The sequence below is a fragment of the Telopea speciosissima genome, chromosome 3 (assembly GCF_018873765.1).
Source record: "Telopea speciosissima isolate NSW1024214 ecotype Mountain lineage chromosome 3, Tspe_v1, whole genome shotgun sequence".
Taxonomy (NCBI): domain Eukaryota; kingdom Viridiplantae; phylum Streptophyta; class Magnoliopsida; order Proteales; family Proteaceae; genus Telopea; species Telopea speciosissima.
The window spans coordinates 32627267-32751911 of record NC_057918.1 but is presented as its reverse complement, the minus strand read 5'-3'; the positions used below and the strand labels follow the sequence as shown (position 1 = coordinate 32751911).

The following is a 124645-nucleotide window of genomic DNA, read 5'->3' as shown; positions in this document are numbered from 1 at the left end:
TTGTTTTTTGATACACAAATGCCTGCTGGTCAGAAGGCACTTGCAGAGCTATGGGCCACTGTAATAGCCGTCGGAGACGGAGAAGAAGAAGGGCGTTGCCGGCAGACAGAGATTGAGAGTTGGGGGAGTAGGGACTTAGGTTAGACAAGAGGACAAAGGGGCGAAGGAATCGCGATTCTGGGGTTCAGTCCCTTTGTTTGGGAGAGGCATAGGTGGCTGCATACGGTAAGCTAGCGGGCGCACCAATGGGTTTGCAGAACGGGGCATCATAGATTCATAGAGGAGGGGCTCAGGGATCATTTGGAAGGGGAATGGGAGAGATAGACATACACATTGCAGACTGTAGTTGCGATATGCGGATGAAATGGCGTGGCCCCTCTTTTGTAAATAAAGCTGGGTTTGGTATGCTAGGTTGATTTTACATTCTCGGATGATAAAAAATAGTTGTTTACCGCCAGAGAATGCGAAATCGACCTAAAAAATTAAATTGTGTACTAATCACAGCCAAGTCATATTTTTTAAAAAGTATTTTTTTATTAACATTTGACACTCTTCAAAGTGTCAAATAATTTGTAACTTTGTTTTTTAATCTTTTTAATATGACAAGTTTTTGTCAATGAAGGTAATAGTATCAAATAATTTATAAATTTACTTTTTCACCTTAAAGGCGACACTAATTCAATGTGGAACAAGCTAACAGCTTGAATTACAATGGTTATTAAAAAGGTACTTGGGGAATCAGAAGGTAAATGTCATTGCCCTAGGGAGTCTTGGTAGTGGATGATGAGATCCAAGTAGCCATTAAAATTAAAAAAGTTAATTTTCAAACATGACAAAGTGTTGGAATCGGCAACCTGATAGCACAACGGATTCGGATCGGGTGTAGAATATTTGCATTCAAATTTGAGATCAACCTATAACAAATTGAAATGGGAAGCATATGTTCCCTTAGAACCATAATTGAAGTTCATTGTTTAGATAATAGTTCTTCCACATTTGAGCAACGATAAGAATTGAAGATGATCAAATTGAATTTCCAATTCGAAGCAAAACGTTGAGGATCAACTATCACCAAAAATAAGAGTTTAAAAAACCCAAACCCTAATTTCACCACAACACAAAGAGAGAGCGAGAGAGATCGGTCAGCTTGGTGCTCCCCCTCTTATATCTTTATATACTCATGCCCATTAAGGTTGAAGAGAATCTCAACTCACAGCTTCCTGAACTGATTGGGAGATTTTTTGGTGAAGTTTTGACTTTGCAATCTATATTGTTTCTAAAGTGGGAATAGTTAGAATATAAAAGGGATTTGACATCTCTTTAATTATGGTTGAAGATTTTGCCAAATAAAATTATCATAATTAAAAAGATAATAAATTTATTTTAATTTTTCAATAATTGGCATGCATAATTAAACTTTTTCATTTGCATATCCACTAAACAATATCTCATGATGAACTATAGGATATGTAATTAAATACTGTCAAACCCTAATTTATTGTACATGTCCTTATCAAAGCTTATGTGATCATTATCGGACACAAAAAACATGATCAAACATCGTTAAAATAATATAACTCATAATAAAAAATAATTTTGTGAACAGTTTACAAAAATACCATTGGATCCAGATTCCAATCCGATTGATCACAAACTTTCTCTCTTCTTGATATTCCCCACTTAAGGCCAAGGGTAGTGGATTTCATTTTGAGCATCTCTTTCATTCACGATGTGCAATCACGAATCCAACACATCGATATGTAGTTCATGAGACATCAACCATTGGTGTACCAATACCCATAATGTAACACCGCCATAACAATAAGGATCTTTCAAGTCAAATGATCAATTGGTGATAGGTATGTATCTTGTCCTTATACCACAGGCAGTGGTACATGTGAGATTTGTACCATATTATATTCTAGATACATACATTTTTTTTTTGATAAACTTCTAGACACATACATAATGTGCAATTATATTTATGTCTTGAATTCATCATTTATAGTATCATTCAATGTAATGACCATATAAATAGGGATTTCATTTCATTTGAAATTAAAGCCAAGATCTCGGCTGTTCTCTTTTCTTATATTGACTCCCCAAGGAACAGACATTTTGTTGTCTCCTGGGTTCTCCCCCTCTCCTCTCTCCAGGCTTTCGGTTCATTTGTTTGAGGTCCGACCTTTGTGTATTTGTATTTTTCTTTTATTTTATTTTTTCCCTCTTTGAGGGCTGTTGTAGTCCTTTTTCTCTTTTGTAATGAATTTATTTATTCACCCAAAGAAAAATAGGATTTTCGGTCCTATCCCTAATCGATATTTTTTTTGGTAAAAACTCAAGGAACAAACTTATAAACCCATAAATAAAATTCATGTAAAAAAAAAAATAAAAAAAACTATTATTTAATTTGAATTCGGGTTTGACGGAGATACTCCAGCACAAAGGACTAAGGAGGTAGAAGATCTAAAAAGGAATGAATTGTCCAAAAATGAAGTTACATATTGTGGGGGAATACAAAGGTAATAAAATATGATGATCTTTATAACAATCTGAATACAAAGGAAGGGGAAAAAGTTATCTATATGATAGCTAAAACAAGAGAAATGATGAGTAGAGATGTCGACCATGTTAGATGTGTTAAAAGTGAAGATAATGAAGTATTAATAAGGATGAAGACATTATTAAGCGATAGAATGAATATTTCTGCAATCTCCTAAATGAAGACTTACCGAATAATAATGCCCTAGAAGGTTGTATTATTCATTGTGGCACTACTTGTAGATTAACAACAACAACAACAAACACAATCTTATCCTAACTTAAGGGGGTCGGCTACATGGATCCAAACAAAACAAAGAAAGGAAAAGTGAGGTCTAAACAAAGAAGAGGAGGGGAATGAAGACATGGGGGATGGATGAAAAAATTAAATATCGAAAATAAAAATAAATAGAAAGAAAAATGGAAGATGTAAGTAAGAGGAACGAGTCACAGCCCTGTACGTCGGGAGAATCTCAACTAAATGGGGTCTGCTATATGAATCCTTGCCCTCCAATAGGCTCTATCCGAGGTTATACTTGGCACAAGACCTAGGCTATGCAAGTCCTCAATCACAATTTCCCCTATGATCCTTTTAGGCCTTCCCCTAAATCTTTTAACCCATTCAATCAAGATCATTTCACCCTTTCTTACTGGGGCGTCCCTAGGCCTCCTTTGAACATGACCATATCACCTCGAACTCTCTCAGAGTTTGTCATTGATCGGGGCCACTCCTAGGTCAGCTCTAATCCGATCATTTCTTATTTTATCTTTCCTAGTTTTTCCACACATCCATCTTAACAACCTCATTTCATAGCTTTTCAACATGACACTTCTTAACTACCCAACATTTATGTTACACTACTTGTTGTAGATAAATACGCAAAATTAGGGTATTTAAAGTCAAAGAAGTTTTAAGAAGCATGAAAGTAGGCAAGACACCAGACCCAGACAGAGTCCCTATTGAAGGCTGGAAGAGCCTAGGAATATGTGGTTTAGTCTGGCTAACCAAGCTGTTTAACAAGATTTTGAGCCTATACTTTTCATCTTTCAATATAGTTTGTTTTTCATTTTTTAAATTTCTATGCGCTCTATTCCATATGTTAGTCCCTTATAAATTGAAATTATCGTTCATTTACCCAGTGTCATGGATGTACGTCATTCATAAATATGGCACCGCAGATGAACGTCACCCGTACCCGCAACACAACAGTTGTACATACCTTACCTTGCAGAGCTGCGGAATCTAGGAGAACCCCTATAAATAGTGGACCTCACTTCAAAACCAACAAATTTTTAACCATTGGGAGGCGTGCCCAAGACATTTCCCCCTATTTTTTTGTGTTTTCTTAGTGTCCCTAAGGCCTCCCTCTCTCACGGGTAGTCCCTAGGTGCCCTAAACTCTTGGAGAAGGCCCAAAATCATGAGGAATCTCAAAATAACCCGTGAGAAGATCCCCAAGAGCGAAGTCCTTCAAGAGAGAAAAGCGGTTAGTTCCCTCCCCTTGAGTCGGGAGCCAACCAAAAGTTCGAGTTTACGTACGTGTTTGGAGCTAAGGGCCCTCCCCTCTTGACCATAGTTAGCAAAAACGGGAACGATAATAAAACAGAGTTTTACGGTACGGGTTTTAAATGGTAAAAATTACAACGGACGGTCAAATAAAACGGTCAAAAAAACAGAGAACGGTAAAAAACGAAAAACGGACGGTACGAGTTTTAAACATTTATATTTCAAAAAAAGGGAACCAAAAAAACGTTACTATTTTCATATAAATTGAGGAATTTTTATTTGAAATACATGCTTCTATTTCCGGTATCCATGCATTGACTTTGAGTTGAAGGTGATACCATGAAAAATGTAGCCCTTTCGAGTCATCTTTATGTCGGTGAAAGAATCAAGCCGATCAAAGTTCGGGAGAGAGAGATATGGTCAGTTAAATCCAAGATCTTAAAAAATGGCAAAAAAAGGGAAACGTGTTTTAAACATGTTTAAAACCGGAATGCTTGCCGTTTGCCCTTTTTTACCGTATGTTTGGGAAGCATACGACAAAACGTGTTTAAAATGGTAAAAAACAGGAACCGTTTTAAACGCATTTTTGCTAACAGTGCTCTTGACCCTCATCAAAGCAGCACAAAGTAGTGTAAATACTAATATGCATGATATGTAGTTTTCTTTTGATGCAACCTATATATAACAATCAATCAAATGTTAGCCATGCAATTTTCTAAGTTCGAAAGTGAATTTACTGATTATAATAGTCATGTGTACAACATATGGCTTCAAACTCACAAAGTTTAGAGAGCCGCGAAATTGTATGCGGCTACTCTGTCCTACACACGATGGATAATGCCTTCATAGCTAGGATCCAGATCTCCTACGACCCAGTTGCCCGTAGCAGCCTATGCGACGTGACAGGGCCACAAGCGCAATGACCGCATTACCACCTCTCGGGTAAGGCGGTGGGTAGGGGGTAAGGCGGTCATTGCACGAGTGGCCCAGTCTGCGCCGCACAGGCTGCTACGGGCAGCTGGGTCGTAGATGATCTGTATATTGTCCTAGCTAGGGCATCTACAACATTGTTTCTAGCCACGACATATTAGCCATGCATGTTGGTATAGAATATGCTAGTTTGGGAGAATGTTCGAACTCTTGCTCCTAGTAGAAAGACCAATTCTACTGGGCAGAGTGAGTGTCTAACCGCTTCACATTTCCATTACCTGACCCTTACCTGAATTTATAATCAAAACTAGGGGTGTAAGTTTGGCCCTGTGGGCCCTGGCCGGCCCTGAGCTCGAACAGGGTCTGGGTTGAGATATTTGGCCCTGAGGGCGTGTCAGGGCTAAAAATTTATGGCCCTAAGTCAGGGTGGGGTCGGGCCGAGGTTGAGGCTTCGGGCTAAGCTTGGCCTGGCCCGGCCTGACCCTGTTTTAAGTTATATTATAAAATATATATTGATATCATATTATTATTATTATATAAGTGTACGAACTCATGCTTTGTAGCTACCTTTTCATTTGACTATTTTATCCTTATTTTTATTTAAATACCAATTCTTTCTCATTATTCTCATTGTCTTTCATTTTAATTTACAAAATTTTGCTGGTACCCTTCGTATTTTAATTTTACTTTATAGCACATTTCGATTCATTCTTTTTTTTTTTCCTTCGAACAGTTGCTTCTCAAACCCTCAACCCTCTTTTTGCCAAGACTTTCTCCTTCCCCGTGGCCGTGGAAACCTATCTCATGATTCCTATTGTTTCTCCTACACTGTCGTCATGGCTGAAATCGCCAAACTCTCACATTTCGATTCATTCTTTTTTTTTTTTTCTGTCGAACAATTACTTCTGAACTCATGTTTCGTGATTACTTTTTCACTTAACTCTTTTATCATTCTTTTTATTTAAATACCAATTCTTTCTCGTAATTCTCATTGTCTTTCATTTTAATTTACAAACATTTTGCTGGTACCTCCGTATTTTAATTTTATTTTACAGCACATTTCGATTCATTCTTTTTCTTTTTCCGTCGAACAGTTACTTCTCAAACCCTCGACCCTCTTTTTGCCAAGACTTTCTCCTTCACCGTGGCCGTGGAAACCTGTCTCATGATTCTTATCGTCTCTCTTACACTGTCGTCATGGCTGAAATCGCCAAACTCTCACATTTCGATTCATTCTTTTTCTTTTTCCGTCGAACAGTTGCTTCTCAAACCCTCGACCCTCTTTTTGCCAAGACTTTCTCCTTCCCCGTGGCCGTGGAAACCCTATCTCATGATTTCCTATCCTCTCTCTTACACTGTCGTTATGGCTGAAATCGCCTAACTCTTGAAGGTTCTTCTTCAAAGAGAAGGAACCGAAGGATTTCTCTCAGAGACTTCGCTTTGATTCAATGAAAGCTGGTTTGGAGAGTTCTATTTGATCCTTAAACAAGGAACTGAGGAGATCGGAGATGGAAGAGTAGTGCTAGAAAGTTGGAACCATTCGCAGATTAAATCAGTGGTGTCGATTGCAACGTCAATTATTACTGCGATTCGATCTCTTTCAGGTAATGAATTCCTCTCTCTTATTTTATTTGTTTTTCGTTCTTTTTCCTTCTTATGCGTAATCTGATTGTTCTCTCCGTGGTTTGACGAGCAGGTGAGCATGCGGAGCCGATAACTGTGGCTATCGTCGAGGAGTCTTTGGTGTTCAGTACTTGTTATCTGGAAAAACTGATTTTTGGCAGTGATGATTTATCCCTTCAGGTTCGTTACTTTCTATGTGAGTTTAAAAAGAAGTTGTTATTGTTCTTTTCGAAGCCTTCGATCACTTGTCACGGTTTAATCTGCATTGGCACTGTAGTTGGGCTTCATAAATGCGTTAATCTGCCACTCTCTAAAAGTTGAAGTGCTGTTGAACTACACATGCTGAGAGGGATTTAGTGGTTTTTAGACATTAATTTTTCAGGATATCTGAACTGCAGTGATATTTTTCCTATGAAGATCTGAACTCCTCGACGTTTTCTACTTGTTAGCTGCCCTGCTACTGCTTAGGTTCAGGGATTGCACTCCTTATGGTTGGTAATAGTCTTCGATTAATCCATAGAATCACTTTGTTGCATTTGGAAATTAATTTTTCTGGGATAAGCTTTTGAAAAAACTGTGGTTCTGTCATCCTTTGGGTTATATTTGTTGGACTAAAGGAGGGAGCGGTGTAGGAAGCATGGAAGTTTCCCACAAGTAGCAGACCCAAATACTAAACAGAAGAAAATGAAGGGAAAAGAAAAGAATGGGAGGAGTATATAAGATACAGCTTAGCTAGGTTTATCCTAGCCTATAACCAACAATAGAACTCAAGGGCATCAGCCACAAGAACAAATAGTCGAGCAGCAACTCAACTTTCAACTCCCCACCTCCCCCCCTCCATCCAAAAAAAAAAGGAACCCTTCATTTCTAGATCAAATAACTATTCAACTGCTTAGTTTTGCCAGCCCTCTTACCATAAGAAGCTGCAATGCTTAGAAAAATAGGAATCCTTGAATTAGTAACTCTTAATAACATGTTGGTTACATCTTTGAGTGAAACAGTGACCTTCTAGGTTGAAATCAAAGTTAAGACGGTTTCTAAATTTTTGACCCAGGATTGGAACTAAATAGTTTGACCCAAATTACAAAATTACCCATAGGAGTTTCCTAAATAAAGAAAATAGGAACTCCAAAATAAAAACTGACCTAAAATTCTCTATTTACCTAAACTTCAAAACCCAGGAATCCTGTGACAGAATAACACCTTCTCAGTAAATTTAGCATATTTTCCCAAAGCACAGAGAAATTTTAAGATCTTGTCTCACCCAGAACACCTAGGAATCACATGATCTTGGTCTCATTGGAAAGCCACCTGATTGGAGGTTACTAAATAGAAACTAGAATTCTAAAAGCATTAGTTATTGACTAACAGCTGATCACTATTGTCCTCCTGACATTTTCACTTCATGTCTACATCCTAATTTCTCTATGGTCTATATCACTTTACTAGCATAACTCTTATTTTAATTTGTATGGTCTTGCCTGATGGAAATCGTGCAAAAATTTATTTTTCCATTTTGAAGTTTCAAAATTATTTTTATGCTTAAAATGGAAGTGTTTGATTTGATATGGCACACAATTTGAAAATTATGAAAATTCTGAGTCCCACAGAAAATAAAAGACATCATCAGAGATGTTATGTTTCTGGAACCATAGATTATGCAATTGCTAAAATCTTGTAGATGTTCTATGGTGGATTATTCTAGAACTTGACTCCACTACCACTAACTCCAATTGATTTGGATCGGGGAAAGATTGAAAAAAAATATAGAGGAGGAAACAAAAAAGAAGAAGAGAAGAATAGGATTAAAGGTCTCACTTATAAATTTTGAAGAACAAGAAAGGTGGTGAAGGTACCCATCCCTCTGACTCTTATAAAGTCATATCTACGATGAATTACTGACTCTGGTCTTTACCTTCATCACCATTTTCAAATAATTTCTCACCCTTCCCCCCCCCCCTCCCAAAAAAAAAAAAAAAAGAGAAAATTTTCCTTCATTATTGTGCCCTTGTTTCACTTTGGTTGACACCTTAACTACTGACATGGAGAGTACAAGGAAGTCCAATATAATTAACTTGATGAAGTTAAGGTATCCTTGAAAAGGCTGATAATTTCTCTTCCAGGTTTCTATTAGTCCCTTAAATCTTCTACGAACAGGTCCCAGAATCCAAATTTTGGTTTTCATGTAGGGTCATACCAAGGTGCTAGAAGGCCACGTCTTCTGTATGTGGTGCAAAATAATTTACATTCTCCTCATCATCCTTTTTTTTGTTGTGAGGTTCATCATCCATTTTTTTAGTTTGATTGTGGGTCAGTATTCTCCTTCCCATGTTTACTTTAAGCCTAACAATCCCAGAAAAGGTCACCTTTAGGCTTGAGAGAGATTGTGTTCGTCATCAGCTTCTGAGAAGAGATTGGTGTTTCCTGCACATGTATGTGTTGTTAGTGTATTTGGGGTATATGCATTCTGTAGTTGCAGAAATTCCCAACTGCTAAGAACTACCTCTAAGATACTGCCACAATAAAGGTAACAGTTCAACAGTAGTAACTTTAAAGGATTAGACAATCCTAATCCTGATTCTACAACTCAATTCAACTCAACTCAACAAAGCCTTATCCCAAGTAGATGGGTTGGCTACAGATCCTGATCCTGGTTGCCCTATCTCAATCAGGTGGATCAATAGGTTTGGTTGGCTGATCCAATCCTATCTGGATTGGTAAGGGGAATAATCTGGGGTCTGCCACTGATCTCTAAATCCTTAGCAGTGAACTTGTCCAGTGATTAATTTATGGCCTGCATTTATGATCTGATTAATCTGTGATGCCTAAGTCACAACCGTTTTGCTGATCTTTTAAGTCTTTTCTCATTAGAGTTGCCTTTATTTCCCAACTGTGGTTTTATTATTCCTTCATTTACTTCATTGGGAAACAGCCTCTCCGGGAAGTGGGGTAAGGCTGTGTACATTATTACCATTCCCAGACTCCTCAGTGGCGGGAGCCTCGTGCACTGGGTATGCCCCTTTTTTTAACTTCTATTTTGTTCATCCGAAAAAAGAGGTTTAAGACAGCATATTATGCTGTTGTTTTTAATTTTTTGTAATATGAGAAGTTTCTTCTTAATTGTTGGTATTTTATGTAGAACAACTTTTTTTTAATGAATATAGAACTTAATCTCACGGTTATATAATTCTTAAGTGGGTTTTTTTTCCTTGGTGAACTGATTTAGATTTTAATTCTGTATAGCATGCTGTGTATCAAGGATAGTACTTTGTGTAAGCTTCGTCTCTGCACTCATTTGGGCTTCATTCCTGTGCTGATTTCCCTTCTTCGTTCCATCTTCCTTCTCTCTCCATATCTCCCTTGTCTCTTCACCCTAACCCCTCCATTTTGCTATCGATTGGAACCGATTACTGCTGTTTTGCTGCCCTAACTGTTGTAGTTTGTCGCCGACGCCGATCGCTTCTGTGTTCCTCCTATCCTGGGTTGTCTATCTCTCTCGACTCAGGTAAGTCTCCACCCTAACCTCTCCGTTTTTTTTCTTTCTTTTTAAATAGTTCATTCCCTGATTGCCAGCAACCACGCTGCAGTCTCTCTCAGCTCAGGTAAGTCTCCACCCGAACCCCTCCATTTTTTTCTTTCTTTTTAAATAGTTCATTCCCTCATTGCCAGCAACCATGCTTCAGCTAACCCCTCCATTTTTTTTAAATAGTTCATTCCCTCATTGCCAATAACCACGCTGCAGCTATTCTGGAATTACGTTGCAGGTATGTTCCTCTTTTATTTTGGGTTATTTCACGTTGATTCTATGCTTGATTTCAGTCCATCTTATGTAACACTGTACTCAATCTTTGTTTCATTCTATTGAATTTGTATTTTTTAAAGTCGCAAGGGAAATTTAGCAAGCTTTCTATGTTTATATGTTGTAAAAGTTGTAAGTTTCAGCTTTGATTTTCCTGTCTTTCAATTGTTTTGGTTAATTTAGTAACCCCCAATATCTCTAAAATTTTCTTTTGATTCAATCTGTAGTTTCACTGTTGCTCCTCTATTCTTAATTGGCGGAATAAAGTTCATTCCCTATGCTTGTCTTGCATCGACCTCTATTTTCTATTTCTATTCTCAGCAGCCACACTGCATACTCTGTCTGATCTGATTCAATCTCTGTAGTTTCACTGCTGCTCCTCTGTTCTTACTTGGCAGAATAAAGTTCATTCCGTTTGGGCTATGCTTGTCTTGCATCAAACTCTATTATTTCTATTCTCAGCTATGACTTTTTTTTTCTTTCTTTCTTTTTAAATAATTGGGATGCAGCCATGTAGATAGTAACTGAATACTCTGCCTGATCTGATTCAATTTGTAGTTTCACTGCTGCTCCTCTGTTCTTAATTGGCGGGATAAAGTTCATTCCCTTTGGGCTGTGCTTGTCTTGCATCGACCTCTATTATTTCTATTCTTAGCAACCACACTGCAGCTATTCCCGAATTAGTTTCACTGCTACTCCTCTGTTCTTAATTACTGTAATATATTTTGTTGCCTTTGGGCTGTGCTTGTCTTGCATTGACCTCTATTATTTCTAATCTTAGCAACCACTTTGCAGCTATGACTTTTTTTCCCCCTTTCTTTTTAAATAGTTGTGATGCATCCATGCATGCGGTAACTTTATACTCTTTCAGTAAGTGAATTTGTAGTTTTTACAGTAGCAAGAGAAATTTACTGAGCTTCTATGTTTATATGTTGTAAAGGTTTAAGGTTTCAGCTTTGATTCTTCAGTCTTTCGATTGTTTTGGTTGATTTAATAACCTCCAATATTGCTACAATTTTCTTAATTGGCGGAATGTAGTTCATTCCCTTTGGCACATGCTTGTCTTGCATCAACCTCTATTATTTCTATTGTTGGCATGTAGTTCATCCCCAATGAAAGATATAGAGAAAATAATAATATGGAATAAGAGGAGTTGAATAAGAAATGGATTGAGAATTGATAAGACATAACGTATAAAATCAGAAATAATTGGGGAAACCGAGAATAGTAAAATTAGGGCAATTAAGAGAAAATTTAATATTCTTACAAATGAGTGGTCTGCTGGGCTTTAAATTAAGGTAAAGTGACCCTGATATTTAGGCCTAACAATCAGTAAAATTTCTGTGAATTCTCTGGTATGATGAAGGATGCGATTGGGACAATATTGAAAAAGAAGCAGGGCAGTAAGAGAGATGTATATATTAAGAAAGAAAACTTAGTTCTAATGATCAGAACTGTAAGAGAATAGCTGTATAAGTTCAGATATCAAATTTTAACTCAAACTGATCATTAGTTTAGCAGATACTTAAAGAATTAAGAATCAGGATAGTTGCACTTAAACAAGGATATCACTAAGTGTTAAGAATATGGAAAACTGATCTGGATGTTGAAGAGAAATTTGGGAACAATAAGAAGAAAAATAGAAGAAGAGAGGGGTGGTGGTGGTGCAGGAATCGACTTGCTGTGACCTTGGAATCCATCAAGGGGTCCCTTGAGAATCCATTCAAGTTGAAGAGCTATGAATCTGCAGAAGCATGTAAAGAAAACTATAAATCTTAATGCTTAAATTATGGAAGACCTATCTATAGAACAAGGGCAAATCCGTAAGTGCATAATTATTTTTCCTTATTACATATTGTGTCTATAATTTAATTCTAGAGGTAACCTACTACTGAATGACATAATGATATTTAAGAATTAAACAGTGTTTTAGTTTCTTTATTTAAATTTAATATGGGAATTTAATAATCAAATGAGCACCTAGCTTAGTGGTCGAGATTTTAATTTATTAAGAGGTCCAAGATTCAACTCTTATAACTTCCAGGGTGGTAGGTGTTATAATAAAGTTTTTATATATTTTTGGATTTAAGTTAAATGGTGGACCCTACCCTCCCAAACAAACCGTAAAAAGGGAGGAAAAAATAACCCGAGAGAGATAGGGAAAGAAAGAGAACAACAAGGGTTTTAAAGTAATTTCTAGTTTTTGCTGCATAGGAACCTACTCTGTTTTAAAGTAATTTCAGGTTTTGCTGCATAGGAACCTACTCTGTTTTAAAGTAATTTCTGGTTTTTGCTGCATAGGAACCTACTCTGTTTTAAAGTAATTTCTGGTTTTGCTGCATAGGAACCTAGACTGTTTTAAAGTAATTTCTGGTTTTGCTGCATAGGACTCTAGACTGTTTTAAAGTTAATTTCTAAATCTATCTCTCCCAGCGATATTATACATAACCAAAACCGTTTGCTTGTCATTTTTTATATTATTGCTACTTTTGTCTTATCCAAATCCTGCTTGCTTCATTACAGCTTCCAACATATAAACGTCCAAGTACTTTGAGGGCCAAGCTTCTCTATGCCATCAGCTCCAATGCTGGATTTGAACTCTCTTAGGAATATCAACATATAATGCCAATCCTGAAGAACTTGGTTATCTACTGATGTCCTTGACCTTGGACAAGCGAAAATAGTATTGATGCTTTCAGATGATGCTGTGTGCTACTTTAGTTGATAGCATCTGCTACTGAAATACAACTCTTGTTACATATTGTAATTATTGATAATTGTGTAATTAGTGGTAATGGTGCATGTTTTTCCTTTTCTGAAACAGAATTTTATTTCCTCGAGATCCTCGAGCAAAATTTAAATGAAGGCATACATAAGTCTCTATCATCAGGAGTGCTTTGAACAGGCTGTAAAGTATAAATGTTCATAATCTTGCTGGTCTTTGTCTGATTTGATGGGCAACACATTGTATTATTCATATCCCTTTTAATTTAGGGAAAATCTTGGTGTAACCAAAGTTGGTGAAAATTAAGTTGTAACATTACTTTTTAGCAATTTTAATGTAACACATCTTTTTTTCTCCAATGAGTGCATATACTGTCAAACTGCTATCACATACTAGTAGTTTACATATATTTCATTACAGTGACATCTACCACATGCTACTATACAGATATAACATCACAGGGTAATTGATTCTTTGAACTATTTTACTGTTGCTATTTTTTTAATTTCTCATGCTCTTGAAGAGGTTTAGGGTTTTGATGTTTGGCTTCTGAAAAACAAAATACTTATACCATAACATTGTTTATTTTATTTTACCGTATAGTGCCTGATTAAATCACCAGTAAACATCGCAATTCTCTCTCATAGACTCATAGAAACATGACAGAACTCTTTCATCTTGAATTGTCAAACTGCTATCACATACTAGTAGTTTACATATATTTCCTTACAGTGACATCTACCACATGCTACTATACAGATATAACATCACAGGGTAATTGACTCTTTGAACTATTTTACTGTTGCTATTTTTTTAATTTCTCATGCTCTTGAAGAGGTTTAGGGTTTTGATGTTTGGCTTCTGAAAAACAAAATACTTATACCATAGCATTGTTTATTTTATTTTACCGTATAGTGCCTGATTAAATCACCAGTAAACATCGCAATTCTCTCTCATAGACTCATAGAAACATGACAGAACTCTTTCATCTTGAATTGACTTATTATTTGTTCCGTTGACGGCGGGCCATAGTGCAATGGTAAGGCTTATGGGCTATAGTGGTCATGGGTTCAAATCTGGAAATAGCCTCTTTGCAAAGCCGGGGGGGTTGTGTAACCTCCCTAGACTCCGCAGTGGTGGAGCCTCGTGCATTGGGTACCACTTAGGTTATTCTCAATCAACTTTCCCTCGTATTATTTTCTATCTTCTCACCGTGGCGGCCAAGTGCTAGAGATGATTTTTGACCAAACTATTGTTTGTGAGACCAATAATCAGAAGTTGGGAATATTCCCCTCCATTCATCACTGAGCTCACTTCAGAAGTGAACATAACAGTATAATGATATAAAATGTGATATAACAGTATACTGATATAAAATGTGATGGTGATGTTGGGAATAAACCCGATGCACAGCGGAATTTGGATCGGGTTAATGCTTGTAGTTCATGATCAAAAGTAGGGAAGAAACAATTTCAAAATAACATTCATGGTTACCTTAGAGTCGCAAGTGAAACTCCAGCTACAGATAATAAGTCTTCTAACTTGTGCAAGTTTGGAGATTGAAAATCTTGTTCAACACTTTGAAGCTTGATTAATCTTTGCAAGTTGTAGAATAGCACAAATCACCAAAACCACTTGGGTTTCACAAAACCCAATTCTCACTCACTCACACATCACACAAGAGAGAGGGGAGAGAGAGAGACAGAAACTTGGAGAGGGAGGAGCTTCAAAATTCGTTGGAGCTTCTCTCGTCCTCTTTTTATAAAAATCAAAGACCCTTGAGTCAAGTCATTGCCTTCCATATTGATTTTTGGGCAATTTTCTATTTTGGTGATTTGAAGAATCTCTATTTTTTGCAATTCCAAGTTGCTACTAAAGTTGAAGAAATAGAATCTCAAAAGAGATGCAAATTATCACCTCAATTTGCCTGCCCGTCAATTTCCTCAATTCCATCTAATAGAGGGAGGTGGACCCCACTTGGGCAGTGTGTTTGGGCACGGGGTAGGGTGGTCATTTTCACCCCCTCTATTACACAAAATTGAGGAAATTGAGGGGGGGGAAATTGAGGGGATAAAGATCCAACTTTCTACTTTATGGTGCAAGAGCTCAATTTGTCTGCTCCTCAATTTCCTCAATTCCATCTAATAGGGGGCAAAAATGACCATCCTACCCCTTGTCCGAACACACTGCCCGGGTGGGGTCCACCTCCCTCTATTAGAGGAATTGAGGAAATTGATGGGTAGGCAAATTGAGGTGATAATTTTTCAGAGATATTCTCTTAATATCTCTTCCCATAATATAAAAAGATATTTAACCATAAATATTTTGTTCTCCCATGTAATGTCATGCGTCTAATAAACTCTGTTATTGCAAACAAACCCTTCCACTTTTTTAATATCCCATAATGAATTATAGGGTATGTACTTTAATGCTATTAATCCCCAATTCATCATGTACACTGATCGAGAGAATATGTGATTGTGATCGAACGGCCGAAAAACTTAGAAATCAATTCTCAATATATTATGGCAAAAAGTTTCATTCGCGGTTGTATATAAGAGGAATCTTTTACATTGATTTTTAGTGTTTTAATCTGAACTGTCCAACAATAAAGTAATGGTAGATACTTTCTCTTATATGGTTACGTTTCAGTTACTTTTTTAAATACGTGTAAAAGACTTGTATTTATCAACATGATAAAAAAAAAAAAAAATGAAACAACTTTCTTTTGTTTCGTTCTCTGCTACTCCCTTGTTCAAATAAGTTCTCCTCATCTCTTCTGTAATGGCGGCTCCGCCCAATCCCTCTTACCTCTGGCCAGGCAAAGGGTTTCATGTGTGATGGAATTTTGCCCTTCCTCATTCCCTTTCCCTCCTGCCCGTATTCTCCCCTCTTCTGCAACTCACGGCTCTGTCCAAACCCTAACCTCTGGCCAAGCAACAAGGGTTTCATGTGTGGCCTTGACATCGTACTCTACCGAAAATTCTTGCCTTCTGAAGATATGAAACCTGGTATTACATACCTGATGAGGTTGAACCTATAAATTCAGCTGTCGTTCTAGTGAACCCATTGCATAGATTTGCTTCGATTTTTTTTGTGGAATTTTGTGCTGAAGTAAAAGAATTCTCCCAGCTGGTACTTTTCTCAGAAATTTTACCCAGTTGGTACTTTTCTCAGAAATTTTATCAGATCTAGCTGTAGAACCTTATTTTGTAACTGACTCTACGATTGTGAACTTAATGTGTTCATTCTCTAAGTTAGTGAACAAAACCCCTATGACTCGTCCCACCTGTTTGCAGCATGATCATAACAAAATTTACCCATTAAGTATGAACTCACAAAGCTAGACTTCTCTGATTTGCTCCTATGATCTTCTAGCTGGGCACATGCCAAAACATGGTTTCCAATCCTAAATCATAATTGGGATGAAGGACCAAATGAATCATAATTGGACCTAGAAATGTGTGAGTATTAGCCATTCCAAATTCCTTAAAGCAAGCAGGTGTTACTGCATCCTACACATGATTGGTGCATGAGGTTCTAACCATACCAATGGACAGTACCTTTAATCAAACCGCACTTTTGGTCAGGTTAAAGAGATTAAAAGCTTGTTTAGCTTTGATTCTTCGGCTGCAATGGATAGATTTTCGTTTTCATGTCAGGGCACGATAGTACAAGGGTTGTTTAACCTAGAAACTCTTTGCTTGGGTAATTTATGAGCTTGGAACAAATTTGTTCTCCGCCTTTGCTACACCTAAGGGTCTGCCTAAGTTTGTCTACTTTTCCTTTGGTGATCTACTACCACCCTCTCTTCTTGACCTTTGTTGGCCCTTTGTCATCAATACAGAAGTAGGAACATGGGAAGATTTCTTAAAGAAAATGAATAGAAAGATAATGAGAAAAAGGAGTTGAAGGAAGTTCTTTGGTTTTTTTTTTTTTAATCATGTTGATAAATACAAAAGTCTTTTACACGTATTTGAAAAAGTAACTGATAGGTAACCATATAGGTGAAAGTATCTACCATTACTTTATTCTTGAACGGTTCAGATTAAAACACTTTAATCTAACGATTACTAAAAACCAGTGTAAAAGATTCCTCTTATACACGACCGTACATGAAAATCAAGTCCATATATTATTGTAAGTACCGTGGTCCTCGCCGTGACGAGGTTTACGCAGCCTCGTTGGCGACAAATGATAGTATGAAAAATATTGTCAATGTAAGAGAATGACATCGGGGGATTGGGATCATGTATTAAAACATATTAAGTAAAAATGTGAAGTCGCCACCTAGGGTTAGGGCCTAGGACCCGTTAAGTGTAGCCCTGTTCGTTGTGAACAGAGTCGAGCTACGTGACTCCATATGGTCTGACCGGAGACTTGGATAAGGGGTCAGGTTACAAAGATGGGAAGGTGTTAGGCACCCATCTTACCCAGCCGAAGCTGGTCTCTCTGTTATAGATGCTATTAAATAATGAATATTCTCTCTCCTTTTTATTGCGATGGGACCACACTATATATGCTACATTATATTCACAATATGTACACTAAAACGGTGAAACACTAAATGACTACATTGTAAAGACAAAAATGCAGTAATTATACCTGTATTAGAGTATTCCCTTGGCTCAGGGGAGGCGGACTAACGGACCGACGCTGATTTCTTTTGACAGAATAACGATTTTTTAAAGTAGCTTGGCAGCAATCAAATGGACAGAATAACGTTTGTAATGGGGGTTTTAGCCTGTTATTCGTGAACTGACGGGATAACAGACTCTAAGAACGGGGATCGCTCTATTATTGGATGGGTAATCGAAGGATCTACGCACACTTGAAGATCCCACTTACTCGAGCATTCACGAGAGGATCAGAGGAAAGAGGGGAAATGGGGTGAAATCTACACCTAGAGGGTCTCCCTGCTTGAAAAAACTTGTTTTGAGGGGAGGGGGACCCTCCTATTTACAGGGGGGGTGCCCCCCAGCCTGGGCCAGGGAACACCTCCATGGAACCATGGAGATCTCCATGGCGCTGTGGACGACGTCATCAAGCTGACGTTGAAAGTGATCCCGGTGGCGTGGTTTTGTACCTTGTTGCCGTGGGAGGCCTCTACGGTGCCGTGGGGCACTGTCCACGGTGTCGTGGTCAGTGTGGTCCCCCTTTTTCCATTTTTTGGGCTAAAACGGATTTTTTTTAGAATTCAGGGTGTGTCTAGGCCCATGGGCTTGGTGTTTTAAGGCCTAGAAAGGGGAAAGTGCGTCGCCCATCGTCCATGTCCCGTTGTCATCCTCGCCAAGGGTGGTGACAAAAATCAGTGTCTACAATTATATATAATAATTTTTATTAAAAATAAATTTATAAAACATTTCGAATAAACACTGGATCCAGATTTCTATTTGACCAATCACTGACTTTCTCTTTCCTGGATATTCCCCGTAAACGGGCAGTGGATTCCATGTTGAGAAACCTCTTTGCTTACAATGCAGGATCACGAATCCAATGTATCGGTTTATAGTCCGATTGGACATCAACCATTAACTTACCAAAATCCGTAATGCCACACTGCAACAAATGAAATCTCTCAAGTCAAAGGGCCATCAAGTGGTGGGTAAGTATATCACACACACAGACAGTAGCAATACATAAGATATACATACCAGATTCTCATCTATACACGTTCTCGACGTGTACCCACATCCATGCACTGAAATCACCATTTCTCGTGACATGCGATATGGAAACCGTATAAACAGGATGTCCAGTCCTGTTTCCAATTCAGACAAGTCTTAAGTTAAGACCTATGAAACATTCTAGCCCAAATAAAATAATAATATGCAAATATTAAATTCAATAATTTAAAAATTCGGGTTTGATGGACACATAATTCCAACAGGTGAATGTTCTACCATCCAATTACCAAGCTAAAATGTGAATTACTTGAGGACTTTGCAAGACATTTTACATTCAAGTGAATGTGAGATGTTCTATTTTTGTGCTCCCTCCCCCCACCCTTCTGCTTCCCTTTGATTATTGATTGAGAAGTAGAAAAGAAATCCTTCCACTTCTCCTAAGGTCATTTTAGGTCTGCCCCTAACTCTTTTAGTTCCTTCAATCTGAATCAAATCACTCCTCTGTACTGGAACATCCAAAGGTCTCCGTTGAACATGACCATACCACCTCAAACGATTTTCTCGTAGTTTATCATATATCGGAGATACTTCCAAACCAGTTTTAATATGATCATTCCTTACTTTATCCTTCCTAGTTTTACCGCACATCCATCTCAACATCCTCATCTCTGCTACATTGAGTTTACCTGTATGATGCTTCTTAACTACCCTCTGTATCATACATCATAACCGGTCATATGACTATTCTATAAAATTTTCCTTTAAGTTTAAAGGAAATACGCCGATCACACAACACTCCAGATGCTCTCCATTTCATCCATCCTATTTTAATTCTCTGTGAAACACCATCCTCTAATATCAACTTCTTTATTTATGATGATTGAAGTAGACTACCTAACATAATCACTTTGCGGAATCTCCCTCTCGTCAATTTTCACCACCTCATCATCTATCCTTATGTAACCAAAGTTGCACACCATATACTCTAACTTGTAATAGTAGTTTCTTGTCTCAAGTGGGTTTTAAGTAATTGCAGTTCTAAATATCACCATTATTTTTGTAAATCGGAACTACGTTGCTTCTCCATTCATCTAACATTATCATTGTGCTCATAATTTTATTAAACAATTTAGTTAGCCAAGATAAACCATAGATTCCTACGCTTTTCCACACTTCTATTGGGATCTCATCTGGGTCTTGTGCCCTGCTTACTTTCAACCTCTTTAAAGCTTTTTTTTATTTCAGACACTAATTCTTCGTATATATCTACTACATGTGGTGTATTGATGGATAATACAGTCTTCCGGAGCACTATTACTCAAAGTGTCTTCATCTAGTAGGCTATAGAAGTAACCTTCCCATTAGGGGTGTCAATGGGTCAGGTTGGGCTGGGCCTGGCTAAACCCTGACCCTGACCCTAGAGGCCTTAACCTAAACCTTGACCCTAACCCAACCCTGGCAGGGCCAAGAAACCCTCAACCCTGACCCGACCCTGCCAGGGTTTTCTTTGGCCCGACCCGACTTGACCCAACCCTGATAGGGTCGGGCAGGGTCGGGTTGGCCCTGATTGACCCTGTCTTGACCCTGTTTGAGAGGGGGATGAGAGGTGCTGAGACTAAAGACTCTTATGGTATATGTGCTTTGCAATAATACTGATGTAGTGATGCAATTCCCACTCATTCTTGTGCAGGGTGTAGTCATGCAGTGATGCAAATATGCAATGACCAGTTATTCTTGTGCAGGGTGCAGTTAATTGGAGCTTTCTGTTTGCATTATGTGACCCTTTCCTTGTTCTGCCATCATTTACCACAACAGCACCATTTCACCATCCAAATTCTTCTTTCTTTTTTATTTCCTTTTTTGGTGACCATCAAAGAAAAGAGAATTAGGACAAGGGTTCATGTCATTTTCCCTATTTCTTTTTTTTTGATAAAATTTTCCTTGTTTCTTCTCTTATAGGGCAATGGATTACTATGGTTTTGTTCTTTAATCCATAATATTAGGTGGTGTTAATATCCTATTGTCAGTCTGAATAAGAAAATAGGGGCAAGGGAAGCTAAAACACCATCTTTTAGATCACCCAGTGCATGTGATAATTTAACTACAGGATAGCCCTGATTAACAAGAACAAGATATGGGATTGATCAATCCTGAACTACCTCGAAATGGGATCCGAAACTTACAATCTGGATTCAAGATTGATCACATCCCAGTAAAATCCATTTGCAAAACACACCTACCACCTAATCCATGAAACTACCCCGAAATGCCCTCTCATCAAACCAAACCAAACCAACTAATTAACTAAACGATCGACCCCTTGTTTTCCACATCTCCAACTGATAAATAAAAAAATTAAAAAATAAAAATCTCGTCGTCAGTGATAAAAAATCTCATCCAGTATTCTTTCTCCCCCCTCCCTCCCTCCCTCCCTCCCTCTTCATCCACCTTTCCTTCTTCGCAGAGAGAGAGAGAGAAGGGGAGGAGGTGGATGGGACAGAAAACCATAGTCACGCAAGAGCACACGCACACGAAGGAAGCAAGTGAGAAATAGACAAATAATTTTGGTTTTTTCATTTGGTGATGGCGTAAACAGCAGTGTTGTTGCGAGGATGGGGAAAGGCCCAAATCAAATGAACATACCTTGATGCGAATCTGGGAAGGAGGAACCGAGGAAGAAGAAGGCAGACTGCTAGTCGAGCACTCGAGCGGCGGCTTTCTCGTGGATGAAGAATGAAAGATGAAAACGAAAAGGGAATATGGGATTAGGGTTATCATCTCTTATGGGCATTTTGGTATTTTCACAAATATATACACTTATAACTAATTCAGGGTCGGGTCAAGGCCGGGCCGGGCTAAGCCCGGGGTCTTATCCTGGACCCGACCCGACCCTGCCAGGGTCGGGTTCAGGCAGGGCTCAGGGCAGGTTCGGGCGGGTTTGGGCCAGCCGGGCATTATTGACACCCCTACTTCCCATATCTTCTTAATGTCCCTCATCCCTTATTATGTTTTACATGTAAGAATCTTGTAGCACAAAATTAAGGAAAAATCTTATGGTATAGCAACAACAAAGGTTTTTTCATGACAAACAACGCCCCTATCCAACTGTTCTCTTGAAAGCTCGGCCATCATATTATATTATAGAGCAAATTACATGCACCCCCTAGTGTTTGAAACAATAACAGAGTACCCTCCGTAGTTTCACCATTTACTTATAACCCCTGACGGCTGACGTGTTAATGAGGTGCTTGTCTTTTACCATTTTTACATCGGTGACTTAAATGATGTACCATTTTACCCTTATATACATCTCCAAACCAAAAAACCCTAAATTGATTTAGGGTTTTGCTACACACCAGCTCCCGTGAAGCTTGCAGGAGACCAAACCATCTCCGGTGGAACCCTTCGACGAAGGTTAGCCTGAGACCCTTTGTTTTCCGCATGGTTAATCTGTATAAATTGAAGAGGAGAAGCGATTGAGAATGATAAAGATTGAATCTTTATGGATGAATCCACAGTCCTGCAAAGGGGGAAAAGGGTTTTCTGTTTAAGAGAAGGGCCAAGGGTCAGCGATCGACATGCAGAACAAAGTTAGATAGCAGCAATAGAGTCCCCGGTGATGATTTCTTTCTTCGCAGATTGTATGGAAGATTTTGGGGGAGATGGATTTCGGTAATGGGTTATGTCTCATAAGGGTAAAATGGTCAATATGGATATGATCAATGTAAAATATTGAAGGGTAATATGGCCATTTTTAATCTCCACGGCCTTTACCAAGAAGTTAAACGAGTGTTACCCTGAATTGAATAAACCAAAATCGCATCTCAAATACAACAAAATTTACTAAGCGGTATCCAAATCTTGTCGCAAAAGCATAATAAAAGCTCCAAGAGAGACAGAACTCACAGGTAGACTCAATGGCGAGGTCGTAAACCTTAGAAGGTGAGTACTCCATCTCAAGGTCATCTTCAGGGAGGGGGGGGACGGACCAAGAGGTGCCACTGGGAGGCGTTATTTTCTCAGAGCCAGAGGCAGAAGCGGTGAGAGACGTTCGTGTAGTTGGGTTTCTTGATTTTGTCTTTTCAACTTTGGAAATTTGGGGTTGTGAATTTGGAGGTGTTGGAATATGCAATCCAGAATACTGTGGGGGTATTCTCTCTCAAGTTACTGGTTATCCAGAACGGACCAATCCTTTTGGGGTTAGTTTATTTATTATGTTATTAGGTACAGTCGGCTATGTGGGTTGTAGTCCCACATCCCCTAGTTTAGTCTCTTTGTAATTTTCCCTCTATTATAAATAGAGGGGCTTACCTATCAATTAAATAACTCAAGCATTACAATCAATTCTTCTTCCATCTTCTCTTCTCTCTCAAGTTACTGGTTATAGGTCCTAGGTTTTCTATATGATTTCCTCACAAGGGAGCAAGGAACAACAGCAAGCAGCCACGATATCTGTCTTTTTTTTAAATTCAAAATTCTATAGGGGAGCCTCCCACGATTTTTCCTTTTATAAATAAAGGCCAAAGGCCAAGTCCTAATACAATCTAACTTCCTCTTCACTTAAAATCGTGGAAGGGATCTAATTGCAATCAAACTACTAATTTAAAACAGTAAAATGTCCTAACTACCCCTACTAACTTAAAATAAAAAAATCTAACTTGAAACAACTAATTTAAAAGAAGATTCCACATTAGCCAATAGGATATAAGAACCCCAATATTAGTTTCTACATAATAAATAAACTAACCCCAAAAAGACCAGAATACCCCCACGGTATTCTTGATTGCATATTCCAATACTCCCCCTCAAGCTGGATTACACAAATAAGTAAAGAAAAAAGATCCAACTTGAACTAAAGAAAAAAAGCACTCCTAATAATGCTAACACTCCCCCTCAAGTTGGCGCATACAATGTACTAATGCCCAACTTGAACAAAATGGAAAAAAACTAAGGTGTAGCAGAATCCAGCTTGACATATGACATAAAATTTTGAAGTTAAATAACTAGAGCAACAAGTAGCGGAAACGAGTTGAATTAGGCAGCGGAAAAATACTGTATCAACCCATATGACGTAAAAATGTTTGCATTATTATGGAGTTCTTTTTTTTCCTTTTAGTTCAAGTTGAATCTTCTTTCTTTACTTATTTGTATAATCCAGCTTGAGGGGGAGTGTTGAAGTACTGTTCATGTGACACTGTTCACGTGAACAGTGATTTGGTTGATATGTGTATCTTCTATTTTCCTAATCCTAGTTGGAGTCCTAGTTTCTAATTATGTCAAGTCCTAATTCTACTGTGAGTTGTTAGTCTTAGTTTCAGTTTGAGTTGTTAGTTCTAGTTCTTTTCCTATTGTAACTTGGAATCCTATCATGATTAGGAATTCCTAATCTGATTAGGAGTTCCCTTTTCTATTGTAATTTGAGATTATAAATACAAGCATTATGAGGGAGACTGATAAGTTTAACAGTTCTCTCCTCTTCCTCATCTTCTTCTCTTTCTCTCTTCTTCTTCCATTCTCAATTATGGTTTTCTTCATCCATACTCTCTAACATTGTATTAGAGCTAGACAACCAGTGACTGATTCTCTCCAAGATTGCTGTTTTGAGAGTCGATTTTAAATTCTGGTTTGAAGAAGGAAACCCTAGTTCATAGAGGAAGAAGAGGAACTAGGGTTTCACATACTGGTTTCGATGACAACTGAAATAGTGTCTGAAGATCATACCTGAAGTTGGGTGTGCATCGATTACTGAATCTGGCTGCTATTAATTTCTGCTGAAGAACTAATGTTGTGCTCCATCGATATGTATTTGCTGCTCTATTTCGCTTGCTATTACTGCTATTGCAAGTTACGATTTATTTCCTTCTATGGATTCTTGCTATTTGATCGCTGCTTGTCATTACTCGATTTCTTCTTGAATCAACAATTTTATTGTGCTCTGTTTGTGGCGTAATAGTCGATCAACGAATCGAGTTGATCCTGTTAGTTGCATCTTCTTTCTTCCCGCGGCTCGGGGTACCATTACCTCTCTTGGAGGTGACCCAGTATACTGAGTTTTAGGTCAAAACTCAAAGGGAGTTGTGAGATATGTTCTTGAAATCAGACCTAAAACCATAACTACCGCTTTATCTGGTTTCAGGAATTTTTTGTTCAACCTTACCTTTGTTATTCAACTTTTTGTTGCTTGCATTCAAGATGGCATTGTGTTGCGATTCTCCACCCAAAATTTCAAGGTGATTGGCGGTCGAATGAAGAAGTTCTCTCGATATACGCTGGTTCCAGTTCTCTGCCTTCTCCTTTCTATCAAGAGGTAGGAGATGACTCCCCCTTACATGTCTTTATCTAATTTATGTGATTCCATATATGCCCCTCCTTTTACCCTTAATTCAAACATATCCTTTAGTTATTGTCCCTTCCTAGTTTGTCCCCTTACAATAATTTTAATTCCCATCATGTCCCATTGCCTCTTTAACTACCAAATTGACCCCTTGCAAATTCTGATTTATTACCAAATTGCCACTCCTCCCTTAAATTTGGCCTTGCTTATGCATATATATTTATGTATGGATTTCATTTAAATTACAATTCTACCATTCCCCTATTTGACTACCCAATTGACCCTTGAAAATTTTGGTTTATTACCAGTTTGCCCTTTGGCTTGGATTGTATTTAAAAGTGGATTTCCACCAACTTACAGCCATGCCACTCTTTTTTTTCAACACCGTACTCTTTCAATAATTCTAATTCCCTTCATATCCCATACCTTTGGTATTTACCCATAACACCTTTAAAAACTTCTAGTAAATTATAATTTTGCCATTCCTTCCTTTTTTTATACCCATAGCACCTTTGGAGAATTCTGAAAGTTTATACTTTTGCACTATCTCTGACATAATCTCTATTATTTGTCCATGTGTACTACTACAAGTGAGGGGGGAATTATGTACAATACACCTGCAGACATTGCAGAACACAAAACTTGCAGGAATATTGGTGCAAGACATAGAAGATCAGTTTTCTCCACCATTGCCATTGGGTATCCTTCGTTATTGGGTTGAGTTTGCCGTAAGGGGGAGATTGAAGTATTGAAGAGTATTGAAGATATTTGGTTGTTGCCTATTTAAGGATTTTCAGTTGGGTTGATACAGTATTTTTTCGCTGCCTAATTCAGCTCGTTTCCGCTACTTGCTGCTCTAGTTATTTAACTTCAAAATTTTCTATCATTATGACAATCTGAGATTCATCACTGGTTAGCTATTGAAGATCGTTAAAAGCTGCATTTTTTTAGAAGAAATTCTAGTCTCAGTTTGCTGATCATGTCTGTCCAGGTTTTGAAGATCAATTATTTCAAGTTCTTGAAGGTTTATTTGGGAGCTACATTCATCTGTCAAGCTGGATTCTACTGCAACTTAGTTTCTTCTCATTTTGTTCAAATTGGGCATTGATACCTTGTATGCGCCAACTTAAGGGGGAGTGTTTGCATTATTATGGAATTCTTTTTTTTCCTTTTAGTTCAAGCTGGATCTTCTTTCTTTACTTATTTGTATAATCCAGCTTGAGGGGGAGTGTTGAATTACTGTTCATGTGACACTGTTCACATGAACAGTGATTTGGTTGATATGTGTATCTTCTATTTTCCTAGTCCTAGTTGGAGTCCTAGTTTCTAATTATGTCAAGTCCTAATTTTACTGTGAGTTGTTAGTCTTAGTTTCAGTTTAAGTTGTTAGTTCTAGTTCTTTTCCTATTGTAACTTGGAATCCTATCATGATTAAGAATTCCTAATCTGATTAGGAATTCCCCTTTCTATTGTAATTTGAGATTATAAATACAAGCATTATGAAGGAGACTGATAAGTTTAACAATTCTCTCCTCTTCCTCATCTTCTTCTCTTTCTCTCTTCTTCCTCCATTCTCGGTTCTAGTTTTCTTCATCTATACTCTCTAACAAGAGGGAAAGGTTGAACTCAAACGCGTGGGAGAATGGGGTTGTGAATTTGGAGGGAAAGGTTGAACTCAAACGCGTGGGAAGGAGTGGAAATAAGAGTGAGTCTCCATTAAAGGGTGCAGAGACCGGCTCCGCAAGCTGAATGCACACCACCAATGGAATGTAGATATGCTTTTGATCTCTCTCTCGCTCTCTCGCCGGTATTTCAGTCAATAATTTAGATTTTTGCCATGCGATCTAGAGGACAGCTCATGGGGCTCCCCCGCACACACACGATGGCAAGTTTTAGCCCTCTTTATAGAGTTGGGTTTGAGGCCCCATATGTTATGATTTTGATCATCGCCAGCCCTCTTTAAGGGGGGGCCTACCCGGGCTGAGTGTTCGGGCATTGTGCCCCCTAACTGAACCCTCAGAGAAATTAAAATTTAACCTCACAATTGAGATTTTTGCCTCTGAAACATATTTTTGGGAAGGGTTTGCTGTCAGGTTGTGCGGCCAAAGAGGGAGGGAGCAGCACCAAGGGCATTCTTTTTCCTATTTTTTTTTTTAATGATTTTGAGTCATATAGGCTACAGGCAAGACCAAATCTAAAATTTCAACATATTCTAAAGGATCTCAAATTTGACATTACATGCTCCAACTTCCAACTCTGATAACAACTTAACCACAGGAAGTCCAAAGGTATAACTGCTCTAGCTGTCAAAGAACTAGAATGTGTTCTCCGAAAGTTTAGTACCCAAAAAAAAGTGTTCTTCAGAAGTTACATTCTATGATATACTAAAAGGAGGGGAAAAGATTAAAAAATAGAAGCCTCAGAATGAATTGAAATGGACCATCCGATAATCCCAATTCCAGAAGAAGGGGGATTCTCTTAGTTAACGGCAACCTCAGCCGACAAGTAATTGGGATGAAGGGCACCTTGTTCTGCTACTTTGGTCTTGGATAGCTTGAGCACCTGCACTGCTTCTTCAACTTTAGCAGCCAAGGACTCAGGTGATTCCAATAACAGTAGCAGTTCGGAGTTGTCCATCTCCAAAAGCATCCCGGTTATTTTTGCTGCAAGATCATACTAGAACCAACAAAATGCAATTTGAGGGGGGGGGGGGGGGGTCAGTAGCAGAGTTTAAAAGGTCTTTCAACAAGATCTATGTGTACTAAATCATACCTTGTGTTTCTTGATAATGGGGTAAAGGCGTTCGCCAAGTATCTGTTTCTGGTGCTGTGGAGTAGCAGCAGCAAGCATGCTACTCAACATCGCTGATCCTTGGGATGCTACTCCAACAGAGATGGAAGCAGCTGAAGAGACAGCAGATCCATTATTCATCTCATAAGGATGCCCATTTGGCACATACTTGGCTTGTCCAGCTCGCTGCCATCCAAAGATCATCCACGTAATGGTACATAAATGATAGACAGCAAAACATATACTCACATAACAATAAGTAACTGTGCAAAGATTAAGCAAGACTTACCAGCTGATTGCATGATAGACAGCAAAACATATACTCACATAACAATAAGTAACTGTGCAAAAATTAAGCAAGACTTACCAGCTGATTGCTTGAATCTTTCAACGAGTTCACAGATTGAGTAAATTGCAAATGTTGTCTACCACCCTGAGGAAGCATATGGCCATTCATCCTGCTCCTATTTTGTCTATGCTGTCTTGGAGTATTAGGAACCTGTGTGAAAAAATTTTGTATAAATAAACCATGTATAACCATTCTATATTATAAGCATAACCTTAAAACAAGTGACAAATACTTACCACAGGAGGTGGCATGGGTTGAAAAGCTGGTCCGGTTGGAGATGCATATCCATTGGCCATCCACCCTTGTCTCAAACTCAAAGGTTGATACATAAGGCCCTGCCTTGGAGGAATTTGTGAAGCAACACCAGGAGGAGCTGTATAGTAAAGATGAGGATAACCAGCAGGAATAACTGCAGTTGAGGGACCCGCTAATCCCGTAATACGCTGGGCATATTGAAATTCCAATTGTGCTTGCCTGTCCTCTTTCCTTTGGGCTATAGCCACATATAACGGCTTTCGATGAAACATGCATCCTGTAAGAACCAAGAAAAAGAATTTGATTTTTATGCTACGATGGCTCTGTCTGGGTGATGATGCATGTAGGGTAAAAGGATGGGTGAAGTCATCTTCTCTGTCTGTGCTTAACATGTAGGGCATAGTCAAGGGTTTGGATTCATTATCTGATTGGTCCAAGCAAGGAGTTACTCCCTGCCGAAACTCACAGCAAAAATGACTTCCACCTTTGTATTCATACACTTAGGTAAGAATTATATAAAAACTTCACTTGGAAATTCAAAATAAACTTACCATGAAGAGAATTCACAGCCATGTTCGCTTCTTCTGGAGTTGAGAAGCATACAAACCCAAATCCCTTACTAATTCCTTTGTCATCACGCATTAGCTTAGTAGAAGTGATAGTTCCACACTGACTAAAGTGTTCTCGAAGGTCATCATCATCAACATCATCAGCAATGTTCTTTACATATACATTTGACCCCTAAATTGACAAGGGTAGAGTTAAGAGGGAAAAGAAAGAAAAAAATAATATTTTGGGGGGAGTGGAGATTATTGTATATCAGACACCAGTGGCAGTGGCAACCTTATATTTCTGAATTTTCTCCTTGCGTCTTTCATCAAATTGATGATGCAATATTTGCTCCCGCTCCGCTTTCTTTTGTGCCCGTGCTACATATAGAGCCTTTGACCCTGTTCAGGACAAATTAAAGGGAAAAAAAATTGGATCATCATAAAGCAACATTTCCCAGTATGACATTTTGCTGGCTATTAAAAACACGGAAAGTTACCAAGTTGGGTTCCATTCATTGACTCCATTGCCTGTTTGGCATCATCAGGGTTATCAAAGTTCACAAAACCAAAACCCCTTGAGTTCCCATTATTGTCCTTCAATATGACCAGATTAGTAATTTTGCCAAAATCAGAGAACTTTTCCAGCAGAAATTCTTCTGTGATATCTGGATCCAGATTCTTCATGTACAGATTGGTGTATTTTGCATCAGGGCTGGGTAAAACCCGTTCACTCTTTTTAACAAAATTACCAACATATCTGTATCATGCAAAAGTTATGGGGCAGTAAATTTCAGCAGACCAAGCAAAAAAAATTATATTAATATAAATGAGTGGGATTTAACAGAAGCATACTACAAGAAAAAAAAATTGGTGCAAAGCTGAAATGATAATAATGATAATCTTAGTAATAGTAATAATGATGATAAGGGTAATGAAAATGCTAATGATACATTATGATGATAAATTCAACACTGTCACCATGGGAGAGAAATGAAAGAAGAAAGAGGTTGTACATACATTTGTTTGCCATCAATAATGGAGCCATTAAGCTTCTCAATGGCAGCATTGGCAGCTGCTTCAGACTCAAACTGTACAAACCCATATCCTTTGCTTTTTCCATCCAGGGATATCTCAAGTTTGCAGGATGATATGTTCCCAAACTTTGAGAACATCTCATGAAGTTTCACATTATTGATAGAATCATTCAGATTCTGCCATGATACCACAAACCCACATTCAAATCAAAGTCCAAAACAAAAGAATGATGAATCTCACCAAGATATATTAAAAAAAAAAAAGGTATCTCTCTTACAAACAAAATAGAAATACCTTGATAAACAAATTCCCAACCCCACTCTTTCTTGCATCTGGATCACGATGTGACCACATAATTCTAATAGGTTTCCCGTTCAACAGAGTGTGGTTCAGTTTCTCAACGGCACGAGTTGCTACTCAACACAAGTGAAACAAGTACAGAAGTAAATGAACTAAAATTCAATCAAGAAACTGACAAAATATAAGAACACAAAAAGAAACAAGTACAGAAGTAAATGAACTAAAATTCAATCAAGAAACTGACAAAATATAAGAACACAAAAAGAAAACGCAAAGTAAGAAACTGTTTCCAACAAATAAGACTGGGGAAAGGTGGATACATCTTTCACCTTCGTATCACTTCTTTCCCTCCGATGAATATTAAAAAACATTACCCACAACATGACTTACAAATCAAGAGTGAACTAATAAAATAAAGAATCCAACCTAGAGAGATGGAAGATCCACTTAAGCGAACTATCAGCAGAAGGAACAATACAAGAACAATCCAATTACGATGCAAAGCCTAAACCCATTTTTCATGTTCTTCTTCTTTCTTGATAAAAGCAAACCAAATTTGATTAAAATGTGATTAATCTCGCATTGTACATTCCACGGCAACGACCCAGAAGAAAAGATATACAAGAAAGAAAGAAAAACCGGAGAAAAGGAAAACAAAAATGAAATTCAATAAAACAATGTGGAGAAGGAAAATAGAAAAGGGTTTGATCGATTGAATGGGTACCGTCTTGGGTAGTGATAAAGTTGGCGTAACCGTAACCAAGAGATCTCCCAGACATGGAATCTCTACAAACCCGGACAGATGCAAGGTTCTCGATGACGGAGAAAGCATCGAAGAGTTGCCCATCGGTGAGGTCAGGGTGAAGATCCCCGACGTAAAGCGAAGCAGGAGCAGGGACGGTCGAAGGAACCGCCATTGACGAAATACAGTAGCCCCCGTACACACCAGGCGGAGGAAGAGAGAGAGAGAGAGAGAGCGCGAGAATTGGGAGAGAAAGACGAAAGAAGTAAGGAAGAATGAGGTTTTTTTCTTGGTGGTCTTCTTTCTTCTTGTCCTTTTTCTGATATGGATTTCTGCTACGCAGACGGATTGTGAGGGGAAGCAATAAGCAGAGCAAGAGAAAGAGAAGCACAGAATGGTTTCCTTTATAGGGTTTGAGTTTCGTAAAGAAAATCGGAATGATGTAATAAGGAGAGAAACCAAACGAAGATGATGGATGATTCGGGTACCAAGAGAGAGAGAGAGAGAGAGAGAGATGAAAGAGGAGAGAAGCGAAGAGGGTGAGGAGAGTTTGTGTGGATTTGCATTGGCGCGGGAGTTTGGAGGGTGGATTTTATATTTTAGGGAATTGGTGGGTGGGGTACCCGTAGCAGAAAAGGGTTGAAGGGGTAACAAGAGAGAGAGAGAGAGAGAGAGAGAGTTCCTGAAGGGAGGTGACTCCCCAACTCTCTCAGAGTCTGACCCAGTCCAGTCCACGTCACACTCCCCTTTTCTCTCCCATAAAGGGTAAAAAATTTCCATTCACGAACCAAATTTAAACCACAAGACAAGCCCTCGCCGCGGGCCCTTGTAGTACTCGTGTCCTCTCCTCCACGCTTTTCTTTCCTTTCTTTCTTGTCCAATTTTCTATTAATTAAAGGGGAAATTTTTTATTTTTAGTAACAATTAAAGGGGAAAATGATGTAGCACATGATCTAGATGGTTGTCAAAATGGAACCGAAACTCGTTTACGATCAAATCAAATCGTACCACCAAGAAATGGTGTGAAAACCCGGCTCAACTGGGTTTGAACCGATGACAATTAAAAAAAAAAATTATATATATATATATATATCATAAATCATTTTTCTTACATTTATCTTCTATTTACCTATTCCCTTTCCCTTAATTTAATCTGATTATTTTTAAAAAATGGAATGTGATGCCACCTCACAAGTCATGCTTGTAATATATCAATACATGAAGTTGAATATATACAATTAAAAGATACGAAGGTGAAACCGAATATAAATCGACATTACAAATTGCATGTAAACCGGATAACAAAAATCGAATAGAAATTGATAAAATTGAACCAAATGTAATTTTAATTTCACCTTGTCAAAATATAAACCAAATCAAAATTAGACCGATTGATACCCTTAGTACTCAACACTATATTGTATAATGGAATTCGTCACTCTAGCCTCATATGGATCATTGGATCCCCTCTCCACATCTCAGTCATGCAATCTAATAGTTATTGTGATTCTAGTTTCTCCACCGCTGCCACTCTCTCTCTCTCTTCGCTGCAACCCACTGGTGCCATTGTTTCTCTCTCCTTCCCTCTCCCCATCTTTCTCCACCGCCCCTCTTATGAAACCGCCACCCCCTACCCATCTCTGCAACTCATGCTATGATCAAATTCTATAATAAACGTTCTCCAAACTATAATTTCACAAGTCTATGAAAATATTTTCCAAACCCAAATGGTCTTGGCCTTTTAGAGATGCATGACAAGGAGAGAAATCATATAAAGCTGTGGAGAGTTTGAGAAACTGTTGAAGTCCCACAAACATTTGGGAAGAGAAATTGGTCCATGTGAGATGACATTTCCTATAAACTGAGCATCGAAAAGTCCCAAACCATCAACCGCCATGAGAAATCAAGAGTAGTCGTATGTAGCTTGCCTCATTAACTCTCTCAAGCTACAGATCAGAGTCTATGATTCTCAATGGTACCTTCCTGTCTCGTTGATCTCATGCTAAACTGTTGGTTGTAGCGTGCGACGAGGGGCACCAAGTGGGGAGGAGATGAGGGGGCAGGAGGGTAAGATGGTAGTGGGTGGTGGGTGGTGGGTGGTGGGGGGTGGAGGTGGTTGGCAAGGGGGCAGGGAGACTAAGGAGCGGGAGGGCAAGTTTGCAGCAGAGGCAGGGTAGGACAGTTGGTACGGAAGAGTGTGCGCAAGGGCAGGGCGTGGTGGCAAGGGGGATTGTAGACACCTCATTTTGTCACCCTTGAGGCCGTCCTGACAATGAGAAGGTTCCCTCGAGGCATAGAGATCTATTATGTATGGATTTGGAAGATTTTCTCTACTCCTTAACATGTTCACAAATCATCCATATAAAATGACCAAAATAACCATGAAAGGAAAATATGATAAAAAGAAGTTAGCTATCCCAAAAACTTGATGGTATGTCTGAATGTCGGATTATTTTTGTCATATCCAAATTTGGTCTTGTTTGAACCTTGGAAGAATATTTTATTTTTGATGAGTGTGACCCACACTGGAGGTTGTTTCTATAGTTCAATTCTGTCCCCAATTTTCATAATAGGTCAAAGTATGCAAATATGTGAAAAATAGATTTTGAAACATCGGATTCGGACATACAAAGCCTAAGATATGGGCATCTAAATGTTTCAAAACCACTCCTGAATGGGTCTGACCTAGCCCAATTCTAATTGGAACTAGACCGGTTAAGAAGTGAACCAGCTAAAGCGGCAAAATATGGACATTCGACACTCCAACGAAGGTCGAAATTGAAATGAGTCTTGTCGCCAAAGATAGAACGTCTATCAAAAGGGACCCCTTTAAACGTTAAACAGAAACTTCAAAACGTCGGATTTATCAGAACCACAGAAGCACCAAGCTTTGGTTGACAGTTAAGGCCTCAACTAGATGTTGAAAGTCATTCTTCGATAGTCCTTTGTTGTCAAACCGAACCTCTTCGATATTGAATTCTGCAGATTTGCAGTAGATTGTGGTTTCCTTGTATGGGATTTTGATGCCTATTGCAGATGGAATGGATTTGACAATCTAGAAGCCCATATATGGTCATTCCTTAGCCCCAAATAAACCTCCTTGGACGTGAATCTACATAACTGTGTGATTAGCTAAGTTTGTTGGCATGGCATGGTATGCACCATTGATGCATAAACCTTTGGGAAATTCCCAAAGGAAAACTTGGATGGGGTCTTGTAACCCTAAAACGTGTTAGGAGTGTGTTTTCCTTATAAAATCTATAAATAAGAGGTCTCTCACACTCCTGTGTTTGACACAGGAACCAAGCAACCACTTAGCATTTTTTTTGGTGGGAGACCGTTCTCTGTGGGGGAGCATGGCCTCTACGTGCACACAAGGCTCAGCACAGAAACATCTTTGGGGGCAGAATTTCCACCTTTCATAGGGGGCAGAATAGTCATTTCACCCCACTGTCTGGTACACCCCACAGAAAACTTCTCTTTTTTTTTTTCTATAAGAGAAATGTGGGCAAAGGGTTAAATCGTACAAGAATAATCAGAAACAATGAACTAACGTCCGTATAAAATTTTTCCCATGCTTGCTGCCTTTGTCCCAGGCTAATTTAATTACTGAGATGGTTGTTGGGTCCCTCATCAAAAGGGCCCATTTGCATCCCCGATGACCACCATGTATCGAGCCAGTGAGATGATTGTTATCTTGTAATATATATGGACAAGGATTTCCCATGCAAATAATGTGAGATATTTCAATATCATCAATTTGTTCCAAACATTTCAAAAGAAATTGGTCATTTTAACTGTTAGATAGACCGGGAGTTCTTTTGTCAAAAGTATTTTATCATTTTAACCATTGGATAGATAGGAAATTCTATCATCTATGGATAATGTTAAAAGAATTTAGTCATCGGAAAAAAGAACTCTATCTGGGAATCAATCTCTCCTCTCCATATGAAAAGACAAATATGAACCCTGTTTTGAGGAGGATAGAGATAGACACATGGGAGTGCTGGCGTAGGCCAAACTTCTGGACAAAAAACTCCTCCCCATAGTTATGTTAACTGTTCTCCTCTTTCTTCTTTCCTATTTCAACTCAACTAGAATCCGGTTACTTGCAACATCAACAATCAGATTCTGATAGTGGCAACCAACAACCAGTCTCGAACATTTTTGTTTTCCAACAATATACAGCTACATACTCTTAAGGTACATAAATCTCAAACTCTCTAATTTTGAAGGGAGAGGGTTGGGCATGACACCAGATTTACCGAGGGTTAGACATGATACTAGATTTCGGTAAACTGGCAACATACACCAATCACAGGGCTCAACAAAGGAGAGCAAGGAGTAATTTTCAAAGGGGCAAGAGAGAGGATGACACATGCCAGCCTTTTTCCAATATTAAACCTAGATTTGATAATTTTTAGGTTTGAAGTTCCATGGTTAATTTGCCAGAATTTTTCATTGTTTCATTATTACTATTATCTTTTTTGGAATAAGTTTTCTTCCACCGTCGATCTGCAGCCATTACTACTCCCCCTAAACTAGTTGAAGGTCCAAACTACCCTTCCCTCATTCCACTCCCATTAACGGACACAATGAAAGAATACCTTCTTCATCATAGATGAAGGAAACTCCCTCCCCCTCCCCTTTTCAAACTTAAGGCAGGTTTGAACTTTCATGGCTAGTTTTAAAGATTCTGAGAGTTTTTCTACGGTAGGCTGCAGGTGCCATGCAAGCACCTGCGTCCAAACACAGAAAAGGCAAAATGATCAATCCGCCTCTCATGAAATGAATAATCTGACCCCTGTTGGATGCCCCCCGTGTGCTCTCATTGGCCCCCCTACTGGTGCAGGAGTCATACAGCTTGGTGCACAAATAGGTAAGTCGACCATTGATACCCTATGGACAGGCATGCCCATAAAACCTGCTCCCTAAATAAAATCAGCGGAGGCAATACATATCAAATAAAGAATGGAATTTCCAATTGTATTAAAATTAAAAGCTACAAAAATAGAAACTCTGCAAAAAGGCAGATACGCACAAGGAAAGCCACAATGCTGACTGTTATCAGCACACGGTGTACATTTTGTGATGAACCGCTGACACTCAGCTGTCCTGCATTGACAATTTCACCTGAGCCAGAAGTCACAGAGACATTTACAGATGACGAACCTGAACAGTAGTTCAAAACAAGGATAGAATTTATTAGTAATGAAACTTGATGGAAAAAACTTATGGATCCATGCAGGGATTAGTGAAACTTACAGTCAAAATCAGTCCATCCGATCCGCTGATTTACCAAATCATAAACGAATACCTTGTCTCTTAAAGCAAGGTCTGCAGGAAAATGAGTAAGGAAAAAAGGAAATCCACTATTATTACTTTCTAGCCATGCTTACCAGCTTGCAGTTTTTAATATATCATTCATTAATCAGAACAAATTTGCACACATGAGAACAAGAAATATTGCTTTGCCGTAACTGCACTTTAACTAGTTTCCACTTTGGGATACAAGACTAGTGTTCCATACTCAATAATTTATTATGACAAAGATATATTGTTTGTCCAGGATGGGTATTTCGAAAGTCTTCACCATGAACAGTATGAAAAAGTTTAGAAAAAGGTTCATTGCAAGAGTTCACTCAAGAACAGTAGTACACATGATAAAAGAAAGAATTTTTAAGGTTTTAATATCTTGATAACTCCCACAAAGCTTCATCAAAACATACAAAAATACTAACCGTATGCGAGTATGCATCTGAGCAAGCTCCTAGAGCTTGACTAGTGGCATTTCAAGTTAATCACTTTTGCAGTATTTATGTAACATATTCCAAAAGAGCATGCATTTCTCTTGATATGAGTGTATTGTTCCACCAAAGCACAAAAGTTTACTGATAGACTTGAAAAAATGATATAACTGACACAGCATGCATATCTACAACATCTTTACAAACTAGATGATGATTCTCACTGAGAAAGGGAATAATGACATAATTATAGGATCTGGTCTTAATATAATGTTAAATTAAGTCAGCTCATGAAATGGGCAATATAAAAAATAATGCAATTGAAATAACTCAATACACAAAAAGCAACACAAATGCTATTAAATTGAAAAAATGCAATTAAAAAAAGCTAATCCATATGAAAAGTTACATAAGTGATATTTATTTATACTTGCAACAAGAGATGGACAATATAGATGTAAGTATCAGCATGCCCCTGACACATAAAGCAGTTAGGTGACTGTCCGGGCCAAATTTAATTGTCCCAGTTATATGGGTGGTTATTGGTGTGTTCCAAAAGTGAGTATAGATGACTCCATGCATGCATAGGTGTCTTACACAATGCTGGATTTCATAATAAGTAATATAATGATGAGAGCTTTTGGTCCAGGGTTAATACCTCCTAAAATTGTCATCGAGATATCTACTAGTCTTTGAAAACCAATGCACCATAATTCAGTACCTACCTGTCACAACAAAGCACAGTAACTCCAGTCAAGTTTTTTAAATAGCCGGACCATAATAATTGAGAAAGTTAGAATCTACTCGAAAGAGTCTAAAGATAAAAACAAGTTAAAAGAAAGTTGAAATACTCACATCACCACTCTCTTGTACAAGGTATTCCACTGGTCTTAGAACCATAGTTGCGCCACCCTCAAAGTTTAAAGAAACCACAGGAAATATTTCTTCAACACTGAACCAAGAAGAATACATTCAAATCTTAGCATAAACAGCCTAAGCAGTGGCCTACTGCACCGTATGGCCACGATGTATCCCCGTATTCCTGGATGGTTCAGTGCTCATAAAAAAAAAAGAATTTAATGAAGGGAATAATTGAATATGAAGTACTTGCTTGCACGCCCACACAGGTAGCTTTAGCTCATTCTATATAGCTTTACCCCTCTCTGCGAAGTAGGGGTAAGGCTGCGTACATTATGACCCTCCCCAGACCCCTCAGTGGCGGGAGCTTCGTGCACTGGGTATGCCCTTTTTGTTTAATCTTTCAAACAGACTATCTGACTTGTGCATAGTCAAAAACCACGCATACAGTGTCGTATGGAGGCCCAGGCTACTGCTTGGTTATATCTCATCAAAACAGGTTTTTGACAACAAAGAAGCATCCTCTTTAACAATGAGAATTCAATTACGATGGTAAATTGGTAATAGAAATAAAACCTGCTGGAGATGAGATAACATGGGTTTCCTTTAAAATCTAAGCGACGGACAGATTGTGAAACAGTGTTACTTATCTGCAGAATCAAGAAGAAAATGAACTTCAGAATATACTGGTAAATTATTTTTCTACCACATAAGCAAACTACAAGATTTTGAGAGGTGCCTGAGGTGTGGGGGGGGGGGGGGGGAAGCTTGGAGAAATGAAAATTAAATTGTTTTAGCACAACCTTGCAACCTATCAAAAGAGTGAGCTCACAATTAAATAAATTAAAGATCCAGGAAATTATTACTACTACAACAACTTACTGCTGTGACAAAAGGATCATAAGCTCCTCCTGCAAGGTATGACAAAGTAGTTCCCGAGTCAATTATAGTTCCTTGGTTGGTTGAAGTTGCAAACACTGCTGGATCAATGGGTAGCATTTGCCCATTGACAGCAATGCTCCGCAAATTCACATTATAATGAGGCCTGAACGTTCAGAGACACAACACATTAAAACTTGCCACAGAATCACTAGCCGAAATAAAATAAATTTTGGCAGTATCAGGCCTTACATGCCTCTTATCTTCCTTTTATGTAAATAAACAAGAATAAGACTCCATCAAAACCAAAATACATTGTTCTACTTAAAACTGCCAAAGTTGTAATATATAGGGATATAGAATAGACATTAATGGTTGTCATCCAAAGAAGCATGCCTCATGCATGTTCAAAGGCACAGTAATGCAGTTGAATATAAGTTCAAAGGTAAATAAGCAAAAATATTTTTTTTCCCTAGATCAAGGAAAAGTAGTACAACTACAAGCAGAAAAAACGTATTACAATAGAGACCCCTTACAAGAAAAAATAGACACAACATGCATAGGACAACCTTCCTCCCACCCCCAAAATTTTAAAAAAAAATGGTTGAGAGATCCAGAGAAACCCTTTTCTGCCAAAGGTTTGGAAGTCAAATTTGACTCCATTGAATAGTGGAAGACCCAAAACAATGTTACCTGAATCCCTGACAGCTATGACAAACAAAATTGGGTGAAACACACGCTAAAGATTGATAATGAACTAAGCAAAAGCAATGGGCCTTTTAGACACTATGCCTCATGCACAATCAAATTGAAAAGGCCTCCCATTCCTTAAGCCTCCAAGGATATTCGGAAGTGAACGAACCAAGAATTTTTTTTTTTTTTAAAAAGGGTGTACCCAATGCACAAGGCTCCTGCCATTGCTGGGGAGGGTCATAATGTACACAGCCTTACCCCTGCTTTCACAGAGAGGCTGTTTCCAGACTCGAACCCATGATCACTTGGTCACAATGGAGCAATCTTACTGTTGCACCAAGGCCCACCCTCTAAGAATATAAAATTCCTATAAATTATAATAAATCAAATAAAGTATTAAAATCCAATGAACCGCCTAACACCCCCTCCCCAATGTGGCTTTACACCATGCCATTCTTTTTTCCATCCCAATTACATCATAGCATCACAAAGACACAAACTATAAACACTTGACACAAAAAACTAGCATGACCAACCATCTCTAGAAATTAATTCGAAAAATACCAAAATCCAGATCAATCATCCTATCTCTATCCTTAGTTTCTATTATGCTATTTCAAAACATTCAAAGGTTATTTTTTCTAATATAATCTGTCAACACAGGAATAGAGATCAGGAGGCGAAAAAACAACAGCCATTTGGACAACCATTACCAAAGTATTGAGATGAAGATCCATATGCATGTCACTTGGTAAGGATAAAGGCTTAGACCAGATAGTTTTCATGATAGACAACAATAGACAATTAAGCACATTCATTTTGAGCAGTATTCTACCTCCTCCTCCCCTCTCCCATCTTCAATGCATTTTCCCTTAACTCGATATAGTTTCTATAAAGCATAAGAATTCAAAATCAGGCACAGATAGACAACTATGGACTTAAAATATTGATGCTTGGCAAAGTGCTCAAGAGCCCAGTCAATCGTGAATGATTACATTCATGCTGTACTAAAAGGCAGCTTGTCGTATTCAAGGCTGTCACAGAAGCATAATGCAAGATAGGATTAACAAGCACAAAAATGTATCCAATAAACAATTGGATAGTACTGAAGTCCCCTACTTTACAAGGATTAACACAATTTAGAAGAGAAGATCAAACTGCAAGTAAACAAAACACTTTCATTTGAAGGAAAGTAGACATACTGTGATGGAACAAGAGGAGTATAAACGATGTTAGGAGCCACAATCTCACCGAGAACCCATATGCCCCCTCCAGCATTTGATCCAGACAAGCAATGGGAGAAACTTTTTGGCGCAATTCCTCGTGAAGACAGTTGTGAAATGACAGAAAACTTAGACTTCCCAAACCCAAAGATTCCATCAACTGCTCTATCTGGCTTGGTCAGGTCAGCAGCCTGGTGGTTGCTACATCTGTTTAAAATGTCCTTATCCAATTCTGTAAGTTCAAACAAACAAATAGAGGAAGATTGTGGTGGGGTGGGTGGGGAAGCGTTAAGTCATGAATAGCTCACCCGAAAACGATGGAAGCAGAGGAATTTGAGAATGAAGACTCGAAAATTGTGTTGAAATAAAACATGTCCATTACATAATAACCTGATGTTCCACTGCCATCACCGTAATGGAATGAGTAACTGCAGTGTGAGCCATCAGAAGAGCAGTCAGCGGCTGTCTCCGCAACCGCTAAAGAGCATGTATCAGAAGAACAAGATATAACCGAAGCTGTGGTCGAGGTGGTAGGGTCAAATGATTTGAGCTGGATCTGCAAAAGCAAAAAATTTCATCAATAATTTCTTCCCTTGGTACTACATAACCTGGGGGAAAACTTCAACAGAAATTGGAAGAATAAGGGAGAAATAGATAGATATTTTACACTGAGTCCGCTGGATATTGGGCAACCATCGCAGGGATTGCAAGCAACCCACAAGATGTCACTTCCAGTATCAAGCTGAACATAGAATTCCTTCGGAGGAGACCCCAATTTCACTGTCGTATAATAAAGCCTAAACAGGACGAACAACACAATAGGAACATAACATTTATGTCAAAATCAATCACAACCCAAATGGGAAAGAAGAAGAAAAAAACATGTAATCAACACAAACGAAAGCAACAAGAAGTGAAGATCATCAAAGACGATTAAATACATGGACACAAATGAAAAAGCTACTAGTAACTATCCATTTACAAAATATACCAACGAACAACACCAAGACCTTCAATCTCAAGCATCGTACCCAATGAAAGTGGTGGCTCACCTACTTCTACCTACTGCAGTAACTGCACCTATATCCTTAAGCGCATACATAAGGAGAAGCACTGAAAAACGAAGCAGCAAACAAGACCAAAACCCATGAGTTCCCAGCAGCGCATCCCAGCCCCGGAAAGAGAAAGAGAAAGAGTAAACCGAAAACCGAAATTGAAGAATAGAACCCCAAAACAAAGCCAGTCTAACTTGAAAATGAGTAGAAACTAGAAAGCACTAAACCCAAAAGCTAAAATAAAATTAGACCCAGAAAAATACATAAATATTAAAGAATTACCCGACGGTCATGGGATTATAGGTGCCATCGACGTGAAAATCGATCACTCCGCCTACACTCTGCAAGATTCGGTGATGCCTTGCCCTGTCCCGAGCTCGGAGCTCAGCTAATTCAATTCCATGATTCACCGGAAAAGCTCTCTCAACCGTCAAAGTCACTGGCAAGCTACAAAAAACCAAGGCCGCCGGCAAGAATAGGGCTCCCAAAGCTAAAATCAGGAACGTGGCATGAAGAAACGGCAGCATTTCTTTGCTTTAATCCTTTCTCCTCTCCTCTCTCGCACTCCCAACCGCCCCACAAGTAATATTCTAGACAAAACAAAGTGTTCAGAGGAGAAGATGGAGGTGCGTGTCCTTCTCCATCTTTGGAGTACATATACACTCCCCCTCCCCCTCCCCCCCACCAACACAAGACTTGGAGAGACGACTCCGAGACCAACACGCGAAACCGCAACACAGAGAGAGAGAGAGAGAGAGAGCTTCTAATACAGAAGTTTCAAAATCTGATTACGTCTCTCTTCTTTCTTTTCCATTTCTTGAATATGTAGTATAGATATACTCTAATATGTGCGTTACACGCACGCCTTACTTCCTGTAGACAATAATTTTAGTTATCGGTATCAGAGGTATCAGAAGTTTCAGAACGACCATCGATTCATATCGGTATCGGTCATGACTGGTATTGATATCTAATTGATACGTATCGGTCAAATAAATGTTTTGTTTTATATGTTTTGCCGATTTATATCTGAGACGGGTATCAGGTATCGATAGTGATTGATATCGTGAACTAAAAGACTAATGTCATTATCCACAAATTTGTCGGTCGAGTAAGTTTAAATTGTCTTAAGGGAGGGGATCTAGATTGTGCTTAAAATCTCCTATGCCAATTCGAAAGAGAGAATGTTTTCTTATCTGTATATATAAATTTATATGTTCTAAAAACAAAAGAGTGTCAGAAAGAAAGAGAATGTAAAAATGATGTACACACTTCAACGGTTCAACGTTGACATCTTTTTGTTTTGTAAATATCAACCGACAAAACCACAATTGCATGCAATTGAGTCAAAAGCTTTTTTCTTCATGGATTTTCAATTTCATTCCATTCCATCGGCTAGTTAAAAGGGAGAAATTATATTAATAATAAATAAAACACACAAAAGATAAGGCAGAAAAGGAATCATTGAGCAACGTGAAAAGGCAAACGGAGACCTTTGTTTCGGGGATAGGGGGTGGAATTGAAGTATGATTAAATAGGGGTGTAAACGGATCGGATTCGGATCGGATACGGATCGGATGTGATCGGAGTCGGATATTCCCTGGTCGAATACGAATACCTCTAAACGGATTCGGATGTGGATCGGATTCGGATTTTCGACCATCCGTTTACATCTCTGTCTTGTGTAACCCGGACCTTCCTCCCCCTAGCGGATACAATTCACTCTCAATCCATATCTCTTAGATCATGATTCTCTTTTCATCATATTCTAGAACTTATTTAATCTTCAAAAACCCTTGAAATCATTATTTACTTAATTTTTTATTATTAAGTATTCGGATTTTTTTTCGGACGGATTTTAATGGGAGTATTCGGATTATTTTCCGGATATCTCTAAACGAATACGGATGCCCCTAAACGAATACGGATGCGAATTCGGATTCGGATTTCGGTTATCCATTTACATCCCTATGATTAAAGCATCGAAAATCGAATCGGTATCATGCCCGAATCCCAAATTCCCGATACAGTATCAATACGGGTTGATTGTAACAAGTTGGTTATGTTGGATCAATCCATTTTTTTGGGATCGTTTAATGTATTGCTTCAAAAAAAAAAAAACCTCTAAAATTCCATGTACCACTATGATATCAATATATGTATGCATAGATCTTCGGTTGCAATCGGGCTAACCTGGGTTGAGATTTTTAAAGCACCAGCCAATTTCTAGGTTCTCTCTCTTTCTCTGGTTGGATTTGCAGGAATTCATTTTGGTGGAAGCAGGATAATCTTCCACATCAGTGTTGATCTCTCTCTGGCTGTTGCCACGTCAAAAGAGAAGATATCATCAACTATTGCAAAGAAAGAAAGATCAACGCTGCACTTGGTCTCAGTGTTGAAATCGATTCTTCTAAGTGATTACGCCAATAAACCTCAGTGAGGAATTAGAAAGGGTATCATGGTCAGATATCTTCAAGGTTTTAAAATTTGGGTTTTGATTAGGTTTCGATCAGTCACAAATCGAGTTCGTCTTGATTTTGATCATATATCGGTCGAGACCTGGAATTTTCTTCAGTCTAACTCGAACCTTGGTTTCAAAGTCCATAAGTTGTTTTTTTGCCCCGATTATTGTTGTGCTCTCTATTTTTTACATTTTAAACTCACTTCATGTATTAGTTTCACATAGAGAACACTAAACTATTACTTGTGGTTTTGATCCAAGTTTGATACTGCATATTGTTCTTGGACATAGTATCGAATAAGGTTTGACCGGAACATAACTCCTTCAAGATAAATGAGATTTAAGCAATCTTGGATTTGTTAGAAAACTTTGTTTTGATTACTTTCCAACAAGTCCAAAATTGCTTAATTCTGATTTATATTGAAGGAGTTATGTACCTGCTAAACTTAATTTGGTGTGCGCGAATGCTGTTAAAACCTCTCTTAATGAAAATATTTTTTTAGACATAAAAACAAATAAATATTTTCTTACATTTTGGTTTTTAGCAATGTTTTACAATATTAAAGTTTATTGAATTTTTAGATTTGAGAAAAACCCCAGCATTAGACAGTTAGTGTCAAAAATTGGGGGGGTTGACATTTTTTTCTTTTAGAATTTGATTTTTTAACTATTTTCATTGGATTCAAACAGGGGGGATTTGTTTATTTATGAATAATATCTTAAGTAAATGAAATACAAATACAAAAACATTTACTTAAATGATATTAGACATAACTAAATGTCTGGCCTGGTTTCTTACAGTTTCTGGCATAAATACATGTCTGTCCTAGTTTCGAACCAAGTTTTTCTTAGTTTCGATGGGCATATGTGTCGAAACCACCGAAATATAATTGAAATCAGTCAAAACCATCGAAATCCGATCGAATCCAGAGATTTTATAAAATCTCCCTTCAACTCGTCTCGAAAACCTACAAAATCGAGTTAATTCGATGGTTTCAACAAGTTTCGATCGAGTTTTTATTCCATGGATGTTGCGTGTGGAAATCTCCGAAGCTTGGTTCGCCCACGGATGAGCCTGCAAGGACCAAGTAATGAGCACAAGAGAGCCAGTGTGACTCTGGCCTAGGACTCTCCGATGCTCAAGTTAGATCTCCAGTGCAACAGCGTAACAGCTTAGTAAAAGTCAGATGGGGAATGGTGCTCCATACCTGGGTATTTATAGAGTGAGGATGAGATGAGGCGGTTGGGAGAGTCCTAGTATGGTAGGAGTCCTTCTTTCGAAAGGCTCTCTCGCGTAGAGCGGAGTGGAGAGCTATTTTCGGGGTCGAGCTCTTATTAAGGTAAGAGTCCATGTAGAGTGCGATTTCGTATTGCGCTGGGATCGTGGCTCGATCCTCATCCCGTGATTCTCGGGATGTGCTGACGTGGCCCCGCGATCCCCGGCGGGGCACTATAGTAGCTTCTGTGAAGGAGGGCTCGGGCTCGGAGGTCGGGCTAGGAGGTCAGCCTGGGAGGTCGGTCTTGGCAGTCACCTTGGCCTGGGAGGTCGGCCTGAGAGGTCGGCCTATAAGATTGGTTTCGGCCAGGAATTTGTGGCTGACTTGTGTGGGCTCGGCTCAGAGCTCGGCCCCAGCCCCGGTTGACTTGTGTGGGCTCGGCCAATAGCTCCGACTGACTTGTGTGAGCTCGGCTCTGTCAGGTGACCTATCGGAGATCGGGTCGGCCCGGTTTCCTACTCAGCTCAGTTCGATTCTTGGATTGACCTCAGGTCGGCCACGTGGCAGCCTCTGATTGGCGGGGTGTTTTATGCCTCATCACAGGCCCCCCCACTCGTCAGGGGTCGTCTCGGCACTGATGAGTGAAGTTTTCAGGTCTGCTTGTCTGAAAGATTTTTACGGTCGAGCCAAGTTTATTCTTTGCCGTGGATTTGACGTTGCACGGTTTGACGGTTAGGCGTCAGTGCCACATCAGCAAAGTCATTATGGCAGGCTCGGGAATTCGAAATGTCTTTTGATCCGGACCGTTGAATTATGCTGAGTTCTCCTCGGTCGTTGGATCAATTCAACCCAAGAGTTATAAATAGGCGACTCCTAACTGTTCATTCTTCACTGCTCCAAGTTATTGACTTCTCGGCAAGCTCGGATTTCTCAGCTCTGCAGCGCTCGGTGCTTTCTGGTTCGTGACCAGCTCGGCCTTTGCTTCGTTCGCGTTCAGCTCGTCTTCAGCTCTTCTTCAACCAGTAAGTCCTCTCCGCCCCATATGTCAATTGGTAGTAGTTACATGGGCGAGCTGCTCACCGGGGCGGCAGAGGGCGAGAGTCTGAGCCGAGAGCTCCCAGCTCGTTCTCCCACCATAGACTTGTTGGGCTCGACCTCGGACGAGCCCGATGTAGTGGAGCCTCGTCAGGCTGAGGTTGTCGAGCCTCCATTGCTCCTGGAGTCCGGCCTCGCGACCCAACCAATCGCCAGGGACCGAGGTGAGAACTTTGGATCGTCCTCGTCCGATGATGAGGAGTCAAGTGAGGGCGATTCTTCAGAAGTGGGGGTTGGTTCAGTCAGCTTGTCCGCTGACGCCCCCGCATCCGAGGAAGGGAGTGTCGGCACCATCCTGAGCACGATCAAGGATGCCGACCTCGACTATCTCAGGATTACCTATGCTATCCTCGAGGACATCCAGCTCCGAGCTCCCAACCCCAGGGAGATGGCCTGCTTCATCAAGATCGGTGAAGTGGCTTTGTACGAGACGCCTTTCAAGTACGCGTTCAGGCTCCCCGTCCTTGGCTTGGTGGACCAGATCTTTGACCACTTCCACCTGTCCCCAGGTCAGCTGGTGCCGAACTCTTGGCTAGCCGTGTACGGCTTCTACGCCCTATTTTGCGAGATGGGCCAAGGTGCAAGCGTGGCGCTTTTCTCTCGGCTCTTTTTCTTGAAGAAGTCTCCAGAGAAGGGGTGGTACTATTTCAGCCGCTGATCTGGTAGAAGTGCGGCCCTGGGCAGCCACAAATTTTTGGTCAGCATGCCGACCTTCTATAAGTATTGGAAGCCTCATTTTTTCTTTCCTTCCATTCCAAACAACCCTCTCCGAACCGAGTGGAAGGAGATCAGCTTGAACTACGTCAATAGGGTACTGCCCCTGACCGAGAATGAGCTGACCTTGCTTGACTTGATCCCCCAGCGTCCGCCCTTCGATGTCCTTCAGCTTCAGGACGAGGGGTTTCTTCAAAGGTGGCACATGACCCCTGGTAGGAGCCCGAGCCGAGCCCGTTTCTGTCGCCCGAGCTAACCTCTTTACCTAGTCTTCTTTTCTTTTTTAATTTGTTTTTGACGTTTGGTTTCTCTTGCAGTGGTCAGCCATATTCCCCCTATGGATACAGCTCGGCTAAGGGCCGAGACCCTTGCGGACCGAAGGAAGAAAAATACTGAGAAGAAGTCCCGGGGCGAGTCCTCCAAGGCCCCCAAGGGCAAGGACGTGTTGCCGAGCCCGCCAGACGCTGTGGTCGGCCTTGAGGCCGAGAAGAGTACGGGCCCAACAGGGTCTCCGAGGAAAGGGAAGGGCCTAAAAGGCGAGAGGAGCCCACCGAAAGATACCAACCGTCAGAAGCTCTCGGTCAATCTGACGAGTGGTGGCCTTCCGCCCGTGGCTTCACTCCCCAACATCTCCCGATATGTCTTGGGGAGGGCCTCGGCCAGCAACGTTCCGGTGAGGCCGACCTGGTGCCTCTTCCCTGGGGACTTGGCATTGACGTCGGCTGCGCATGCCAAGGAATGGCTGGATGCAGGTTGCCTCCCGGCTGACAGGGAGAAGCTCGAGGCGCTGTCTGACCCCGAGCTCCTCTCCACCCTGTTTTAGGATTTCAACATGGTAAGTTTCCTGCTGGCTCTTGTGATTAGGTCTGACCTGTGTAACCTGACCTGACTTTTATTCTAATGCTTTCTTGCAGGGTTTCGCTAAGGCAGTGGAGACCATGTTTCGTTTCGAGCGGCTCTTGACCGAGAACCACTCCTTGGGCGTCCCGTGCAAAAAAGCTTACCAGGATGCCCAGGATGCCATTCAGAGGCGCCGGGAGACTGAAGAGAAGCTTACTGCCGCCGAGGCCAAAGTGGAGAGTTCTACGGCCAAGGTGATCAGGCAGAAGGAGAAGGTCCGGGCTCTGCAGGCTCAGCTCGCCGAGGTGAGGGAGAAGGCCAAGGAGAAGGTCCGGGCTCTGCAGGCTCAGCTCGCCGAGGTGAGGGAGAAGGCCAAGGAGGACCTGGCCCTGGCTCGGGACGAGGCGATCAGCAACTACCTCCAATCGAAGGAGTACGCTGATGTGTGTCATAAGATCAGGAAGCCTCCTTACGCCAAAGGTTTTGAGGCAGGCCGGGCTGATCTCTTGGCCGAGATCAAGGTGGCCTATCCCGATCTCAATCTCTCCCGTTTTGACGACGATGCGACTACTTTTGCCGGGGAGTTGGGAGATGAGGAGGGAGCCGAGGTCACCCAGGCTCTGCCCATTGAGGAACCTACGCAAGCCGATCTCTCTGCCCTTGATGCTGAGCCCTCACACCCACTTGCCGAGCATACCGCCGCGGATGTTGCCGAGGTCGCCTCCAAGTCTACTGGGGAGGAGATTGAGATGTAAAAATTTTTTATTTTTTATTTTTTATTTTTGGGGCCGAACTGCCCTCCTTGTAACCATGCCGAGCAGTCGGCCTGTACTGAATGAAAAATCTATTTTTGTCAGATTTTATCCAAGTGTTTTAGCTCGGCATTCATAGCCTTCTTTTCCTTGTGTATGTTGTTTCATTTGATGTTGTGGCCGAATTGACGACCCGTTCCGCCAGCCGAGCTTAGGGACTTGTCTGTTTTTTACCCATGCTTCACGTGGTCGTCGGTTCGGCCATGCCATGCCCGAGGTCAGGGTGATTTTCGCCTTGGTTAGTTAATTCGCCGTTCCCATCGGTTCGATCAGACTGGCCATCATATAAGTGGACGCGTGGCCGAGCAACCTTTCTGGCCGAGCGTAATGCCTTAGCTTAGTTTCAAACTTTGTTCGGCTCGGCCAAGGGGAGAGTTTGCTCTTATTGGTTCAGACATCGGTCAGCCTTTTTGGGCTAGTTTTGTGACTTGATTGCCGACCTATGAGGGTCGAGTCCTTGAGGTCGGCCAGGTCTATGAGGACCGGTCTTATGAGTTTCGACCGGTCTTAGATCGGCGTCTTGACTTGTTGACTGGTTGCCGACCTATGAGGGTCGGTCTTTGAGGTCGGCCGAGTCTATGAGGACCGGTCTTAGGACTTGGTTGTCGGCCTATGAGGGACGGGCTTTAAGGTTGGCCAGGTCTATGAGGACCAGTCTTACGACTTGGTTGCCAGCCTATGAGGGCCGGGCTTTGAGGTCGGCCAGGTCTATGAGGACCGGTCTTACAACTAGGTTGCCGAGCTATGAGGGTCTATCTTCGAGGTCGGCCAGGTCTATGAGGACCGGTCTTATGACTTTGATTTAGGAGCTTGCAAATACGTTAAGTGGTGGAGAAAGACTTTGTTTAATTGAATCAAACATTGGGGCTGAAGCCGAATACAAACATGCTCGTCAAAAACCTTGCCGAGCAGAATACTTATGGAAGTTACTGAAAAAATTTCTTCAAATTTTCCGAGTTCCAAGGTCTCGGTACCTTCTTGCCCCCCGGAGTCTGCAAGCGATACGTCCCAGGGCGAATTTGCTTGGAGACTATGTACGGGCCTTCCCAATTTGGTGCTAACTTTCCTTGCTGCCTTGGCTGGGATGCGCTGAGTTTTCTGAGGACAAGGTCCCCTTGACGGAAGTGTCGTTCTTTTACTCTTGAGTCATAGTACTTTGCCGTCCTCTGTTGGTATGCCGTGTTTCGGAGTAGGGCATTTTCTCGAACTTCGTCGAGGAAGTCAAGGTTGGCTCTCAGCCCATCTTCATAGGTCTTCTCATCGAAGTTGAGCACTCGGTACGACGATGCCATAATTTCGACCGGGGCGAGGGCTTCGATCTCATAAGCGAGGCGAAAAGGGCTCTCCCCAGTTGGTGTTCTTACTGTCGTCCTATATGCCCATAGGACACTTGGGAGCTCTTCTACCCATCTTCCTTTGGCCTTATCTAACCTTCTCTTAATGCCGGTGAGTAATGTTCGGTTGGACACTTCTACTTGTCCATTTGCTTGTGGATGAGCTACTGAGACGGGTCGGAAGTCAATGTAGAAGTGTTCGTAGAACTCTCGAAAGGTCGGGTTATTGAATTACGTGCCATTATCTGTGATGAGCACTTTCGGTAGCCCGAACCGGTAGATGACCTTATCTCGGAAGAATTTCTCCATGTTCCTCTCAGTGATGGTTGCAAGAGGCTCGGCCTCGACCCATTTAGTGAAGTAATCGATCACCACTTCCACGTACTTCCTATTTCTCGATACCGGGGTGAAATCTCCGAGAATATCCATTCCCCACATAGCGAAAGGGATTGGGCTCAGCATTGAGGTCAGCTTTGTTGCTGGTCGACTCGGGATTGGTGCAAACAGCTGGCACTTCTCGCACGTCTTCACATACCTCATGGCCTCTTCTTGCATTCTTGGCCAATAGAATCCTTGCCAAAGTATCTTGTATGCGAGAGCTCGGCCACCCATGTGACTCCCACATATTCCCTCATGTACCTCGGCCAAGGCATACTCGACTCCCTTCGGTCCAAGGCATCGGAGAAGAGGGGCCGAGATTGCTCTTTTGTAGAGCCCTCCGTCGATCATGGTGTACTTGGCAGCTCGGATCTTGACCTTTCTTGCTTCGTCTTGGCTCTCCGGGAGCAGGTCATTCTCCAAGTAGTTGACAATGGGGTCCAACCAGGTCCGCCCGTCCTCTTCAATGTGCTTTATGCTTTCTTCTTATAAGGATGGCTTCTCCAAGATCTCTATGTACACTGATCGGCTCAGATATTGGAGGTCGGCCTCGGCCAACTTTGATAAGGAGTCAGTCGCAGCATTCTCTTTTCTCGGTATTCGAGTCATCTCAAAGTGCTCGAGTTCGGAAATCAGATCTCGTGCTCGGCTTAGGTAAGCTATCATCCTTTCGTCTTTTGCCTCATAGTCTCCATTGACCTGGTTGACCACGAGTTGGGAGTCTCCTCGCACCTTCAACCGCTTTACGCCCATTGCCTTGCTGACTCAAAGTCCGTCTAGGAGGGCTTCATACTCGGCCTCATTGTTCGAGGCGAGGAACTTGAACCTCAGGGCGTATTGGATCAGAAACTTCTCGGGGCTTACTAGAATCAGGCTGGCCCCGCTTCCTCCGAAGTTGCTTGAGCCGTCGACATTCATGGTCCAGGTTGGGTTGGCTGTAGCCCTAGCCTCTTCTGCTGTCTTTTCTTCCTCGACTTCAAGGTCGGGCCCAGTGCATTCGGCAATGAAGTCGGCAAGGGCTTGTCCTTTTATCGCCGTCCTTGGACGATAGCTTATATCGTACTCACTCAGCTCAACCGCCCAGGTGATCAGCCATCCCGAAACGTCGGGTTTGTGTAATATCTTCTTGAGTGGCTGGTCAGTCAGTACCGTGATCGAATGAGCTTGGAAGTACGGCCTTAGTTTCCTTGCGGCCGTAATAAGACCGAATGCTACTTTTTCGAACCCAGAGTATCTTGTCTCGGCGTCGACAAGAATGTGGCTGATGTAGTATATGGGTTTTTGAGTTTGACTTTCTTCCCTAATCAACACCGCGCTGACCGCTACAGGGGTAGCGGCTAAGTAAACTTGAAGCTCCTCTTTTGGCTCGGGTCTGCTGAGAAGAGGCGGGTTCTCCAAATATTTCTTCAACTCTTCAAAAGCTTGCTGGCATTCGTCCGTCCAAATAAAGTCCTTCAGGTTCCGGATATTCTTGAGGGCCTTAAAGAACGGCAGACACTTGTCGTCCGACCTCGACATGAATTGTGCCAACACCGCCACTAGCCTGTTTAGCCTCTGTACTTCTCGGATCGTCCTTGGAGGGCTCATCTCTTGGATGGCCCTGATTTTTGCCGAATTGTCTTCGATGCCTCAAACAGAGACCATGAAGCCGAGGAACTTTCTCGAGGTCACGCCGAATGCACACTTGGCGGGGTTCAGCTTCATTTGGTTCTTCCTCAATACACCAAAGGCTTCTTCCAGGTCGGCCAAGTGGTGTTCGGCCTTCAAACTTTTCACTAACATGTCGTCCACGTAGACTTCCATGTTTCTTCTGATCTGCTTGTGGAATATATAGTTCACGAGCCGCTGGTATGCCGCTCCAGCGTTTTTTAATCCGAACGGCATGACCTTGTAGCAAAAATTTCCTTGGTCAGTTCGGAATGTCGTGCATGGCTCGTCCTCCTCATGCATCATGATTTGGTTGTAGCCGGAATATGCGTCCATGAAACTCAACATCTCGTGACCTGCCGTGGCGTCGATCAAGAGGTCGATCCAAGGTAGCGGGTACTCATCTTTTGGACAAGCCTTGTTGAGGTCGGTGTAGTCGACACACATTCTCCACTTCCCATTCGGCTTGGGGACCATGACGACGTTAGCCAACCAGGTCGGGAATTTCTCTTCTCGGATGAACCCTGATCGACGGAGCTTCTCCACCTCTTCTTTGATCGCGGTTTGCCTATCAAGGGCGTAGTTCCTTCTCTTCTGCCGAATTGGTTTTCGACTTGGATCTACGTGGAGTCGGTGCTCGGCTATATGCCTTGGTATGCCCGACATGTCGGTAGCTGACCAGGCAAAGACATCGGCGTTCGCCTTTAAGAAAGCTCTAAGCTGATTCCTTTGATCTTCATTTAGTAATGATCCGAGCTTGACCACCTTTGCTGGGTCTTCTTCGCTGAGATGAAATGGGGTCAGGTCTTCCACAGGTCGTCCTCTGCTTTCGATGAGCTCATCCCGCTGATCCTCGGGGAGGTGTTCTACGCATATTGCCATTCCTCGGACATTGCCTTTGTTTTTCTTGACAAAAGTAGCATAGCACTCCCGTGCCTTCTTCTGGTCGCTTCGGACTTCGCCGATACCGTTCTCGGTAGGGAACTTCATCTTCCAGTGCGTGGGAGAGGTGATGGCTTGGAGCGTGGTCAATGATGGGCGGCCGAGTATGGCGTTGAAAGCCACTACCGATCGTACTACCATGAATTTGACCTGGATTATTGCCTGGCATGGAGCTTGCCCGATCGTGACCAGCAGGTCGATTGAGCCCTTGATGGTCGCGATAGCTCCTGAGAACCCGTGAAGTGAGGTGCCTTCCGGCTTGAGCGCTTCGTCGCCGAAGCCAAATTGTCGGTATGCGTCTAGCGACATAAGGTCCACGGATGCGCCGGTATCGACCAATACTCGATGGACGGGTCTCTTCGCAATTTCTACCTGCACCACTAAAGCATCGTCATGAGGTAAACTTATGCCTTCGAGGTCGGCCTTGGTGAAGGAGATTGTCGCCGCTGGCTTGAGCTTCTTGGTGGGCATCTCGGCAACCCCGACGAACCGTGCGTTTGCCTTAGCCTTTCGAGTAGTCTCTTGTTTGGGCCCTCCGAAGATAGTGTATATAGGCGCTCCCTTGTCACTGCTCGGCACGGACCCATCCTCTTTCTTCTCAGCTCGGGCTTTATCTTCGTCTCGCTTGATTCGCCTATTTTCGGGCCTTGGCTCGGCTCTTCTTTGACCGTGATCTTCGGGTCACCGACCCCCGCGTTCTTCACGGCCTCCCTTGACATATCGCTTTAAGTGGCCCGCTTTTATCAGCTCTTCAATTTCTCTTTTCAGCTGATAACAATCCTCGGTGTCGTGACCGGTGTCCTTGTGGAACTGACAATACTTGTTGGGATTCCGAGATGACCCCGCTTGCATCGGTCGGGGCCGGCGAATGTACCCACCATCCTGTATTTGCATCAAAATCTCCTTGCGCGAGGTATTCAGTGGGGTGTAATAGGGGCTCCGAGCTAGATCCGATCTCTCGGCTCGGCGATCCGTCCTGGGCCGTTTGTCTTCCTTACAGTTGTCGGTTGTCGACCTTTTCTTATCGGCCCAACCTTCATTTCCCTTCCGGGCTTGGAGAACCTCGGCCATATTTACAAATTCATTGCATCTCTCCAAGAGCTCAGCCAGGTTTCTGGCCGGCTTTCGGGCCAAGTCCTTGATGAGGTCCATGTCGGTGAGCCCGTTGCTCATAGCCGTATGGGCCGTGGCCTCATCCAAATCCTTGATGTCTAAGGATTCCTTGTTGAAGCGGGAGACGAATGCTCTGATCGACTCGTCGGACCTTTGCTTCACGGTGAGGAGGTTGACCGTTGTCTTCTTGTGTTGCATACTACTCTGGAAGCGCGTGACGAAGGCTCGACAAAGTTGAGCGAAGCTTGTTATGGAGTTCGGCGGCAACCAGGAGAACCATGAGGTCGTCGCGCCCTTGAGGGATGCAGGGAAAGCCCGACAAGAAACAATCTTGGTTCCCCTGTACATGGTCATCATCGCATTAAAGTAGTTGATGTGATCCGTCGATTGATCGTCCCATCATAGCGGTCGAAGGGAGGAGGTTTGAACTCGGTCGGCAGTGGCGCGGTCATGATCTCAGGAGGATAAGGGTGACGCCCGACCAGCGAATAGGCGTCCGGGGTCACCTATTTTTTCAATCCCTCCACTTGCTCCGCCAAGTCTCGTAGCCGCCTCTCCAGCTCGGTTTCAAGTGCTCAGCCGCTCGGCTCATCCACCCGGTACAAATTGTTTTGCTCGCCCAGCCTAGGTCGACCATTTGGCTCCTACCGAGCCATTCTGGTAAGCTCGGTCAGCACCATCCCTCCTTGTTCTTCTTTCCACCTAGAAATTGGACCCACGGGGGCTCCCCTGTTGTTCTTCTCGGGGAGGCAAGCTTTGACGCCGGGGGTTATGACGAGATACTTCTCCTTGTCTCGCAACACTTCTCCCATTTGGCTCGTTCCCCCGTTCTCGGACTCTCCTCGACTACCTCCTCGCTACCGAGCCTGCTGGTTCGATTTCCTGCCTTGTTCCCGGGCTTCGGTGATGCTCTTGCTCATCCCGTCGAGCGCCTCTGCTAAGGCGCGGAGGAGGAGTCTTCTGACGAGACGGGTGTGAGGACGCGGCTCAGCAAGGCTCGGCCCTATGTCGGCCACCATTTTGCTGTAAGTTTCTCTCTGCGCGGACCGGGGCTGAAGTGGGCGCGATCAGTGCTTGGCCCATTAGCCCGCCTCGGGCCATCTGGTTCATGAAGGTACGCAGCATCTCGTTAGTGTGGAGCATCTGCAGCTACAAGTCCATAACTTGCCGATTATTCGCTAGGGCTTCGGGGTCCAAACTCTCCAGTAAGGGCGGCGGCGCTGGTAGGCCTAGCCCGCTCAAGTTCGGCTCGGCCTGTACCCAGTCAGTCGCGACTGTGGCTAGCACACCTCCCCCATTCCCACCCTCTGGTGGGGGAATGGGATTGATCGTGGTGCCCGTGATGGGCTGCGCACCCACTGCCCGAGGGGGTCTTCTGTTCACACCCTGCCGCGAAGCCTCAAGGGGCGGTGATCTCCTCGCCTGCACAATGAGCTGTGGCTCATCCACACGGGAAGCCGAGCCATGCTGCCCTGATCTCGTGTGCACCATTATCGTTGCTCTTGAAGTTGGTAGAAACGACGATGACCTGCTAATGTCGCTCTCACAGACAACGCCAAATCTGTTGCGTGTGGAAATCTCCAAAGCTTGGTTCGCCCACGGATGAGCCTGCAAGGACCAAGTGATGAGCACAAGAGAGCCGGTGTGGCTCTGGCCTAGGACTCTCCGATGCTCAAGTTAGATCTCCAGTGCAACAGCGTAACAGCTTAGTAAAAGTCAGATGGGGAATGGTACTCCATACCTGGGTATTTATAGAGTGAGGATGAGATGAGGTGGTTGGGAGAGTCCTAGTATGGTAGGAGTCCTTCTTTCGGAAGGCTCTCTCGCGTAGAGCGGAGTGGAGAGCTATTTTCGGGGTCGGGCTCTTATTAAGGTAAGAGTCCATGTAGAGTGCGATTTCGTATTGCGCTGGGATCGTGGTTCGATCCTCATCCCGTGATTCTCGGGATGTGCTGACGTGGCCTCACGATCCCCGACGGGGCACTATAGTAGCTTCTGTGAAGGAGGGTTCGGCCTCGGAGGTCGGGCTAGGAGGTCAGCTTGGGAGGTCGGTCTTGGCAGTCACCTCGGCCTGGGAGGTCGGCCTGAGAGGTCGGCCTGTAAGATTGGTCTCGGCCAGGAGTTTATGGCTGACTTGTGTGGGCTCGGCTCAGAGCTCAGCCCCAGCCTCGACTGACTTTTGTGGGCTCGGCCAATAGCTCCGGCTGACTTGTGTGAGCTCGGCTCTGTCAGGTGACCTATCGAAGACCAGGTCGGCCCGATTTCCTGCTCAGCTCAGTTCGGTTCTTGGATTGACCTCAAGTCAGCCACATGGCAGTCTCTGATTGGTGGGGTGTTTTATGCCTCATCAATGGATAAGGTAGCCGGTCTTGGATACATTGTTAGGCCAATGTTGCTCCCAATCTTGAGAAAACAACAAAAGAGAAAAAACAAGAAAATAGGAACCTTGCGTCCAACCAGAAAGTTTGGAATCATGCTTGGGTTTCAAAGGCTTACAACTTTACAAGTAATCGCATTCAATAGTTTCTCCAGTTTTGGGGAGTATAAGGACATTAGCAAATAGCAACTCTCCTAGTACGTTTGTTGGATACCGGGTGACCCCCAAGAAACCGACTACCTACCTATTCTTACGATTCCTTCTACCAACAAAGGAAAAAATTGTTACGATTCCTAACTTTCTTCTCTCCTTTTTTCGTTTTTTTTTTTTTTTTTTTTTGGTGTGTCCCACATCCTCTCCCTCCTCCTCCCCCTTCGCAGACAAAGGAACAGCCACTCCACTCCACTCCACTCCCGTCTTCTTTCTCCTAATGCTGCCCCACCCGTTGCCACACCACACTTTACCTTGTTCTTCATCCCAACCCGGTGTAATCATAGTGAAATGCATCAATTACCATAGGTCTCGATCTCGTAAATTACCCACACCACACCTTACCTTGAGTACATATTCTTCGCAAGGGGTGGGCAGTGAGTTGGGATGAAGAATAGGCGGTGGGGGTTTTGTTCCTCTGTCGACTACGAAGGAGAGGATGTGGGGCCCACAGATTGAAAAAGGGGAGAGAGAAAGAGTGAGGAATCGAATGAGGACCTGATCCGGGCGGAGAATGTACCATTTGCCCCAAACATGTATTTTCTGTTGGTGAGGGCTGAGGGGTGCGGAGGGAGCCGGGGTTAATTGAGTAGAGAACATGTTATACACATGACTAATCGACTACGGCATAAGACATAAAAATGCCTAAAGACGTGTTTGGTTCGGCGAACCAAATGATGCTGAATCCGTTGGTTCATGATTCTCGATATAACAAACCGGTTCTACACGACGGTGCACTGCTTCCGATTCAAGGTGACCGACGGATTCATGACCAACTGGCTCCGATGTACATGATTGGATGGACTCCTGTCTAGACAAAAGAGCTCTGGAGTTAGGCGGGTACTGTTCACTGACGGTGGCATGAACCATTCATTGTCGGCAAAAATCGTCTTTAAAAGATTTCTCCCCCCCCCCCCCCCCCAATCTCCCCCAGATGTGAAAGCAAGTTTTGGAAGTCGACAAGTTTGTCTCTTCTCTGGAGTCTTATAAAAGCTGGGAACAATCTAAAACAGGTAAGAAGCAGAAAGTTCACCGAAAAAATGAGAAAAAAAAATAAAAAGTAAGTGTTTCTTTATTTCTCTGTTTTTTTTATTCATTTTGAAAAAATAGAGAAGACAGAAACTTTAATTTAGAACTTCTCTGTTCCAGAAACAAAAGCGTGAAATAATGAGGGGAGGGGAAGGGAGTTGTTTTAAAGAGTACATTATCACTTTGATGGACAAAACAGTAATTTCATGTTCAAAATACCTCCAATGCAAGTATGCAACTTCAACCACCACCACCAACTTTTTTGGGTATTCAATGACATTTTTTAAATTTTATAGAAGTTATAAAATAGAAATTACTGTGCATAACAAATGCACTTGGTAACACATTTGTTTGTCCAGAAATTTGGTCCAGAAACAGAAATGTTATCACGCAGGGCCGAACCTTAGTAGTAAATCTTCATACCTTAGAAGACATTCTTAAAAGTTACCAAAAAAAAAAAGAAGACATTCTTAAAAACTTTACTGAAATTCCTGTAATACCTTAGAATAGTAGGGAATATTGTCTAAGGAAAAGGTTCACATCCATTCAGCGGTGGGTCCTACTAACAGTCGACCCCTGCCATTCGAGGTACCCATGTCGCACAGTGTGTTTCCATTTACTAATATACAGTGGGTTTCTTTTTCTTGAAACAAAATTATTGGATTTGCCCTTCAATAACCAGACCAATGGGTGTATTTAAAATAATCAGCAAGGCAAGAGGCTGGGGGTTTGTTGCCTACATTCATGTTTTATTTTGCAAGCTCAGAGATTACACAGGGCCGAGGATTTCATCCACAAAATTATCCAAACTATTCTTAACAGCGTAACCAAAACAAACAGCATTAACAACTAAAGAAGTTGACATTATTTGGGACATTACCTTCTCATGAGTTCTCTTCCTTCTTCCAAGCATGTGCCTAAAAGTTACACGAGTCAAAATACGGGTTTATGATCACCTAAGCAAGCAAGCTGGAATCATTTCTCTTCCAATAAAAGGGACGTGCATGCTAGCAGGGATACCAACTCCTCTTTTGTTGCCAATCCAAAACCTTGCCATCTAATTCTACCAAAACTGTCCAGCAGGAAGATATATCTGTATGCAAGCGACAGTTAGATTCATACTTCAGAAACAATACCTGTGTAGTAGAACCATGATGAACTGAAGTAAGCACAACCATCATACCCTGTCAGAAGGTTCAAAACTTTAAGCTCTTTTCTGAAATAATAGTGGTCGCCAAATGAATATACAAACTGCCTTTGGAGAGCATTGTTCTTTTCATCAGCACTGGACTTTCGCATTATCCGAAGAAGCAGTCGCTTTATGGGACTCATGGATAACAACCAAGAGTCTATAAACGAAACCTGAAAATATGACATTAATCAATAGATCAAAACTACATGTTATTAAGATTTGTGAATGGTGTGTGGTTTGTGTGATTACACTTTCATCAAAAAACTAAAAAACTAAAAAAAACTAAAAAAACTTTAAAAAAAAACTACATGTGATTAAGATTCATCAATCCAGAACAACCCAATAATTGTGGGTGAAAGCATATCAATTACAAGACAAGACAGGGATTTAATTTGGTTAAAAGAATTATTAAATAGGTTCAAGTCCTTCTGAAGTCGTCTGGGTGGAGTTAACAGATGTCCTTTAAAAGAAATGTGCTTTGCTATTAGTGACAAAATTAAGATCTCTGAGTAAAACTTTTAGCTCTACAACATAAGCTTGATGAACAATTTAGACGAAGCAAGGCTGCCATCACAAGGGTATGGTTATATTAAATTCTGTAATTACCTCGTATATCTGAATATTACTTGACGCCCTAAATGCTTCCGAAATGGTACAGTCCAAGAGTCAATCATTGCCTGTCAAAGAAAAGAAAATTATATGAAAAGAGCAACTGAAATATAAAATTCCCAATAAGATTCTTAACTTCCAACCATGTGTTTTGTAATCCAGTTTTATATAAGAAATATGGATGAAGTAATATTCCCCAAGGCAACGGTTAAAATGTATGGAGGAAAGTGGTACGGCCATCTGTGGGTTCTGTCTAGCTATCTGGAAATTCCATTAAAAAAAACTGGTTTTTTTATCTCCATGGAAAGCATCCAAGATGCAGAACCTTTTAGCCACAGGTAAATAGGAATGCCTAGAATATAGGTGTTAGATGGATTGAAGTGATTAATTGGGTTTAAGAACCTGAATCTTATAAGGAATTAAGAACAGCTAGGAGATAGGGTTGGATAAAATTGTTGGACAATGGCTGTCACTCAGAGGGGGGTGAATCAGGGATTGAAAATTTCTTTTCCCTTTTTAACTGACTCTCTACTGAGACTGACAACTCACACCCAGCACTGGAACAGTCAAACACACAGTCGTGTGCATACCCACACTGTAACCAATATGTGGCCAAGCATACTAGGTAGTCCACATCCATCCTGCAGACAAGGCACTTCCAAATATCTACACAAGCAATCCACAACACAAAATAAATGTGGTTCGGCAAATTGCCTAAATATAAAGTCAATGGACTTATAGAATGCCCTAAAGTTTTGCACAAGCAAGACTAGGTATTTCAACAAGTACAACCTAGGGGTAGCATACAAGTAGACACAAGAACTAAAATGAAACTACCTAGAGGTAGAAATCCTTACAACTGTGCCCGGATTTGTTCCTGATACCTGGAGAGGACCTTGTGTCACTAACTTCTGCTTTAATGAGCACTAGAATCTTCAACTAACCCAAAATAATGGATAACTTGAATCTTCAAGTGTGTGCAAGCAAGTGGGGACCTCTTGCTTCTCTCTTCCTTGTCTTTATTGCAAAGAACCCTCAATAAGTGTTCATAAAGGCTCACCTACCCTTCAAGACCTTCAATGGAGCTTCAAAGCTTCAAGAATGGTGGTTGAGGATGATTCAGTGCACTCCCAACAATCCCATCTACCCTCTACAAGTGTTTCTTGATTTTCTAAGGCTTAACAACTCCAAAACCACCCACAAAGGGGTTAATCATGTTCTAGGGACAATTTGGGGAATACAGCAAAAAGGGGGCAATTCCGACTTAAACTGAGCAAGATATGATCACTTGAAGTTGGACCGTTGGATTAGAGTAAGGGGAAGGCCCAAATCATCCCAAATGGAATCTGGGTTATATTGTGATAATGTGTCTCATCACAACTAGGCAGCATGTATGATAGCCGTCAGATCACAGAGCCAAAACACAGGTTGATTAAGGATCGTCAGATCGTGGGGCAGAATGAACATTGAGCGGGATGAACGACAAGGAATGAAATGGAATCTCGATGGAGAGTATGGTATGTGCACGCTACATGGCAACAATGAAGGATTCAGCACATCGCGGCTCAACGAGACATTTTACATGCAACGAATCCTAGAGCACGTGGGGGACTCTTCGACGTCAGTAATGATATGCTTCGAATGCTTCGAAGAGGACCGTCTGATCAAGATCTAAGTCACGAGATCTTGGTCTAACAACTCTTATTCTAGAACGGAAAAACAACTCAAATTTCTCATCTCAAACACGCTGCTTCCCAAGAGGGGCACATTTTGCACCTTCTTTGAGTCGAAACATCGGGTACTTCACGGGCATTGATTGCCATGGCCATTGGAAACCCAGACATAAGAGTCTCATGTAATGCCAACCCCACGGCCCTGTGCAGCCTTGCACAGCACCTCACGCGCGGTGTGCCCGCCAAGCCAGCACTGGCTAGCTGCTGCTGCACCTACATGCGGGCATGGCTGCCAGCCCTGTGCAACTGTTGCAGGCATGGCTGTAGCCTGCCCCATATCATGTTGTTGTTACTGCCATTCATGTGTGGCCAACCATGCTGCCTGCCACCTGTGCTACCACGTGGCACACTACCACCTCATCAACTTTGCCATGTCATCCCCTGCTGATGTCATCAAATGGGACCCACATCATCAAGAATTGCGTGAAACCCCTCATTGAGACGTTTTGTCAAACACCTTCGCCTTCTGGAGTGATCGTACGGAAATGGCCATAACTCCCCCATCTGGAGTCAGATTGTCACAATTCCAGTTGCATTGGAAAGGTGACTCAATGCGCTACAACTCTCCAGAAAACCCCTTCTTCCAATTCTGCCACTTAGCCTGCCCAAATTGGCTCCGAAGCTGACACATGCTGCAACTGATACATCTGACACATCTTGACACTTGTACACTGTACACAGCCCCAACTGAAAATATTGACGAACAATTACAAACCATAAAACAACAAAAATTAAGTGTCTGAGAAAGGAGGGGGGGAGTAAAGAAGTGTCATATTAAAGAGAAAATGAAAGGCAAAGATTGTGGAAGGTTATTGACATGATTGATCAGGATAGAATTACTTAGTCTAGATTCCAGGGCGGTGGGTGACCTTGACAGGGTTCTTGATAGGTCTAAGCAGGTTTCTATAGTACTTTGTTGGCTTGGTTGGTGGCAGGGATGGTTCTGTGGGTCATGTACATCGATGGGATTGATGGAATCAAAAAGAAAAATGAAGATTGAAGGTCCTAATGTTTTAACAGATCATTTTCTATTGCAGATCACAGGAAACATTGGGAAAAGAAAGGGAAAAAAGAAGAATAAATGTAGAAAGAATGAATAAAGAGGGAAAAGCGAAGAGTTGATCTCTAGAAATCCATCTAGAATGTGGAAGAGTCCACTACAACACCATGAATCCATATGGCTTGAGGAGATTGTTAGCCAATTCTCAAGTTCCATTGGTAAACCCAATGACAGAGTTGGAAGACAGACTGTATAAAGAATGAAAACCTTATCCATGATATAGGTCTTCTAGGAATCCATCTAGAGTGTGGAGGAGTCCACTGCAACACCATGAACCTATATTAGTTGAGGAGATTGTTAGCAAATTCTCATGTTCCATTGGTAAACCCACAGACAGAGTTGGAAGTAGGAACAGAATGTATAAAGAATGAAGACCTTATCCATGATATAGGTCTTCCAACACTTGGGCAATGAAACGACACAAAAACATGCGCTTCAAAATTACATTTCTGACAAGGTGGCCAACCATATAAAGGGATTGAAGCATCCCAAGGAGGTAAAAAGGTGCAAAGATCTACCTCTTTGATTGGGCATGAAAATTTAAATAATCTATTCTGGTTCATAAAGCTTCTTCTGGAGCTAGTTGGAGAAATTATTTATTGGAGGTTTAAAACTTAAAGTGTCTTTCCCTGTGTCTTTTCATACATGAACATCAGGGGTTAACCTTCAAGAAGATACAATGTCAGAACAAGAAGATCATAATTCTACAGATATCCCACTACTAGTGTAAATTTTCTGCAGCTACCAAAAAGAAAAACCAGTGAAACAGGTGATACACTCATTATATATTTTTAAGAGATAATAATATTGCCGACCTGAGAGCTTGCTCGAAATGAAAGACACAGTAAAGATGCCGCAGGTACAATCATTTCGTTAGCTTCCACTCCAATTCCTTCAGAGACAATGGGTAGTTTAAGACTTTTCCCATCCGAGAAGTTCACTTCTATTGTGGGAAACTTTGCAGCAGATATGGCTGGAATTATAATTTTATTCGCCATTGCAAACTGAGAAGCCCATCAGCAACTATCAGGCCATTAATAGCAGTAGTACATGGGTTCAATTGTTACGACAACCCACACAAATCTATCCAAAACAAGATTATGAAATGATAAATTAGCTGCCCTAAAAAGATTGAAAAATGAAAATACAACAAGGACATTATATCAATTGTTTAGTTCCTTGAGAAGTTAAGATGGTAACCCAGTAAAAAAAGAGGGGAAACAATTGATTACCTTACCACCATGTTTCTTGAGCTCAGAAATGTCAGCAAAGTATCCTCTATTCATTTCATCTGCACTGACCTAAAGCACATGGAGTGAGTTTCGGTAAGTTAATTTAGTTTTCAATTTTCTACCCTTTTTCACTAACTTTACAATGCAAGAGGACTAAAAAAATTCAAGTCCAACGAATGGCCACGTACAGTCTAGCGCGCTCCTTCTCAATGGCAGCTTTGTTGCCGATCTGCAAAGGAATCGGTTTTTTCTCTTTAAGAAATTGTAAGTGGGTTCCGGAAGGAGGAGAAAACAAAACAAGATTGCGAAGTTGAAAATTGAAAAAGAGGGAGTGGAGGAAGAGAATACATAGTCGGTGGAAAGTTGATAAAGAAAGAAGACAGGGGAAGAAGAACCTGGTAGATGTCGAGGGAGCGACAGAAAGTCTTCTGTGAGGGGAGAGAGAAGAGCTCTTCTTCATGGCTTCCTCTGAGGAGCCTCGTGAGTGCAGCTTTTCCGATCGTGTTACATTGGTGAGCCTCCATCAGACGCTTCACCCTCAGCATCTTTCAATCTTGACTCTGATCCTCTCTCTCTCTCCCGGCCTTGGCCTTGGCCCTTGGCGGGTAAAAACAGGAAAATGAGAAGTTGATAAACAGAGAATCCTGCCGCACGATGCGCACAGCACTACGTGCACACATGGGCGATGCTGCGCTGCACGATGCGCACAGCACCCCAGTAGTACTGGGGGCGATAAAGGTGGATCGGGGACGGGGTGTTTTGGGTCATCTGTGTTTCAAAAAATCGGAATTGGAATCGGAATGGCCATAACCAGTCCCGTTTCCAACTCTGGCTATTCTGGAACAGCCGATTTTAGGGTTTTGTAACCGGATCTCAGGGATTTCAGATCTGAAGATCAATTCTAAGCATGGTTTTAAAATCAAGAATAAGATAAGTGAATCGGCCAATTTGGATCGGAATCGGCTGACACTAATCTCAATATCCACCGCTCCTAATCATTTCTTCTTGAATCAGTCAATTCCTAGTCATTTATAATCCATCTTGAATAGGAGTCATTGGACGGATTCATGGGCCGATTCTCGATTCCTAAACAAATTTGATTTTCACCATAAAATAGCTTAGATTCCCATTTTCATGAACTGGTTTAGGCTGACTTGGGTTTGATTCGGATCGTAATCATCTCTCATCGATTTCGTTCTGATTCTAAGTTTTAAAACCTTGTTTCTAAGGCTTTTAGGATCAATTCTAGTCGATTCCATTCCGAGTGAGACCGATTCAACCCTGATTCCAAATTTAAAATCCTTGGTTTTGATCTAGTTCCTTTTCTACCTAGGGAGTGAAGAGAGAGATGGCAGCCTGGCTTGGAAAGGGCCATTTTGGGATTTTAATCCTCTCCAATTCCTAAAAGTGTGCAATGCGACAGTGTCGGGTGGAGATGTCGACACCTAGCAGCTTGGATATCCAACTGTCCAAGCTGCTAGGTGTCGACATTTCCACCTGCCACTGTCGCACTGCACACTTTAAGAGTTGGAGAGGTTTATATTCCCTCATTTTGTTACAAATCAAATCTACTTATCGTAATCACAGTGAAAGAGGTATTCCTTCACCGATACCCATCATTGTAGTGAAACGGGTTTCAAAAAATAAATAGCCATTTTGAAACTTCAACTAGTAGGGAAGAATATCAATTACCCTAGGATTTTGTATGAACCCTTCTTCCACAATGTAGGAAAACTCTCTTAAATAGTATCATCTTTTATGATTGTAAGCTCTCCAATAGGGCTGCAATAGGGTCGGGTTGGGTCGGGCTTTATAGAACCCTAGCCCAACCCTAAGTCCCCTTAGTTCGACCCAGGCCCGACCCGTTCCTAACTCAGGGCCTAAAAAATCCAACCCTGACCCGTCCTCAGGATCGGGCCGGACTGACTCTGATTGCCCTGATCATGGGGAGGGGGAAGGAAATGCATGGATTAGAATGAGTTGGGGAAAAAATTATCAATTTTACATAAAATAACACTATAATAAAATGTATTATATCGCTTATTATCTTCATATATAATATATTATATAACAAAATATGGATGACTTTTAAAGTTTATAATATATATATATATATAAAACTTAAAACAGGGCCAGGCCAGGCCAAGACCGAGGCCTCAACCCTGGCCCAACCCTGACTCAAGGCCAGAAATTTCCAACCCTGACCTGCCCTCGGGGCCAAATATCACAGCCCAGACCCTGTTCGGGCTCAGGACGGGTTTGGATCGACAGGGCCAAACTTGCACCCCTACTCTCCAATACTACCAAGCAATTTGCATAGGTGCGCCACCTCATCAATCCGTAAACCTATTGCTTCCTTGACCATAAGAACCCCTTCCAAATTTTTCCTTTCTATGATAAAAGCACTATATAGTAAGGAAACAATATGGTAGTAACCTCCTAAATCAATTTGCCAACATATTCAAGATTTAATCGCCTTGAATCAGGCCGTGCAGTGTTAAAGGTTGCTCCATTGTGACCTAGTGGTCATGGGTTCAAGTCTGGAAACAGCTGAAAACAGGGGTAAGGCTGCGTACATTATGACCCTCCCTAGGCCCTGCAGTGGCAAGATCCTTGTGCAGTGCATATGCCTTTTTTTTTAGCTATTCCATGTCGAGATCAACCACGACCCACCAGCAGAGTTGTTGTTGATAACAAGAAATCGAAAATGGATTGGGTGAATTGCCCTTGCAAATCGGAATCGGCTGAAACCAGAAACAGATCAGAATCAATGGAAATCAATCTGGAGACTGATTCCAAGTTTTAAAACCTTGGATACTACCCCAAAATTCCTCAAAGACCAGGATAATATCAATGTAAGATTCAAGCTCACATTCCATGCCTTCAAATATCAAATATTTACTCCAACCATCCAAATTGAGCCCAAATGTCATGTTGATGCAATTGACTAAGAATTCCAAAGCAGAGTTAATCCACAAAACAGGAGAATCAAAGCCCAATACATATCATACTCGGAACAATGTTAGGACAACTCTCTACACTCATTGCAAAAAGAAAAGCCTCGACAAATATATATCAACAACTAGAATACAAAAAATTTAACACCCTTTCAGGCAAGAAAACACATTTGAGATGAATGGCACACCTATCAAACCCAATTCCCAACCCAAACAACCCCCCCCCCCAAAAAAATGAAAATTACAAATGTGACCCTGCAGCTGTCGTACATAAGATACAACGCATGCGAGATGCACCCGACTGGGTATCATCGTTATCATCATCATAATCATATAATCATGATTTGATACAGATTCTTGAAAATTTCCTTGGGCCCCACTCTTACGACCGGTGGAATTTGTGGAATCCATGAGACAGGTAATATGGTAGGCATGACAGCAGAAGAATGCAATGACTGAGACATTCTGAATAGAGAAGGGATCGAAGCACACACAACACCTTCCACCACCCCTAGTTTTCGACTTGAGCTCCATTGTTCCCATACCAGCTACTTTAGCATTTGCCTGAGCTGCTCTATTATCATCCCTTTTCGCTCGAGTTTCCTCTTCTCCAGTATCCAAGTAAACTGCATGCCGGGCTTCCTTGTAATATTTAACCAACAAGTTGACACAGTCTGCCTGTCAGTTACAAAGAAACACAAAAGTCAGCATCCAAATCTATCCCCAAAGCAAAGAATCGTAGGTTAACAGCTTCTGGCGGGATATAAGGCAATAAAAAAAGATGGCAATGGACGTGAATAAGAATGCAGAAATGGAGAATGTCCCCAGAATACCTTGAGGATATCGTTACATCCATGTCTTAAAGATGTCTCAGTCCTGTAATCCGTGATAATCTTGACCAATCGATCCCTAAGCCTGCAGATGAAACACAGATGAGATCGCAGAAGAAAGAAATATTCCCATGGCTTCTTGGTTTTGTGCACTCAATTCAAAAGAGAGATGATAGGAAATGTGGTAGAGGGCCGGATAGGAGAAGAGAATAGTTGCAGGAAAAGGGGAAAGAGATCACACAATCATACGCACTCAATTCACACACTCTCAAAGAGTAAACTCAAGAAACTAATATTCAGTTCATTATGTCCTTTGTTGGGTTACATGCAAGTATTTAAAGAAGAAAATAACAAGGCTCCTAGATAGACTATGAAACGGAAAATAACAACTTACAATATGAAACTCAAGCTCAAACTCAAACTCTAACGTACTTAAACTCATTTAAGGAGATAAACTTATCGCAAGGCAGCGGGTTTTGAAGAAACGTGTTCGAGTCTCTTTCCACTGGCAGTTAGAGGATCAGCAATGGCTGAGTTCAACTGGAACTTGGTTTCGTCAATGGAGAGCTGCGAGGGGAGCTGAGATGCGAGGAAGGAGGAGGAAATCCAGGAGCAACCGGGAACATATGCTTCCTTTTGTTCAATTCTCTGATTCTCTGCCTGTAGAACTGAAGGGGATGGGTTGGGTTTCAGTGAGAGATGTAGAGGGTTGCTGCGTGAAGGGGATGGGGTTTCAGTGGTTCGAAGTACTTTTTTTTTTTTTTTTGTCTGCAAAAAAAGGTAGAGGGGTAATGGGAAAGTTACGGCGGTTTTGTTCAATTCTCTGATTCTCTGCCTGTGGAATCGAAGGGGTGGATTGGGTTTCAGCGAGAGATATAAAGGAATGCTGCGTGAAGGGGATGGGGTTTCAGTGGTTCGAAGAAGTACTTTTTTTGTTGTCTGCAAAAAAAGGTAGAGGGGTATCGGGAAGGTTACGGCAGGAATGGGAGGAGATGGGGTGAGAGTTTTGATACAACTTCTCTGTCTTGCAACAGAGACTTTTTTTTGGGGGGGGGGGGGGAGGGGGGATTGGTGGAAATAGGAAGATGGGGTGTTGCAACAGTCGGATGGATGGGGTTGTAGCGGTTGGTTTGGGTTTACTGTTCATTGTGAAAGAACAGTAACACAGTAAAGATATAGGGAGGAAAGCTTTTTTTGAAGGAAGAGATGGATGGGGAAGGATGTGGATCCTTCGGCTCTGATACCAAATTGGTGGAGGGCCTGATAGGAGAAGAGAATAGTTGCAGGGGAAGGGAAAGAGATTACACACACTCTCAAAGAGTAAACTCAACAAACTTCTATTCAATTTACTATGCCCATTTTGTTGGACAGGTTCTGTTTGGGTTTGGCTCTCCAAATCCTTTCATGCTGGTCCAACCAGCCAAGTGATACTGCATCAAAATGACTAAATCAACAGACTTAGAACTATGGATGCATCAATTGAAAATTCAACAAAAATACTGTGAGAAGACGATCACAAGCAATATCTTATTTATCCTCTAGAGAGATAGAGTTTTGAGCGAAGTCGGCAGAGCGTAAACAAAGGGAATTAAAAAGCCAGTCAGAAGACCTTGAAACAAGACACAAAAAACTTAAAAAAGTGAGGAGAAAATGAATCCATAGGATTATAGAGTGCATATTAGTTCAACGCAGATAACATCAGTGATTGTCTGGAGAGCAACTCTTGGAGCTCACAAGGAGAAAGTCCAAATACTTGTCGCAAGCTCTGAAGTATTTTGGAGAAATTATGCTCACAGGATATGGAAGTTTCAACATTAAGTGGGCTGTAGTGTATCATCTTGACTAATTCGAAAACATTCCATTCTAGCTAGTTTTCTAACGTAGCACACTGACCAGGAAAAATCCCTACAATGGCAGAATAACCAAAATATTTTTAGGCAGTTTTGTCAAATAAATCCAAAAGAAATACTTTTTGTGTGTAAAGAATGAGGCCAATGCAAAGACTTTTGCTCAACAAATGGCCCATGTCAACCAGTCATCCTATCAAGTTACAACAATAAAATTTGACCTTCTCCGTCCAATTTATCGATTGGCAAATTTGGGCACATTGATAAGTCAACCATGACCCAAATCTAGCTTGACCGTCAATCAAAGGGATATAAGGACCACCTTTTTGTGCAAGAAACTTTCTATTTTATAATTTTCCTTTCCCAAATCTAACTCAAATATATTTCAAAGACATATTTTAATGGATAACAGAAATTTGATCTAAGAGGAAAGAATAGGTGAAGGACAGAGGATCGCCATGAACTCGACCACAACAGTTTCCGAAACCAAAAATAAAAAGATACAAATACAGACACTATCAACAAGCTGCTTCAATGGAAATGAAGCCACACCTCTGGAAAAGTCTCAAATTCTTCGACAAAAATAACTAAACATAAAAAATCCATTTGCCAGCAAAGAATTCCACTTTGAATAAATTGAAGAAAAATGAAAAAAAAGCTGCCAAATGAAATGTACAAATCAAGACGCAAGAGAATAATAACTGGTTATACTGACCGGGGTATCGTCAAACCATTGGGCACCATTTTTACAATATAAAGTGGATCAAGATTGCCAACAGTGTGTTCCAACAACACACCCACCTGCCATTGTTGGAAACATTAACGAAGTGAGAGATAAGAAAATAGTGCAAGTGTGCATTCTATATGACAAGTCATATTTACGCATATTCTTCACAATGAAAATTGTTACAACCTCTTATCCCAAAAGCTCGAGCCGTTATGGGCCACAAAAACGTATATCAACACATAACATCGCCCTGCACACGCAGGCCCCCCATGCACACACACACGGCTCTGCACATGGCACCAAGGGAGCACAACCAACGGGTAGGGGCACAACAACACATTACACAAACCCTTCACACTTATCAGGTATCAAACACCCGGCCCCCTGGCTCTGATACCATGTTATAATCACTTATCCCAAAAGCTCGAGCTGTTAAGTAAGGGTCACAACAATGTATATACATAACAAAATTGAACTATCGTTTACCATTTCAGGTTTGTGGAGACACTGTTTAATTAGTTCTTCCCAAAGTTCATCGTCATGCTGCATGGCCACAAATTCAATAGCCTGTGACAGTCACAAAGCTTTACCAGTCAATCCCAAAATTCAATTATCATAGCAATACGAATTGGAAGGAGAAAAAGGTCTCTTCCAGAAGAAAAACCTCTTTCAAAATTGGAATAGATGAAAGAGAGTCAAGAGACAAGGTTACCTCTTCTATATCCTCCAATTTATTTATGATAACAGCAAGGGCCTGCTTTGAATTTCCCATCCTCCCAAGGATGAACACCTGCTCTCTCAGAAGATCTCTTTTGACACAAATGTCATATGCCTGAACTTTAACATAAGAATGTCATTTGATTATCAGAGTATTAAAGGAACCACCATTAGTCTATCTAGTTACAATGCAAACCTTTTCAAGTGTGTAATGCTGACTACTACGAAGAAAAGGAAGCAGCATCTTTGGATCATAATCTGCATAGAGCTCTACCTATAAAGGTAAAACAAACATATATTAATCATTAGATAAATTAATATGAATGACAATTCAACAGAAAGTATTTAGATAATTTAATATATTTCAAGAAGTGTGAGAATAAGGGGAGGAGGCATTGTTCATCTAAAAGGTGATTAACTCGAACTATTGCAACAACTGGGTGACCATACGATGATTTAATTCAAAACCGTATGACATAAGGGTGAGAAACCAACAGATCAAAACATTGTAAAATGAGGACAACTAAAAACAGCATTTCTTAAACTGGACAACATCACCCAAGGTAGCCCACCAAATTAAAACATATGTCGAAGCAAATATCAAGGCATTTAAGCACGAGAAAATCTTGTCGTAACCAAAGTTGGTAAAAAAGAAGTTGTAACCTTATTTTTTTGCCCTTTTAGTACTATTAACCACTTCTTCTTTCAACATGTAAATTGTGAACTCAAAAAGCGTGAGACAATGACAGCTCTTGAAAATGTCATAATGGCAAGTCACTTTCAAATTATTTAAAAAATCTTTTTTTACCACTGACTTAAAGAACTTTAGGGAATAAGATGAGGGGAAATCAAAAGAAGGTTACAACAAGATGCAACTTTATATAAATAAACTGGGGTAAGATTAATTACTAAAATTCCCATTTCTGTTTATTACATTGGTCTGACAAGTCACCCATCAGCAATCCTTCTCAAAAAAGTGAAAAGATATACTAATAACTCTCTGATTAATTGTCATATTAATTAATCTAATCCATGCATTTATTAGTCCATTTTTTTATTACAATAAAATTTCATTTTAATTTATTAGTTACATTAGCACTTAGCAGTTTCAAAGTTTTGAAAATGTTCACTCCATTCATAAGGAAATAAAATCTACATTTAGAGAGAGAGAGAGAGAGAGAGAAAGAAACAGATAATTGGTAAGCGTTTAACAATATATTGGCTACCTTGCAATACTAATACATAAACATTCAATTGTTCACAGGCTTTCCATGAACGACATTTGCAAAACAAACATCTACTCTATAATCCATTTGTTGGCATCATTGGGTCAAATTAATTTTACTGCTTTGCCCAAACACTAGTTTAAAAGAACACATATTTCATGTCTGTTTCCAGTCAGGTTAAAAATGTTTCCTGGAACATATACTGAAAACAAAAACTTTAGGTATTATGAACATGACAAAGCTATGAAATAAAAAGCAGCGCTGCTGTATCAATCCAGAATACAACACATATTTCAAACTCCCAAATTGAAAAGAAAATCTTTACTAGGATGAAATGGAAACTTTTCCCATTTTATGAGATGATTTTGTTCATAAAAGCTCAAATCAATGACATAGTTGTCAAGGCGGCAAGGCGATCTAAGGCGGTGAAGGGGTGCCTAAGCGCTTAGGCGATAAGGCGACCGCCTAGACGCCCAAGTGTTATTTTTTATTTCCCATCTTTTCTAACATTATTTAGTATGCTACAATATATACTTTATATCATAAAAAATCAACATTAAGCCACATCAAGTCATAAAAATCAATATCAAGCAACATCAAGTCATCAAAAATCAATATTCAGTCACATTAAGTAATCAAAAATCAATATTAAGCCACATAAAGTCATCAAAAATCAACATAGAACGAGAAGACAGCAGAACTGAAGAAGCAAGCTATTGGAAGTTTGAAACAATCAACACATACATTTGGTTTATACTATTCTTGGAAAATATGATCTTATCAATAAGTAATTAAACTGCTCTCAATTTAGAGAAATGTTCTTGTTCTCTAAGAAGTTTGACTGATCAAATGATTTTATTTTTACATGAGACTTTTTGTATTAGGTAGAACACAAAACCAGCTTTCCAACAAATCCAAGATTGTTTAAATCTTATTTATATTGAAGGAATTATGTTCTGGTCAAACCTTATTTGGTGTGCATGAATGTTGTCAAAATATCTCTGAATGAGAATATTTTTTAAAATATCAAAACAAATGAATATTTTACCACTTTGGGTTTTTAGCAATGTTTTATCATATTAAGATTTATGGAATTTTCAGATTTGAGAAAAAACTCAGCATTAGAAAGTTGAAAATTTCACCCACCGCCAAAAAACCAGTTTTTGTTCTTGAACTGGGGGGTTGAGTTTTTATCCTTTTGGAATTTGATTTTTTTAATATTTTTATTGGATTTGAATAGGGGATATTTGCTTATTTATGAATAATATCTAAAGTAAATGAAATATAAATATAAAAACATTTACTTAATTGATATTTGGCATAAATAATTGCCAGAACCTGGTCCGATACCAATTAAATCAGTGCAAGGCGCTCTGCAATATGGCAACAGTTGCCTAGGCCCCTAGAGATCCACCTGGACGCCTAGGTGATGCCTTGACAACTATGATCTATGACAAATATAAAGGTTGATAAAAAGATCCAAACCCCATAAAAAACTTCAACCATAGACAATTAGACAACCCAAAAAAGTTGAAAGTAGGGGCCTGCTGCCAAAACAAAAGCATTATATCTAACCAGACATTGACTTTACTAGATCACCTAATATCATACATAGATATACCTGCATGTCATGGAAGTCCTTCCCAGCATGTGGATCAGTTTCAAAAAGTGAATGCAGATACGAGTGCAAGAAATATCTTGAATCACACTTATCATTGGCATCCAAGATTTGTGAAACTACTTCAGATGGAGTAATCATGTCCCTGTGTTGGATCAGTAAAGAGACTGCACGTTTGCAGTCCAATACCATCAGTTGAACAACCTGCAAGAAAAACAAAACCCATAAGAGAGAGATCCAATTCTCAGATTAATATATCCCCATGTAACAAACCCAAAAAGATGAGAGCAGAACCTATTAGATAATTTTAAAAAACTGCAAATTAAAGGACACACAACATACTCTAGGACATTCCTTTTGTTTAAAAAAAAGCACAATATATAAGGTATCATAGTTATCAAGGTGGCAAGGTGGCCAAGTCGTTGGAGAGGGTCCACAATCAAGGCGACACCAACAAGGCGGACCAATGCGCCAGCCTAGGCAACCAAGGAGCCTGGACATCTAGGCGACACCTTGATAACTATGTTAAGGTATGAAGTTTATAAGACAACGCTCAACCCAAAAAAGGCTTAAAAATCAATCTCTCAACTGAGGCAAAAGCATGGCAACAAATTTAATGAATTTCACTGAAAACATGAATTTGTGCATTCAGAATAAGTAAAACCAATAGCTTCTTTTCTTTTTTAACCTTGTTACACACCCCTGAAATGCTATTTGACTTCACAAAAACTTCAACCTCATCTTGCATTACAATACCTTGTCATGAATGGCATCATGTAAATTATGTTTTTCGATGAAGTCGAATATTTCAGGCTTCATAATCTGAAAATGAACCAAATAACCAAATCAAAATCAAAGCAAGAAACATTCACTGAGCTATGCTTTATCTGTTTTTTTACTGTGTATTACTCTGGTTGGTTGTATGGCCATGTGTAATGACTCATGTGCCATTAGAAAACTTACATCGGCATACAATGCTAGTGCTCTCTCATATTGTGCATTGATTACGTACAACTCAGCTAATGCCTGTAATGGAAAGCACTGTCAATACAAGACAGAACCATTTACAGGACAGTATAAATAAAAAGACATAACAAATAACAAATCTTGACCTCTTTGAGTGAGTCGGTCATAGACGAAGTATTAAACTGAGGTTCTATTGCTGATATCACAGGCAAAGCAGAATATATTGCTGGTGGCCAGGATTTAACAGTTGATAGGAGATCCTTGTGGAAAGATGGATTTGTTGCTAGGGCTACAAGAGCCACCTGCAGCATAACATACAATACTTGTAAAGTTGAATAATTTGTAAATTGGAAACAGCATACGATATACACCTGTTTTTTAATTACATACCTCATAAGCAGTATCACGCAACCTGGGGTTTTCTGTTGGTATGTATGGAACCAACACCGGAAGCTGGCGGAGATGAGCAAAGTGGAAAACCCATCTGTGAGAAACAGTCCAATTAATAACAAGCAATGTACAGAAAAATAATTACTAGGACATTTACACTACCTCTCCCATGCAGAAGCAGATCCACGTAATAACTTGGGACATAGAGACGCAGCTTCAGCATATTTCCTATCCAAAATCAGATGATCAAGATATCGCAAACCCACCTGAACATTTTAAGAAAAATAAACATTTCAAAATAAAAAATAAAAAAAATAGGCTAGGATGCAACACCTTACATATAGAATAATTCTAAGATGATATCTATAGAATCAACTAAGCTGCAAAAGCGTACCAAGAAAGATAACACAAGATACATAAATAAAAAATAGAAGTATTCAACAAATACCCAGGAAAGAAACTGGAAAGTTCACACAGTGATAGAATTATCACAACATCAGAAATTCAAGTACATATACAATGTTACAGTTTGGCATATTTTCGACCCGAACCCTAACCCGAATCCAAATGTAGGTTTGGAACCCGAGGTCATAGCACCGTGTTCGTTATGGAATGTCGGTTGGGTATTCGAGCAGGTAGAAGAGGAAGATGGAATCCAAGCAGCAATTCGACGTCTGCCGATAAAACGACATATACCTCCCCCGTGCGGTTGTGGGATCCACATAGATGTACAACTCGTGGTAAGGGACCCTAACCTCGTATTAGGTGTTTTTGGTATTATAAATATGTCCGTGTGGGTTCGCATACGAAACGCATCAACTTTTAGATGTTCCGACACGAAAAAAACAAAGACAGAATTCTCAGGTTGATGTACTAATCGATTGCTGCATCAACCAGAGAATTGTGCCACCGCGAATTTTGCTCCTTGAGGCGCGGGGCCCAGTGTTTTGAGTCGGGGATCTCACCGCCGCACCCCGAATACTGGATTGGAATGTTTTCCCCAACATTCTAGGACCCATGGGGCCCACAAAATCCAAATACCTGCGCAGGGGTCGGCTTATTGTTTAAACAAACAAAATCTTACAAAAAGACAAATTTAGAATGAGAATTGAATTTGGATTATGTGAGTTATTAGGTTAATGACACCAATTAAACACTCACATGACACCTATCAAATTCACAACCGCCTTATGCTAGATTAACAAAGAAATCAATTATACTTATCCATTACAACCTTCTATACTAATCTAATCAATTAAAGAAAAAAACTAAGACCCATTAACACCCCACCCAACCGACTAGTGTTTTAGCTTAGCAAAGGAAGTTGAAACAGAGAAGGAGAGAAAAGAAGAAGAAGAAGAAAGGGAGAAGAAGGGTGCCGGATTAGAGTGGATTTGCTAGCCTAAGGTAAAATCCTCACCTCCTCATCTTTTCTCTAATCTAATCATAGTGAACCCTACTAAACCATGTTGATTTTCAAAGTATTGGAATGAACCATGTTCTTTCAATTCCTATAGTTTATGAAATTGGGTTTTAATTTATGGAATTAGAAGCTAAAACCCACGTATATATAAACCTTAACTCTATGCTAACCTTAGCATTAACCTATTCACAGCTCTAGGGATTGAATTAAAATAAAATGATTCATATTCAGCCACATAGAGCTGTTTTATCCAAAGACTGATTTATGAAATTACCTTCATGGCTGTACCCATCTTCAAAACCCCGATTTTTCCATACAAATCGATCGTATTATGGTTCCATTCATAGTAATGATCACGCAAACAATGTTCATGATCAATTGAATGAGGATTCTGCCCAAAACCTCATTAAAGATTCTGTTTTCTGCATTTTTGGGGCTGCTGTGCATCTCTGGTCGATGTCCTAGTCGACTAGGTCATCAACCAGAGAATGCAACTTCAGTTTTTAAAACGCTGCCATCTCAGGTTGGTGTCCTAGTTGACTGGTTCATCAACCAGAGAATAACTATTTCAACTTTTAAAACGCTGCCATCTCAGGTTGATGTCCCGGTTGACTGCCTCATCAACCTGAGATGCTGTTTCACTTGTGAACTAGACCCTGTCCAACTTTACCACGAGGTAACCTTAGGACTCCACACGAGTTCTTGACGCTTTTTAACACCGGATATGGTTGACCATTCGTAGGACCTTACCATTCACTCGTCAAGTCGCGCCGACCACCGACACCGAACAAAACCCAACATCACTATCTCGATCATAACAAGGTAAGTGGGATAGGCTTTGATTGTTTTTGAAATGTTTGATTTCATTCTTGGATACAATTGTCAATAATTATTTGCATATCTGAATTCCAATTTTTACATGTGATAATTATTGTTCCGTTATTTGTGATTTATGAACGTGAACAATGTACTGTGAAATATGCCTTGTGAATATTTGTGTTAGAATAGACGCCGTAGTCGGCTTGGAAACGAGTGGTATGGTGTGCCGCAGTATGGGATGCGGGAGTACTGTACACCTTGTACGATGTCATTTAGATGCACATGGCTAGGGATGTCATTTCCTTAATGCTACAACCCTTACCAACAGGCGTTCAGGTGTTGGTGATCATAGCCCCTTGTCCCGAGGAGTACATGCCGGGGTGGGGTCCAGGCTATGATTATCAGGGGTCTACCCACGGGAAGGTATACCGTACCGACGACCGATGTGGGCCCCATGCAACAATTGAGGTACGTCTTAGGGAAATGGGAAGGAACTGAGATCATTACCCGAGTTGTTGGCATGGCATTGACCTAGTGACTTAGGCATTGCTTGTTAAATAAAATTAGGTTTAAAAATTAATCCATGCATATAGGATCTATGCTTTTATGTGTGTGGTCTATCTTTACTTGCTGGGCTCAGTGGAGCTCACCCCTGTGGAATTTCTCTTTTTCTTTTAGATAATACTGCAGGTGGATATCATGGTGACAGGGAGGATTGTTTCGAGCCGAAGAGTTATGGTGACGATCCATATGCTGATATGGACGGAGAGGTGTGTGACCCCTATTACTTGGACGATCCGAGTGTGTCTGGAGAATAGGGACTGATAATGTAGACCGACTTCCTGTTTCTTTTTGTTCTTTCCTTATATTCTTTTGATGGATGGAAATCCATTGTAAATACTAGGTAGGTTACTTTTCCTTTTGGAGAAATGTACATGCAATGTAACCGAATGTAGGGAATAGTAAGTGGACTAGAAGACTAGAACTTTATGTAAATAATACAACTTGTGCGTACTCTGACTAAGTAAGTTTGTAAATATTTTAATCTTTTGGTTGCTTGTGACTTGTACTTACTGCATCTGGATCCTGGAGGTGTTTGAGTACCTCGGGTATTCGGGTCAGCCATCGGATCCTCCTAAGGGGGGTGCCGGGGTGTGACATACAATCAGTTAAGTATCGTGCTATTTAAATAAACCAAAAAAGGTGAAGAAAGGGGTGTACATAAGATTGTAATATTTAAGGGATTATCTAAGCTAGAAAAGCTCATGGAAAGAGACGCTAATTCTATAAAAAATGGATTCAAAAAAATCCTTAGAGAATCATTGGAACACCAGAAGCCAGAGAAACACTAACATGACATGAATGCTGTCGTACAATTACCACTTTTGACTCATACCATTAATGACATTCACAAAAATGGCATGAAAGAAGGAATTATACAAAAAGCTTATCATCTATATTCTCTATGTTTCAGAACCAGTCCTCAAAATCTGACTAAAAACAAAAAAAATAAAAATCGCAAATGTCAGTTACAGCTTTCAACCGTTGAACCAAAAACAATCCAAACATTTTAATTCATAAGAAGAACAATGAAAATCTTGCAAATTAAGTTTTCCTTTTCCTTGTACACATGATGCAGTTCCTATTTGTGCCATTTAATTTAGTTCTAAGTGGAAATTATCCATTTGTGCCATTCTAAATCAGTTTTTAAGTAGAATGGCCACAAATGGATAATCTCCACTTAAAACTAAATTGAATGGCACAAATAGGAACTGCATCATGTGTACAAGGACTTATCATCTCTATTCTCTATGTTTCATAACCAGTCCTCAAAATCTGACTAAAAACAAAAAGAAATTGCAAATGTCAGTTACAGCTTTCAACAGTTGAACCAAAATCAATCCAAAACTTTTAATTCATAAAGAAGAACAATGAAAATATTGCAAATTACAATGAAAATATTGCAAATTAAGTTTTCCTTTTCCTTGCACACGTGATGCAGTTCCTATTTGTGCCATTTAATTTAGTTTTAAATGGAGATTATCCATTTGTACCATTCTAAATCAGTTTTAAGTAGTAAATACCCTAATGACAAAGGAGTTTATGCATATGGAGTCCTAAAGTATGGATGCAAATATGCAATATACACTGGACAACTGTTTCTTTTAAGGGCTTTGGAGTAAACTGTAGAGTTCTAACAGTTTAAAAGTAACAACTGTTTCAGTCGCAACCTAGGGTTCTAAACCATTGGGGCCCACCCTAAATTAATAAAAAAATAAAGAAAACAGAGAAGTTGCAATTCTGTAATTTAACAGGACAGTTCAGGGCCCTTTTGGAAAGGCAAAACAGAATCTGGGACCAAAGACTAATAAATTTGGAGGGAGGGATCTTTCTGGAATGTTATGACTAGGCCAAAATGGGAAGTAATTCTGAAAGGAATACTTGAGGGTAAATAACCAGAGAAGTTGTCCTTAAGTGAAATTCTGAAATTCTATTTCATCATCTTCTCAAGTCTCGACAGAGTGAGAAATCCCTTTCCTAATATACCTGTGAACACCCTCCTCTCATCAGATCGGTCTTTTGAGATGGTGGTATCAGAGCAAGTTACGTCTTGTCTCCTTTCCAGGTTCAGTTCCATCTTCACTTCCTGTTTCCTAAGGAACTCGCACGATATGGATCCAAATGTCTTGAGACTTCAGGATTAGATTGCTTAACCTTAGGTTGGATCCACTCAATAATTAGCCAAACCAGCAGCCACAAAAATTAAGAAAACTCCTGCAAATGGGACCTGGGGGCAACCCAGGACTCACATTTGGTTGCAGAATTTAAAAAAAAAAAGACCATCCCTATGCCCAAGGCTCTCGCTCCCGCAGGGTCTGGGAGGGGCAATGTATGCAGCCTTACCCCCTTGCTTAGCAGGAGAGGATTTTTCCAAGTTTTGAACCCGCAACCAACAGGTTGCAATAGTGCAACTAAACCGTTGAACCAACAGGTTGCAGAATTGATCTTCATAAAATTTTGAACTGGAAGACTCAAGTTTGAGTATGATTGAACTCAGATTTTATGAACAGAAAGTACCACCATATACGGGGGACCTCTGGTTCAACTGCAGCCAGATCTGATTCTGGTCAATCAACCAAACTGCTGGCCAACTGGTTGTTTCAAAGGAGCTATATTTAGCGAAACTAACCCTACAGTTGAATAGCACAGAACAAAGAAATTTGCAGAGAATCGAAGAGAAATCTCAATTCCCCATGAACTTCAATTGTTTTCCCTTCAGACAAAGAACTGAAGACTTCTTTAAAAATAAATAAAGGGAGAGGGCTCTCTGAGCAAGAGGTATAGAGGACGCACCAATGAGGTGCGATGGAACGGTTTCATACAGAAGAGGGCAGCAAGGTCATTTCATATGAGGAGAGAGAGAGAGAGGGAGAGAGGATGCTAGCCTACCCTCCCCTGGTGGCTCAAAGAACCTTTTCCAAAAAAAAATCCCATTGCTTCTTCAATCGATTGCACCATTACTATATTTATACAAAAGCAGATTGAGCTGACAAAGAGAAGGGTTTGGCTGTTGCTATCGATGGAGATGCTTCTGTCTCAATTACTAGTCCACATGTACCAAATGAAGAAAAGTTTCCAGATCAGATTGACAATGGAGAGGTAGCACTTAGCAGGTCAAGGTTGGAAGGATACAGGAATTCCAGGGAAGAAACGGTTGTTTGGGATGGAAATCTCCAACTAACCACCACACGTGCCCATTCCAATCCAGATCTTCTCTAATCTTGGCTTCTCTAGATCATTCTCCATGCAAGCCCTAGCTACGCTAGGTCTCAAGAGTATTTTAGTCGGCCCATCAATCTACAAAACTTTTCTGTTAGCTCCTGCAATAGATCTGAGGAATGATTTAAAAGGAAGATGAGGGAGGAAGATCCACACTGGCGCCAACGCAGATTCGGCTGCTGGATTAAACTAAGGCGATCAGAGAAAAAAAATAATGCCCCATTAATGACTGGATCATGATCAAGCAAGTACTCTTCCTCATCCGGATTACCCATCGGTCGAAATCCAGGCAAGAGGAGCAGGAGAGCTAGCAGCAATATAAATCCTAATGAAGAGAATAGGAACTAAATATTGAACCAAATCTCCAATAAACCCCAAATAGAAAGTAAAACTATAGCGATGTAGATGGGAATTGAAGTACTTTCCAAGTAACCAAAAGTCATTTGCCTCAATACTGAGATAGTGAGATTTGCCATTATAGAAGAACTACAGTGTAAAAGGTGGATAACTATTACCACATAATCTTCCTTTAAGGAATCCAATACAAAGTATATGCTTTAATAATTTGTTGTAATATGGGTTCAAGGGTAAAATTGTCATAGGGGTAATATTGTCCTTGTACCTATTCTAGACTGTTTTATCTCATATTATAAATAAAGAATGGTTGTAGTCACTCTGACTAAGCCAATATTCACTCTCTCTCTCTCTCTTGCCCTAGCACCACCGCCTCCTCCCACCACCTTCTGCCAACCTACCGCCACCCACCCGCCTCCTCCCAACCTTCCACCTCCTTCCCACACTTCCGCTACCCTTCCGCCTCCCTCTCCACCTTTCTGCCCCCTCCCGTGGGAGTCTCGTCTCCTCCAGCTTTTGTCGGTTTTTCTTTCCCACCTTGGTGGTAAGCTCTCCCACCAAGGGCCTTTTTTTGCCCCCATATGCATTGAAGACTATTTGAGTTTTTTTTTCTCTCATTCTTGATTGAGTTTTTTGAACCGGCAACCATGCCTGACAATTCCAAGGTTACGTCTGCTTCCTCTGGCCCAGACAGCACATCACTTGATTTTCTTCCATTTCCAGCCAGCTCCATTAAATTGAATGGCAGCAATTATCTGTTCTGGTCTCATTCCTGTTTGTTTGCTATTGGTTCCCGTGGTCTCTCTGGCTACATCACTGGAACAACTGTCAGGCCTACCGATGTTGGTTTTGCACAAGATAAGTGGATGAATTTTAATTTTTTGGTCATGTCTTATCTAATTAATTCCATGGATCAAGAAATTTCCGGCCGCTACCTTCTTGATACGGCTGCCAAGATCTGGAAGACAGCCCAGGACACGTACTCTCAGGTAGGGAATGCCGCCCAATGTTATGAACTCCGTCAGAAACTTCACTCGACAAAGCAGTTGAAGTTGTCTCTCTCCCAATACTATAATAAGATGTGCACTTTGTGGCAGCAATCAGATTTTTTGGGCACCTTCACTGCAACCTGTGATGTTGACACTACGGCTTTCCGAAAGTGGGAAGATGGTTTATGGGTCTTTGATTTTCTGGCTGAACTAAATATTGAGTTTGATCCGATCAGGGCACATATACCGAATCGTGATCCTCTACCCACTCTTGAGCAAGCCTATGCGATTCTTGCGGCTGAGGACAGTAGTCGTACAGCCATGGTTCATCCCATCACTCAGGAGAGATTGGCTCTCCTCTCTTGCTCTCAACCTACTTCTATGGGACCTTTTCCCGCGGCACTGGTGGTGATCGTGTGACTGGTGATCGCCCTCCTATTAAGTGTGACCACTGGGGGAAGGACTGGCATATCAAGGACCGTTATTGGAAGCTTCATGGTCGCCCTGCAGATACCTGTGGGTGTGGGAAGGGCGGATCAAACCGTTCCAACAATGCCCGTGCAAATCAGGCATCTACTGAAGTGCAGCCTACTGACCAATCTCTTTCACAAGTAGTAGCTGAACTACAACATCTCCAGGACATGATGACTCATTTGGATACATCTTCTTCAGCATCTGCGTCTCCTTTATTGGCTGGCTTCAGCTGTTTCCCTGCCTTCTGATTATTCTACCACTCCTTCCACAGGTATTTCATTTGGTGGGAATTGCTCCTCGGTCATACTCGACTCTTGGGTTATTGACTCTGGTGCAACCGACCATATTTCCTCTCTTTTTTTTTCGCTACTCTCCTTTATCTGGTCATAATAAGGTTCGTGTTGCTGACAAGTCCCTTTCTCCCGTCTCGGGAAAGGGATCGGTTTAGTGCACTTCTTCTCTGTGTCTTTCATCTGTGTTACACGTACCTAAGTTTTCTACTAATTTATTATCCATTAATAGCTTAACTAAGGACTTAAACTGCAAAGTGACATTTTTTCCAAACCATTGTTTGCTTGTTTTTTCCAGACCATTGTTTGTTTCAGGACTTGGTAACAAGTCGCACGATTAGATGTGGTAAAGTGGTTGGTGGTCTGTACGTGCTTGATAGTTCCCCGGCAGCATTGACATCTCAAGCCTTGTCTATCTTCTGATTCTGCTTCTGCTTTACTTGAATTAAATAAATGGCATCGTCGTTTGGGCCATCCACCCTTGGGTGTTTTATCAGTTCTTTTTCCTAGTTTATTAAAAAGTTGTAATCCCAATAATTTTTCTTGTGATGCTTGCACCTTAGCAAAACAAACTCAGAATGTTTATCCTGTTTTAGATCATAGAAATGTGACTCCTTTTGGTTTAATACATTCTGATGTGTGGGGCCCCGCCCGATGTGTTTCTACTTCTGGATTTAGATGGTTTGTCACTTTTATTGACTGTTACAGTCGGACTACTTGGATTTATTGATGCACATTAAGAGTGAGGTTTTTACTTGTTTCACCTTATTTCATAAGTTGGTTCAAACTCAATTTCATGCCAAGGTGAAGATTTTACGAACTGACAACGGCAAGGAATACATGGATGGTGCCTTTCGCACCTATTTGGACAATCATGGTATTATTCATCAAACCTCTTGCATGGACACTCTTGCTCAGAATGGAGTTACCGAACGCAAGAACCGACATTTGTTGGAGGTGGCTTGCTCCCTAATGTTTACTATGACAGTTCCTTCACATTTCTGGGGGGATGCGATTCTTGCAGCAACTTATCTTATTAGTAGGCTTCCTTTCAGAGTCTTGGATGGTCGCTGCCCTTTGGAAGTTCTCATGGGTTCCTTCACATTTGTTGTCCCTCCAAAGGTTTTCGGTTGTGTGGTGTTTGCCAAAAATCACCATCCTCATGGAAAGTTCGACCCCAAAGGGTTTCGGTGTTTTTTTCTAGGATATTCAGCTACCCAAAAGGGGTATAAATACTATCATCCTCCCACTAGAAAATTGTTTGTTACCATGGATGTGGTTTTTAGGGAGTCTGAGGCCTACTTTGCACCATCGGAACCTCTCCAAGGGGAGATTCTAAGTGAAGAGGTACCTTTGATTGCTCGACTAGATGTAAATGTACCTACCATAGAGGATGTATCTGTTGAATTAGAGGATGGGATTACAAGTCGGGAACAAGAACAAGGACACAGTGAGCAGCAGCCTATTGTTCAGGGGGAGAAAGAATTGAAGACTTTCTCTCGTGGAACGACGAAATTCCCTCCTCGTGGAACTTGGCGCAAAGAGACTACCACCACTCAACCCACACAATCTGTACCTGCTCCAAGTCCCACTCCTAGTCATCACTCTGGTAAGCCTACTCCTGATCCTAGTCTTTATTTACCCATTGCTGTTCGAATACCAAAACGGAGTTGTACTCAACACCCAATTTCCAATTTTGTGTCATATAACTCTCTAACTCCTTCGTTCCATGCTTCTGTTTCTTCAATGTCCTCCGTTACTATCCCTAACACTTGGCAGGAAGCAATAGCCGAACAGAAGTGGAAAGAAGCATTGAATGAAGAAATGCATGCCCTGGGAAAAAATAAAACCTGGGATTTGGTAACTCTTCTATCAGGAAATAAACCAATAAACCAATAGGCTGCAAATGGGTCTTCGCTGTGAAGCACAAATTAGATGGGTTAGTCAAGAGATACAAGGCAAGATTGGTTGCGAAAGGGTTCACCCAAAAAATGGAATTGACTATCACGAGATCTTTGCTCCTGTGGCAAAGGTGAATACAGTGAGAGTCATTATTTCTTGTGCTGTGAATCAAGGTTGGGATCTCCAACAGCATGATGTCAAGAATGCCTTATTGCACAGAGAATTGGACGAAGATGTTTATATGGAGATACCACCTGGTTTTGCTACCCCAGAGACTCGAGGAAAGGTATGCAAGTTGAAGAAGGCCTTATATGGCCTAAAGCAATCACCAAGGGCCTGGTTTGGTCGTTTCCATAAAGCCATGATTTCTAATGGCTATAAGCAAAGCAATGCTGATCGCACCTTGTTTGTTAAAAGGGTGGGACAGCATGTCACAATTTTGATTGTCTATATGGATGACATAGTGATCACTGGTAGCGATGCACAAGAAATTCAGAAGTTGAAGAATTTGAAGTCAAAGATTTGGGAAGATTACGGTATTTCTTGGGAATCGAGGTTGTCTATTCAGCCAAGGGTATATCTCTTTCCCAGAGAAAATATACTCTGGACCTGTTGAGTGATACAGGAATGCTTGGTTGCAAACTAGCCGATACTCCTCTAGAGCCCAATACACACTTGAAAAGTAAGGAAGGTGACCCGGTAGACAAGGGTAGTTATCAGATATTAGCCGGCCGATTGATATATTTATCTCATACCCGACCAGACATAGCATTTGCAGTAAGTGTCGTGTGTCAGTTCATGCATGACCCTCACTGTTCTCATCTGGAGATAGCAACAAAATACTGAGGTACCTGAAGTCATCTCCTGGAAAAGGAATCTTATATTCACCTCATAGCCATCTTCAGATAGAGGCGTATCCTGATGCAGATTGGGCAGGCAGCCTTAATGATAGAAAATTAACATCTAGATATTGTACCTTTATTGGAGGTAATTTAACTATGTGGAGAAGCAAGAAACAAGCAGTGGTTGCTCAATCCAGTGCTGAAGCAGAGTTTAGAGCTATGGCACAAGGTATCTGTGAACTTCTCTGGCTCCAGGGACTTCTCCAAGATTTGGATATGAGTGTTGATCTTCCTATGCAACTCTACTATGACAGTAAGTCCGCAATCAGTATTGCCCATAATCCAGTCCAACATGACCGTATCAAATATGTTGAAATTGACCAGCATTTTATCAAGGAAAAATTGGAGCAAGGGGTAATTTGTATTCCATTTGTTCAGTCTAGTGAACAGTTGCCAGATATTCTTACTAAAGGATCTAGTAGTAAGTTGTTTTGTTATGTAATTAGCAACTTGGGCATGTTTGATATGTATGCACCAACTCGAGGGGGAGTGTTGTAATATGGGTTCAAGGGTAAAATTGTCATAAGGGTAATATTGTCCTTGAACCTATTCTAGATTGTTCCATCTCATATTATAAATAAAGAATGGTTGTAGTCACTCTGACTAAGCCAGTATTCACGGAATTCAACATAATTTAATACTAATAGAACAACTACACCGAAGAGTAACAGAAGAAATTTTGACAAAGCCACTAGGAGTAGACATTATGAAATAATTTCCCCAAAAAGAGAAGACGAAATAAATAAGAATTTTAGCAAAAAAAAATTAAATGATAAAATATCAGAAGAATTATTTAAATAAAAAATGCATAAAAAATAGCAGCAAAACAAGTATGACCATACAGTTTAAGACATACTTGCCCCTCATCTCCCCACTAATTTTAAAACCCATGTCATACTCTCCATGCTAATGCGCATATTGTTTCTTCTGCTTCTTCTCCGCTCAAAACTGTTTCGTTACCACCCTTAGCCTTCCCTCTAAATCATTTCTTCTTTTTCATCATTTTTTTATGGGGATATCAACCTGAAAACTATGCATATTGCATCCAGGGATTCCCAAGCGGTTAAGTCAGACGGGGAATGGGGCCGGCAAATGAATCTGTTTTGATGAATTATCATACAATCATCGGAGACAAATCACAATAGACTTTATGTAAAATGCGGGGATCAGAAATTGTTGAAGAAAGAACAAGATGTTTCTTTTGTCCCTCTTGCAAGCAAATCGAAAAATAAAGGAATCCCTCTTTTGTGCCTATCTTTGGGAAGGCAAAGAATGCTCCAAATTGATCCATCCTATCAGTTGGACTACCATCTGTCTCCCCAAATCCTAAGGTGGCCTAGGTATCCGTAGAATTAGTGATTACAACAAGGCTGGTATTCTTAAGCTCATCTAGAAAATCATAACCAATCATGGTTCTATATGGTTTCACTGGGTTCACTCTCATCTCCTTAAAAAGGATTCCCTGTGGACTGTCCCCTTTCCGGCGGACACTTCTTGGGTTTGGCGCAAAATCCTCCTCCTCCGGCCTCTTGCCCTTCGTGCCATCTCCCTCAAGATTATTGACGGCTCCTCCTTCTCTCTTTGGATGGACCCCTGGCACTCTTCTGGTGTCCTTTTTAATCTTCTTGGAGCCAGCTCTGTTTACTCTTATGGTATTCCCACGTTCTCCCCTCTCTCCTCCATTATTGTTGACGGCTTGTGGTCTCCCTCCTCCCCCTTTCCCCCATGTCTTTCTCAGGTATGGGCCTCCATTCCCCCTCTTCCCCCCCCCCTCCTCCCAATTGAACAAGACCATATGGAACCCCTCCCCCAATGGCCTCTTTAGCTCCAAATTGGCTTTGAACTTTGTTCGTCTCCAAGCTCCAAAGGTTCTCTGGCATAAGCTCATCTAGTTCAAAGGTCATATTCCCCGCCATAGTTTCAATGTTTGGCGCGCCCTGAACAAATGCCTTCCCACCCAAGCTTTTCTTCTGCATCATCACATCCATGTTTCCCTGCTTGTATCCTATGTTGGAACGGTCTTGAGGACGTTGACCACCTTTTCTTCTCTAGCCCTTTCACCTCCCCTATTTGGAAGAAAACCCTCCAATCCATTTGACCCCGCCCGAGAAGGCCTTTACCTTTTTCCTGTGAGTGGCTTTGGATGGATATGACTTTTTCTGGCAGTTCTATTCATGATTCAGCAGCTAAACTTGTGCTAGGGGCTGTCATTTCCAATATTTGGATGGAAAGATATCTTAGAAGATGGATCTCCAATTCCCAATCTTTTGATAAGATTTGGAAAGCCATCTTCTTTGATGTTAGCTCTAAGTTGCAAATTGTTCGTTCTGGCTCTCTTGTGGACTCTCCTAGAAATAGGCACATTACTTCTTTTTGGAGCTTAGATGTTTCTTTTATTCAGACTCCTAGCCCGCCCTTATAGGGCTTGTTAGGGCTTGGGTCTTTGTATAGCTTCCCCCCCCCCCCTCTCTCTTCTCCCTGTGTATTCTCCCCCCTTTTTTGCTTTCCCCTTTTTGGTCATGCATTTTTATTCACCAAAAAAAATTAAAATACAAAATAAAGGAATGGTAGATATATCCTAGATAATTACATACTTACAAAATACCGCTTCAATAATTCAATGAAAACCTTTGGTGTAATGAACTGCAAGCCCTACAAAAAGAAAGAAAGGGTTTGTTGCAGGAACCAATGGGGGTATCCCCATAGTGGTCCCCAATTGGACATTACTGTCATTTTAGGGGATTTCAAAAATTTTTGCATATAGAGAGGAGAGGAAGAAGAAAGGAAGGAGGGTCGTTGTTGCAGGGATTTGATTCAAGTTCGATCTATTTCAGAATTCCACATAGTTTTTCTCTAAAGAATTAGAACTATCTTGTCTCAGAATTTGAATCAAAAGCCCATTTCCTTTTGCAAAGGCAACAATGGATGCTCCAACGGCATCATTGTTGCAAGCTGTAGTCGTGGCCGCAGACCTCAAAGAGAGAGAGAGAGAGAGAGGATATACTTCTTAGTTCTTACAGTGGAGCTCTTTAACCCCCTTGCAACTCAACTGTTATCAGAGTTGGGGGAAAACACAGTTTGAAAGGCAATATGGCTCAAAGGGGGAGTCTTTGAACCTTTAGAAAATTAAAACTGATCCTGAGAGATGATATCAACCAGTCATTTCTTGCACAGTGCAACTTCAATCACAATAAACCAGTTACAAATTTTAAGTTTTTAATTAGACACCATTGAATTGGGAAGGAGAACACAATGAAGCAATGTTACCAATCAAGTGAAGTAAACTACCACAGAGAAAATTGAAACAATAAATTCATCATACCTCATCAAGAAGCTCATTCCGTCCCTCTCCTGCTTCAACAGCAGCTAATGCTTTTTCATGCCATCCATGTTGAAGAAGCCAAGATATATGATCTTCAGCATCCCTATAATCAGATATAGTTTCCAACCAAAAAAAAGAAAAATAATGAAAAATATATATTATCTCAACCAGGTTGAACAAATTCACATGCAATGAATTACCACTTTCCAAATCTAATCAAGCTAAAGAAATTATCGCAGGGAAGAAGAATTTCTAGAGAGAGGTACAGCAATGAGATGACCACAAAAGATTCAGTTGTTCTTCTTTGTTGTTTGTGGAATATCCATTTTCTTCTTTGTTTGACATTTTAAATCAGTTAAGTTCTCTAGGCGTTTCTATATAGGTATCCGAAATGTGGTAACCTAGCACTAACCATTGCATACAACACTGCAAATTGAGTATGAGATATAGATATTATCCATCAGCTCTTTTTTTTTTCATCAATTTTTGGCTTATGCCCCTCTATCTGCTTGATCTTTCGCCACACAAGAGGTCCATCATCGGTAATCCCTTGAAGTACAAACATTTTATGGGATAAGTGACGATTTGTTAATATAGAAATATAAGAGAACAATCTAATTATACAACAAGGAGAAGGGACACAATCATACAAACATCAGCCAAAGACTATAAAGGACTCAATACAAACTCCTAAAGAGGAAAAAATGAATGGCTTCCCAAAACATAATGTTAACAGTTTTAGACTGAGAGTAAGGTTTGGATGAATAATGATCATCCCAAGCTCTTTATTTATATCATTGAGAATAGAGAATAAAAGTACAAATAAGCAATGTGGGACTAAAGCCCACATAATAGAAACATAAAAACATAAGAAAAAAAGGGTCAAAAGTACCCCTACGGTTCCAACACTCCCTCTCAAGTTGGAGCAAATATGTCAATCATGCCCAACTTGACTAGATTAGGATGGAACAATTTTCCAGACAATCCCTTGGTGAAAATATCAGCAACCTGATCAATAGACTTCACAAAGGGAACACAAATCAATCCGTCTTCCAACTTTTCCTTGATAAAATGTCTGTCCACTTCAACATGCTCGGTGCAATCATGCTGTACTAGATTGTGAGCAATGTTGATTGCAGCTTTGTTGTCACAGTACAACATCATAGGGAGATGAATAGGATCACCAAGGTCTTGTAGCAATCCTTTCAGCCAAAGTAACTCTCAAATGCCCTGTGCCATAGCACGAAACTCTGCTTCAGCACTAGATCGAGCCACCACATTCTGCTTCTTGCTACGCCAAGTGACAAGATTGCCCCCTACGAAAGAACAATACCCAGAGATAGATTTCCGATCAGTAGAACCAGCCCAGTCAGCAACGGTATATCCCTCTATCCGTAGGTGACCATGAGGAGACAGAAGAATGCCTTTTCCAGGAGCTAACTTCTAGTAGTGAAGGATCCAAAGGACAGCCTCCATATGAGAAGAATAGGGGTCATGCATAAACTGACTCACAATACTCACAGCAACAGCAATGTTTGGACGTGTGTATGAGAGATAAATCAGCTTATCCACCAGTCTTTGGTACCGACCTTTATCAACAGGCTCACCCTCCTTTTCTTTGAGACGAACAGTAGATTCTATAGGAGTATCTGAAGGGTGACATCCTAACAAACCAGTTTCAGACAACAAGTCTAGGACATACTTCCTTCAGGAGAGAAAAATGCCTTTAGAGGATCTGGCAACCTCAATCCCTAGAAAGTACCGTAGCTTCCTAGATCTTTAATCTCAAACTCCTGCCCAAGAAACTTCTTCAACCGGTTGATCTCATCACCATCGTTGCCAGTAACCACAATGTCATCCACATAGACTATAAGAACAGTGATGGTTTTTCCAACCCTCTTTATAAAGAGAGTGTGATCAGCATTACTCTGTTTATAGCCCACAGAAAACATGGCCTTATGAAACCGACCAAACCAAGCTCTAGGTGACTGCTTCAGCCCGTAAAGTGCTCGCTTCAACTTGCACACTTTACCTTGATTACTATCACAAGAAAACCCTGGTGGAATATCCATGCACACCTCCTCACTAAGTTCTCCATTTAGGAAGGTATTCTTCACATCCAGCTGTTGTAAATCCCATCCAAGATTGACTGCACAAGATAGCGAAACCCGAACTGTATTCAACTTTGCAACAGGAGCAAAAGTCTCTTGGTAGTCAATCCCATATGTCTGAGTAAAGCCACTTGCAACCAGACGTGCCTTATACCGATCCACAGTGCCATCAACCTTCTGTTTGACCACAAACACCCATTTACATCCCACTGGTTTTTTCCCTGGAGGAAGATCTACAAGATCCCAAGTATTATTTTTTCTTAAGGCTTCCATTTCTTCCAACATAGCTGCATTCCACTTTCAATCTGCATAAGCTTCCTGCCAATTTTTAGAAATAGAAACAGAAGAAAGAGAAGACACAAATGCACGAAAGACGGAGAAAGAGAACTATAAGAAACAAAGCGAGAAATGGATGCAAGGTGCAAGTCCTAGTAACTTTACGAAGAGCAATAGGTAGTTCAGAAGGAGGAGTCTCACCAGGAGAAGGAGGACGAGGATCTGGATCTTGAGCCGGCAATTGGTTAGGTATGGGTGCCATAGTGGATTAATGCTGCCCTCTTTTGGAGCATCTCTTTTGGTAGGTGATAACATTCAAGTTGTCAATTCTCTTCTAAAATTCACTAATGGTCTTCTGGACTGGAGTCAACTCCCCCTGACTAGGAACATGACCATCATTATTTTCTACAAGCTCCCCCTGTAAAGGAATCCCTGTGGAAGAAGGGGCAGCAGCCAAAGTAGGCTCCAAAGTAGGAGGAGACTCAAGGGGAGGAAGCACAAACACATCTTCACTAGAACCAGAATTCTCCCCCTAAAGAAGTGGAGATGGATAATAGGAAAGACGTTCGTCAAAAACAACATCCATACTAACCAGAGTACTACGGGAAGGGGGATGGTAACCCTTATAACCTTTCTAGGTTGGAGAGTAACCCAAAAAAACACACCGCAACCCACGAGGGTCAAGTTTACCATGAGATTTCGTGTCTCTAGCATAGCACACATAACCAAACACCTTGGGAGGAACCACAAAAGTGGAATTCCCATGTAAAAGTTCATCCGGACTGCGAGAGTCAAGAACACGAGAAGGCAACCGATTAATGAGATAGGTTGCGGTGAGGATAGCATCCCCCCAATATTGGGAGGGGACATGGCGCGAAAACATTAACGCCCTGGTCACTTCCAACAAATATCGGTTCTTCCTTTCAGCCACACCATTCTGGGCTGGGGTATCAACACAACTAGTCTGGAGAATAATCCCATTATCAGCCAAATACTTCTGAAATTGGTGTTCCTTATACTCAATGCCATTATCACTTCTCAAAAGCCTGGAACTGAGTTTGGACCATTCTATGGAAATGCTGAAAACATGCAAAAACTTGACTCTTAGTGTGCATAAGATAAACCCATGTATGCCTAGAATGACAATCAATAAAAGAAACAAACCAATGATGACCAGAGAGGGAGGTTTACGACTAGGGCCTCAAACATCAGAATGCACCACCTGAAAAAGTGAACTCCTTTTATTTGAAACCGAATTCTAGAATGTGTCTGTTTGGCCAAAACAAAAGCCTCACAAAAAAAATCAGTCTTATAGCATGATTTGACCAAAGTAGGAAATAAAGATGTTAATATTCCTAATGGTGGGTGACCTAATCTAGAGTGCCACTAGTAAATTTCAGAAGAGACTAAGGAGTTCTGATGGGGAGATGGTAACGATGGTGAATTGAGATGACCATCAAGCAGGTAAAAGCCACCATGCCCTTTACCCAATCCAATAGTCTTCCCAAAGGCCAGATCCTGAAACACACAATGGGAAGGAAAAAAAGTCACTTTACAGTTAAGATAACGAGTAAGACTACTAATAGAAAGAAGGTTAGTAGTAAAATTAGAAATATACAAAACTGAAGACAAAGCAAGGGAGGAAGTGCAGTTGATGATTCCTTTTCCAGATATGGAGGAAAGGGAACCATCAGCTACTTTGACCTTGTCTTTCCCAGAAGTGGGAGAATACCGATGGAACAGGCTAGAGGAACCAGTCATGTGATCCGTAGCCTCAGAATCTATGATCCAAGGATGAGAAGCTACAGAAGCACAATGACCACCAAATGGAATACCTGACCGGGCAAAGTGTGAACCTGAAGGAGCAGAAGAGGTGGCAGGAGCTGATATAGTAGAGGCAGCAACAGCGGAAGACCTTAGTAGTCGTAGGAAAGTCTGTAGATCATCCTGGGATAGGCCAGTGTCAGTAGCCAGGGCTGTAGGAACAGATTCAGAGTGGTTTATATCACGGAGAATAGAGAATAAAAGTACAAATAAGCAATGTGGGACTAAAGCCCACATAATAGAAACATAAGAACATAAGAAAAAAAGGGTCAAAAGTACCCCTACGGTTCTAACACATAATCTAGGCCAGACCATCTGCCATCTCATTTGTGCTTCTTGAGTTCGCTGAAAGCGAAATTGTAATTGAAAGGATAAGGCTCTAATAGCTCTAATTAATTAAGAGTGGTGCCACAACCCTTCACTCTGAACTTGTATCCATCAAATGACATTGACCAAGAGACCCTCAATAATGGCTTGACGAATCCCATTCCTCAGCAGCAGCAGCTCAATCCCAGTTTCAAGTGCCAACAAATATGGCCTAGTGAAATCTCCTTCCCCTATCCATTTTAGAGCCGTATGCAATGCGCAAAAAATGCCTATACGGTTGTTCAATTCTATCTTTTTCCTTCTTGGTATTCTTTATCTCTTCCCTTCGCCCCATGATGTGAGATAGAAAAACTCCTGAATGTACCCCCCACACACTACCACAAGAGTAGTGTACAGCATAGTTGTCAAGGCACAGCCTACGCATCCAGGTGAATTTTTTGGGGTCTAGGCGGTTGTCACCTTAGTGGTATCGAATGCCTTGGCCCGTATTTATGCCAAATATCATTTAATAAATGATATTTGGCATAATATCTTAAGATAGTATTCATAAATTCCACAAGGATAAAAAGTCAACCCCCCCTGTTCATGAACAAAAACTAGAGTTTAGGCGGTAAGTGAAATTTTCAACTTTCTAATGTTGGGGTTTTTCTCAAATCTAAAAATTCCATAAATCTTAATATGGTAAAACATTGCTAAAACAAGAAGAGCAATAAAAAAATCATTTGTTTTGATATCTAAAAAAAATTCATTCAGAGCGATTTTGACAGCATTCGTACACACCAAAATTAAGGTTTGATCGGAACATAATTTGGTCAATATAAATCAGATTTAAGCAACCTTGGATTTGTTGGAAAGCTGGTTTTGTGCTCTATCTAATACAAAAAGTTTCATGTAAAAATAAAATCATATTACCAGTCAAATTCTTAAAGAACAAAAACATTTCTCTAAATCGAGAGCAGTTTAATTACATAAAGATAATATTATATTTTCTAAGACCAGTATAAACTATAAACCAAATGTGAGACTAGGTACACCATGAAATGTCCAATTCCAAGAACAATATAAACCAATTGTATGTTTTAATTGTTTCAAACTTCCAATAGTTTGCTTCTTCAGTTCTGCTGTCTTCTAGTTCTATTTTGATTTTTGATGACTTGACGTGGCTTAATGTTGATTTTTTATGATATAAGGTATATATTATAACCATGGTTTAAAGTATCAGTCTGTATTGTATCGTATCAGCCGATATGTATCGGTATCAGGTGGAAACGATACGATACTGACCGATACGTCTCTTTTTTAAAATATAGTGTATCGTATTGTATCAGCCAATACAGGCCGATATGATGCAATACAATCGATACAATCAATATGATCAATACAAGGGGTTTAATGGCCTTTAATAGGTATTGATTTATATCGAGATGTATCAGCCGATACGGCTCGATACATCTCGATACACTCGATACAAACCCATTAAAACCTGTTTTCACACATAAAGTCGACACAACAAGCATTTTGGCAGAAAAATGACCCTACACCCAGTTTTGAAACTCTGAAATCTTGCTTCTAAACTCGATTTTTCACTTAACCATCAAGGAGTAGAAAAACATCATCCAAATTGAAGGAGATTTCATAGGAAAATGTATGTTTTTTGAAAAAACTTGATCATGTTGTTCAAATCATGCTTTCTAGTTCTATTTTTTGCTATAAATCCGGGGATTTAGATAAAACTAAGCTAGTGGATGCATCAAAATTGAACATTTGCAAGGATTTGTACTCAAACCCATGATTTTTTCAAAGTAAAATGAAAATTCTGAAGACCCTTTCAGTTATGAGTTTGAACCACCCCGACACATCATGGCTATAGAGTGACTTTACATGTAAGAAACCTCACCTTTTATAACGATTTCAATTTAACGCACTTGGTCTGGTTATACATTATTCTCCATTTTAGTGTTTATGCATGATACATGTTATATATTGCTTATTTATATTGTTTTTTGTTCCAAAAGTGTATTTTCATGTGTATCTTGCCCATTTCTATGCGTATCTGTAGTGTTCGATACGTATTTCCGATACGATATGATACGATACATCTCTTAAAATCACCCGGCCGATATGATACCCGATACCAACATTTGAAACCTTGGTTGTAACATACTAAATAATGTTAGAAAAGAGGGGAAATAAAAAAACAACACTTGGGCGCCTTGTCACCTAAGAGCTAAGGCATCCCTCCACCGCTTTGGTTTGCTTTGCCGCCTTGACAACTATGATGTACAATACATGAGTTCATTTCTTTGTCAATCTGTTGGTGCCCAAGAACAATAGAAAATGGGAAAAATGGGAAATCCATAAAAATATTTGAAAAAATAAAAAAAGAGAGTCACAAAATTAGTCCTAGGACTCAAGGACTCAATCACATTATGTTGTCATAAACAGCATAACAACTGCCAATATGGGGTCCGTCAACATGCACACCAAATTAATGTTTTATGGTGAAGGAAACTGGTAATATTCGGGCCCAAAAAAAAAAGGGTGAAGGAAATAAACAGCATAACAACTGCCAATATGGGGTCCGTCAACATGCACACCAAATTAATGTTTTATGGTGAAGGAAACTGGTAATATTCGGGCCCAAAAAAAAAAAAAAAAAAAAAAAAGGGTGAAGGAAACTGGTCGGGTATTTCAACAAACATTTGGAGTGTATATGATCTATCAACCCAGCAAAGGAGAGAAATAACTGGAGAGAAACTAAGGATTTTGACAAAACTAGGGGCCTAGATTTTATAAGATAAGCTATGGGAATGTAGACAAGGAATTAATTTGGAGTGGGAAAGGCAAAGTTTAATGTGAAAAATTCTGCAGAATAAAAAATCCAGCAAGAAAAAATTGAGCATATTAGAGATAGAAGGAAGCAAAGAAATAAGGTAAATGTGGCTGGTGAGATAAGAGGGTTCTAGTATTTTAAGAAAACTGAAAATAATGAGAAAAAAAACTAATATTACAACAAAAAATATTTAAAAAAATTAGCCAAAAGGGCTGAAAAAAAAGCAACACAACCGTGCATGAGAGACATAAGTCACCCCAAAGTTCAGAGTCAATAACAAAATAAGACCAAAACAAAAACTGGACTCATTTCATAAAATTATATATTTCCCTATAAACAAAGATTCTCTATTTACCCAAACCCCAGGCTAGTGAAACTTCAAGGAGTTTGCTGATCTAGTCCTCCAAGATTCTCCTTGGTTACACAAGTTTTGCCCTCGCACCAGCCTCCAAGGAACCTGTCCATTCTGTAATAACCATTTGATGACTAGAGAAGAGTCCCTCCCAATCACAAGGTGAGTCCATGGTTGAAATGAGAAGAGCGCAATCCCCCTGGACATAGTTCAAAATCACGCCGAAATTTCAGATATTTAGGTGGGTCCGAGATGAGATGGTAGGTCGAAATCAAAAAATCCAATACTTTGGAAATTTCGATCATCTCGTTTCGTAAATTTCATAAATTTCTGTGTATAAAATGCACCGTTTCATCGAAATCTCAGTAATTTCAGTCCTTTCGCTTTGGTATTTCATTCATTTCGGCATTTTGCACCCCAAAATGGCCAAGCAAAACTCAGAAAAAAAATACAATGTTTCGGCGAAATTTCTGTATCTCGAAAATTTCGGTCTTGCCAAAATGGCCTTCCAAGACAACATTTAGTACTATGCCCCTGGATCACTGATTTACAGTCTGCAGTATTAGAGTCCGCCGCCACCAATGGGACCCAAGAACACATTAAGGATGTTGCCAATGCAATCTCTGAATGCACCTCCAGTACCTGCTGGCCCTCGATTTTCAAAACTATTTCCTATCAAAATTTAATTTAACCAATGATTCCCATGGAGCTGTCAACTCAATGATCACCCTCTCTTTAACTGGATGAGATCTGACCACATTACCCTATTCCCTCAAATATATTCAAAGGGAATTTTCTAGAAGCTCTCTTAGTTGGTGGCTAATGAGCTGAGGGAAAAAAATTTAAATTGATACCTGATAAATTCAAAAGGATACAGGTAATCAGCCCCCAATAAATAAACCCCTAGTTTTTTCTATATTAGATCCTATGGGACCAAACCATGGTGTGTTTTAGTAGATGGAATTGGATTAATTTAGGTGAATTGGCCAATCCAGACCGGATCAGATCAGGATCTGATGGGCGTAACCCCAACCCATAATCCTTGTTCCCAACTCCTATCTATTAACAAAATTGGTGTTTAACCTTTCATTACAATTGAAACAGAGGCTCAACATCCAATGGGATTAGATGGAGAACACCAGTGAATGGTGAGTCTCTGTTTACCAAAAATAGTAGATCCATTTTTCAGTTGTTCTGAAAATAGATTTTGGTTAGATTAGCAGAATTCTAGCAAACAAAATGCAACATCATGAATCCAAGGTTTGCAACCACTATCGAAAGTTGAAACAAAAATTCACTGTTCAAGCCAGTATATGCCAGTCGCTCGCACTCAAATTTGGATTTTGTAAAAAAAATTAGCGAAAATTGAACAAACTTCCATGAATCAATCAGCTATAGTTTGACAGCCAGAGTATGTGCAATTCTTTGGGGACTCTCAACAGCAGAAAATGCAAAACCAAATACAGGACATGGATTCCTTATTTAACGCACTGGGGTAAAATGCCAATAGAGTGATAATGTCTGGGTAGATGTTAGTAAGCCAAAAGAATTTGTCCCACAAAATTCCATTCATCATAATTAGGCCAGACATTTGGAATGTATACAAATCCTTAAATTTTTACTAAAAAAAAAATAAATTTTAAGATAAAAAAGAAAGCAGGAAAAAGCACTAACCTAGGCTTTGCAATAACTACATCCTTTGGAGATACAATGTAGTATAATGGCTCATCACCAGCAGCCCATTGACCACCTGCATAGCTGCTACCTACATTTGAATGCATAAGCATTAAAAGTCACTATTTGAACATGCAACTAACAGCAATCATAGAATAACATTTAATTAAAACAAGAAGCATGTAATAAAGCACAACATTTCAAAAGTGATACAAATTAAAAGATATCAATACCTGAGAAAGGAGCATGAGCAAGGGAATAATCCTTTGCCTTGTAATGTTCAAAGCCATGCACAGGAAGAGCATCTGTTGCAAGTTCATCATTTTTCCATGTGACTATGCGTACTTCTGGCCTCTGTGCAGTTCCCTGATCAACAAATAATATGTGTCAAACAAAGAGAAATAACTTCATCCTACTTGTCGAAGAAGAAGGAGAAAAGGAAAAAGAAACCAAACACATTCACGCATAGTTGTCACGGTGTCTAGGTGACCCATGGTGTTGGGGCCTGGACGCTAGGTGACCAAGGCGCCTGGATGCTTCACGGTCACCTTGTACCATAAAATGGTAGAAAACAGGCAGTGTCCCACTGTTTTTTTGGTGCACAAATGAATGAAGACTAAGAAACAGGACCACATTGGGTGGGGATTTCACCAATACCAGACCAGCATCCCAACCCTTCTAGAATATTTAACTGAACTGCCCCAAGAAACACACATGAATATTGGGGCTCACCGGTTTTACAAGGAAACGGGACAGGTACCCACGGTTTCTCAAATACCATACCCAAACCCAACCTGACAAGGGTCATATTGTGCCAAACCATTTGGGTCAGAGAACCAGTTAACCCGCCCCATGGCCATCCCTAGCATTTAATATCAGTCAAATGTTGAACAATAATTCTTCCAAGAAGCATATTTTGAATTTTTCAAGTCATTATCACAATAAATGAATATGCAATCCCCATAAATGACTATTAAGTGTTTATTAGGAGTGAGAAATAAAAAAAAATGCAATTTAGGTCAGAACCGCTAGGGAAAATAAAAATTTTCTCACAATAACCCTGCAGAACTGACACCAAACATCCAACTAAAGATTCCTGAATGAAGAAGCAATAAAAATGTCAATTATTCTAACACAAGGTTTTGGTGGAAACTGGAAACTTCATAACAGAACAGAAGAAGATCACACAGTACTAGAGACCACTAAAATTTGAGGGGTTTCAGATGACAAACTGATGCAGAATTGAAAAAAGGGAAGAGCCTATTGTTTTGGGTTTGGTTCAGTTTTCTGGGTCAAACTAACCTGCGGTTCAAGATTGGTTCGAGTTAAATTTAATTTCAAGTTCCCTATCGGTTATATGGGTAATGGGCTTAGTATTTTTGGTTTCAATGGCCAATTCTATAAGCCCAAATATAAGGGATTTGAGGCATATATGAAATTAGGTGTTTATTTCTATTTTCTTAGAGTTCCTACTTCCTAGAGGCTTTCTATTTTTCGGAGTTTTAGTTGTAATGGAAATTCTCCCCACACATGGAGAGTTTTAGCTTTGTTCTTCCTTAAAGCTATAAATAAAGAGAAGGGGCAGCCACCTACAAGTTTTAAGTAAAAAAGATTTGGCTTTAGCCATTGTTTTGTTCTGTAGTGATCAAGGTTCGAGAACTCGCGAGATCTCGCCGAGTTTCTCGGTTTTGGGCAATACCGAGTCGAGTTACTAGTTGGTTCCTAAGAGTGCAATTTCTCGGCCGAGATCTCGGTCTCGGTGATATCTTGAAGCTTAAAATCAAGATATTTTCAATACAAAAAAACCAATATCTCGCCGAGATCTCGGTTGGGCCCAAAAGTGCTATTTACTTGTATTCAGCCCAATTTTCACTCAAAAACCCATTTCCAACATAAGAGAGAGCAGGAACAGAACTCGATAGGCTCTAAACCAAGGGGAAAAACACCTCTCCTTCAAATTTCTTCTTCTTTCTTTCGATTGTTGGATGGAATGCACTGTTTGGAGTTAGATTGAAGTGCCAAAGTGAAGATTCAAGTGCCAATTTGGAGCATCATCACCTATTTGCAAGATTTCAAAGGTGTTTTCTATTTCTTCCCCAAATCTATTTTTTCCAAAAAAAAATTTTGTAATCCTTGTTAGATTCATGTGGTTTTAATATATGTTGAACATCTTTGCCCGATCTATCACTTCATGGAGTCGGATTTTTTTTTCAGTTAATAAATTATTTATTATAATTTCTGAAAAAATAAATGATTTATTTGAAAAAAGAAAATAAAAAAAATAAGATGAATACTGATTGTTTGAAAATGATTTTGATATATGTTAAACAACTTGGGATGCTCTACAGCCCCATGGATTAATTTTTTATTTTCACCCATTAAAAAATTTATTTTATTTTTCAGATTTAATAAATATATTATAAAAATTACAAATATATATATAATATTAAGGAAAAATACTTATTGCTTATGGAAAATTATGTACAACATATGTACATAATATTCAACTTCAAATGGTGTCAAATTCATCATTACATTATATTTTTCTTATACTTTAAGGTATAAATAGTTTTAAAAAAAATTCAAAATATTATTTTTAATTAACAAATAAATACTAGGGTTAGGGGATAAATAAGAGATAGTTATTTCATAGTTCTAGTAGCTTGACATTACGTTTAAGAGTTATGAATAGCATACTTTAAGTCTTGAATACCTTACTTTAAGTGATCCATGGTTATTAATACATGCTTTTTTATGTAACAGTGTAAAACATAAGACATTTTGTATACAATGTCTGATATAGCATGGCAACATGGAATTCCCATGTCCGCAGACAAAAAGAAGTCCAAATGCAATTATTGTGGGAAGTTGCTTTCTGGAGGAGCCACCAGGTTAAAGCAACACTTGTCTGGTACAGGCAAGGATGTTTCATCATGCCCAAATGTTCCTATCCAAGTGAAAGTGGCAATGGCACAACATTTGAAAGGAGGAAGATTAAAAAAATCTGAGAGGGAAAGAATGCAACAAGAGTTTAATGAGGCAATACTAGAAAGGGCTGGTGCAGAGGTCCGTGGCGGAAATGATACTGACATTGGGCCTCCATCTGGTGAGTTTCAATCAAAGGCTGAATGGAGAATTTACCAGCAGACTTTGGCTGAGAGTAGACAAAGTTTTCATTTTGATAATATAAGAGCATATGAACAAGCAAGAGGAGCTGGTGGATCTGGCTCAGTTGCACCAGTGCAAGAAGATGAGAGGAGGAGAAGCACTGGGACAAGAAATATACCACGACCCCAAACCCGACCACGAGTACAAGGTCCAGAACCCATTTTTGAGCAGGATCCCATCACTTTTAGGCAACAAGATGCCTATCAGCCAACCATCCCACAAGTATTTAGTGGTAAACAAGAGAAAGCACGAAAAGCCTTCAGCAAGTTCATGCTTTAACATGGCATTCCAGCCAATGTAGCACAAGGAACATACTATAATGCATTCCTTGATGGTGCAGGGAGGGCTGGTGCAGGATGGAAGGGATCTTCACCATTTGAATTATACAACATATATTTGCCTCAGGAGGTAGAGGAGCTAAAAGAATACATTGATGGTTTGAAGCCAATGTGGGAGACATATGGGGTTACTCTTATGGCTAATGGTTGGACTGGACCTACTAGGCTGTCCATCATAAATTTCATGGTGAGTTACAATGGAAAGACTATATTCTTGAAGTCTATCGATGCATCAACGCATATAAAGGATGCATCATACTTGTATAAGGAGTTGAAGCAAGTGGTGGAGGAGGTAGGACCAAGGAACGTTATCCAAACTGTGACGGATAACGGTTCCAACTATAAAAAGGCTGGAGAGAAGTTGATGAATAAGAAGAGTAAGAGGATCCGGCTCTTTTGGACCCCATGTGCAACCCATTCTATTGATTTAATGTTGAAGGACATAGGGAAAAAGACTTTGGTGGCGGGTGTGGTAAATAGGGCAAGACAAGTGACAACTTTTGTGTACAACCATTCTTATGCTTTAGCCTTGATGAGGGAGAAATGCAATGGAGATTTAGTGAGGCCTGGTGTCACTCGATTTGCCACTAATTACATTGCATTGAAGAGCTTTCAGAGTAAGGCGATAGGTCTAAGGTGTATGTTTGCAAGTCATGAATGGTTTGGTTGGCAAGGTTCTAAGTCAGAAGAAGCAAAGGTAGCACAACAGACCAATGCAAATGATGGATTTTGGAAGGACTTGGGGAAAGTGGTTGGCATATTAGAGCCGGTGGTGGCGATGCGAGGATGGTTGATACGAGAGAAGAAGCCTACTTTGGGCCACATTTATGCTGTCATCCAAAAAATGAAGGAAATGGTTAGAGCTGCTATACCTCGAAGTGCAAAGTCCTACACTAACATCATTGATGAGCGGTGGGAGAAGCACTTGAGTCATCCATTGCATAAGGCTGGTGAGTTCAACATACTTTATACTTTAAATGTTATAACTTTTTTACATTTACATATTCAAAACCCTAAAGGCATTAAAGCGATTAAGTCGCTAACAAATCATATTTGTGGTGTTTACTTTACCAAGATACTATTTGAATCCAAAGTATCACTACTCCCATGATCTTGGGCTAGACATAGAATTGTTAGAGGCGATTCAGTGTTACTCGGAAGTTGGAGCCCCATCCAAAGACACAAGCCGCTTGAATGATGAGGTGAGAGTATGGGACTTTGGCACTTTGGTAGTTAGTTTATGAATGTAATTACTAAATAGGAAATACTAATGCCTCAAATTGAAAATAGATCAAATACTTCGAGAGGCCTCAAGAAGTTTCGTCGACTAGTGCAGTGGAGGGTAGACAAAAGTCGACCCTGGTAGGTGGCATGATATTACATTTATGAATTATAATTTTATCTCTTTAGAATGTACATATTCTTACTATTCTATATTTGTAATGCACAGGTGGGTGCTTTATGGTACAAGTTCACCCAACCTGAGGAAGGTAGCGGTGAGAGTGCTCTTACAAACTTGTTCATCCTCCTGATGTAAGCGCAATCGAGTACATTCTCATTGATACATTCAAAGAGGCGGAACAGTTGGGTAGCGAACGACTGGAGCGCTTGTGTGTATGTGCACTACAATATGAGATTAAGGATGAGGCACATACGTGAAGGAATTGAGGCCAATGATAAAGAACCCAATGAACTGTCCAACATTTTTCAAGAGGACTCGATGACGATGAGGATCCCCTATTCCAGTGGGTGAGGGATCGTGGTACACCCGATATGGATCGATGGGGTAGGCCCGACCCCACCATTGCGTCTCAGAATCGGCACGATGTTGATGAATATATGTCGACGCAAGAGGGGCGTGCACATGCAGAGTCACCGAAACCTTTTGAGCCTGCTGTAGGAAGTCCTGCTGATGATGATGGTGGTGGTGGTGATGACACTGGTAATGCTAGTGATGGTGATGGTGATGGTGATGGTGATGCTGGTGGTGGTGGTGGTGAAGCTGCTGCTGCTAGTGGCATGCGGAGTGGCGGTTATTATGATGATCGTCATGAGTGGATACACGAGCAGTATGAGCAAGAAGTTGGAACGCAAGAGGACCCTGTGCGTTTCACCGGTGAGTCTCAGTTTACGCATGCCACTCAAGATCAAGACCATGGTAGTCACCCTAAAACATACAACAGAAAGAAGGGTCGCAAACACTCACATCAGTCATATGCTCAGGAGGAGGACAACAGCAGTATGAACACCATGCTTACAAGTTTTGGAAGCATGAGTATAGATACTACTAGTGAGCATCAGTTATGGCAATCATCTCAGTATAATCATGGCTATGACTATGGCCAGCAGAGCACCGGTTCTGATTATAGTGCCTATGGTCAGTATGGGCCGTCAGCAGTTGAGTATGACAGTCAAAGCTCTGCGTCAAGTGTTGGGTACACATTCCTAGTCCCAAACCAGCCATACATGCCTCAAACTCAATATGACAGTAGCAGTGGATCTTACACCTCATACCAACAGCCTCCCATGTACCCTAAGATAGGGAAATTGGTATATGTTGATCAGAAGACTTATATGGAAACTGTGCCACACTATTTGCAACACTATAGCAATTCCATGACATGGGAATTCTATGTGGATCGATATGGGGATGAATTTCTTGTTCAATCTCATTTTCTGTAACAAATTAAGTGAACATTGATGTAATGTACATTTTATTTCAATGTTTTGATTGATGTGTACTAATTAGAATGTTTTGATTGCTAATTTGCTATGTTTTACTAAATTATATGTAGATTAGGTTGTTTTAGTACGACTCGTCGCCTACCAACCTATGGTCCAAAGTGAAACTCATATTTGGACTTGTTTTTTGGCAAATCTGGGCACGCCATTGTGTTTAAATGGCCTAAAATATGCTGGATACCAAGTTTCAGACCCAAAATATGTGTACAACCCACCGAGTTAGGGGTCCGAGTCCAAAAAAAAAAATTGCAGCAACTCACCGAGATCTCGGCGAGATCTCGGCTCGACTCGGTTTCTGGCCTGGTCGAGATGCCACCGAGACCCGAGTTCTCAAACCTTGGTAGTGATTCAGAACTTGGTACTGTCATGATTCAGTTCCAGCCCTGTTTTAGTGATTCAGCAAGTTTTGTTTTTGGGTGAATAAAGAATTATATTACCAAAGAGAAAGAAAACAACAGAGGCCCCAAAAAGGGGGGGGGGGGAGAGAGAAACAAAAGACAAGCTAACACATCCTCAAACAGAAGAGGAGGTCGGCTGGAGGGAAGAGAGGGGCAGATCCCAGGAGACAACAATATGCCTGTTCCTTGGGGAATCAATACAAAGGGAAGTTACATTTGCGAGCTTTCCTTTGATGCCGAAGGAGATGGAGTCCCAAATCTGGCCAACAGTCCTGGAGTTGGAAGTCCATTTCCTAATGTTACACTCCATCCAAATCTGGTTGATGGTAGCACCAAAAGCAAGTTTACCAACTATGTCGCTTAACGAAGAGCCCGGGAAAGTCATATCAATCCACAACCATTCCCTAGAGAAGGAAAGGATTCTTCGACTGCGATGCCAGCATTTGCCTAGTTGATTGGTGATTATACCAATTGAGGCCTTTGGTAATGATTCCAACATCATATCCTATGAGGGGTGGTGTATCATGGTGCGACGGGTCCAGAGTTGATCGTAGACCACCCTTCTGTATAAAAGCTCGAGTGGTGTTATTCGTTGAGCCAAAAATACCGAAATCAGGTTCAATAGAAACCTACTGCGATTTCCCCTTCCCCTTGGTAGTTTGGTAGGCTGTTGCTCCGATAGTTCCCATCCCGCAACCTCCTATGGACTCTTAAGTGGTGGGATTTCGGGGTAGAAAGTTCATGGTAGGTAGTTCCAATGCGGCGATCAAAATCCTTTTAGTATGTTCCGAGATCCGTCCTCCAACCAAGGGATCGATATACAAATCATAACTAAGGCTAGCCCGCTGGTCCTTTCCTGAGTTCTGTTTGGTATTACTCTATTGGTTCTTCCTATTATCTTAACTAAGGTTAAGTTCTCTTCTGTTAATTGATTTTAGTTCTGTTCTCAGATCTGTTCCAGAACTTAACATCACAATCGGTACTGATTTCTAACTGATGTGTTGTACTAGCTACTAAAGTTCCAAGTTCTGTCAATCTCTGCTAGTCTGCTTCTCAGATCAGCCATCGATTACAAAAGGGATCTTTGCTATACTGTTCTGAAGCTAATGTGGTGTTCTGATATCTGTTTCCATTCTAGTAAGATCCTGTTCAAGAGTAATTTCTAAATTGGTTCTGAAACTACTTTCTATTCTATTAACATTTTCCATTCTCCACAAGTTTCTAATTATATTCAGTTTTGCTTCTCAGATCACCAAGCCCCTTAATTTATAATAAAAGAGGAGAGAAAAATAATTACAGTCAAGGTTCAAGATCTCGTCTCGTCTCACCATTTCGGGCAGGTCAAGATTTCCGAAATTTTGCCGAAATATGATATTTTTGCTGTCATATTTCGTCAGTCCATCACAGTGGGTTTTTGGCCATATTAAGGCCTGATACTTCATGTACACCCTTATTTAAGCTAAATAAACACATTTAAACCTTCATATTGCACCCTTGATTGACACTATACGGTCGGACACTGATGTATAAATAGTTAAATACACATTGTATAAGTACTAAAAGACATAATAACAAATTTAAACAAAATAATGAAACAAAAATAAAGTCAAATGTAGTCTTTAGTTTAAACTTTAAACTCATAAAGTCACAAGTGCATAAGTTCATAACTCATAACTCATAAACTCCATAAAAGTCATTAGTTCAATACTCAATAGTCAATACACAAAGTCACAACTCACAACTCACAAGACTCACAACTGTCATAAAACAAATCCCAGTAATAATTGCTATGCCTTCCGGGATCGACCCCACTCATGCTCTGCTGGAGTCGACATCCATTGCTCTCTGTCTGAAGGACATACGTGGACCACAGTATAGTTTCAGAGAAGAAACGAGTGTAGTTATCCACAATTGCCATGTAAATCCCAAAATATCCCGAAATTTGTTCTTTTTAATTTCGTATGGCCATTTCGTCTCGGTAGTGTCGAGATTTCCGAAATATGACGATATATCGGCGATATTTCGCAAAATCTTGAACCATGATTACAGTAATGCCCCCCTCATAGCCAACTCTAACTAATGAGTCGGCTATGGGGGGAAAAGTCCCAGAATGCCCTTGCGGCTACACATAACTCAACACTCCCCCTCAAGTTGGTGCATAGATATCTCAAATTCCCAATTTGAACAAAATCGGATGAAATAATTTCCCACCCAAGCCCTTCGTGAAGACATCAGCCAACTGATCATCTGACTTCACAAAAGGCATACAAATCTGTCCACTTTGCAACTTCCCCTTATGAAGTGTCTGTCAATCTCCACATGCTTCGTACGGCCATGCTACATTGGATTATGGGCAATACTAATCGCAGCTTTGTTATCACAATACAACATCATTAGGAGATGAACAAAAACACCAAGGTCTTGAAGTAAACCTTGACTTCACAATAACTCACAAATTCCTTGTGCCATAGCACGGAACTCTACTTCAGCACTGGACCTTGCCACAACATTTTGTTTCTTGTTGCGCCAAGTGACAAGGTTCCCACCTATAAAAGTATAATAACCTGAACTAGACTTCCGGTCAGGAGATCCACCCCAGTCAGCATTGCTATAGGCCTCAATACAAAGATGAACATCCAGAGACAAAAGAACCCCTTTTTCCTGGAGCTGACTTCAAGTAATGAAGAATACGAAGAACAACAGCCATATGTGTAGAGTAGGGATCATGCATGAATTGACTGACCAAACTCACCGTCTTCATCCTTCAGTCGAGTACCTTACAAGGATGGCAACCCAACAAACTAGTCTTAGATAAAAGATCAAAGACATACTCCCTTTGAGAGAGAAGATGCCTTTTGAGGAACGAGCAACTTCAATCCCAAGAAAGTACCTTAATTTCCCTAGATCTTTTATTTAAAACTCACGTCCTAGGAAGCTCTTCAGATAGGAGATCTATGCTCCTTCATTTCCTGTCACCACAATGTCATCGACATGGACTATGAGAATAGTGACCCTGTCACCAGACCGATTGATGAACAGAGTATGATCAACATTACTCTGTTTGTATCCCACCGAAATCATGGCCTTGTGAATCTACCAAATCAAGCCCGAAGAGACTGCTTCATCCCATAGAGTGCACGCTTTAGTTTGCAAACTTTGCCATGAGTTTTTTCAGATGAAAAAACTGGAGGAATCTCCATATATACTTCCTCCTCAAGCTCTCCATGAAAGAAGCATTCTTGACATCAAGCTGCTGCAAATCCCACCCAAAATTTACAGCACATAATAATAAAATACGAACAGTACTCAATTTCGCAACAAAAGCAAATGTCTCCTGGTAGTCAATCCCATAAGTTTGAGTAAAACCCTTGGCCACAAGTCTTGCTTTGTACCTATCAACCGTGCCATCCATCTTCTGCTTGACTACAAATACCCATTTACATCCAACTGGCTTTTTTCCTGGAGGAAGAACAACAAGGTCAAGTGTTATTTTTTCCTAAGGCTTTCATACCTTCCACTATAGCTGCTTTCCATTTTGTATCTGCAAAGGCCTCCTACCACTGCTATGGAATAGAAACGGAGGAAAGAGAAGACACAAAAACATGAAGGAGAAAGAGAATCATACGAAACAACATGATATATGGGATGTTAGGTACATGTCTGAATACCTTTACGAACAGCAATAGGCAATTCAAGCGAAGAAGAATCCTTACCAGACGAAGTAGTAGGCTCTGGCTCGAAGGATGGGGATGGGATGAGTAAAGGTCCCGTAGTGCTGATGGTTTCAACTTTCAACTTGCTTCTTAGGAGTTTGAGTAAAAACACAAAAAATATGGACTATCAAGTCTACCCTGAATTTTTTCAGCTTGTTGTCTAACAGAGCCAGGAGTAGGCTGCTCACCCTGAATTGTATCCAAAGAAGGCTCTTCTTAAATATGAACCTCATCTAGCACCTACTCCCCCTGAATTGGAACATTGGAAGGAGTAGCAGGTAATGGGGCAGCAATAGGTAATGTCAGAACATCTTCACCAGCCAAGTCAAACTCCCCCTGAAGAGGTGATGATGAATAGTAACCTAAAGACTCATGAAAGATGATGTCCATAGAGACTAGGACCCGTCTTGTTGGAGGATGGTAGTATTTGTACCCTTTTTAAGATGTAGAATAACCCAGAAAGATACACTTGACGCCATGAGGATCCAGTTTCCCATGGGAGTGATGATTGTGAGCATAACAAACACAACCGAAAAATTTTGGGGGAACAAGGAGGATGAACCCTGGAGGACATCAACTGAAGCACGAAACGCCAGAACCCAAGTGGGCAAACAGTGATCAAGTAGGCAGTGGTAAGAATAGCGTCACTTCAGTACTGCGAAGGAAGATTTCAGTCAAACATCAAGGCGCGAGCCATTTCTAGTAGGTGGTGGTTTTTTCTCCCAGCCACACCATTTTGAGGTGTGTTGACACAGCTGGTTTGATGAAGAATCCCATGATCAGCCATATATTGTTTAAATTGACCCTCCATGTATTCTCTGCCATTGTCACTGTGGAGAATTTTCAGAGTGGCATTAAATTGAGTTTGAACTAACTTGTGGAAAAGATGAAAACACTAAAATACTTCACTCTTGTCCTGCATCATATTCACCCAAGTGACGTGAGTCACGCGACTATGACAATCAATAAAAGTGACACTCTCTATGACCAGAAATAGAGGCTTTTTTCCAGGCACGACCCCATACATCAGAATGAACAATATGAAAAGGAGAAAGACTTCTTTTATTTAATGGGGAATAACTAGAACGATTCTGTTTGGCCAAAACACAGGCTTCACAAAAAATCTCATCCTTATTACAATTTTGAACTAGTTGGGGAAACAAATGAGAAAAAAGTCTCAATGGGGGGATGTCCTAGCCTACGATGCCACTGATATAAGTCAGAAGAGATAGAATGTAACCGATGAGTGTGAGAGGGAACGGCAACAGAAGTCTGTGAAACACTATAAAGCAAGTAGAGACCACCATGCTCTTTACCAACCCCAATCGTCTTCCCTATCACCAGATCCTGTAACACACAATGGGAAGGAAAGAATGTCACTTTGCAATTTAGGTCCTTAGTAAGGCTACTAATAAACAATAAATTAGTAGAAACAGAAGGGACATGCAAAACAGAGGTTAAAGTAAGACTAGGAGAGCAACAAACAGATCCCTTTCTACATATAAAAGAAAGAGACTCATTTACCACTCGGACAGCGTCTTTCCCGGATGAAGAAGAGTACTGATGAAAAAGGGTAGAAGAACCTGTCATATGGTCAGTGGTACCGGAGTCAATGATCCAAGGACTGGAGACTGCCGATGCACAATGACTACCAATAGAAATACTTGAGGCAAAGTTAGAAAAAGAACCAGAGGTGGTAGCATGTGTAGAAGACTGGGCAGCGGAGGCAAAGAGGCCTTTAATATCCGACGGAAAGCTTGAAGTTCTTCCAGAGAGAGGCCAGTGTCTGTAGGAGGGTTGGAATGGTGTCAGTTTGATTTGCCTCAGTAGTATGCTGACCACGGCCCTTGCCACCACCACGGCACCACCACATTTACGTTTTGCTTCAAAAACAGCAGGCTTCCCATGTAACTTCCAACAAGTGGCCTAAGTGTGCCACAACTTACCACAATGTTCACATTTGATAGGCTCCTTTAAAGATTTGGAGGTGTCAATAGTAGCAGTACTCGAACCAGACCTAGTATGTAAAGCCGATCAGTCCGTAGGTGAAGGGTGGAGCATAGCTGAATGGCGGCGGTCCTCAATATGAACCAATGCATAAGACTGCTCCAGGGTAGGAAAAGAATCTCTGCTGAGAATCCGTACTCTAATCTGATCATATTCAACGTTGAGACCAGCCAAAAAATCATAAACTCGAATTTTGTCAACATGTTTGCAGTAGGCAGCAACATCAATGGCATTGGTGGGCTGATAATCTGTGTAGTGATCAAGCTCCTGCAAGCATTTACAAAGCTCTGCATAATATTGGGAGACATATAACTCGTTTTGTTTTGTATCACGAATCTTCTTCAACAGTTCATACACTTGAGCATCATTCCCAACTTGGGAGTAAGTTTCCTTGGAAGCTTTCCATATATGGGTAGCAGTGTCCAATAGAAGATAACACGGTGCCACAATAGGATGCATGGAGTTAAGAAGATAAGACATCACCAAGGAGTCATGGGAGAGCCAACAATCCTGAGTAATACCTTCTTCACCAGGTTTAACAATGGTACCTCTAAGATGTCCTGTAAAACCACGACCTGCAACGGTTAGGTAAGTAGATTGAGACCACATCAGGTAATTGGTCTCATCTAACTTGATGGTAGTTGCAGCAAAAGGAAGGTACTCATTACAACCAGATCCATCATATCCAGACGAAGTTGTAGTAAGATCAGGCATAGTGACAAGAGAGTGGAGTCAATCAAATTGCTCAACCAGTGAAGAAATCGAGCCTAGAGATGGGTTTATGAATCCCCACAAATTGGACCGTCAGATAAGCCAAAAAGTGGATCGAGTCTCCCTCTGGTAGCGGCAAATATGTCCTCCCAAAAATCAGCACTTTCTGATGAGCCAATAAAAAAAACCCTAAGTTTTGTCAAAAATCCTGTTATGTAGAAAATCGCAAGGCTGAATCTGAGTTCTTCTTGATTCAAATCTGCAGTCTTCAAACAGGTGCAGATGTTGACCAATAGCAGCAGAAAACAATCTCCAAAAAAGAAAAAATCGATCTCCAAGAAATAGGAGAACCGAATGCAGAATCTGGTCAGCACCTTTAATCTTCAATCAACACATAATCTGGAATGAGGTAGGATGGAAGGCAGCAACCAGATCTTGAAAAGATCACTTCATGGTGCTGCCCTTAAGTGGTGAGAAGAACCGAGAGAGTGAAGGATTGTAAGGGAGTTGCGGTAAGAGGAAGGGGACGATTAGGGTAAAATCGAGAAGAGCGGGGAAGGGGAAGAAGAAAGGAAAAAGAAAAAACTTTGAGGACTGCAACCTAGATCAGAATTTTGGCTCTGATACCATGTTAGCAGCCAGTAGAACTGAATGCTTGAGTGATCAATAGATCACCAAGCCCCTTTATTTATAATAAAAGAGGAAAGAAAAAATAATTACAATAATGCTCCCCTCATAGCCAATTATAACTAATGAGTCGGCTTTGGGGGGAAAGTCCCAGAATGCCCTTGCGGCTACACATAACTCAACATATATATATATAATGGCTAAAATACACTTTCCCCTTGTGTTTCTAAAAAGTTCAAGGACGCCCCCTACTTTCCAAACTATTTAACACTTGAACCCAGGCCGTTAGTGAAATCTATTAGATGCCAAGGAACTTTTAATGATTTTATGACCATTCTACCCTCTCAAGGGTAGAATTACAGATTTGTCTTAATACTTACCCCTAACATAATCGACTCTGTTTCTAAAAAAAACCCTGGAGCTCTTCTTCCTGCAACTCATTCTCTGCCGACGAAGTTTAACCACCTATCGACCCTAGAGCTCAGAGCAGCCTGCAATCAGAGAAGCTCCTCTCTTCCTTCCTTTCACGTGGACCTCTCCTTAGCACTCGTTCCATTTATGACCGGTCGCTAACCAACAGCTCTCTCTCTAACTAATGGCTAACTAATGGCGACCCCATGCTCCAATCTGTAGACGATCTTTTTAAGGGGAAAAGTGAGCCGCCTCTCTTTTAGAGAAGAAAGACGAAATACCCTTCTCTAAAGAGTTCCTTTCACCCTCCTAAACCCTAAACAGTTCAATTGAGGCGAAAAGAAAACTATAGAAAAGAAATACTATGAGGAAGGAATATAACCAGAAAAGGCTTTCTCATCTCTCACCTTCCCCTCTCTCTTCTCTACCTAAGCTATCTCAAGATCTCTTCAGGATTTTATTTTGGGTTTCTTGTTCACTTCCTCACACTCATACATTTACTCACAGAATTCAGATCAAGGGGGAGTAGAAGGGACTTTCAACGTGATGAATCCAACCCCAATCAAAATCACCACTAAACCTTAAACACCTCTAAGTGTGAAGCTGAGACATCAGCGATCTCATCACTGGTGAGCTCAAGCTTCTTCAGCCAGCACTTGACTTCCTCTCTGTCCAAAAGACTCTTCACTCAGGAGACAAAGAGAGCTTTGAGACGTTCATTTAGCTCCTCCATTCAAATATGTCATTTCAGATTTCAACTATACATTTTCAAGGTTTATCCTTTTGTTGAGGACTTCAAAATTCAAATTCTTCCCATTTCATCTCATCAGAAGTAACTAATTCTATTGGGGGTTTTGGAATTGAGAAACAAGTTTAGCCTCTCCAAACCCTTTATTGGTGGGAGATCTTCTGCTTCAATTTCTGCAGTATTTTTTTTTTTTTTTTTTTTTTTTTTTACTTTTGTAGCTTCGACGTTTTCTCTGTTTAAGGTCAAATTCCGATGGTTTAGTGTAATCAAAGTCGAATTCAATTTAGTCTCCCGAAAAAAAAAAGAAGGAATTTTGTACCTTTGTAGTTCCCTGGAACTCTGAGTGATGTTTGCAGTTCTTCTGAGTTTCAAAGCAGAAACACATTGACCTCACTTCTTCACTGACCTTTCAGAAGTTCGAGAGAGAGCGCAGAAGCTATAGCCTATAGCCACTATCTATCCTTTTCATTTCTCTATCTTTTCTTTGCCTTTGATATAATATCAGAAATTATAAAACCAGATTAGAAGAAGAAAAACAGAGAAGAAGAAGGAAGAGGAGAAAGGAAGAAGAAGCCACAAATCCAAAAGAGAGGATGGACCTGCGGTAGAACAGAATGTTCTATCGCAGGTCACTTAATGTCTTATATAATAATAACAACTAAAGGACAAAACTGCCCTTACATCATGCGGAAATAATAAAGCACAATAATAAAAGACATAATGACCTATCTGCCCCTATCTACTCCAACACTCCCCCTCAAGCTGGAGCATATATATCACCCATGCTCAGCTTGTTACAACAAGACCGAAAACTAGGAGCAAACAAGGACTTGGTGATCACATCAGCGATCTAATTAGACGAAGACACAAACGGTGTCTCAACAAGCTTCTTCAAAACAGCGTTGCGAACAAAGTGACAATCCACCTCTATATGTTTAGTTCTTTCATGAAAAACAGGATTACTAGCAATATAGATGGCTGCCTGGTTGTCACAAAACATCTTCATAGGGGTTGAAACTGAAAAACCCATCTCAAGTAGGAGAGACCTAACCCACATCAACTCTGCAGTGGTATGGACCATGGCTCTATATTCCGCTTCAGCACTGGATCTGGCAATTGTGGTATGTTTCTTGCTTCGCCACGTTACTAGATTTCCCCCAACGAACGTGCAATATCCAATAGTAGATCTATGGTCACTAGCTGAACCTGCCCAATCTACATCAGAGTAGGCAACAAGCTCCATATGCTTATTGGGTCGATAAATCAGCCCCTTCCCAGGGGTCCCCTTCAAATACCGAAGAATCCGAATGGTTGCATCCCAATGAGACTTACAAGGAGATTGCATAAACTGGCTGAGAACACCAACAGCATAAGAAATATCTGGCCTAATGACTGTCAAATACAACAATTTCCCAATCAAGCTTCTGTAGGAATGAACATCCTTCAGACCCTCACCATCATCAGAGCCACACTTGTGATTAGGATCCATAGGAATATCTATTGGTTTTGCAGCAAGCATACCAATTTCAGTCAAGAGATCTAACACATACTTCCTTTGAGACAGACTGATTCCCTTTTTACTTCGAATAACTTCAATCTCAAGGAAGTAGTGAAGCTGTCCCAAATCTTTAGTTTGAAAGTACTGCTGTAAGTAATTTTTCACCTCTGTGATTCCACTCTCATCATTCCCTGACACAATAATGTCATCAACATACACAACAAGTAACACCAATTTCTCACCTTGGCGACGAACAAACACAGAGTGGTCTGAGAAGCGCTGAGTAAAGCCAAAACCAGTCACAAATAAACTAAACTTCTCAAACCAAGCATGGGGAGACTGTTTTAGCCCATAAATGGTCTTGTGCAACTTACACACACGACCACTATTCTCCCCCTGAGCAACATAGCCTGGAGGTTGCTCCATATAGACCTCTTCAAGAAGGTCACCATAAAGAAAAGCATTCTTGATATCTAACTGGTACAAGGGCAAATCAAAGTTCACTACTAGAGAAATAATGAGGCAAACAGAATTCAGTCTAGCCACAAGAGAGGAGGTCTCAAAATAGTCAACACCATAAGTTTGGGTATACCCTTTAGCTACCAGGCGGGCTTTGAGCCGCTCAAAAGACCCATCAAAATGATACTTAATAGTGTACACCCAACGACACTTGACTAGGTCTTTCCCAGGAGGTAAATCCACCAACTCCCACATATGTCGAGTCAATAAAGCATCCATTTCCACATACATGGCCTTTTTCCAGGCAGGATTGATAAGAGCCTCAGTGTGAGTGTAAGGGACAGTATAAGAGGATAAAGAAGTAGTAAGACTATGAGGGCAAGACGGTAGATGAGATAAGGAGACGAAATTCTCAATAGGATAGGTAACTACAGATTTTTGAGTTCATGAACGTTTACCTTTCCGAGTGGCAATGGATAAGTCCTCAGGATCCGGCTCAGCTGGTAAGTCAGGAAGAACAGCTAAGACTGGATCTCCACCAGAGGTTGAGGAAGGTACAGGAAGCGATGCAGAAGGGCCAGTCTGATCTGTATGAAGCTGCCCAAAAGGCCTCTTGCGCCGGTACACCAGTAGTAGAGTAGTCATAGGAACAATGGCAGGAATGGGAGGAGGGTTAGACACAACTAATGGATCACTAGACACGGTGAGCTGCGCAGAAAAATAAGAGGTACCTTCGAAGAAGGTGGCATCCGCACTCACAAATTGCCTTCTAGTGAGAGGGTCATAACACCTATATCCCTTCTGGGTCCTAGAGTAACCCAGGAAGATACATTTGGTTGACCGAGGGTCCAATTTATCCCCATGGAGATGGAGATTATGAACAAAGCAAACACACCCAAAAACTCTAGGAGGCAAACTAAAACTCGAAACACCGGGAAACAAAATAGAAAAAGGTGTTTTGTCACCAAGAACAGAAGAAGGCCCCGGATAATTAACAAACACACAGTAAGGACTGCATCACACCAAAAATGTTTGGGCACCTGCATGTGCAACATGAGGGCCCTGGCAACTTCAAGCAAGTGCCTATTTTTGCATTCCGCTACCCCATTTTATTGGGGAGTATAGAAGCAACTAGTTTGATGAATGATCCCATTAGTAGTACAAAAAGAGGATATCTCAGATTGAACAAACTCCAAAGAATTATCAGAACGAAAAACCTTTACAGAGGCATTAAACTGATGTTTGATTTCATTGCAAAAATTAGGAAACACAGTTAAAAATTCTGACCTATCCTTCAAAAGGTACAACCAAGTAGTTCTGGAATAATCATCCACAAAAGTCACAAAATACCGAAAACCATGTCTAGTACTTACCCAACAAGGGCCCCACACATCTGAATGCACTAATGAAAATAAAGTACTACGGGGCAAAAGGCAAGAGAGATAAGTAGCACGATGATGCTTGCCCAACTCGCAGCCTTCACACTCTAATTTATTTAAAGACTTAAACTGGGCAAAAACAACTTTTAACCTAGACAAAGCTAAATGTCCTAGCCTACAATGCCATTGAAACGGAGACTCTCCACCAACAGTAGTCGCTGCAGCTGAAGCAGACAGGGCAGCACCATTCAAATAATATAGTCCATCTTTCTCACATCCCCCACCAATCGTCTTCCTCGTCTAAAGTTCCTAAAAAACATAGTAAGAAGGAAAGAAAGTTACGGAACAATTCAAATTTTTTGTAAGTTGACTAACAGAAAGAAGGCTTAAGGAAAATTGGGGAACATGTAAAACAGATGAAAGAGAAATATGTGAATTAAGAGGAACAGTACCATATCCGGTACCAGAAGTGGAGGAACCATTAGCCACAACAACAGGAGGGGTATGAGAGCTAGAAGAAATAGAACTAAAAACAGATGACTTACCAGTCATGTGAGCGGAAGCCCCCGAATCAATGATCCAGGGTGTGGAAGCAATGGAAAAGAGAGCAACAGGTGTACCTGCATGAGCAAGAGTAGCAGTGGTGGTGGATGCCCCAGAAATGGAAGTGGATGATTCCAGACTCTTGATGCGTCGCATGAGTTGTTGGATCTCGTCACAGATGTTGGTAGAAGAATCTCCCACAGTCGAACCAGCCTTAGTATCACTAGGTGTAACAAAATCAATACCATCTTCAGAAGCTGCATGATTGGCCAAATTTTGAGCCCATTCGGGTTTCCCATGCTTGGACCAGCATGTGTCAATAATGTGGTTCGTCTTTCCACAATAAGAACACAATCGGGCTGCTTTATCAATATGCTGCCCACCAGAATTACGACCACCAAAGCCATGTCCTCCCCCTGAACCACGGCTTCTACCACGGCCTCTAGTAGCAGTAAAAGCAGAATTTTCCTTGGGGTTAGTGTCAGGCTTGGAGCTGGGAGAGGAAATACGCTGCAGCCTAGAAAAAGTGTCATTCAAAGTTGGGACAGATTCACCAGCCAACAAATGTCCTTTGACAGCCTTGAGACTAGGACTTAAACCAGCCAGAAACTTGGATACAAAAAATTCATTCCGTTGAGCCTTCAACTTCTCAATGTCAGTAGTAATAGGCTGGAAAACATTTAGTTCCTCAACCATGCCACTGTAATAGTCTTGGAGAGACTTGTCTCCCTGCTGAAACTGAAACAACTTTTCGTAAAGGTCGAACATACGTGTCATACTCTTCTCTTGAGAGTAAGTCTCCTTGAGATCATCCCAGACTCCCTTTACCGTGGTATGAAACATAACATTCGCCGCGATATCCGGTTCCATGTTGTTCCATAACCAGATCAAAATAATAACATTCTCTTTATTCCAAGAGCTGTACTCCTTAGAATCAGGTTCAGGAGGAGGAGAAGTAATGTAGCTAAGTTTGTCCTTAGCGATGATGTAAACTCGGGCAGCTTGTGCCCACAATAAGTAGTTGGAATTCCCCTTCAACTTTATGGAGGTAATCTGAACATTGACATTGTCGTGGAGGGTCTTCGAATCAGCCATAGTAGACAACCTTTAGAAAAATCGATAAGGACAAGCCCCAAGGTAATCGATTCTGAAGTAGGGGAATAAGGGTAACTAATTGCAGTCAAGGCAGAAGTAATCGACAGCACCAATACCACAGCAAATAGAAGCAGCCAAGGCCAGAAATAAGGCTAAAATCGATCCTAGTGTCAGGGTTTCTGGGAAGAAGAAGGATAACTTCAAATAAGCAGCACCATCAGTCAAACAGCATGGTAATAACCTCCAGAAGGACCGCGCACCATGTAGAAGTAGGCTGAAAACAAAAAAACTTGAATAACAAACTTCCCAGGGAAAATTGATAATTGTCAGGGTTTTCTCCTGGCATCGATCTCAGCAATCTTCAAGTGTATTTGAGGGAAACCTTCAATCAATCATTAAGTAAGATAGGTAACAATAGAAATCACTCCATTAATCCTTCGAAGGAGTGTGATTACATCATAGAGATAGCAGCAATAGGTGGTTGCACACCACAAGCAAAAAACGATAAAGGTAACTCAGAAGAGAATCGTGAGGGTGGGCTCCAATCTGATTAAATAAGCTCTGATACCATGATATAATATCAGAAATTATACAACCAGATTAGAAGAAGAAGGAAGAGGAGAAAGGAAAGAGAAGCCACAAATCCAAAAGAGAGGATGGACCTGCGGTAGAACAGAATGTTCTATCGCAGGTCACTTAATGTCTTATATAATAATAACAACTAAAGGACAAAACTGCCCTTACATCATGCGGAAATAATAAAGCACAACAATAAAAGACATAATGACCTATCTGCCCTTATCCACTCCAACAGCCTTTGATTGATTGATCTCACTTCTTCACCGACCTTTCAGAAGTTGGAGAGAGAGAGCAGCAGCAGCAGCAGCAGCAGCAGCTATAACCTATAGCCATGGATTCTTATAACAGTGGAAGCTTACAGTCCTCAAGTGGTGGAGATGAAGAATATGACTCACGACCACCACCAAACCCACCTTTCATAATCGTCTTCTTCAGCTCTGTCTGAACCTAATCTATCGTATTATCTCAATACCTTCTCGAGATTGCCGCTGCCAGCTTCAAACCATAGTTGTCAAGGCGTCGCCTAGGCGTCCAGGCACCTTTCTCTTGCCTTGATTTCTGGTGTTGCCTTGGTCGCCTAGGCAACGCCTTGCCTCCTTGTTGGTGCCTGCTTGGTTTTTAAACCCCCCCTCGATTGCCTAGGCGCCTTAACAACTATGCTTCAAACACTGCGAATTTGATGCTAACTTTTGACATGGTGTGGCCTAGAGGCCTAAGGTTGCCTGAAATGGAGTAGCAGGTAATCAGAAGGGGCTGCTGCTCTTCGGTTCCTTTGTTTCCAAGTGGTTTGAATCCTCCACAGTCGAGAGAATGGGGTTGCAGTTAGAATTAAAATCATTTAGAAGAAAGGGAAATTTGGTCATTATGTCATTTTATCTAACGTTTTGGGTCCCAGGAGGGTAACAGGGGATATGTCTGTACTTTTTAGAAACAGAGGGGAAAGTGTACTTTAGAAATTCGTCAAGGTAGGTCCGTGTAATTTACCCTATATAATGTATTACGAATGCACAAATTCAGAGATATTTGTTAAACAATTCGAGAGATCTGGACATCTATTTCAAGACTGAGGAAAGCTGCAGAATGCATAATTTTGTCTAACACTTTGTAAACTCAATTCTTGGCCAAAGTGTAAAGTATTGGTACCGGGCAATGTATCGGAAAGCTGGTTTTAAGAAATATATCGAAGAAACACTAGCTAAGCTTTGATATGCATGAATATGCTATGATACATGCAAAACAAGTGTTTTAAGCACTGCACACCATAAATAAGCAATAAATAATGATATCCACCCAATGTCAGGTCATTTTTGTCTTCACAGCATCTAAGTGATTCAAATCTTCATTAGCAAGTGCAATATCAAACCTACTAATAAGTAATAAGAAACAATTAAGCAAGAAGATTTTAAAAAATAATAATAATAATCGTGTATTAGGATATTGGCTAAACGTAAACCCTAAAGCCCAAACAAAGCAAACAAATGTAAGTATACACATACTACTGAGTACTTAGTAACAACAGCAACACACTCAGCCTTATCCCAACTAAATGGGGTCGGCTGAGTACTTTTTTAGTAACAAACATAATTATCAAATTTTTAACATAGTTCAACCCGCGGCTTTGATGTTCTATCTCCACTTTGATGAGCTTTAACATAAAATTTTTGCTTGTTTAATCGCTTCTATGTCTTCTTTTTTTTTGTGTGTGTGTGTGTAGATGAGATCCACATAGGTTTTGGCCAAAATCATAGTAGCAAAAATTTCTTTCAAAAACTGGGATAGTTTGAGTTTTAATAGCCTATGTATTGAGTGTCTTGGTTTGTATAGATCTATATCAGGCCATTTCGGTTCTATACATACTTGGTACCATGTTCTTGGCATTTTGGCTTGGCATGGATAACATGCACAAACCTTTTACATGATTGATCAACAATGAAAAAAGTAAAAGCCCTAATTCGCAAAGATTACTTGTGGTAATATATGTAAAAGAAGTTTAATAACTTCATAAGAAGAAACTAGTTTATGAAACACCAATTCCCAACCCCCAAACAAACCAACTTCAATGGATACAATGAATGATGACAGCAAAAAAAAAATTCCCATCCTCTTTTCACCCTCTGGTCCAAATTTTTAATACACATTTCTTTTGTATGAAAAATAATGCAATGATGCAGTCAGGTATCTTCAACTAGCCAGAAAAGTACCATGCTCAGATAAACATCTTATTGCAGCAGTATACCCTCTGGACCAAATTTTAATACACATTTCTTTTGTATGAAAAATAATGCAATGATGCAGTCAGCTATCTGCAACTAGCCAGAAAAGCACCATGCTCAGATAAACATCTTATTGCAGCAGTATTTCTTGAGCAATGGACAATTCTACAAACCTGCAATTAGAGGCACCTACACGACCTCTCAAAGACTTCAGTAAGCATGTTACAAGAATTGTTAACACTTCATCATGAACATTTACCCAACCATAATTTCCAAGGAAAAAGACACAGTAAGTCATGCAAAACACAAGAGAAATGAAATGGCATAGTAGCAAGAAATCAATTATGACATTAGGATCATACAAGAAGGCAATACAAATTATAACAATTACACAATCATGTAAGGTAAGGTTGCTCCATTGGTCGCAAGTTCAAATCGGGAAACAGACTCTCTGCAAAGCAGGGGTAAGTCTTCGCACACGTCTGCCCCTCCCCAGACCCCGCAATAGTGAGAGCCTCATGCACTGGGTATGCCGTTTTACACAATCAGAATTTTAAGCCAATTCAACAGAAGATTATTTCAACCACATTCAATGATCAGTTGGTGTAAGAAATGAGAGAGAAGTTTCCATCATTCAGTGATCAATGAAATATAAATGAGTGAGAAGATACCTGGCGTGATGGAACTGAACTGCTTAATTCCTTCTCTCCATCCTCTTTCTCAGGAATATAAGCAAGAACAACCAAGGCATCACCATAGGGAGCAATTCCTGAAATGAAATAGCTTGTTTGAAAAGATGCCACAATATCCACATGCTTTGTACTGGATATGGATATAGGCCTTTGTATCCCATTGGTTCCATTATATTGGTTTGCTCTGATCGCAGCAATTTTTACAGATGTTCCCCAGCCAATAACCAAGAGAGTATCATCCTAAATTGAGTCAAGACGACAGTCAGCATGTGTCCTACCAAATACAGAAGGCAAAAATCTTTTACCAACCTGCCAAACCAAGTGAGGGAGCAAGAGCTCAGGACGTGGGCTTCCTTGTGGTCTCTCAATAAATGCAAGTCGCTGACTATTGGCAGTGTCATAAACTTTCACACCTGCATCATTAGCCCAAGCAATAAGACTTGTTCTCCACTTCACTGCATGTACTGGACCTTCACCAGAGTGCAGAACCTGAACAACAGGCACAGTTCAGTCTCAAAAACTCATGGCATTTCTTTGAGTTCCTGCATTCTCTCTTTATTATAGAAACTACCTTTCAGCAGAAAACTTGCACGAACCTGGTCACGGTAGCCTATCCATTTTTTTGAGTTTAGATACAGATGACCCGCTAAACCACCAGTAACAAATCTTCGAGAAGAATTTCTTGAATAAAGTGGATCTAGAGCAATGGTCTTCATAGGACGACGATAATCGAATTTCATGCTCTCATCAGTGAAAAGGCTGTTTATCACAACAAATCCGTCATCTGAACAGCTTCCTACATTTTCACCTTCTATGTCAAAGCTAAGGTCATTGACAGTAGCAGTGTGAGCAGAAAATTCCTTAACCTGGATAAGAGTCGCATAGAATACTCATTACAAATAATAAGCGATCAAAAAATTTAGCAAGCAAAAGCAACCATCAGATTTAACTGAAGCATAAACTACTACACATATTGAACCTCAAGTGTTATGGAAGCAGTTTGGACAATAGGAAACCAGACTCATGAGTCATGACCTTGTAAGTGCCACATGTGCAGCATACTAGTTTCAAGCTATAAATATAAATATATGAGGCAAGAAAATGTGTTCTGCATGAAAAAAGTTCTTGAAGATTATGATAAGTAGGATGATTGAGCAAGAACATTGGCCAAAATTTTCAATGAACCAAAATGGCAACAGGAGTGAAACAGACATTGTTCATGGAAAGAACGAAACTTCCATTCTTTTGGTAGTGTAAAACAGTCACTATGATATCAACATCAATGTCAAAACAAATGAAGTCTGCAATAATAAAGGCCAAATGTAGCTTGACTTTTTCATTATTGAGGAAGAATAAATAAGTTATACCCAATGAATGTGACATGAAATTAAAAGACTTCGAAGCAAAAATAAATAAAATAAGATACATATTGGCATCATTTTTGCAAAAATTTCATAGAAGAAAATAAGTTCAAAGGCTCGTGAAAATTTTCAAATCCAAGAGCAGTCATTTTCTATTGTGCGACTTTTTATACTTGCTCAATACTGCACGGCACAGTGATGGTAGTTTGTCAAAAGCTCGGTCCCGTAGAGAACGCAGTCGCACAAGTTACTGTTTGAAAGATTCGACAGTGAAGTCTTTCAGGGAATTTCTCAAATACCTCTCATACAGAACATAATTTTGACCTACTCTGTCGCTGCCATGGACATAGATATGCAAGCTCTTTTAAGATGATTGTTATGATCAATGCTGCCTAATTGATTATTATGATCACAAAACTGTGAATAGTTGAGACATTATGCCCTCAAATTATAAGCACCAGTCAAGTAACTTTTTTCTTCAATGTCAAGAATAAGTCAAAATTTTCTTACAGAAGAAAGTGATAATTTTTTGACAGAATTTGCTTAAAGCCATAAAATCGAAGTAAAGGAGCTTAGTTCGATTTTTTCGATTGATCAAATAGAAAAACGTGAGGTATTGAGACGATGGGATTATAAAGTTAAATCCAGGCAGGCAGACAAAGATGGGGATTATTACCTGATTACCGAGTAAATCGAGGATGTGAACGGTGCCGTCGTGGGTGCCAAGAGCAATCATCCGCTCGGAAACAGCGATACAAGAAGCGGCATCGTTGGAGAGAAGCGAAGAGATGCTCCCTCCCATCCTCTGGTACTTTAGCCTCGGCTCGTCTTCCTCTTCTTCTTCTTCTTCTTCTCCTTCATCAGCTGCTTCTTCTTCATCTTCGTCTTCTTCTTCTTCTTCTTCTCTTTCATCGTCACCTTCCATTCCGTTTTCTGAAGGATTCTGGGCCATTCTTCAATCTCCGCCCTCTTGTTCTTCTTCCGAATTCTTCAGCGTTTCCTTTGTTAATTCTCCTTCCTCTTCGTTATATAGAGAGAGTAGGAATGCAGGATAATATTAGTAACAACAATAATTGCAAAGACCCGTTAATAAATTTTATCCTTCGGAGCTATGCTGGGATTTGTTACGTGAGGATTTGGGGTACTGTGGCCTGTAGGACGCTTTTCGGTTTTGATTACTGAGACTCTCACCTCATTTATTTACAACGGGACAAAAATAATAGTTTTGATTCGTGACGGTGGTCCTCGATAAGAATAAGATCCGGAAGGAGTAAAAGTTAAGGGAAGTGAAACTAATTCATTAAAAGGAAAATTATACTGCGACCCCCTGAGGTTTATCCTAAATATAGAACAACCCCCTGTGAATGTAAATGATACAGCCGAACCCCTGAGTGGACGGTGTTACATAATACAACGTAAAATACCAACTTCACCCTCTTCTAATATTCTGTCAAATAATACAACATAAAATGCCAA

At 40.6% G+C, this 124645-nt stretch overlaps 3 protein-coding genes, 1 long non-coding RNA gene and 1 pseudogene across 5 annotated transcripts; all 5 read right to left on the bottom strand.

Moving 5' to 3' along the window:
- Positions 1-3389: 3389 nt before the first annotated feature.
- Positions 3390-13442, bottom strand: LOC122656291. The gene is made up of 3 exons (XR_006332076.1): positions 12921-13442; positions 8322-8327; positions 3390-3402 (listed from the first exon to the last, which is right to left on the bottom strand). It is a non-coding gene; the product is annotated as an uncharacterized LOC122656291 (long non-coding RNA).
- A 14082-nt stretch (positions 13443-27524) lies between these two features.
- On the bottom strand, positions 27525-31501 carry LOC122656882 (polyadenylate-binding protein 7-like). Of its 2 annotated transcripts, none has more exons than XM_043851570.1 (11): positions 31356-31501; positions 31090-31320; positions 30360-30478; positions 30048-30241; positions 29528-29787; positions 29323-29429; positions 29031-29220; positions 28461-28756; positions 28245-28374; positions 27858-28066; positions 27525-27761 (listed from the first exon to the last, which is right to left on the bottom strand). In XM_043851570.1, exons 2-11 carry the CDS (start codon positions 31280-31282, stop codon positions 27564-27566), a joined length of 1896 nt encoding a protein of 631 aa, XP_043707505.1. In that variant the 5' UTR covers positions 31283-31320; positions 31356-31501; the 3' UTR covers positions 27525-27563. The 2 variants fall into 2 exon arrangements, with proteins under 2 accessions (XP_043707505.1, XP_043707506.1); XM_043851571.1 differs by having other exon boundaries at positions 27858-28061; positions 28243-28374; positions 31090-31333; positions 31365-31501.
- A 4538-nt stretch (positions 31502-36039) lies between these two features.
- LOC122657119 (aspartic proteinase 36-like) lies at positions 36040-42178 on the bottom strand. Its single transcript, XM_043851896.1, has 10 exons — positions 41845-42178; positions 41175-41304; positions 40816-41063; positions 40487-40714; positions 38595-38757; positions 38289-38362; positions 37710-37806; positions 37513-37579; positions 36373-36444; positions 36040-36279 (listed from the first exon to the last, which is right to left on the bottom strand). The coding sequence occupies exons 1-10, from the start codon at positions 42087-42089 to the stop codon at positions 36110-36112; spliced, it is 1494 nt and encodes a 497-aa protein (XP_043707831.1). The 5' UTR covers positions 42090-42178; the 3' UTR covers positions 36040-36109.
- Positions 42179-58636: 16458 nt separating this feature from the next.
- Positions 58637-64163, bottom strand: LOC122653864 (annotated as a pseudogene).
- A 2438-nt stretch (positions 64164-66601) lies between these two features.
- LOC122655707 (vacuolar protein sorting-associated protein 41 homolog) lies at positions 66602-124330 on the bottom strand. The gene is given in 21 exon segments (XM_043849995.1): positions 66602-66847; positions 66850-67192; positions 67348-67429; positions 69907-69992; positions 70405-70485; positions 70631-70750; positions 70832-70909; positions 73483-73683; positions 74236-74301; positions 74443-74505; positions 74592-74747; positions 74836-74929; positions 74998-75101; positions 89091-89193; positions 98488-98578; positions 98721-98853; positions 121788-122048; positions 122118-122297; positions 122405-122674; positions 123846-124147; positions 124180-124330. Coding segments are annotated over 20 exon segments (2880 nt in total). The 5' UTR covers positions 124122-124147; positions 124180-124330; the 3' UTR covers positions 66602-66755.
- Positions 124331-124645: the final 315 nt, after the last annotated feature.

What these genes read in the sequence shown, in the direction of transcription:
- LOC122657119 (XM_043851896.1), bottom strand. Translation starts at nt 42,089, where the DNA reads ATGCTGCCGTTTCTTCATGCCACGTTCCTGATTTTAGCTTTGGGAGCC. An exon ending in TCTGCTTCCATCGTTTTCGG is followed by an intron (nt 40,715 to 40,815) that starts GTGAGCTATTCA and finishes CATTTTAAACAG; the next exon opens with ATGTAGCAACCACCAGGCTG. An exon ending in TTGTACAAGAGAGTGGTGAT is followed by an intron (nt 37,580 to 37,709) that starts GTGAGTATTTCA and finishes TTGTTGTGACAG; the next exon opens with GTAGGTACTGAATTATGGTG.
- LOC122656882 (XM_043851570.1), bottom strand. Translation starts at nt 31,282, where the DNA reads ATGGCGGTTCCTTCGACCGTCCCTGCTCCTGCTTCGCTTTACGTCGGG. An exon ending in AGAAAATTCAGAAATATAAG is followed by an intron (nt 29,221 to 29,322) that starts GTTGCCACTGCC and finishes TTGTCAATTTAG; the next exon opens with GGGTCAAATGTATATGTAAA. An exon ending in GGCTGTGAATTCTCTTCATG is followed by an intron (nt 28,757 to 29,030) that starts GTAAGTTTATTT and finishes TGGTTCTTACAG; the next exon opens with GATGCATGTTTCATCGAAAG.